General features: G+C 36.3%; 1 protein-coding gene across 1 annotated transcript; it reads left to right on the top strand.

Moving 5' to 3' along the window:
- The first annotated feature begins 36788 nt into the window (after window positions 1-36788).
- Window positions 36789-132648, top strand: LOC140168195 (membrane-associated transporter protein-like). The gene is given in 4 exon segments (XM_072191523.1): window positions 36789-38360; window positions 38363-38749; window positions 117900-118075; window positions 131796-132648. Coding segments are annotated over 4 exon segments (1896 nt in total). The 5' UTR covers window positions 36789-37252; the 3' UTR covers window positions 132021-132648.
- Window positions 132649-144179: the final 11531 nt, after the last annotated feature.

The raw sequence follows: 144179 nt of genomic DNA, 5'->3' as shown, positions 1-144179 counted from the left end.
ACTTGTTGCACAGTTGCCATCACTGGATAAGCAACCTTTAAAGTCTTGTGACATTGGCAATAAACTATAATATTTTTGCCGGAGATGTGTGTGTCTTAAGGGGTTGTTTTGAATGACAGGTGAGTCAGGGGTCAAAAACAAAATTGATACCTTTTTGACCTCAGCACATGTGTATGTATGATGTGCCATACAAAAATTAACAAAACAATACCTTAAAGTATCATTTTTTAATGTTTTTTGCGATAAACAGTATCTTTTACCATGTTTACAAGCTACAACTATTTGTACCGTGGGCGTGTCGGTTGCCAGGTCATTAACAGACGGTCAGACCTTGAATAATAAATTGTGTGGCTTTACATAATGCATTGCTTAAAGCAATTATAGTAGCCTTGGCTCAAGGCTTTGGTTCTATAAGTCACATGTGGGAAAGCATACAATATAGGCCTATTCAATAATTGCTTTATATGCCCCCCCCCCTTGTGTTGTCTCATATCCCTGGTCAAATCCAGCTTGCAAAAAATATAAATGTGCTGATATTAACTCATGGTGGTTTCTTTAATGTTTACATGTAAATGGCTAGCATTGCACCTGGCACCATTTTCCATACTGTTAGATTACATACATGTAGGACCAAAAATTGTGTACTCACAAGAAACTGAACAAATCATAGATCCAAACTCAATATCCTACAATTGGTCTTATACATGCATGTAGAGTGTGACACCAAAATAGTATCCTCGTAAATTATACCTTTTATGTCCTGTTTGGAAGATTTTGAAGTTAATAATTTTGGTATATAGGCCTACATGAATTTAATTTTGAATTTTTGATGATTCATTAATACTACTTCATAAAGTACCATGTTAACTGTAAAGTAGGGCCTATGTTAAATACAAAATAATAGGCCTATAATATCTTGATAATGATAATGATAATATGTCGCACACCTCTTATAACTTAGTAATTTAGCCTTAGGCATATACAGCCTACATCATGAATTTTCTCTGCAAATTAATTTTACTGTTCTAACCATGTCAAAAGACTTGGTCAAGTCTAAAGCAACAGAGGGTATACAATATAATGTCACTCATGTCAACCTCATCATCAATATAAAATATTGACATCGTATAAGGTACCACGGGCAATTCGAATGATAATACAGATAAAAACAGGTGATGGGTATGAATGGTAGTTAGTGGTTTTGGAATCGAACTACACACCTGTGCCTCTATCACCTTAAAGCTGTCCCATGTCTCATCCCTGAATAAACCAACCGAGCTTAACCGTAAAGGTATAACAATTGATATTGTTAAGCTTTATAGAAATCAGTTCAATGTATAAATTGGACACACCTCAGTGATCCGAATACATTAATGTCCATATTTGTGGAATATAGTATTGGCGAGTTGTGATTTACTTTGCAGAGTTTATAAACTACGTTTTAAAATACTGCAGCATTCTCTGTGTGGTAGCATGTAGGCCTATAGTGTGGCGTAACATGTGATGGTGTGTAGGGCGGGTTGCTTGTTTTAGGGTGCGCTTATCTTTTAATATGGCCATTTGTGGCATATTAAAACTTGATCCGTTGTCCTATACAAAAACAATTTGGTTTTGAAATATTGTACACATTTCACGTTAAAACGTCATCAATTATTATGCCTGCCGAAAAATATACATTTTCCGAATTTTTGCCCTTGCCTTGTGGTATTATTTTCTTAGGGTGATTGAGGTAAAATGTTTGACTGAATGAAACATTTATGTAATATGAAGGTATATGCTGAAATGTATCTTTTTATTGTTTTTCTTTCTTTCTTTTTGTTCACATTTAATGATAAGACACAAATATATCCTAAACCTAACCCCAACCATAACCCTAAACGTCGCCTTAACCTGTAACCTAAGTTTTAATCCTAAACCTAAACCTAGCCCCAAACCTTATCTAACCCCTGACTCTCTGAATCCCAATTCTGACTTCCAACTCTTCACCTATGCACACATTCCACCTTGCAACCCTTAATACTCACACACGCACATCCCACACACCCCCTACAACACCCACATCAATAAATCCACACTCCGTCGACTTAAAACACACACCTACCCCGGGCTATACCCCCAAATAGGCCTACCCCATTCTGATCTAACTCTAATTCTACTAATAACTCGACACTAAATTCTACTAATAACTCTCACTAAATTACTCTAAAAATAATTATACATGTTGGAATATAAAAAATTGGTTGTCGTTTTTTCCGATGTATGCCCAGCCTACTTTATCGAATGGTTTATAGTCCAATAGAGGCTGAAAGCGATATTTATGAAAAAATGCTAGCTCCAGATCACAATAAGGCTATTGAACAGTGTATAGAATAAGCCGGTCCCTGTAAATTTTAGTCGTTAGCCGAAGCGATCAATGTTTAGAAGGCTTTTAGAACATATTTTGGCAGTAGAAAAATGATCTGGGCAGTATCGCGGCCAGAGACTAAGTTCGGTTTTATACATTAAGCGTATATTGACAACCTACATTGAGACCCCTTGAAATGATGATAAATATATCGACACTGAATCCAGAGCTGCTCAGAATGACACATGTTTTTAGTTATGAAGTATTGCAATGGACTGTTACCAGGAAAATGTGGATTTATACTAATTCAAGACACCAATCGGCAGAAACATAGTAACCACTGTGCAACGCTTGTGTTTGGCCTTCTTATGTGTGAAATTTCGAGGCAAGGCGGTGAGTAAAAATAAATAAAATCAATGAATTTATGCTAAAAAATTCCATAACATCAATTCTGTAGATATGACATATAAAGGCAAAACTCAGCACTAAAGTGGACGTTTTGAATAGGATGCATTTACTAAATACACACAAATTTGGGTTTCTTCGCTAACGGAATGGGTGTAGAAGTCTTTTTCGTTAAAAAAGTGGGACATTTTTTAAATTTTGATGGACACAATTGCAATAAGAAATAGGCGTTTCCAAAGTTGCAAAATTACGATGAATTGTGTGCACAAACGATACCAATTAAGGCACATGCCTTACCCTCAAGTTGAAAGTAAGTACCGTAATTATTTATATAGAGTGTGCAACATATTAAGGCGAACTTCTGGCGAAATCGATGCAAAGTCAATTCATGAAATCTTCGTTGCCACTAGAAAGTGCGTGAGCAATAATGTAACATCAAATATACACGCCTATTTACTAAGACCTTACACAAGTGATCAGGCTCAAATATAAAACTAGAGAGTTTGGTCATTGATATGCACCATCAATTTTGAACCTATGATCAATATTGCTAGGCACAAATTCACATCAAACATCAAACATGGCAAATTTCTCTCATTTCGGAGATATTTGAAACAATACAGCTCGACCCCTTAAATGTTGACTTATATGGATATTAGAATCATACCATATACAAATTGTTTTAAAACATCTGTATAATAATTGATAGTGTTCTAACAAGATTTAAACATTATAGCGTGGGCAGCGTACTTTTATCTAACTCTGACGAAGTAACACGTCAGCTAATTATGTTATAGAAATGTGTTATAATCATGATATTGATCCAAATAAAACAAAACGATAATATCGGTTACAAAATAATGGTCCTGTCCAATTATATTTTATAATGACTTTCAGAAACAAGTTTAACATACATGACATAATATTGAAGTAATTCAAATTCACAAAATGCATTAATAATTCACTATAGATACGTAAACATGGTAAAAGATACCTTTAGTCTTTCGCTCGCTGATATGAATATCACAATAAGATATTGCATTCCTCTGTATGAAATGTTAACAAATATCATTTCTCGTGGTTTCATGTTTAGCAGTGTAAACCCCTTTCCAGCTCATATTGAACGAAAATACACATATCTATAACAACGGAACCGTATTAATTCGAGTGCTTTAGATTTTAATAACAAAATCTACCAAATCTGGCTAATTTAAGACTTCAAGCTACGCACAAAGCTTTAAGGTGGCACGCAGGATCACTCAAAGTGGGAACTATTAGACATTGTTTCGTATTGTATCTTTAAAAGTAATGATGATAAGTACATAGAAGTATACATTTTCAGAAAGGAAATGACACAAGGAATCCGGCAGATTTCTACAAAAATGAGCAGTTTTTGAGAAAAGCGCCAAAATAGATTTTCCATGCCAATTTTTTTCGGTCCGCCATAACAACTTACCCTGAATATCAAACTTGACGGAAATTGCATATTTGTGTTCTAAACACACAAATCTAGAAAATGTTTTCTTAAATTTTTGAATTTTTGCTTCGTTTTAAAAATATGGGTCAAAAAGGAGAAAAAATTATAGTTTTGAACCAACCCTAGTCAGTGCTAGTTCGGCTAATTCAAAGATTCGTGTTTCCTTCGTATTATATCTGCGTGTGTCTTTAAAAAGCTGAAATGAATCACATTGAACATGTGATAATACAAAAGTGCTGTTACTCGAATTTTCAGGGAAACATGATTTGTCATTCGTCCATTAGTGCTTCAACTGACTAACGAAGTTTCACACAAACATACCGTGCATTTATAAAATAATAAGACACAAGAAAATGAATGAATATCGACTCTTTTATGATTGAAACGGCCAGGTCTGTTTATAATATATAGTGCATCAGATTTGACTGAAACCAACTGTTACGTTTAGAAGTGAAAGCCGAAAAGAAACATAGCTTGTTGCACAGTTGCCATAACTGGATAGGCAGTCTTGAATTGAAAGATCAAGTTTGAAGAAAGCCTCGTGACATTGGCAAAAATTATGGGTGCCGGAGATAGGTGTGCCCTACACGTTGACTTGTATGAATAATAGAACTATACCATAAACACATTATTAACACCTGTATAATGATTGATCAGTTTCGAACAAGATTTAAACAATTTAGCGTGGGCAGCGAACTTATATCTTATTCTGACTAAGTAACACGTAGGCTAATTACGATATAGAAATTTGTTATAATCATGATAACGATACAAATAATTGCAGACAAAAAACAGCCAGATAACAAGATGATGGTTCTAGCCAATTATTTCAGCAACATATGTTTTATAATGACTTTCAGAAACAACTAAAACATACATTACACAATGATGAAAGTTAATAGCTCGATTTATAATTCAAATTCACAAAAATATATAAATAATTCACTCTACGTAAACATGGTAAAAGATACCTTTTGTCGTTCACTCGCTTATGTGAATATCACAATAAGATATTGGGTTCCTCTGTATGAAATGTTACCCAATATCATTTCTCGTGGTTTCATGTTTAGCCGTGTAAACCCCTTTCCAGCTCATATTGAATGAATTGCAATTAAATCAAAATAGTTTTGAAATGTTTTGAACATTTACATTACTTTATTTTTATGTTGAAACACGCAATTAAAATACAGTAAAACTTGGTGTATACATTTCTAAAACAACGGAACAGTATCAATTCGTGTGCTTAAGAATTTAATAACACAATCTACACAATCTAACTAATTTGAGACTTAAAGCTACGCACAAAGCATTAACCACGTGGTACGCAGGAGTATCCGTGGACTTTGACAGCCGAATGTGGCAAATATATCTCATATTACACCTATAATCTCGGGCTGGAAATGCGCAACTCATATCGGTTTACAAGAAGCAAACGGCACTTTGTTTCTTTCTTAGCATTTTGAACTTCAATATGAACTCTATGAAGCCCAAACCCAAATATCTCCAAGCCTTATACTTTTTATATCTATAGGCTTTTCTTATTCAATGGGTGCGTCTTGTAAAGAATTCACGTAATTGGATTGGTTTTCTGGTGTATAATATCTCACAATAGTTGATAGTGATATTAGTCAATGATCGCGCGATAATGCGTTCGCGTAATACACGTGCGAGAACTATAAGAACGCGATTCGGCGGCTTAGATGTTCGTGATGGTTTCGTTCATTTAAAACAACGGGGATGTCTTCACAAAAGTAACTTTATTTTTTTCTGAAAAATGGCAGTTTTTCTCGCAAAATTACATTAAAACTGAATAAGAATGAGAATAAAAGATAGGATTTTGTCTTTTGCCTATCCAATATCGTGTCATAATGGATGGGCTGGCCAATATTTTTTATCGTAGTGGAACCGGCTGCGCCGGCATCCACTACTCAAAATATTGGCCAGCCCATCCATTATGACATCCATTATATAGGTGGCAGACATGGACATTGACGAAGCAGATAACGTAGTTTGTATAGGGAGAATGCACTATCGACTGCAAACGATTTTCTGTCATTAACAAACAAAAACGTACAGAGTTAACAGAGGCATTTTTTAAATTTCTTATTTCTTGTTGCTAACCACCCAGGCAAAAATTTAGGCATGAGTCATGCCAATGAACATGCCAAGATCTTGCCATGAACATGCCAAGAACATGCCCTATTTTCGCTAGCAACGGGCATGAATTTTCATGAATTTGGGAAATTTTGATGGGTTGTTCATGCTCACTCATGAATATTCATGCCCTTGCATGCTTTTATTTTGTCGTGCGTGTAGTCAGAGCCTTGACATGTCCAGGGCATGTTCATGGGTAACTCATGGGCATGACTCGCGGTCAATGTCAAATTCTCTCTACTTTCATGCCCATAAATTCCTTATTCATGTGTAACTCATGGCATGAATCATGGTCAATGTCAAATTTTCTCTACTTCCATGCCCATTAATTTCTTAGTCAAGGGCGTCAATTACAACTTTAATGGGTTCAGAATTAACGACCCATGAATCCTTGATAGAGGATTTTCATGCCATATACAAAACAAAAGAATCAGAATGTCTTGCCATGTTCATGGCATGAATTATTTTTGCCTGGGCATACTGTTTGTTATACTTTCTACTTTTGATCTAACTGATGAAGATAAAGACACATTCGAATATAAAAGCGACAGTGCTCAATGTTGGTAAATTAATAGTGAGAGTAATTTTGATTTTACTGATTGAGTTTCCTCATTTGTTTTAATGTTAAGGCATATCTAGGCATTAACAGCAAGAATCCAACATCTCGTAGAAGCTGGTGACAAGCGATCTCCTAGATAGTGAGTGATTAATCTCCTTGCTGAAGCATGCCTGTGATCTGATAGCAGGGAAAGCATTCCTATGCGGAATATAGACAGCTAGATGACAAGAGAAATCTCTGGCTGACAAAGTTTGATCTCGATATCGCAACCGCAAGGTCATGGGTGTTATTGGGATCTAACAGGTCTTCAAAGCCGGCGGTCTGGGGTTAGAACGTGCGGTATTAGCTGTCAAAGTATAGCTCAGGAAGTTCCTGGTCAAACATACAATAAAATTAAGTGGCAGCTGCTCCAACTCTCGTTGATGAATGTATGCTTAATTTATCTTGGTGTAGATTAGTCATCCAGTAAATAACATATAAGGTAAAGTTAAATCGAATTCTGGAAATAAAATTTGCAACTTACATGCGACAGTTGCGTCCGGTAACTCCGAACTTCATCAGGCATCTGATTGGTCACGTGACAAACGACGGGGAAGATCCTGCAAAGCCTGGTCCCACGCGTGCGGCAGTTGAAAGCGGAACTGTCGATGAAGTAAGTTACCGGACGCAACTGTCGCATGTAAGTTGCAAATTTTATTTCCAGAATTCGATTTAACTTTACCTTGTATGCTTAATTTGTTATATAAATATTTTTTAAAGAAAATTTTGCAACCAGAACCTAAAATTCACCAAAATTGAGATTTTTTTTTCTTTTCATTTTGGAACAATTAGCAAATTTTAGAAAGCAATATGATAAAAACAAAATCTGGCATCAAGCTTCCGTACTTCATATACTTGTATTACTTCCGTATTTTTATGGTCAATTTTGGAAACCATGGAACGGAATGTCCACTAGCAGTCGACTCTACAAGGCCTTGCAATTGACTCTAACGTGCAGAACGACTTATCTGTAATGCTTTATGAAATAGACATGAGATATTATGATCAAATATCAAAAAATATGATCAGCAGTATTTTGCAACAAAACATTTTTAATCATTTAATTAGCCAGTACTTATTAAACAAAAGTTTATACTTATACAGAGTTTCTGATTGGTCGAAGGATAGGATCGGGGATAGGAAAAATTAAGGAAAATCATACTTTTTAAAATAACGTTACTTGTTTAAATAATGTTACTCAATCATTAACAATCGGTATAAATAAGTCATGAAAATATATGAATTGAACCCCTGAATAAATAAAATATCATATTCGATTAAAATCAACCTGATTTGTGATGTTTAACACACGTATCGTTTAATATTTAGCTCATTATCTTTAAATTTTGATTCGAAGTGGTTGCGTTGTGAGTGTTGTTATCGTGCGCATCGTCAGTCAGCCGGTCAGTGGAGCTGTCGGGTGGACGGTCAGTGAGTCATTTAGATATATTTAAAACAAAAAAGGACGGTGTTACCTGTTAGGTTCGTAATATTTCTTTGAACCTATTAGTTATACAGTTTTTGTTAATGCATATTGTTAATGAAATGTGAGCCTGACTTTTGGAAAACAATGATATTATCCAAATTAATCAAAGGATTTTGTGTCTCTCTGTGAAGAAATTTGGCCGCCCCTTCCTCAACAGCCCGAAAAGGTTGACCCAATTTTTCTTTCGGTGGTTTGAATAAGTGAAGAGCAAAAAAAAAAAAAAAAAAAAAAAAAAAAAGGATTATAGGCGCTACCGCCCTAAAAGCAACACATTGCACTATTTTTTATACTTTTTCAAAAAATTTCAGCCCTTTTTCTTTACTGATTCTTTTTGCCGCCCCTTCGTTTTTGCCGCCCCCTGTTTTTGCCGCCCCTTCGTCTTCCGCCTCCTCTTCGTTTTGGCCGACCCTGCTTTTACGCCGGGGGCTCGCGCCCCCAAAGCCCCCCCCCCCCAATACGCGCATGAGTACTGAAAGTTGTCGGCATAAAAGAGTTCTTGTTAGCAAAATAATACCTCAGTCAGACTGATCTAGCGATGGGCCTGATGACGTTGTATGTAGCGATCGCTTAAACAAAGAAAGAAAGAAGCAAACAAACAAACAAATCACAAGGCTTGTCAAAATCAAGAACATCGCCAAGAGACTGCTTACGTCAAGAGTCACCTTAAGACTATTATGTAAGATATAACAAAGCGATTGTGACTTAGTAATATTGAACAATTTATAGGTTAGTGGGTCATGTAAGTCTCTCTCATTATCGTGATTACCCTCAGACTCAGACTTACATGCAAGAATTCTTATCTCCAGATGATATTTAACATCGCTTTTGGCATTACGTTATAGTCAAAACAAACTCGACCAAGAATTATTTGAAATATTGTCGAACATTGGAAAATTTTTGCTCGCGCTATAAACATTAAAATTACATGATATTTATTTTTGTACAAGTAAAATTGTCCTTCTTTCAAATTGCCATTCTGAAAGATAAAGCAATGAATTTCATAATGTTGATTAACAACCGGTTTGGCCAATACATAGGGGGTTCAGTCGTATATTTTCATGACTAACATATATTTTCACGACTTAGCCTAATGAATGCTTATGCCTTTAACCCTAGGCCACAAACAATAATGTAAAAGGACGGTAAATGAGTAAAATGGCAGTGATGAATTACAATAATATTTATTGCGTAAATAATGCGCGCGCATCATTTGCACATGCATCCATGGCTTCTAGCGCAGCTAAATCACTACTGGAACATCGAGAATTATCATGCCCGGCTCTCAACCAATCACGCACGCTTTTATATAGCGAGTATGTATGACGAATTCTCAATCTTATGAATAACGCGATACGTGTGATCCAATCATATTTTATGTGAAAGATTGCGATGTTCCATACGTGCTCTGTGGACAGTGCCTTTATACGGCATTCCAAACGTGCGTACATGCTAGTCTCTGTTCCAATTTGGAGTGTGCACCTTCGTCACGCGAACAACGCGGCTGAAACAAAGACTAAAATCTGATTTAGTCAAAAACTTGAAATTTAGTGGTCCCTGGGTCGTACGTCTACTTCAATACAGCATGCTTTTGATTTTAACTAAAAACCAAGGTTGACATGCTGTTTAAAATTAATTGTATTTCAGTGCTTCCAATATATTATGGTTACAAAAAACAAATATTTTGGTAGATTAAGGACCACATCCATATAACATGACTTTACTTTCAAAATGAAACGTTTTCAACTTCAATTTCAACGTCGACCGTGCGTACTATATCGTGCGTTTGGATCAAAAAGGCAAATCGCAATCTAAATTTTATACGGCCACTATCACACGCATTGCAATGGACAATCTGTACGTATGAACTGCGAGTAATTTTCACACCAGAATGTTGCTTTATTATAATGATTTCTTACAAACAAAAAAAGAAGAATATAATTCTTTATTCTTGAATAATCCTTGAATGTCTTTAATATAATTATTGTTAAACGGACAAATTTGGTGCATTTTCAACGTTGTCTCCAAGTTCATTTCATACGTGCGCAATCTTCAAAACTGGCTAAATACACGACCTTGCTTCGAGGTACAGGAGAGTGATTTTGAATAGATGGCGAACTCAAAAATAACGCAAATAACGCGATCGTACACAAAAGAAGCCTGAAGTTGAGCGATGTCGCCAGTTCAGAACGCTGTACCGACGTCAGCTGAATTTAAGTACGCTTACAGGGTACAGGCATGGAACATTTCAATCTATGTGTCTATTAATCTATGCCTATGTCATTCTCCACCTTTCACCTGACCAGTGTAGATAGGTTAAACAAAAAACTTATGACAATGACGTGTTCAAAGTCACTAGTATAATTAAAATATTTCGCTCCTATATTTTATTGTTGAGTACTGCATCTATCCCTGAAAGGTCTGTCACACTACGACGGACTGGATCAACGTACATCACCGAATACAAAAATATTTTATTCGGTGGAAAAATCACCAGTCCGGCAGAAGATTCGGTGGGATTTTGGGTCCGATTCCCGTTCGTCGCTCTATGCGTTGTGGCCGTTAATAATCCTGCAGGCGTCTTATATCCGATCGTTCAACGTCCGACAAATGACCGGATTTGGGGGTCCGATTCCCGTTCGTTTCTCTATGCGTTGTGGCCGCTAATAATCCTGCAGGCGTCTTATTTTCGATCGTTCAACGTCCGACAAATGACCGGATTTGGGGGGTCAACGTCCGACAAATGTCCGGATTTGGGGGTCCGATTCCCGTTCGTCTCTCTATGCGTTGTGGCCGCTAATAATCCTGCAGGCGTTTTATATTCGATCGTTCAACGTCCGACAAATGACCGGCGAATCCGTCGCATATGGCACCAACAGGGACGTCCACCCTATCAGAAAAGTGGGGAGGAGAGTGTGTTTGAGAGGGTTTTTGACCCCTTAGAGGAAGTGACGTATCAAGCACTTTTTCAGAGGGTGAACAAAGTGGGGAAAGACAACTTTTAAGGGGTAAATTTTGACGAAAATGGTCAAATATTGGCTAATAAGTACAAAAGGGCTACAAATCTGATATATCAGGGCAACCAGCGTCCGGGGGCAATAGAGGTGAGAAACCTTTGGACAATGAAGGCCCAATTGAAGCCATTTGTCATTTTTTGGATAAATTTTAGCACTATTATTGGGTACTATTTTAGTTTGAAACAGCCGCAAAAAGGAAGACTTGTCCATTTTTGAAAATGAAGGTCCAATTGAAGCCATTTGCATGGGGACTGTAGGGCCTATTTACATTATTAGGCCTAGGCCTATTGTGTATAAATTTAGTTTTAAAAATGGAAAATTTGGAAAATTGTTTTTAGTGCATCATTTTTACACTATTATTGCCTTAAACAAAAAACAAAAAAGGCCCGATTTGAATTTGCAAAATTTAAAATGTTACACTGATCCACTGACACTTAGGAGATATATAAGACTTCAGACTCGTAATTTCAGGTAAAGCATGCATGGATTGATATGTTAAAGTCAGGAATAGACCTATAAGTCCGTCTTAAATACTGACTTTGGTGACAAAATATCACGGGCCCTGCATATGGACTGGCCGGCAGTACTTTTCACAGGCTTTTGGGCCAAGGAACCACATTTAAGCACTGTCTATAATAATCACAGGCCTATAGGCCTACTTAGGCTTACTAGTACTACTATCCTGGGCCTACTCAATAACGTTTACAATTTAACCTTTTCCATGTTTTCTCTTCTTTTTTCTTTCTTGTCAATCACTAAAACTGGTAGGAATTTGATATTGCGTCCTCTACCCTTCAGAAAGTGCCCCTCCCTCAATACTACTTACATGCATAGGCCTACTAAATTACGTGCAATTTAACTTTTTCTCTTCTCTTCTCTCTTCAATTTTTCTCACTTTCTTTTCTTTTTTCTCTCCTTTCCCCCTTTTTTCTACTTGTCAGTCACTAAAGTACTGGGGGAAATATGATATTGCGTCACACACCCTTCAGAAAGTCCCTCCCCCCATGATCGATGCACATGTTCGCCATAGGCCTACATCCGGCACAAGCGCCTGCGAAACCTTGCAAACACCCGCGGTATATAAACGAAAGAATAACGAACAAACCCAGGGTATATATACAGAACAGTACGAACACACATCCGACAACTTCCCAACATGTGTATTCAGCACACTCCGTTTCAAGTTTTGTGCATGCACAAAACTTGAAACGTATTGTCGACGGACTAAACAAACATCACCTAACACGAAACGCATTTGGCGGATAATAACAGGACATATGAAGAACATAAAACGAACATTGACGAACACTAACGGATTTGCTAAAATACCATCCGTTTCTTATACGGAATACCGATCCGGTGTAGTGTGACACTAAGACGGTCTAGGTCAACGTACATCACCGAATGCAAAAATATGCTATCCGGTGGTGAAGGCCTCACAGGAACGTATTTGCAACGAACACGGGCCGAGTGCAACGAACAAAGAACGAACATGAACGAAAGGAGAGCGAACAAACTCCGGCAATATGCAGCACCATACGAACACACATCGGATAAATACCGAACATGTGTATTCGGTACACTCCGTTTCAAGTTTTGTGCATGCACAAACTTGCCGACGGACTTAACGAACATCACCTAACACGAAACGCATTTGGCGGATGATAGCAGGACATAAAAAGAACATAAAACGATCATTGACGAACAACAACGGATTTACTAAAATGCCATCCGTTTCTTGTATGGAAGACCTATTCGGTGTAGTGTGACAGACCTATGAGGTACACAGCAATTTATATTGTAAAATCTTTAACACAATTTTTATAATTTACATGTTTGTCGTAAGTAATAACTTGACATCTAAGAATATTTTACACGATAAAATAGCACCCTGCATGCCTCCCCACCTGTGTGTCAGCTTTGTTTGTTTCAATATTTGAATTCAAGTACCACTAAGTTATGCTATCCTCCGACTCGCTTTAAAGCCCTTAAACGAAAAGGTTTCGTTTATTTGGGAAGGGTTTATAATTCGGTATTGAATATTCGTATGGCGTATGAACTGGGCACAAGACTTGAACACTGTATAACACAATAAACCATGCAATTACCAATTACAAAAACTTGTAATAATTGCATGTAGGTCATTATCATCATTACTTATTAATACAATTAACCTAATTACCTGATAGAAACCATAGTCAGTATAATACAATGGTCAGTCAACCACAATGACGCCCGGCACACTGCCATAACTTATACTATTCATAATTAATGGGGCAAGATAATTTCCATTATGTGTGAAGCATCGAACATCTGCGGTGTCTTTTACTTCTGAGACCTGATATTTTACGCTACATTGGCAAAACATCTTTTTATGCGACTTTTATTAACAATGTCTGTACGATGGTTATGTTAAAGGTTAAAGAAGACTTGTCTCAATTTAATAAGAAGAAGATTTAGGTTTTATCGGAATCAGAAATGTTACAACCGTGTAAAGGCTTATGTGATAGCTCCTGGTGACATCTTATATTATTTTTTTTTCCTGTGAGTTTTCGTGTACTCGTTTTAAATCTGCTGTGAGTTTTCTTGTACTTTTTATCTGCATGTACAATAAACCAGTTAAACCAAGAGGAAGGGTGTAACACTCATTTGGAAAAACATCTGGTACAAGAGCTTACAAGACTGCTGGGTCTTTAAAACAATGCATAAAACACACCATAGAGACAAGTATTCGATGTACAATGTAATGCATATTATACATGTTATAGGATAAATACTACACGAGCATGATTAGTACTTTTAATGAATATAATGAATGCATCTGTGGTTTAAGAGCGTCATTGTACTTTAGTCATCATAATAATGTTACCGAGTATAAATACAATCCTTATCATATTAAACCCAAATTAAAATCTTAGATAAATAGTACAGCTTTCCTGAGGGAGAAATCTCTGTAAAACTATGTAGTCTTGGTAAATTGTACAGGGAACCAGTTGCTTATAGCGGTTAAGATAACATTTATAGAAAAAAATGCACCTTATTCGACTTGACTGGGTTAATTAAATTAAGCAAATGTATTAGACAACAAGAGTATTAAGTTTTCAAGGCAGTTTATTTTAAAGTATCTTTCATTGTGCTAGATGACATGATTGATGTATAAAGAAGAACTTATTTCATTTACAGATCCTAGACCATTTTGGTGGCATTCAGATGTTCAGGATTATCTTATTAAGGGCACCAATTTCACAGGGAGAAGAATATTACTAAATCTAAATCACTTTAATCATTGTTTGGTTATGGTTGGTCATGGCTATTGTTCTCATATACGTCGAATACATCCGTAGCGATAGACCCAAGACGTCATTAGCAAACGGCGTCGAAGACGTCATCACGATAGACGGCAGAGTCGCAACAACAAAAATATACCGCTACAGTCGTCGCAACAGGTAAAATGGCTAGTATAAACCGGGCTTCATATCATTTGATCGTGGCTTTATCCGTAGTGTTATACAAAATGGTATCGCCGACAACGGAGACAGGTGTACGCGTATTGGAATGAGCGGAAGAGCTCAAGGGCTGGCGGAAAGGCTTGAAATATCAGGATTTCAAAGCACTGAAACTGGCAGGAAAAATGTGCAAAAGCTATACACTTAATATACCCAATCAATTTTGTCTCGTGTCCGTATTGTTCTGTATGGACTCCGGAAGACACTGGCGTGACAGCAAAGGATGTTAGATTAATAATGCAAATGCATACTAACATAAATTGCATCGTGTTTTAATAAGGCATTATAGCAGATTATAATAATTATACCGCCGTGTTAAATGCTTCGTTTTTTCAGTAGTATCGTTACATTTATGACGAAGTATTGAATAATACATGTTGTTTGTCTTCCAACTATTCAACATCTAATACCGCCTGCTTTAGGAAGTATAACCCTTTTGTAATCAATACTCCCTAGATACGTTTCACAAAAAGTAAGATATGATAAGTTCTACAAAAATACTATTAACGCAATTAACGTACGTAATTTAAATTGGTCCTGTTTCCTGAAGTTTCACAGTACAAAATGATATAGCTACTCAACCAAGAAGGACATTTATTATTAGTAACATTATATTATTAATCGTTTTATCTTATGAAGAAATTCCATTTACAATTTCTTTTTAAATATAATTATAATAAAGATGCTTGAGGTTTTCCTATATAGTGCCATCGTCTAAACCATTTTCGAACCTTTGACCATGTTGACACTCATGACTTTCCTTTTCCTGGATATTGTGTTTCCTTTTGTGGGCACCTGGGTATATTATATTAGAAAATAATGTTATGATAGAAAGCAATTTTTGCAGGTCTGACAGGCTATCCAATCAAATCGTAGTTCCAATAATTTATGTTAATTTTTTGAAAATTTGGAACGTATACTTATAAACACCTAAACCCAAGAAATTCAATTATAACTTAATTGTTAATTCAAATCATACGTAAAATATCTGTAAATATTTTTGATGGAGTCACCCATTTAGGTAACCCTAACTAACGTAATTAACGTTTGAAAATCACACTCCCTGTGTGTAGAAGATTAAACTCATGTCTTTCATAGGGGTGTATGGATTCATTTGGAATAGCCAATTAGGAGAAATATGCTTTAAAGCAACCTCATCTCATCCCAAAACGTGTACTCATAAATTATCATCGATATCTTTCAGTCTTAACAATCAGGCATAGAAATTTTATAGTTTTGAACCAACCCTAGATTAGCTAATTCAAAGATTCGTGGGTTTCCTTTCGTATTATGTTTGGGTATGTCTTTAAAAAGCTGAAATGACTCACATTGATCATGTGATAATACAAATGCGCTCATATTTCTCAGGAAAACATGATTTGTCATCCGTCCATTAGTGCTTCAACTGACTAACGAAGTCTCACACAAACTAAAATAATAGTATACAAGAAAATGAATACACATCGACTACGGTATCTTAAGATTGAAACTGCCAGGTCTGCTTATCAGATTTGAACGAAAGCAACTGTTACATTTTTTTTTGAAGTGAAAGCCGAAAGAAACATAACTTGTTGCACAGTTGCCATAACTGGATAGGCAGTCTTGAATTGAAGGATCAAGTTTGAAGAAAGTCTTGTGACATTGGCAAAAAATATGTTATCTTTTGGGTGCCGGAGATATGTGTGCCCTAAACATTGACTTGTATGAATAATAGAACTATACCATATACACATTGTTAACACCTGTATAATGATTGATCAGTTTCGAACAAGATTTAAACAATTTAGCGTGGGCAGCGTACTTTTATCTAAAGCTGACGAACTAACACGTAAGCTAATTACGATATAGAAATTTGTTATAATCATGATAATGATACAAATAATTGCAGACCAAAAAAAAGCAAATAACAAGATGATGGTTCTAGCTAATTTTTTCAGCAACATATTATGTTTTATAATGACTTTCAGAAACAACTGAAACATACATTCCACAATGATGAAAGTTAATAGCTCGATTTATAATTCAAATTCACAAAATATATAAATAATTCACTATACGTAAACATCGTAAAAGATACCTTTTGTCGTTCGCTCGCTGATGTGAATATCACAATAAGATATTGGGTTCCTCTGTATGAAATGTTACCCAATATCATTTCTCGTGGTTTCATGTTTAGCCGTGTAAACTCCTTTCCAGCTCATATTGAATGAATTGCAATTAAATCAGAATGTTTTTGAAACGTTTTGAACATTTGCATTATTTTATTTTTATGTTGAAACACGCAATTAAAATACAATAAAACTTAAGGTGTATACATTTCTAAAACAACGGAACAGTATCAATTCGTGTGCTTAAGAATTTAATAACACAATCTACAAAATCTAACTAATTTGAGACTTAAAGCTACGCACAAAGCATTAACCACGTGGTACGCAGGAGTATCCGTGGACTTTGACAGCCGAATGTGGCAAATATATCTCATATTACACCTATAATCTCGGGCTTGAAATGCGCAACTCATATCGGTTTACAAGAAGCAAACGGCACTTTGTTTCTTTCTTAGCATTTTGAACTTCAATATGAGATCTATATGAAGCCCAAACCCAAATATCTCCAAGCCTTATACTTTTTATATCTAAAGGTTAAAACTTAATATAGGTGGCAGACATGGACATTGATGAAGCAGACTACGGTGTTTGTATATGGAAAATGCACTATCGTCTGCAAGCGATTTACTGTCATTAACAAATAAAACGTACAGATTTTTATATTTTGATTTAAACTTTTGATCCAAACACAAAGAAATAATTCCTGCCTCGGAATTTGTTCACATGGTACTCCATCTTTCATCATCAGCGAGTGAGCGACTGTATCAGGTCGCGATTTTCTTGACCTTTGACCTGATAACAGACTCGTAGACTCCTGAAAGTTTGAACCGGCCCCGTCTTAGTTGAGAGATGGTTTGTTGGCTTTGATGTGAACTGCTTATTTGACTCCACGTTGGAACCATGCACCTACTGTCTCTGTCGAGTATGCGGACTTTATCCAAGCCACCAAACGGCCTTTATTAGGCCGTTTATCGCCCACGTCGCTCGCTTTGGGAGTCTTTGGTTGAGTGGCTTTATCAAGTGCCCATTTAGGATACCCACATTTCGCTAAAGCGTTGTTCACATGCGATTTCTCGTCCTTGCGATCCTGGTGGTTAGTGACCACGGTATCAGCCCTATGATACAAAGTTCGGATGACTCCAAGTTTGTGATCAATGGGGTGATTAGAGGCGAAATTAAGATATTGATCCGTATGTGTGTATTTGCGATATATTGTGCCTTTGGTGGATCTGTCCGGCTGGATAACGGTGAGAGTATATCTTGAAAGGCACGCGAGTTGTTTTCCTCTCCTTCGGTGGTGAATTGAATTTCCTCGTCCAGCGAATTGAGATGGTCAGTAAATTCTTGTGAGTGACACTTCTTAAGTTTACAATGGGTGTCATCTACATAGCGAAACCACCATAGAGGGTGGTGGGGGGCTGTCTCAATAGCTGTCTGCTCAAGATATTCCATATAAATGTCGCACAGTATCGGAGAAAGCGGAAGGCCCATGGACGCACCGTGTAACTGTTCATAATATTCTCCATTGGAAAAAAATACTGTTTTAGACAAGCTTCACAGAGTCTAACTATCTGGTCAGGTGATAATTCAGTTCTATCGCCGAGGGCGCTATTGTGTTCTAAGCGAGAGCGTACAATCCTAAGTGCTTTGTCAACTTACAGAGTTAACAGAGGCATTTTTTTTTTTTCTTGTTGCTAGCCATACTCTTTGTTATACTTTTTACTTTTACCTAGCTGATGAGGATTAAAAGTCACACTCGAATATAAAAGCGAGGGTACTCAATGTTTTGGAAATGTAACAGAAATGTGGGAAATTAATAGTGAGAGTAATTTTGATTTTACTGATTGATTTTCCGCATATTTGTTAGGCATTAACAGCAAGAAACCAACATTTCGTTGCAGCTGGTGACAATTAAGCGATCTCCAAGATAGCGAGTAATCTCCTTGCTGAAGCATGTCCGTGATCTGGCAGCAGAGAAGTGCGCAGTAAGAGCATTCCATATGCGGAATATAGACAGGTAGATGACATGAGAGATCTCTGGCTGACAAGGTTTGATCTCAATATCACAACTGCAAGGTCATGGGTGTTATTGGGATCTAACAGATCTGCAAAGCCAGCGGTCTGGCACAAGAACGTGTGGTATTAGCTGTCAAAGTAGAGCCCAGGAAGCTCCTGGTCAAACATGCAATAAAATTAAGTAGCGGCTGCTCCAACTACTCTCGTTGATGAATTTATACTTAATTATTTTTTTTTAAATTTTGCAACCAGAACCTAAAATTCACCAAAATTGAGCTTTTTGCATTGTGGAATAAGCATATCTTAGAGCAATATGCGACCCGGCAGCACAAACGAGCCGTAAATTCCCTAAATTGTATTCTGAGTTATGGTGTAAAATGTGTACGAAGGTCGTATTCATCGGTCACTTAAGCTGGCGCGACATCCGTCTTATTTTGATAGTCACAACACCAATCAATAATCCTATTATTGAAGTGGATAATAAGCTTCTACCTTAGATGGCTATAGAACTTTTAATAGCTCTGGTCTTTGCTTTTGCTAAATCCTTTTCAAGTGGTGGGTTATTTGTATAGGTATGCATAACCAACAATTAACAATGAGAGAACACTTCTTAAACCTCGTTGACTTGGGGATGATTTGAAATGACCGCCAATTATGACTGTTTGATATTTATTGCCGGCAATGTTGAAAAAGAGACACACATAGAAACGAAAAAAGCTCTAATTTTGTTGAAGGCGCAAAGTTTAACTAACCATAACTCCGCTTCTGGATATCGTTTGAAGTCAAATGATATACCATTTTTAAGTTTATGATGTTTATTTTTAAACACGAAATAAAACAAAATTGACCGGGGAGGAATTTACGGCTCATTCGCCGTGGACGGTCACATATAATAAAAACAAAATTTGGCATCAAGCTTCCGTATTTCATATATTTGTATTATTTCCGTATTTTTATGGTCAATTTCGGAAACTATGGAACGGAATGTCTACTAGCAGTCGACTCTACAAGGCCTTGCAATTGACATTAACTTACAGAGCGATTTATTTGTAATGCTTTATGAAATAGACATGAGATATTATGAACAAATCGGCCTATTTATCATTGTTGATCGTTTTCTATATCTATTTATGTTTTACGCAGCTTTGAGACTTTTCTTGAAAAAGAAAGAGACGTGAGAAATTAATGCAGCAGTATTTTGAAATAAAACATTTTTAATCATTTAATTAGCCAGTACTTTTTAAACAAAAGTTTATACTTACTTCCGTAATTTCTGAGTTTCTGTTTGGTCGAAGGATAGGATCGCGGGATAGGAAAAATTAAGGAAAATTACGTTTCTTTAATAATGTTAATTGTTATTTTTATTATTATTTGGATGAAATAAGAATAAATGCTCTGGTAAGTTTTAACGTGGCAAGCGGCCCTCGGGCATAAACAATCGTTAAGTCATGAAAATATATGAATTGAATCCCTGAATTAATAAAATATTCGATTAAAATCAACCTGATTTGTGATGTTTAACACACGTATCGTTTAATTTTTAGCTCCTTATCTTTAAATTTTGATTCGAAGTGGTTGCGTTGTGAGTATTGTTATCCTGCGCATCGTCAGTCAGCCGGTCAGTGGAGCTGTCTGGTGGACGGTCAGTGAGTCATTTAGATATATTTAAAACAAAAAGGACGCTGTTACCTGTTATGTTCGTAATATTTCTTTGGACATATTAGCTATACAGTTATTGTTAATGCATATTGTTAATGAAATGTGAGCCTGACTTTTGGACAACCATGATATTATAAAAATTAATCAAAGGATTTTGTGTCTCTCAATCTGTATTAGTAAGTATTAGCACATTTTCCCAAGATTGGTTGGGAGTGGCCTTTTCTTGATCTTTATCTTCAATAATTACGTTTTCCGTATTTTTCTTTTCATATGGACAGGCAAATTCTGCTTTATGGCATGGTTTTATCACATGACATGAGCAATCTGCTTGATCCAGGTCCCATCAGGTCCTATGTGGGTTTCCCGGGACCGTAGCTACATGGAGAGGGGATATAGGCGTGGGACATCCCAGTACTTAAAGTTGTCGGCATAAACATGATAAAAGAGTTATTGTCAGCAAAATAATACCTCAGTCAGACTGATCTAGCGATGGGCCTGATGACTTTGTATGTAGCGATCGTTTAAGCAAACAAACAGACAAACAAACAAACAGACAAACAAACAAACAATCAATCAAATCACAAGGCTTGTCAAAATCAAGAACATCACCAAGAGACTGCTTACGTCAAGAGTCACCTTAAGGTTAAATACCACTAATTATGTATTACACGTGTTTCAATGGGAAAATGCCTAATTTCGGGTGGAATTTTCTCATATTCAGAACTCTCACAGTTCAATGCCACCAATATCAGGTGAAACTATATGATTTAGATGCCAAATGATCAAAAATTCAACATAGGTTGACCTGAGACTTTTCTTGTTTTAACGCACTGAACCGTAAACACCTTAAAATGACAGTGCGCCCTCGAAGCTGAAAGTTACAATATGATAAGGCGACTATTTACTAAAAACCGAAGCCGTGCGTATGAATTTTGGTACTATTACATCAAAATGTCATATAATGAGAGAAAATGTACCATTTTGAAGCATCAAACTCTAAAAAGTACTTTTTTGGCTATATAACTTGATCAATTTCAGCGATTTTAATGCAGTCTTTTCGAATGCCATGAAATCAAATAGTTCCTCGTCGTATTTCAATGTATCGCCCAGGCCTATTAGTGGTCTTTAACCTATATAAGCACAAAGGTGCTCCAATCTCAGGTAAAATGCCATGAATGTAAACATTGACATTTGCAATACATGTTTTAACAAGAAAATTTCTGGAAAACAGCATGACGAGTAAAATATCAATGATTTTCGGACACCCTGTATGATGACTGTTTCGCTGTTTTGCTTCAACCTAGGACCATATCTGGAGATTCGTATCTGTAGCCTGTCCTAGCACGATCAGATCAGATTAAGATTGATTTAGGGTTAGTGTTCCGATATAGGCTTGCTGTTTAGTGTTAGAATTGTTGATTAGGGTCAGGTTCGCATTAGGAATAGGGTTTTTTAGGCCTAGGCTCATGGATAGGGATAGAGATACGGCTAGGTCCGAGGATTAGATATGGGTTTAAAATAGAGTTATAGATCAAGTTAGGGTTTCGGCTTGAGTTAGGATAGAGTGAGGCCACACAGGATGCTGTAGAGGCCCATAGACAATGTGTACACAAAGACTGGGTTTTATTTTACACGTGACTATAGGCCTTACATGCGCCTTAAAGCTTAAGCAAAATGCCTAGCCTAGGCCTATACTGTATTTACACGTATAGGCCTATGTACGTTATTTAGGGCAAGGAAATCACCAACAAAATGTGCATGTGGGTCTAATTAACAAAGTGGCATGTCTATATGATCATCAACATTGATTTTTCATCATCATTAAGCTTTCTATATGTATACGCAGGCAAGCGAAGGTTGTTGAATTTAGAAGCCCTGAAATCACAGAAACCAGCCGTAAACCCAATACTAATGCCACAAGTCCCCCCCCTCAACCCGTTACTACCTCAACGGGTTCTAAAAACATACCTTAGTAGTCGAAGAAGATGCACGTTTTCTTGCCAGGGCAAATACAGTTAAATATTGAGAAATGTAAGCAAAAAATAGCTAGAAAAGTCTCCATGACGAATATCAGATCCATAGAATTCAGTGTTTCTATAGGTTAAATACCACTAATTATGTATTACACGTGTTTCAATGGGAAAATGCCTAATTTCGGGTGGAATTTTCTCATATTCAGAACTCTCACAGTTCAATGCCACCAATATCAGGTGAAACTATATGATTTAGATGCCAAATGATCAAAAATTCAACATAGGTTGACCTGAGACTTTTCTTGTTTTAACGCACTGAACCGTAAACACCTTAAAATGACAGTGCGCCCTCGAAGCTGAAAGTTACAATATGATAAGGCGACTATTTACTAAAAACCGAAGCCGTGCGTATGAATTTTGGTACTATTACATCAAAAATGTCATATAATGAGAGAAAATGTACCATTTTGAAGCATCAAACTCTAAAAAGTACTTTTTGGCTATATAACTTGATCAATTTCAGCGATTTTAATGCAGTCTTTTCGAATGCCATGAAATCAAATAGTTCCTCGTCGTATTTCAATGTATCGCCCAGGCCTATTAGTGGTCTTTAACCTTAAGACTATTATGTAAGATATAACAAAGCGATTGTGACTTTGTAATATTGAACAATTTATAGGTTAGTGGGTCATGCAAGTCTCCCTCATTATCATGATTACCCTCAGACTCAGACTTACATGCAAGAATTCTTATCTCCAGATGACATTTAACATCGCTTTTGGCATTACGTTATAGTCAAAACAAACTCGACCAAGAATTATTAGAAATATTGTCGAACATTGCAAAATGTTACTTTTTGCGCGCTATAAACATTGACATTACATGATCATGATGATATTTATTTGTGTATAAATAAGATTTTCCTTCTTAAAGGTTCTTTCAAATTGCCATTCTGAAAAATAAAGCAATGAATTTCATAATGTTGATTAACAACCAGTTTTGGCCATTACCTAGATGGTTCAGTGGTATATTTTCATGACTAACATATATTTTTATGACTAAATGATTGCTTATACCCGAGGGCTTTAACCCTAGGACAAAAATAATAATGTAAAATTGCGGTAAATTAGTAAAATGTTAGTGGTGAATTACAATAATATTTATTGCGTAAATAATGCGCGAGCATCATTTGCACATGTATCCATGGCTTCCAGCGCAGCTAAATTACTACTGGAAAACCGAGAATTAATAGGCCCGGTTCTCAACCAATCACGCACGCTCTTATATAGCGAGTATGTATGACGTATTCTCAAACTCATGAATAACGCGATGCGTGTGATCCAATCATATTTTATGGGAAAGATTGCGATGTTCCATACATGCTCTGTGGACAGTGCCTTTATACGGCGTTCCAAACGTGCGTACATGCTAGTCTCTGTTCCAATTTGGAGTGTGCACCTTCGTCACGCAAACAACGAGGCCGAAACAGAGACTAACATCTGATTTGGTCAAAAACTTGAAATTTAGTGGTCTCTGGGTCGTACATCTACTGTTCAATACAGCATGCTTTTGATTTTGACTAAAAAACCGAGGTTGACATACTGTTTAAAATAAATTGTATTTCAGTGCTTCCCAAATATTATGGTTACAAAAAAACAAATATTTTGGTAGATTAAGGACCACATCCATATAACATGACTTTACTTTCAAAATGAAACTTTTTCAACTTCAATTTCAACGTGGACCGTGCGTACTATACCGTGCGTTTGTATCAAAAAGGCAAACCGCAATCTAAATTTTATACGGCCACTATCACACGCATTGCAATGGACTGTACGTATGAACTGCGAGTATGAATGGAGTCAAAATTTTCACACCAGGCTGTTGCTTAATTATAATGATTTCTTACAAATAAAAAAGATCATATTCTTTATTCTTGAATAATCCTTGAATGTCTTTAATATAATTATTGTTAAATGGACAAATTTTGTGAATTTTCAACGTTGTCTTCCCTTTCATTTTATACGTGCAAAATCTTCAAAACTGGCTAAATACGCGATCTCGCTTCGATACAGGAGCGTGATTTTGAATAGATAGACGTGCGTACGATCATTTGGGAATCGCAAGCTCTCTATTATAATCACACGGACACAAATGTAGGTCATTAATATCTCACAACATAGATCTCAGAGTTTCAATCTCGCACATTTGGAGTCAATACTCTACTCTACTCTAGTTGTAGTATAAAAGATGTAACCTTTGTATAACTTAAAATACTTTACATTAAAAAAAAGCCACTCATGTTATCTTTGAACAATAGAAATAAACTGGTCAGTGGCTGTAGACACAGAAGGAAGCATCAACTATGTGACTATAAATGTCCATTATGAGTACTGTTTTTAGCCAAATTCGCGTCCTAGGATGCGTAATATGTTGCACAATAAAAGGCATAACTTAGGTACGCAGTGGCGCGCGATCCCTAATGCGCTCGCAATTCTTCTCGTGTGCCTCAAACTCAAGACCTGTATCGCCTGCAAGACGCTTAGAGGGTACAGGCATGGAACATTACAATCTATGTGTTTATTAATCTATGGCTATGTCATTCTCCACCTTTCACCTGACCAGTGTAGATGGGTTAAACAAAAACCTTATTGCAATGGTATGTTCATATTCACTAGTATAATTAAATACGCTCCTATATTTAATTGTTGAGTATTGTATCTACCCCTGGGGTACACAGCAACTTATATTTTAAAAACTTTAAAATTAACACAATATTTATCATTTACATGTTTGTCGTAAGTGATAACTTGACATCTAAGAATACTTTATACGATAAAATAGCACCCTGCATGCATCCCCACCTGTGTGTCAGCTTTGTTTGTTTCAATATTTTGAGTGCAAATACCGTTAGGTTATGCTATCCTCCGACTCGCCTTCAAGACCTTAAACCAAAAGGTTTCGTTTATTCGGTATCGAATATACGTATGCACTGAGCACAAGACTTGAACACTATATAACACAATAAACCAAGCAATTACCAATTACAAAAACTTGTAATAATTGCATGTAGGTCATTATCATCATTACTAATTAATAAAATTAACCTAATTACCTGATAGAAACCATAGTCAGTATAATGCAATGGTCAGTCAACCACAATGACGCTCGGCACACTGCAACCTATTTAATATTCATAATTAATGGGGCAAAATAATTTCCATTATGTTTGAAGCATCGAACATCTGCGGTGTCTTTTACTTCTGAGACCTGATATTTTACGCTACATTGGCAAAACATCTTTTTATGCGACTTTTATTAACAATGTCTATGCGATGGTTTATGTTAAAGAAGACATGTCTCAATTTAATAAGACGCGGGTTTAGTTTTTATCGGAATTAGACATTAGAGAATGAATTTGGAGAAAACCTTCTGATAATTACAAACACTCGTTGAGCAGCAAGACCTTCCCTCTAAGCTTTTAATCCGATAAGCTGATTATCTATTTGTTTTCATGAATTGGAAGACATTCTTTGATGTATTACTGAGCTCAATCATCTGAAATTACTGGAGCGTGAGTCACCCAGACTGGTGGCTCAGCATAGTATTTTATTAACAGAAGGTTTTCTCCAAATTCATTTCCAAATGAATTGTCACATCCTTGTAACGGCTTTATGAAATAAATGCACGTAAAAATAGAAAAAGAAAAGCGGAATAATTTATAGTGCGCTACGCCCGGGCACAACACCTAGACGTTGATGCACAAGTGTCAGCACACTTTACAGGTTGTCGCTGACAACTATGACCCCACATCATTCCATAAACCATTTAACGACAACTAGGGGACTTAGAATCGCACATCCTAGTCATTCTACAATTGACTTTCGCAGTCAGGATCAGCTCCCCGCGTTTAATACGGGTTACTACGAGACAATTAGCATTAAGTTCCTTGTACAAGGGAATTTCAAGCTAACTCAAATTTTCCACGAGAGCGTACTAAACAACTGTGAGGGTTCGAACCAACAAAATGAACAACCTCTAGCACCATAGTGGAACTTCTTATCAATTGAGCTAACGTGACTGCTACGTAGTAGACCTACGTGTTACGTACTTTTTAAATAAATCTTATATTCATTCAAATTTACATTTTGCCAATTAAGTAAACGCGCGCCACAAATCCAATACACGTAACCTGATCTGATTTGTTAGGGTTTGACAACCCTGGATAACCCAGGAAAGTCTCTTGTGAAGCTTATTTCCATTTGGGTCCAATTGAACACCGGGAGACGGGTTATGACAGTAAGTGTTTAACACCCTACTCTCTACGAAAGTGCATGTACATATATGGCTTTGCAGTGCGCAGGAACAACGGTTTGACGCCTCCTCCGAACTTCGGGTGGCATTCTCTGATGGTTCATTTACTTAGCTCTGCATAATGGAGTTGGAAACCAGTCCTATCATTTTGAGACGCCAAAGGAGTCTGAATTTATTACCAACTAAATTTATTTTTCCCAAGTCAATATCTCAGCAAGTTTTTCTCCTCCAGGGAATCGAACCCGGGACCCCATACACTAGAAGCCAAAGGAGTCAATATAACAGTTTCTTACCGCCGGGAATCCAATCCGGAACCCTGTGCTCCATACCCTCTGAATTACGTACTCCCTTTGAAATACTGTATCATCGTACCAGACAGGATATAGACAAAACATGCTATAAATTGTGGGGTGTGTGTGGGAAATTTGAGCTCCAAACTCATAAGCAGAGATCCCGAGTATATGCAGTTGACCATTGACTTGATACTGATAAGGCTTGTTTTCCCCTTACTATTCTTGCTATAATGCAGGTACTCGAACCCCCAAGTCGTACATGGTTCCTCTTATCACCACCCTCCCTTTGACATTTTTGAGTTGAACTGTTATTCAAATGTCAATAGATGAGGTAAAACATAGTTTGGACAAACTACGTCAAAATAAGACTTTGTGGTGTAAGACGTCTTAAATTATTTTTCCTGTGAGTTTTTGTGTACTCATTTTAAATCTGCTGAGAGTTTTCTTGTACTTCTTTTTTTTATCTGCATGTAAAATAAACCAATTAAGAGAAAGGTTGTAAGGTGCATAACACTCATTTGGAAAACATCTGGTACAAGACTGATGGGTCCTTAAAACAATACATAAACCACACCATAGAGACAAGTATTCGATGTACAATGTAATCCATATTATTAGACAAATACTACACGAGCATGATTAGTACTTTTAATGAATATAATGAATGCATCCGTGGTTTAAGAGCGTCATTGTACTTTATTCATCATAATAATGTTATCGAGTACTGTATAAACATGATAAATACAATCCTTATCACATTAAAACCAAATTAAAATCTTAGATAAATAGTAGAGCTTTCCTGAGGGAAAATCTCTGTAAAAGTATGTAGTCTTGCATTGATTTAATAGAAGGTTAAATTGTGCGGGGAACCAGTTGCTTGTAGCGGTTAAGATAACATTTATAGAAAAAATGCAACTTATTCGACAAGACTTTTCAAGGCAGTTTATTTTAAAGTATCTTTCATTGTGCTAGATGACATGATTGATGTATAAAGTAGAACTTATTTCATTTACAAATCCAAGACAATTTTGATGGCATTCAGATGTTCAGGATTATCTTATTAAGGGCACCAATTTGACAGGGAGAAGAATGTTACTAACATCTAAATCACTTTAATCATTGTTTGGTTATGTTTGGTCATGGCTATTGTTCTCATATACGTCAGTAGCGATAGACCCAAGACGTCATTAGCGAACGGCGTCGAAGACGTCATCACGATAGACGGCAGAGTCGCAACAACAAAAATATACCGCTACAGTTGTCGCAACAGGTAAAATGGCTAGTATAAACCGGGCTTCATATCATTTGATCGTGGCTTTATCCGTAGTGTTATACAAAATGGTATCGCCGACAACGGAGACAGGTGTACGCGTATTGGAATGAGCGGAAGAGCTCAAGGGCTGGCGGAAAGGCTTGAAATATCAGGATTTGAAAGCGCTGAAACTGGCAGGAAAAATGTGCAAAAGCTTTACACTTACAGCCAATCAATTTAGTCTCGTGTTCGTATTGTTCTCTATGGACTCCGGAAGACACTGGCGTGACAGCAAAAGACGAGACACTTACGCTCGTATAATGCAAAGGCATAGTAAAATAGATTACAAGGTGTTTTAATAAGGCATTATAGCCGATTATAATAATTATACCACCGTAATTATTAAGTGATTTGTTTTTCAGTAGTATCGTGACATTTATGAAGTAGAGCTGAATAATACATGTTGTTTGTCTATCGAATTTTCAACAGAGATATTTTTTAACCGAATACCACCTGCTTCAAGAAGTTTAAAGCTTTCACAATCAAGACTCGCTTGATATGCTTTACAATAACATTTTTTTTTTAAATATAAGCTTTACAACAAATATCATTAATACGAGCTATATTAACGTAATTAACGCACACAATTCAAAGTGTGGTTAATTGTGATCTTGTTTCCTTATAAGCCTATCATTTTTCAAAAAGAGTCCTACCTGGAAAACAATTAAACCATTCCTTAATATTAGAAGGTAAAATCAAGTATAAACTCAGAAGTCAATGAAAATAATGACTTTCTGCGGTTGAATGTTACATAATATGGCTGTTCAACCAAGTTAAATTTATTATTCATAACATTAATATTATATTAATCGTTTTGTCAAATGACTTTGAAGAAACGTGATCTACAATTACCTTTTTTTTATAAATAAAGGATGCCTGAGGTTTTTCCTATATAGTGCCACCGACTAAGCCATTTTCGAGCATCTGACGTTCATGACTTCCTTTTCTCCAATATATATTGTGTTCCTTCTCCTTTTGGGCACTTGGGTATATTAGATTAGACTATCATGGAAAGCAATTGTTGCAAATCTGAAAGGCTATCCAGCCAGATGATGGCTGATTTTTTTTCTTCTCAAAATTGCACTAAATTTGCAACGTACATTACACCTGTTTTTTTAATCACAATCACATACAATCTTTTTTGAAGCAATGATGAAACGTTTTATTCAAACCATTCTTTAACATTGTGTTTAAAACCATTGGGCTATTCAATATAAAACACGTAAACCCCTATGAAAGACACGACATTACACACCCAAACAGGTGTGTAGATTTCAAATGTAGCCGCTCATTTAGGTAACCCGTTTGAAATTTACACTCCTTGTCTGGACGATTAATCTCATCATTCCATAAGGGTGTATGGATTTTAACTGGAATAGCCCATTACAAGAAATTATTATCCCAGTTGGCCTTAACAAAACATGTACTCATAAATTATCATCGATATCTTTCAGTCTTAACAATCAGGCAGAGAAATGTTATAGTTTTGAACTAACCCTACTTCGGCTAATTCAATAATTCGTGGGTTTCCTTTCGTATTATGTTTGCGTATGTCTAAAAAAAGCTGAAATGACTCACATTGATCATGTGGTAATACAAATGCGCTCATATTACTCAGGAAAACATGATTTGTCATTCGTCCATTAGTGCTTCAACTGACTAACGAAGTCTCACACAAACTAAAATAATAGTATACAAGAAAATGAATGCACATCGACTACGGTATCTTAAGATTGAAACTGCCAGGTCTGCTGATCAGATTTGAACGAAAGCAACTGTTACATTTTTTTTTGAAGTGAAAGCCGAAAGAAAAATAACTTGTTGCACAGTTGCCATAACTGGATAGGCAGTCTTGAGTTGAAAGATCAAGTTTGAAGAAAGTCTTGTGACATTGGCAAAAAATATGTTATCTTTTGGGTGGCGGAGATGTGTGTGCCCTAAACGTTGACTTAATTGTATGAATAATAGAACTATACCATATACACATTGTTAACACCTGTATAATGATTGATCAGTTTCGAACAAGATTTAAGCAATTGAGCGTGGGCAGCGTACTTTTATCTAATTCTGATGAAGTAAGACATAAGCTAATTATGATATAGAAATGTGTTATATAAAAAAAACAACACGCGCAGTGATTTATAGTGCGATACGCACAGGCACAATGCCTAGACATTGATCCACAAGCCTCAGCACACTTTTATAATCACGATAATGGTACAAATAATCATGATAATTGCTAACGGGAAATAAATCGATCATTTCGGCTACAAATAATGGTCTTAGCCAATAATTTCAGCATTGGAATAAATACCCTTAAACGTGTTGTTTTAAACTTTCAAGCAAATTTCAGCAATGTATCATATTTTATAAAAACTTTCAGAAACAAGTTTTACGTACATGACATAATGATGTAAGTTTATAGCTCAATTTATAATTCAAATTCACAAAAATATATTAACAATTCACTATTATACGTAAACATGATAAAAGATACCTTTTGTCGTTCGCTCGCTGATGTGAAAATCACAATAAGATGTTGCGTTCCTCTGTATGAAATGCTACCCAATATCATTTCTCGTGGTTTCATGTTTAGCAGTGTAAACCTCTTCGCAGCTCATATTGAATGAATGTTTTTGAAACGTTTTGAACATTTGAATTATTTTATTTTTATGTTGAAACACGCAATTAAAATACAATAAAACTTAAGGTGTATACATTTCTAAAACAACGGAGCAGTATCATTCGTGTGCTTAGGAATTTAATAACACAATCTACAAAATCTAGCTAATTTGAGACTTGAAGCTACGCACAAAGCATTAACCACGTGGTACGCAGGAGTATCCGTGGACTTTGACAGCCGAATGTGGCAAATATATCTCATATTACACCTATAATCTCGGGCTTGAAATGCGCAACTCATATCGGTTTACAAGAAGCAAACGGCACTTTGTTTCTTTCTTAGCATTTTGAACTTCAATATGAACTCTATGAAGCCCAAACCCAAATATCTTCAAGCCTTAAGCTTTTTATATCTATATGCTTAAACTTAATATAGGTGGCAGACATGGACATCGACGAAGCAGACGACGTATAGTTTGTATAGGGAAAATGCACTATCGTCTGTAAACGATTTTTTGTCATTACCAAGCAAAAACGTATCGTCGCTGGGCGGGAAAAACCTCATATGTAATTCAAAAGGTCATATGCAAAACCTCATTTGTAAAAGGCGGGCCCCAATTACAAAACGTCCGAAAATTAGAAAATGTCCCAACATACCTTCTGGTGTTTCCCTTTTAACTGTAAATTGCATTAAGTATCTGTAATAAATCAAAAGAGCAACACCATGTTCTATGTAAATCCTGTTAATTTTGAACCATTTTTTGAGTCTCACACAAAATGGCAAAATCGTTACATATGAGGTTTTGTAATTGGGGCCCACTTTTTACTTATAAGGTTTTGCATTTGACCTTTGGAATTACATAATGAGTTTTTTCCGCCCAGCGACGGTATAGAAAAATAACAGAGCAATGGAAAACAAGTGGGGTTCTTTGTAGAACCAAACATTCGTGGGTTTGTATTTTAGCCATTCCTTATTTTTAGCTGTTTATCATTCCGTTCATTATAGTTTCTACTTTTGATTTAGCTGATGAGCAACATTATTACTCTTACGACGCATTATTCAAATTCGCACACTGTGATTTGTTAAAACATGTCACGTGAGAGCCCATTATTCTGCAATAATGGGTCAAGCGCCGTAACACATTCTACGCACAGCATTATGCTTGGTTACGCGTGCAATATTTTCGCGATACGTACTGTCACTTACGCGTACGCGCTCCACCTTGAAGTAAACAACTTAAAATATTTGTGTTAAAAAATGATATTTTCTCTTTAAATCACACTATTTTCAGATAATAGAATAGAAATAAAGGGTGCAGCATTATCCTTTCCTCGGCAGTAAAAACGTTTAAATGATGGGTTCGGCTGCGCCTCACCCATTATTTACGTTTTTACTGCCTCGGACACATTATTTGGGTGTAAAAGATAATGCATTACCCTTTATTTCTTACATATAAAAAGAGGGTTCTCGGTGTGCTTAAAAATAAAATAAAATGTGGGAAATAAGTGAGAGTATTTTGATCTGATTTGCTTTCCATACGTAGTTTGTATTAATACATAATAAATATTATTTTCAAATAAATTTATATGATGCGACAATTTTAAAAAGTAATCAAATTATCGTTTATTGATTGCACAGTTTGATTGCTTAAAGGAATTATCCTTGATTTACCAAACTACATTCATCAAAATGCAGATTCTTGTATTTTTTTTTAAAACAAGCATGTAGATGTGCTAATGAAATTGAAGCGGCAAATATCCAACGTGAAAGACAAAATCGGATATAATGGGCTATTCAGTTGAAATCCATACACCCCTGGAAGACCTGACCTTAATCTCAGTGTGAATTTCAAATGGAGTAACCCATTCCAGTAAACCCCATTTGAAATTCACACTCCCTATGTAAGAGGTCATTACCATTTACCAAATTCTTGAACCATGCTTGGTACACAAGCTAGCAGTCAACACATTAATTTTAATTTTAATTTTAATTTTAAAATTTAATTTTGATTTTAATTTCAATTTCAATTTCAATTTCAATTTCAATTTCAATTTCAATTTCAATTTCAATTTCAATTTCAATTTCAATTTCAATTTCAATTTCAATTTCAATTTCAATTTCAATTTCAATTTCAATTTCAATTTCAATTTCAATTTCAATTTCAATTTCAATTTCAATTTCAATTTCAATTTCAATTTCAATTTCAATTTTAATTTTAATTTTAATTTTAATTTTTATGTTAAGTGAAATACTTACAGAGCAAGTTGTGTAATTTCTAATGAAAAAGACATTGTGTATTATGATCAAGCCGGCCTTTATGATTGTAGAATTATTATTATTTACGGTGTTTGAGATCAGTATTGTGAGTGGGGTGTGTGGGGATGTGTGCTGCAGGGGGGGTGGGGGGTGTTTGTGTGCAATGTAAGGTATTTGAGCAACTTACTTCCCAGGCATTTGGAAAACGTACGTTAGCGGCAAGATTGCTGTATCATTTAATTGCATTATGTGTATTGTATTTGGACTTTTCACTTTTTGGACGATCTAAGATTTTGAAAACGCATTTTAGCGGCAATATGACCCCAAAGCTGAAAAGGACAATGATGAATGAATATTCAAGTTTATAATTTAAATAAGGAGTGTTTATTTCTGCTTAAACTCCTGTGATATGTACATTATTATTTATAAGTTTTATTGGCTTTTTATAATTTATATTGGGTTTATATCATTGTTTATAGCATGCATAGTTCAACAAAACTATGCAATTTTCCTCATTTTAATAATGAAATTTTCCTCAATTAATAGATATGGAAAAAATTAAAAATAGAAGGAACTTACAGAACTTTATAGGGGTCAATAGATAAAGGGAAGAAGAGGCTAAGATATGATCAGTGATACTAACTAAGACGGCGTGTTTGCCTTTAGCCATGTGTGCCTCGTATAATTGAGACTGGTTTTGTAGAATAGGTTTACGTATATTTGCACATCGGCGTACACTGTTTTAACTTGTTCTGCTTGTTTTATTATGTTTTATTTATTTATTTATTTATTTATTTATTTATTTATTTATTTATTTATTATTTATTTATTTATTTATTTATTTATTTATTTATTTATTTATTTATTTATTTATTTATTTATTTATTTATTTATTTATTTATTTATTTTATTATTTATTTATTTATTTATTTATTTATTTATTTATTTATTTATTTATTTATCTACTTATCTATTTGTTTGTTTATTTATTATTATTACTATTATCATTTGTCTTCTTCTTCTTGCTTCTTCTTCTTCTTCTTCTTATTATTATGTGGGTGTTCGAGGTCAGTATTGTGGTGGGAGTAGGTGTGGGGATGTGTGCTGAGGGGTTCGGTGTTTGTGTGCAATATAAGGTATTTGAGCAACTCACTTTCCGGGCAATCCAATATTTTGGAAATCGTACGTTAGCGCCAAGATTGCTATATCATTTAATTGTATTATTTGAACAAGATTTGGAAAACGCATCTTAGCGGCAACTTGACTCCAAAGCTGAAAAGGGTAATGATGAATGAATTTTCATGTTTATAATGCAAATGAGGGGGAATGATTGTTTCTTTTTTAACTTTTGCTATACGTACATTTATTAATACGTTTTCATGTATATCTTTTTATAATTGGGTTTTATCAGGTTTTAGGTTCTTAAAAGTAATGATTACGAATTAAATCTTGGCAGCACCAAAACAAGAACTCATAACATGCATTTTTATATGCTCTACATCCACCTATTACTGAAACATATTTAAATGATGCAAAACATTAGTAAAGCTCTAATATGTTTGTATTGTTTCATTCAAAATTATATTGATCTTTGAAAATAATTATGACGAAAGAAAACATTTTACCTGGTGGGTCCACTGATACTTTAAACATAAAATTAAATATAAAAACATAAGATTTAGCTATAAAGTCTTCCACAGAGGGAGTATGAATTTTGAATACAATTGGGTAACTTCCATTTAAAATACTCACTCCAGTTGTGAAAGCCAGGTAAAGCCATAATAAAGAGGTAGTATGGGTTTCAAAATGATTAACACTAACCATTTAACTTTCAAAAACATACTCCCTTTGTGGAAAATATTTCCAGAATCTTCCACAAGTGTAGTATGTGTTACAACTAGAATAGCCCAATGCATTGTCGTTGAATGTTCAAGAGTGGTGATATTGGTCCTACTGCAAAATAACCAAAATGTTAAAATAATATATATTTTGCATTTTTGTCTTATAGCATGTTACCGAGAAAAGAAGACACATCTATTTCTCCTTACATTATATATAAAGAACAATTGATTATTGAGATCAGAAAACAGCCAATGATACAACCATAGGTATAACAAATTTGCATATTAATTATATATACCTCATTTTATACAAAGACTTAACGACAAAATGTTTGCTACCCATCAAATTTGATATCTACATTGAAAAGTTTGTCTTTCTTTTTTTCAAATGAAACTTTGTATCCTCTTCAAATAACCTGAATGTATTGTTTAATGGTCTTTTATAAACATCTTCTGCTTCTTCTTCTTCTTCTTCTTCCTTGGTTGTGTAGGATCATCGATCTACAAATTATATTCATGTTATGTGGCATTTTAATGTACCAATCTTGTCCATAACAGCCGGTATCTCATTTTAAGCTTTATATGTAAGGATACTTGTACAACAACATACATACTTTGCACTTTTCTATATTTCTATTATACGTAAAAGCATGAATAGCGCCGGATTTGATCATCTCTCTTATCAATCATCATATATCTTGCATTAAGCTTATATTTTAGACAATAAAATGGGAGGTATTATTGTTGTACAATTTCATTTTCTCTATGGGATCAATCTATATCTCACTATTTTTCCTCATCAAATGGCATTTTCCTGGAGTATGAAATCTGCGTGGCGCTAAAACGTCGCTGCAACTCTGTTGTACCAACGAGTCACAAATAAAGTGTTGGAATTTGAGCCTGTCAAAGCGAGGAAAAGAACCAAAGCAATTATTGGCAGTGGTTTCCTGCATTAGCTTTCCATGAGTCGCTTATTGCCTTTACACTCGGTATTATATGTTTCAATGTCATACAACACTCCTGCATTTCTTAATATAATCTTACTTCGCTCATAGAGCTATCTTTTTGAATTCAGTTGCACATAATGCGTTTCTTTGGACTCATTACTGTGATGATTTTTAGTGTTTTTAATAAATAATAATAAACATTTAACCACAACTTGTTTACTAGCGTCTTCCTCATTGAAGCCAGTGCACAGGAGGATAATTATTGCACTATATACATCAAGTGCACGTTGATAATTTCTCCAGTGTATTAATTTCCTGGTTTAACAACAAAGCAACGATAACGTGACTGTAGTTTTTCCATCACCAGGCACGCCGTGTAAGAGTTGGCATTCTAACACGCATGTAGCATTTATTCATTCTGCATTACGCTTAATCTCTACGTAAGTTTTGTTTTGCTAGTTTATACATATTCCAAGCAAGATTGCTTGTTGGAATAATGCGAGTACCCGCACTGCCCTATGACTGTGCCCCGGGCGTGCCGCAGGGAGAAATAGTCAATCTCTGAGAGTCATCTCACAGCGGAAACACCACCATCTGCTGAGGTATATGAGCAACTGCACACAAGAAGATGTAAGGACGTATGGATGGTACTACGACATAGCTACGTCATATAAATGACTGGTTAATATTGGACAACTATCCAACCAACATACGTATTCTAGCGCACACCTATTTCACTTCACTTGTAATGATTTAAGAGGCCACGCTTGTACAGAAAGGTGAAAAGCAGCGCCTTGTAATAGCAAACTCTACCGGAGCCTCGCTAGCTTTGCGTATCGAGTAGGGCTCTTGACTAACGGCTCTGCAGGAAATTTTGTTATTCTGTAACAATTCTTTGATACGATTATTCTGGACAGACGTTAGACATGGAGGTTTTCAAATCAGGGTTGTCAAGTGTTTGGCGGAATACGACGGGTGTATTTCGTGATTGTTTTCCACAACGAGTACAAGAAGACACATTGCCGATCATCTCTGATGAAGAAGAAGCAGCTATGATTGCTCATAGAAAGTCTCGTGGAAGATTAGCTAGGCTTAGTGGGGCTGTGTGTGGAATAGAGTTTTGTTACGCTGCTGAAACAGCATTTGTTAGTCCTGTGCTACTTCGCATAGGGATACAGGAACGGTTTATGACAATGATCTGGTGCCTCAGTCCATTGCTAGGATTCTTTACAATGCCTGTGCTGGGTTCTGCTAGTGATCGCTGTCATTCTAAACTTGGACGCCGAAGACCATTTATTCTACTGTTGTCTGCTGGGATCGTCATAGGCTTGATTCTAGTACCTTATGGCTATCGAATGGGAACCATATGTGGTAAACCTCATAAGGATGATTATAATGACATCACTTCACCCAACCCGTTGGGACCGATAACACTATCGGCAAATGACTCAGACACCTCACCTTCGCCAACTCTAGAGAATGTCTCCATGAGTCTGATCTACGAAGCAATGCCAACCGTAGTCCATGTTTGCAGCACTGTGTTCACAATTATTGGTGTTGTGTTGCTGGATTTTAACTGCGATGCTTGCCAGTCTCCGGCAAGGGCTTATCTTATTGATGTCACTGACCCAAGCGATCACGCAAGAGGATTAGCGACGTTTAGCTTTATGGCTGGTCTTGGAGGTGCTGTTGGATATATGATCGGTGGAATACCTTGGAAACCTCCTGAGGACAACGACCCAATAAGCGGACAGGTGCGAGTAGTGTTTGGCATAGTATTAGTTATCTTTATTTTTGCCGTTGCTTTGACAGTCACGTCTGAAAGAGAAAAGACATTATACGAACTATATCCACATGAAAGGAGGAAAAAGAAGAATTATAATGAAATGGAAAACAATCGAGAACGCGTGGAAATGGGTATTCTAGAACCACAAAAGACTTATGGCTCTCACAGGGAAGGAATTATGCCAGGTACAGAAGCTATGGAGACCACAGACAGGGCAAATCACATTTCCAACCACGTTCCTATTCCAAACGGCACTCAACGGACGCCAAGATACCAAACGGTTTCGAGTCATCAGACATGGAGTCCATTGCTACCAAAGATTCGGGAGATATAGAAGAATTTGAAAAAGATATAACAATGATGACATATATTCTCTCCATCGTCTTCATGCCAAAATCTCTTCGAATCCTCTGCATCACTCATCTGCTGGGATGGATGTCGCTGCTATGCTATTCATTATACTTCACAGACTTTGTAGGAAGAGCAGTCTACGGTGGCGATCCATATGCACGACCTGGGTCCTATAAGAGGAATTTGTATGCAGAGGGTGTACGGATGGGGTCTATAGCTATGGCTATGTACTCGGTAACCTGTTCGATCTGTTCCTTCATGGTAGACAAGATCATCATACGGTTTGGTAAGTTTTATCATGTTTACTTATTGTTTATGTATATTTGTGAATTTCCACGATAGATTTATATTTTATATAATATTTCCTTCTTTTATCTTCATTATTTTAAAGCCAGATGTTGGATGTATACGACCTTTGTCGTCTATATCTACAGAGACATCTGGTTTTTGCAAATGATTTACTCATAATGAGAGTAATTTTATAATTAGCTTTCAGATACAAGAATTTCTTGTTAAAATTGCCGTGCAAATTTGCATAAATCAGTAATTGACCATCATTGATCCGTAGACAAGATATAATTAGCCTTTATCGTTGAATGATTTCAGTAGTTGTCACTATGAACCACAATGGCCTCATCCTAATGGCATAGTTCAATAACCTCAAATAAACAATCGCAGTGCAAAATTTGGGGTTATCTGAATGGGTGACTCTATCCGCAATACACACTACCTATGTGGAAGATTAAGGCAATGTCTTCCACAGGAGATGTTTAGGTTGCAACTGGAATATGTTGCCCATTGTTGTGCCGTGTAATGTAATTAACTGTTATATCGTGGATGACTCTTAATCTCTATAAAAAGGCATAACTAAATTTATGGTCAAGTATTAGATAGACATTTCCAAGTGGACAACATTGAGCAAATTGGTCGCCAGTCAATATTATTCATAGAGGAACCAAAAGTTGTACTACCGTCATTGGAATTTGAGCTTACCATGGAAGTACGTCTGGATTTCCCAGAAGAAAGACCAAACTAGTGTTACTGTGATAGGTAGTGTATGGATGACCAAAAGCTCTAGCTAGCATAACCCTTTACATCCGACTATTTTTTCACTGATTGGCAATGAGTCAATTTCGATCCTATGTTTCTTTCAATGATTCGCTAACAAAATCGTACTTTTAATTCTTCTTTGTAATAGGTCAGATTTAGGTCCGTATACCATGCAACTTTTGGCTAATAGATATACGCTTTTAAGCGATGGTCTCACCCAAAAGACATGGTCTCGCAAGTCAGGTTCTTAAGTACCCATCAGTAAATCGTGAATCATTTCAAAAGCATTCATTTTTTTGGTCGTACTGTGATTTATCATTGTAATCATTGTGCGGCACTTTAAGTGCGGTACTTAAAAGTGCCCACGCCGAAAGTTTTCGTTCCCCACCAGAGGGCGTGTTCTTGCATCCCTTCCCATGCGCATGCGCAAGTGACATTATACTTGAAAAAACAAGTGTGCTTTGTGTATTCAAATTCTTCACGGTTGTGGATAATTATTTTTACTTATTTTCATTATATTCTCTAAACGTAAGAATAGCATTATCGTTTGTTTATATTTTTAGTAATTGATAGCACACTGTTAATATCATCGTACACATGATTGATAAAACTAGTATTAAAAGTTGAATATATTCTTGATTAAGAACATTAGCTTACATAACTAAGGGCTAGCAAAATTGATAATTTTGTAAGCTAATATACCTTATCTCTAATGTATTTCATTTAATCCTTATTATTTTCTCTATTTTTATCATATCCACTAAAAGTAACAGAGGCATATTATTTCGTTATATTGTTAACAATTGATAATCATGATAATACACTCTGTTCATATTATCGAAGACATGGGTGATAACTAGTTGTATTCAAATTGTATTTTTGATTAAGATAATTAGCGTACACAATGAATGGAAGCTAAACTATGAAAGCTAATGCAAGTTATCTAGATATTTTTTTAAAATTTCAAATGAATAACTATTCTATTCTTAAATACTACGACCAAATGCCAACATTAAGATGTAACGTATCTATATTGCTGATAATACAAATTAATAATATACCCCACAAAACGGAATTTAATTATATTGGTGGTGCATTGTGGGTAATGTAGTAGCCTGTGCAATTATTGCACACTCTTTTACGTGTGAGTTTCCTATATTTAGCTCAGCCTTTAATATGGTTGTTTCTGATGTTGCAAAATATATTCATCTATTTTCTTATTATGCATAAAATAGATTATAATCTAACAGTTGAAAGTATATATTTCTGAATTAAATTTAGAAAGTGCAATGGACATCCAATTTTATTCTTATCTAATTGGTACACTAAAAAACCTCATATTCATAAATTATCCTGAAAATACATCTTATCCACATAGGATCAGTTTCACAGATAAACACAAGTACGGCATTGCAATATAGTAGAGCTACCTACACATATGCATAGGAAAATATTATTGCAAAGCAAAGAACCGTACGGTATTTGTCGCCACTCTAAGAATAAGCTGGATTTAATGTTTTGATTCATAACTTGTTCTACAAATAAGAGAGATACTTAGAAAATTAGACGCCGAATACCGAAGATGGATTGCAATTTACTTTGTTCTTTTTGTTCATATCTTATTTCCAATAAAGTGCGCAATGATAGTACGATAGCGTATATCATGTTTATTATGTTTCATATAAGATAAGTCTGGTCAAGTTATGAGCTGATACAATAACTGGATGATTTAGGTCTGCGTCTGATTTTTGGAAATAATTTACTAGTACAAGACCGTCGTCTGTCTGTAATATTACCTTTCATTAGTAAAATAAAGATATTGCTGTTATCGTGACAAAGATAGATAAGATGAAAGAGAAATATGTTATGGGTATTAAATGTTTTTTTTTAGATAAATAATGATGACTCAAGGTAATATATTAATTGTAAAAAAATAATAAAAATTCAAAATTGCAAAATGCCTTATAAACTACAGCAGTTTATACTCCATAGTTATACTTAATTATCGTACGTGTAAACTCATATAGCCATAGCCAGTATCGCGGTGCAAAATGCTACTCAATTTTGCTATTAGAATGCAAGGTTTCCACCATAACCTTTGATAGAGTAAAGAGTAAAATTATTTTACATTTCGTACTTTCAACATGCCACTGCAATTATGTAAAGTGTAATGTATCTCCTATTTCTACGTGACACAAGAACAAACCAACAAAATAATGGTCAATAAATTAATCATCTTTAGTCTTACTTGCATATTGTATTTATCATTAAGTTGTTACCCTTGGTCTACCTATGATATTATTAATAAGCATTGCAATTCGCCTTTATAGGCAGTATTAAAGCATTTCGTATACGACTAGTTATTGCATTCCAGACCACGATTTGTTTTGGGTGCTTAGTAGGGAACTAATTAAATTTCAAAATAACTTGATTTCCAAGAATGCATTAAAATTTGAAGAAACTAAAATGTGTGCATATTAAATTTGTGTGTATTGTAATTCACGTTTCTTTAATTTGTGAATATTTATAAACCGCCTTAATGAAGTAAATTTCATTGACAATGGGTTTGTATATATACTAACAATTCGACTGGATGACAAACATTTAATTTCCTTCATCGTGACTTTACATTTAATGTTTAATTAAAATGATTTCTTCAAGAGTATCTGTCCATAACTCAATTTAAAGCTTTCGAAAATAAGGAGACATTTCAAAATTTTAAAAAATGTATTAGAATAATTTGTGAAAGTGAATTTCAAATTTGAAAAGACTTATCTAAATCTAAACAAATATTCAAATTTTTTTCTAAAAGCAACATTCGGTCATAAACATGAAAAAACATGTTAAAATACCTTAGAATGTTCAAGTTTGATAATGAAAATCTAAAAAGCAACAGCATTACCTGACATAATCAGGTAATGGATCGAACTGTTGTAGGGTACTGCAACAACACCCACAGAATAACATTTAGTTGTAAACGCTAGTCATTCCTTCCAGCTATTGTTACTTCTCGCTTTCCTTGTTATACTTCTGACCACATTGTTTGTTACTATCCATAGGAGATGCCTGAGTTTCCTGTTTAATGTATTTTCTGTTTCCACTATTTCAGCTTATTTCTTGTAATGAAATACACCTTGAAACTTATACTCAATTGCCGCACAGTGATAACAATGTCACCTTGTGTTTATTGCATTCCACACCTTATAAATACACATCAAAGTGGTATCATGTTCTAAGCCGAGTTTATTTAAAAACAATTTCTGGTAGACGCTAAAGCCGCTAAATACCGAAAGTTTTACAACATAGAACCAATTTCCAATTCCAAGATATGTGGGTGAGACTTATTTTAAATGCCTTTGATCATGGATCTAAAAAGAAACATAATAACAGGACCTAATCAGGTAATGCACGCGAGATGTATAGGGTAAAACAGAACAATAATACATACAAAATAACACTTGTTGTAAATGCTAGTCATTTCGTCCAGCTATTGTTACTTCTTGCTTTCAATGTTATACTTCTGTCCATATTGTTTCTTACTATCCATAGGGGATGCTTCCGTGTCCTGTTTAATGTGTTTTCTGTTTCCACTATTTCAGCTTATTTCCTGTAATGACCTTGAAACGTCTACCTTAGTCTACTTATGATATTATTTACAATAATTGCAATTTGCCATTTCATATGAACAGTATTAAAGCATTTCATATACCACCAGTTTTGGGTGCTTAGTAGGGAACTAATTAAATTTCAAAATAACTTGATTTCCACGAATGCATTAAAATATGAAAAAAAATATGTATAAATATTAAACTTGTGTGTGACACATGTGTATTGTATTAATTTGTGAATATTTATAAACCGCCTTAATGTAGTTAATTTCATTTTCAACTGATTTGTATAATAATTCGACAGGATATGTTAATGTTTAATTAAAATAATTTATTCGATAGTATCTGTCAAAAACTCAATTTAAAGCTTTTGAAAATAAGGAGACGTATCCATTAAAAATCGTGAATTTGAAATTTGAAAAGACGTATCTAAATCTAAAAAAATCAAACCAAATCTAAAAGCGACATTCGATTGAAAAACATGAAAGATTTGTTAAAATACCTTAGAAAATTCAAGTTTGATAATGAAAATCCAAAAAGAAACATAACATGACATAATCAGTTAACCGTTATAGGCTAAAACAGGAAAATTTTCTTCCTTGTTATACTTCTGTCCACATTATTTTTACTCTCCATAGGGGAAGCCTGGGTTTCCTGTTGAATGTGTTTTCTGTTTCCACTATTTCAGCTTATTTCCTAATAACCTTAAAACTTCCAATAGATAGATAATATAATATCGCCTTGTGTTTATTGCATTCCATATCTTATGGATATACATCAAGGAGGTATAATATTTCTACATCAAAGTAAAAGCTAAAGACCAAACGTTCTGCAACTAACTTCCAAGACATTTGAATGAGACTTAAACTTGTTTTAAATACCTTTGATCGTGAATCTAAAAGAAACAACATAACAGGATTTAATCAGATAATGGATCGATCTGTTATAGGCTAAAACATAACATTAACACATACAGAATAACATTTAGTTGTAAATGCTAGTCATCTCGTCCAGGTATTGTTTCTTTGTTATACTGCTCTCCACATTGTTTGTTACTTAATGGAATGCCTCAGTTTCCTGTTTTGTGTGTTTTTATGTTTCCACAAAAAATCCGCTTATTTAATGTAATGACCTCGAAATGTCGACTTGTGTGTGTTTCATTTTCATATATAGATACAAAGCAAGGTTCTAAGCGGATTTATCTTACATTATTATACTAATTTCCAAGAAATTATTAACTTATTTTGAATACATTTTATTGTAAATCTTTTTTTTTTCTTACCTAAGTAGAAGCAAAATGCCGAAAGGTTTACAACAAAGTATTGATTTATAGTAATTTGAGTGAGACTTTAACTAAATGCCTTTGATCATGAATCTAAAAAGAAACACCTTAACAGGACCTAATCAGGTAATGGACCGAACTGTTATAGGATAAAACAGAACAATAACACCCACAGAATAACATTTAGCTATAACTGCTAGTCATTCCTTCCAGTTATTGTTTCTCCTCTCCTTCCTTGTCCACATTGTTTGTTACTATCCATAGGGGATGCCTGAGTTTCCTTTTCAATGTGTTTTTCTGTTTCCGCTATTTCAGCTTATTTCCTGTTATGACCTTGAAACTTCCACTAGATTGCCACACAGTGATAATAATGTCACCTCGCTTTGCATTCCACATTGGGGATACAGAGCAAGGTATCATGTTCAAAGCCAAGATTGTTTACTAATCTACTAATTTCTGGACTAATTTACAGTAAATTTGAGCGATGTGCAAGTAGACGCTAAAGACCGAACGTGTTACAACATAGAACTAATGTCCAATTGTGAGAAGTTTGAGTAAGACTATTTAAATGCCTTTGATCATGGATCTAACAGGACGTAATCACGTAATGGACATGAGATGTTATATGGTATAACAGAAAATAACACCCACATTATAACATTTAGTTGTAAATGCTAGTCATTCCTTCCAGCTATTGTTTCTTCGCTCTTTCCTTGTTATACTTCTGTCCACAATGTTTGTAACTATCCATAGGGGGATGCTTGAGTTTCCTGTTTAATGTGTTTTTCTGCTTCCACTCTTTCAGCTTATTTCCTGTAATGACCTTGAAACTTCCACTAAATTGCCGCACAGTGATAATAACGTCTCCTTGTGTTTATTGCGTTTCACATCTTATAAATATACATCAAAGTGGAATCATGTTCTAAGCCGAGTTTGTTTACAACATCTACTAATTTCTGGACTAATATCCAGAAAATTTGATTTACACTTCACTTATTTTGATTATATTTCATCATGAATGTGTTTTATATCCAAGTAGACGCTAAAGACATAAAGTTTTACAACCCCATAACAGGACGTAATCAGGTAATGTACATGATATGTTATAGGGTATTAAACACCCACATAATAACATTTAGTTGCAAATGCTAGTCATTCCTTCCGGCTATTGTTACTTATCTCTTTCCTTGTTATACAAATGTCCTCATTGTTTTTAACTTTCCATGCGGGCTGCCTCAGTTTCCTGTTTGATGTGGTTTTCTGCTTCCACTATTTCAGCTTATTTCCTGTAATGACCTTGAAAGTGCTACTAAATTGCCACACGGGTATATTAATGTCGGCTTGTATGTACTGCATTTCACATCTTAGATACACGTCAAAGTTCTAAGCGGATTTTGCTATTAGATGATTACACTAATTTCCAAGAAAATATTAACCTATATTTGATCATAAACCTTTCTTTTCTTATCTAAGTAGAAGCAAAACGCCGAAAGGTTTACAACAAAGTATTAATTTCCAAGAAATTTGAGTGAGACTTAACTTTTCTTGAATACATTTCAAATGCTTTTATTGTCGGGTTTGGTTTTACTCATATACGTGGCTAATGTTATAGAAAATGAAATCAACGCGAATAAGATTTATGATAGAGAGAAAGTTTCTCAGAAACTTCAAGGAGTGCCCGAACTCTGAATCGTTCAATCAAAGCGCAACTAGAAAGAATGATGTGATTTTTGAAGTTATGTTTTATCATCGCGTATAAAACGGTAAAAAGTCGCTCTATTCTGACAGGTACCCGTCACAACCTTTTTGTCTGTGTGTTGTTCAAATGTTTGTCTTACAATGGACGAAAGAGACATTATTTCCATTTTATTACAATACGAAGCTAAGAATCAGATTCAGTATAAACTGCTATTAATGACCATATAATTTGGTTCTTTCGTTTCCTCATGAAATTTATGTGATGTTTTACTTACCATTACAAATGGTGCGTTTAAAATGCTTCTTAAAGTTTTGAATATTACCTATTAGATTTCGTATCAATCAAGTTAATATTATGATACACAGTTAATTGTTACGAGCAAACTTTGATTGAGTTGCAGAGACAAACTAACACTAAAGTATGTTCAATATTCTTCTAAATTTTGTGTCATTTTAAACTGTTTCGTCTCGGTAACATACTGTGGCTCCAACAGAAAATCTGTACATGTTGCCATTACACCTTAACAAAGCGCATTAAAAGTGGTTCACTTCCCATGATATGTGCATTAGGCTATTAGACATCAGTTCTCTATTGTTTTATACCGTAAAAACCTTTTCGAAACGATATAACAATCATCTACAAATAAAAAAAAAAATCCTGATTGAACTTTTTTCCATTTGCTTTAGCTTCCAGGATGTTCACTTGCCAATTATGCCGATATTATCTGATGAAAAGGCCTCAAGAGGCACACTTTGACGTCAAGAAAACCATGAAGAGATTCTTCCTTCGCTATCAACCATTGGGGAACTCAACATTCCCCAATACCCTGATAAGCTACATAAGTTGTGTTCATACGTGTGCAATATATCAAGGTTTATTTCACTCAAGTGGATGGCCATGAATGTTTATATTATTGAATACAGTGTAGACTAGTTTCTATTTGTGGACCTTTAAAAATAACAAAATTATATAGGTAAGTCAAGACTACATATTGCAAAGTTGTGGTTAGATTAGGGATTAGGTTAAAATCAGGGTTGTGGTTAATTACGTTGTGAATAGCTTGAACTTGATTGATAAATTGTTGTTATCCAGAATTATGGCGTGGAAATAGTTAGAGATGTTCCACATAATGTGATGCGATCAAGCAAAATCAGTCGGAACTCGGAAAATTGATTTTGAGATATAGCCAAACAAAGGAAATATTTCATTTGTTTCCTGTTGTTTTTGAACTCTTTGATTGCTCATTATCTTTGGAACTGGTTGTTCAATTTCAATGGGGTTTTCTGCAAAATCCAGATTTGAAAATGCCTTTTACTATCCTATAAGAAACTGAAATTTAATATTTCCGAGTTCCAACTGATTTTGCTTGATCGCAACGCATGTGTCTTGACGTTTCTGGCCAAAAAAAATCAGTGAAAGTCTAAATATTGATTTGTTTTCCTTACTCTAACTTACTTACTCAAAACGAAACAACTTATATTGCATCTCAGTGTCTTGAAATGTCAATTGCTTTCCATGTACACTAGCTAACTGGACTCTTAAGACTTTTAAATTCTTGACGTGTCAGGCCCTGTGAGAAAACGACTATATAGAACGCTGCATGTTAAGCTCGTAGTTGTGGAACACTTGTCACCCCGGGCACGTATTACTCGAAGTGTTGGCTTGGGAAGTGTGTGTGTCTTAACTTTACAAAAGTCACTGTCATCTCTAATAAGCTTAGGGTAGGAAACAAGAGTGGTAAAATAATCATTTATTTTAGAAACACTAAAAAGCTTTTCTATGTCAGGGTCAGGGGCAAAATAACTTCCAAAAGCCGTGAGTAATACACTAACTGCAACTTCTACAAGTACTTAAAATGAAATAGCCTTCGGTTAGTGGATGGCAACACTTGCGAATATACGTGAGTTGCCAAGGTTAATCTTTTTTGAAGATGTAAAAAAATAGCAGAGTCAGGTGGAAAACCGTGAAGAGATTAAAAAAGCCAAGGTAACGGAAATACTGTGTCTGCTTGGATTTATGACAGAATCGACATTGTCGATAAATTTATCTTCCGCAGGTGCAAAATAAAGACGTAGTCTATAGATTTGAAAATCTTGTGTCAAAATCTGTGCATCCTTTTGACAAACAGAATATATTGCACTACTAGTATGTCGTGGTAGAAGAAAGGGTGCGAATAGATGGGTGTAATATTTTACAGGTTGGAGTAAAGCTATTTTGGTAACTATTACGTTTATGTTATTCACCGCGACACCATGGCAGAACTTTATTGTGGTGTGATCCAACAAAATCAGTCTGAAGTCGGTCATATTCAATATTTATTTTTTGATTGGATTGTTATAAGCATTTGCAAAGCTACATTTTGCAGAAAATCACGTTGAAATTGAACAACCAGATCAAAAAATATGAACAGTTAAAGGGTTTCCAAAACAATGGGAAACAAAAGGAATTTTTTTTTTCTTTTGCTATTATCTTAAAATCAATATTTCTGACTTCCGACTGAATTTGCTTGATTACATTATAATTTTGGCGTCACAATATCAGATTTGTGGTAATCTCACCGACAATCAATACCTTTCCTAGACATTGAAAGATCTCCTAATTTGGTATATCCAACGCTCAAACAATAATAGCATTAATACACGAACAAAATTAACATACTAACTTCGAAAATTACAGTCGGTGATAAAATAAAATATTAATATGCCACATTTTTAAAATGAAACGTTAAAGAACACTTCAAAATATTGTGATCGATGATGCAATTACTAAGAACAAAATAACACAGCATTATACACAGATACAATAGATTGAAATGAGTGTCCTGTTCATATCTCTGACTATTTGAAATATCTCACGATAGTCAAGTGCCTCAAATTATTCTGAAACAGACTTTTACAATAGACGTAGCATCACTACATACATGACGCCAACCAAGGTCAAACGCATTGATTCCAATAGATAATTATACCTTTTTAATCGTAATGAATGGATAGCTAAGTAGAAAGTGCAAAAACAGTTACAGTTATTTTAATAGTCATTAGCAGATGTTTACTAGGCATGCCTTGTGAAGCAAAAACTCTTTGGTAGCGATAGCGATTAGGTTTTAGCAAATGAGGTAGAGTACTTTTTGTTGCATTGGGAAAAGCGCGCAACCTCATTGGTCAAATACCAATCGTTCGTCGCTCACCGATGAAGTATAAATTCAGCTTTAGATAATGCTTTTGTACTTTAAGAACAGACTGGTGAAAAGCCTATCGAGTCAAAAGGTAGAATCTCCTTTGTTCTTTATCGGCAGATACTGTGTTTTACTTTGGAGTAATATTACCTTGAGCTTGCGTCATGAAATCACAGAGTCATTGATGGCGATGGAATACACTGACCATTTATTAGCCAATTACCTCAATATATCACCCAGTATAATACAGAAATGTCTCTTCCTACGTCCACGGCTCTGTATAAGAAAAGTGCTTCACTTATTGAATATATTTATTTATGTAATACGTATTTCGGTTGCTTGGTACAGTCAATACAATATTTCAATTGTTGGGGTAGTTAGCAAAGATAAAAGAGGTGAAAATATTTATTTCTTTACAGTCTTTGCAAACTGGGGTTAAAAGAATTGGGTCCACAGAGAAATGCATGTAGGGTACTCAGTGTACTTAAGATCATCCTGAAAGGGCTATTGTATTCAAAGAAAACATCATGATACAGGACTGTTTGACGGTTATGAGCCTTATACTTTAACGTGTGGTTTGAAGTAAGGCATTGTTTTACACATAACATTTTCAGACACAGGAAACTGTGACCGCCAGGAAGGAATTTGTCACTTGTTTGGACAGAGACTACTGTTGAATGTGTGACTGGTGACAAAGTAAAGATGTTTGCATTGTTTTTTTGGTCTGAAGTTGCAAAGTAGTTTTCACGTCTTTGCATTATTTTTTTTTTTAAACTTTGAAATTAAAAAGATGCGTGTATTTGAATGCCTAAATATATGTGATATCGATCATAAAAGTAATTGTATTTTGTTTTTTTTTTTATTTGTGTCGGTGGGGTGTTCCTGGGTGGGGGGTGGGGTGGTGTGTGTTAGCAATCATATTACATGTTGTCCACTCTATATAGCAAACTGTGTTTAAGTATAAATAATAACAAGCCTATTGTCGTTGAGAAGGAAAACCCTCCGCCTTTGTACCTCTTTACAACTTTTGATTTGTTGTTCAAGGGCCACAAATATATATAGGAGTTTCCTTATACCCAACAAAGATATATAGAATTTATTCTGTTTATGCGCTGTGTTGTGTATTGTCTGCTGGGTGTATCATACCAATATATCACCTTTGTTTCTCAATTTTAATCTTTGTTACAGTTGTAAATGCCCCAAAACATTACAAAATGCTTTAATTCTCGCTTTTGAATATTAAGATATCATACTAAAATTAGTTTACCCTTTAAAAGTAATCTGGAGCTATGGGCTTTAATATTCTAATGCCGATAGAGTACACATAAGAGCCTTGTAAGTCTTGTACACATAGGCTCTATATAAATTGCAATGTTGCTACATACATAAATTTGGTTATCCCTTGTGTAACGGAACAAGGAATTACCCTTGTGATTACACAGCTTTGCTTCGTAAGCTGCATAAGATGTACATGAATATCTATACACAAGGTCAATTCGGTACTTTCGTCACGTTTTTTATACAGAGAATTTTTGAAGACTTTGTAGATAATGTTTAATCATTTTTAAAAGCTATCTTTGTCCTCTTTTTGTACTTAGTGATCAGGACAACCTATTTTAGAGTTAAACTCGACTAATTAAAAGTACGCATATGTAATGTTTTAGACTCTACATGGATTTCAAAACATAGAATAGGTTGCCGGCAACACTCTTCTCACATAAAATAGTCCAAAATGTATTGAATTTATTTACATGTCATATCTATCATTGATAATAATGACGGGCTGTATAACGATGCAATTTGCAATTTGCCCTTTTCATTTGCTTTGTACGCTTAATTAGAGGATGCAATATAATTATACATAGCTATAAACATGAAAAGTCAAATAAGCATTGCATTAAACGTGTTATATCGACCAACCCCAATCTCATGAATGTCCCATTGATTTAGTATCAACTACATGTGACACCGTTTCAAAGGGAAAGGTAGCAGTCATTTTGTCTGCAAAATAGATATCGATTTTTACATCCTAAAGGGAAAACCACACGAAGTAAAAGAAATAGAACACTTGGCAAGTGTAACTTGTAGTATATTCGGGAATGCTCTATTTAGCTGAAAGAATATAATTTTGAAGAAAACAGTTTCGAGTCGAATTCAGCAGCAGGGTCAGGTATTTTAAATCAAAACTTACATAATCTTTCAAAATATCGATAAGTTGGTCTAATGGTTTGGATGCTGAAACGAAATGACTATAATACAGCTTCAAAGGTATATTTTAAAACTGGTCAACTCACTTTTTGAACCTAATATTTCCGAAAAACCATTCTCCGTCATCAGCGGTGTAATGCTGTTAGTAGACTGACTGCTGATTCCCCAGTGTTTCTAGATGTTGTTGACAATGTCCATTTTGTCCTTTGTGATGGTGTTTCTAGAAGATAATACAGCCCTTTAATATTTAGTGTTAGGGGTACAGGAAGTTGAGAGAGGTGGATAAAATGGAATCCTGAGACATTCAACTTCCCCTGTGGGTACAGTCATAACGCATACCTGTTGATGTGTCCTGATAGCCACGAAATGTACTTTTATTGGTTTTATCTAAATTTATTTATCTAAAGCCATATTTTGGCGAGTAACGTGCTAAATCAACCAACCCCAATCTCATGAATGTCTCTTTGATTTAGTATCAACAACATTTGACACTGTTTTAAAGGGAAATGTATCAGTCATTTTGCGAGCAAAATAAATGTCAATTTTGACATTTGAAGTGAAAACCCAACCTATTCACACCAAAATCAAGGAGAAAGGTGAGCAATATTTTAAAAAGATATTGCCAGTGTTAACTGTTAAGGCAGCACTATACAAGCTATACTAAACACAAGAAAGAAAATAAACACAGAGCACTTGGTACTTGCCATGTGTATTCGGGAATGCTCTATTCAACTGATAGAATATAATACAGGGTGAGTAAAAAAAAAAAATGCAATAGAGAAAAGAATCCATTTTATTTAAGAACCGAGTTGAACCTGAAAAAGCAAGGAATTAGCATTTACCGTTTTGTTTTTATGACAAATTTAATAGCGATTCCCAATTTTAATGTTTGTCCAAAGGACCTCGAAAGTTTGAATGTCAGCCCACTCTGTGTAAGGTAGATTTGGAACAACTCCCATTTTCTTAACCTCATTGGCTTTGAAATACAATGGAGCACCCAAAGTGTTATTGCCCTTGGTCTTGTTTAAGGAGAAGAAACAGTTGTTGTTATTTTCATTTTACCTTTACTACAAATTGGTAGGCGTGTTTTTCAAATGTCAAAATGAAATGCGCGCAAATTGAAGTGGAGTGAATTACAAGATATCCAGTAAGTTGGACATATTGGGAAAAACTGGAGTTGGAGTCGAACCTTATTTAAGTTAAAGTCAGTTTCAGAGCTGGTTCCTTTATACCGTGCACTGTGTGCTCTCATTCAAAATACATGGTACCTCGTGGACAAATAACGAAATTGGGTATCGCAGCAAAAGGACTCATTAAAATTAAACGGCAGTCGCGATTCCCCTCATATTTTCACAGAAGGTGACTTTTGAGTGTGGCATTTATAGGATTATTCAATAATTGGAAAGTTTGACTTGGTTCTTGCATAAATATCGATTCTTTGCTCTATTGCACTTTTTTGACTCACCCTGTATTATGAAGAAAACATTTTTGAGCCGAATTCTGCAGCATGGTCGGGTATTTTTTAATCACAACTTACATATTCTTTCAAAATATCGCAAAGTTGGTCTAATGGTTTGGATGTCGGAATGAAATGACTATATTACAGCCCTTTAATAGTTCGTGCTAGGGGGTACAGGAAGTTGAGAGAGGTGGTTCAAATGGAATCCTGAGACATTCAACTTCCCCTGTGAATACGGTCATAACACATACCTGTTGATGTGTCCTGATAGGCACGAAATGTACTTTTATTGGTTTTATCTAAATTTAGTAACAAACCATATTTTGTCGAGTATAGAATGTCAGAACAATTGCTAGAGAGAATGAATATTTATAAAATTTGATATTTAGGTATCTGGGTTGTTTACCCACCTGTTTCTCCCTACTTCTGTTTCAAATTGAAATATACGAAACATTTGGGATCACATTTTAAAGTAATTTTTAAACGAGCTATATAGGCTATGGGTTTGTATTACAACGGGTTGGGGTTCTATTTTTTCAGAGCTTATAAGTTATATTATTATTATTATTATTATTATTATTATTATTATTATTATTATTATTATTATTATTATTATTATTATTATTATTATAGCTATGTAAGAACATTGTAACAACGCTAAATATGAAAGAACTCACTAATGTAATCTTAATATCAAGTTTAAATCAAATCCCCCTTACTATATTTCTACAAGAGTAAAAGTAAATATAAGTGGGCTTCACCAGCCCACCCCTACCTTCGCAGTTCAATCGTCCAACTACCCGGGTAAGGGAAGGGAGGTGGGCCTAGGTTAAAAACAAAATCACTAAATTGAGCGCAAGGGCTGGTCCTACGATTACCCCAAGACATTTGACGACGGATGGTATGCAGACAAGTACGGTCCTCTTTTAAGACCGGAGATTAGGATTCAGAAAATCTTTTTTCTACATGCGTACGTTCTTTGAGACAGCACTCCGATTATCCATCGAACACGCAATGTTGTATTATAATAACATTTTGAAAACACATTGCATCAAACATATCGATATAAAGAAGCAGAGACGCTTGATATGGTAGTGTTATCTGCCAATATATGACTGGCATTCAGTATTTCTAGAGACTTATCTTTAAACCTAAAGTATATTCAATATAAAAATGTTTTTACATTTAAATGTGACATTTTACCTTCAATCAGTGCATTTTAAATGGATACATTTAACATTTTACTAATTTCAATCCATTCAACAGACGGAATAAATTTCATGAAAAAGAAACGATATTGCAAGACATTAGCAAATAGACCGGATGGTGATATCCCCTGATATCAATCTCTGTACATGACTACTGCATAATGTGCTAACCCACAAGGGTTTTATATGTGGGAGAAAAAAAACACAAACTTGAGTTATATGCAAGAAAATTACACGTCAAAGATACGATGTTTCTGATTAATTCCCCTGATAGCAACTACTTAGTGTAATGACCGGTATAATTATGCAAATGGTGGAGTTAAGCACGGAGCCGATCGGCTATTATAGGATATACCGTAGATGGTACATGGATTTGTTTTAGCATGACAAAAAGGCAGGTGATTTTGCATAGTTTTCAAAACAAAAATATTTAATTCCTCGCTCTATTAAAACACGAAAGTATTATTTGAAATTTACTACTTTATTATAAGGTATTATCGATGTTAATTTATGAGCTTTTACAGAAGTAATTGGATTGATTTGATATGCCGAAACACCTTGATGTGTGATTTGATCCTCGCTTGTGGTACAATTTGTTGGCAAATATTTCTTAATACCTGATTTCTGTAATAAAATCTTGATTATATGTGACCGTACACGACGAATGAGCCGTAAATTTCTCCCCCGGTCAATTTTATTTTATTTCGTGTTTAGAAAATATACATCATAAGCTTAAAAATGGTATATTATTTGACTTCAAACGATATCCAGAAGCGGGGTTATGGTTTGTTAAACTTTGCTCCTTCAACAAAATGGTAGCTTCTTTCGTTTCTACATGTGTCTCTTTTTCCACCTTGCCGGCAATAAATATCAAACAGTCATAATTAGCGGTCATTTCAAATCATCCCCAAGTCAACGAGGTTTAAGAAAGTTTTCTCATTGTTAATTGTTGGTTATACATACCAATACAAAATACTTCGCCTGGTAACCCACCACTTGAACAGGATTTAGTCAAAACAAACAAAGACCAGCGCTATTAAAAAATTCTATAGCCATTTAAGGTAGAAGCTTATTATCCACTTCAACATTAGGATTATTGATTGGTGTTTGACTATAAAAATGAGAAAGATGTCGCGCCAGCTTATGTTACCGATGAATAGGACCTTCATACACATTTTACACTGTAACTCGGAATACAATTTAGGGAATTTACGGCTCATTCGTGCTGTACGGTCACATATACCTGTGAAATATTTCGATACGGTTTTAATTCATGGTATCCCGTATATATATGTGTTTCTATTCATGTAATGAAACCATTTTCTACGTCCATACTAGAGAGCTTGCGATTTTCAAACGTACTCTCTAAATTCTAAAGAGTGAAAAAGTCAATCCTCCTCGGAGTGACTCTTCGGGTCATTCGAAAAGATTGACATTTCAATCTACCAAGAGTGAAAATCACATATTTTTCGCCATACAAGTAAATCTTTTCACAGAGTGTTCCCTCAGCACTATCTCTCTCAATTGAAGTTTATTTATGTTTATTAAATTTAAACACACTTCAATCGAGAGAGATTGTGCTGAGGGAACACTCTGAAAAGATTGACAATTCACTCTAAAAGATTGAAATTTCACTCTTTGCAGAGTGAAAATTTTACTCGTATGGCGAAAAATATGTGATTTTCACTCTTGGTAGATTGAAATGTCAATCTTTTCGATTGACTCAAAGAGTCACTCCGAGGAGGATTGACTTTTTCACTCTTTAGAATTTAGAGAGTACATACATACGCCCGTGCATATATTCAAAATCACTCTCATGTGACGGGGTTTTGAAATCGCAATCTCTCTAATATCGTTTAATTAACATAAAGTATAAGCGTTCTCAAAGTCCTGTAGATTAGATTAGATCGAACTAAGGTTGAAACATTATCTTGCTCCCAAAATTTTTTGATTTCTGAACAACCCTTTTCCAGTATTTTTAACTATATATTAAAACTGAATCTGTAAAATATCTGCATGCTTGGAAAACAGCAGAAAATGTGTGTTCAATGTTCCCATACTAACCAAATGTAAATAGTTCTGAGCCGTACAGACATGATAGAAGTAGTACGCAAACATGAAGAGGAATATTTCGTGTTACATGATATGCCTAAATTATTATAATGATCATGGACGAGGCTGCAATGCTTCATGTCCCATAAGAACAACATGTGATCCTCTCGGGTAAATAATAAAGGGCGTTTGATGTTTGAAGAGATCTGGACGTGCCTAAGGTTTTCACGCACTAGATTACGAGATGATAATAATTATTTGAACTCTTGTAGAAGATATTGATCTTTTTTTATAATTATATTCCCAAATTTTCAATCTATAGTTAAATTTATGGTCAAATATTAGAATAATTATAATTATTCAGAATTTGGGAAATTATCGTTTTGTCTTTCATGATCGTTATATTATTCTTAAAATGTTTGAATTAAAACAGAATCGACAAAATCAACAATATAATAGACTGAAACAATAGAAACACTGCAATAAACTCTAAACACGACACAATCTGTTGACCGTTATTTTTAGTCACTTTAACGGTAAATACTTCATCGGTGGAATACAATATAAGCGAGACCGTTTCTGCTTTTGTACATTAACATGACTAATCAAATTGATCAATCATTGAAATAAAATAGTAAGCACGTCTTTTGTTTCGGTATCAATGACAAACTGCCGTTCTTTTGTTTGAATATCTATACATCTATTTATGCAACCACAAAACGGAAACCAACGCATAATAATGGGTTTAATTTGTTCATATCACCTAAATATAAAGTTCATAATTAGTAGTATTGCTTTCCATTTTCTTACAAATTTTAAACACATTATTACACACATTCAAAAAGCTTGCATGAGGTTAAAAATAATTCTATTTTATAGTAAGATTTTAATATCAATTGCATATAAAAATCAATTGTACAAAAGAGCAGCTACTAATAAAACAGAGTGACCCGACTGCTTTCTTTTAACTTCATTAAAACATTATTAAATTATGCAGTAATAACAAGCACCATGTATTTCATGCCTCACTTATCATGAATCAGATTTAGAATTATAGTAATGGGGTTCTCTATTCGCTATAACACAGTGCGCAATACTATCACAGACCGACATTAAGATCTCCACTTTACCATTTTACCCCAATACATATTCCAACTCGCTGTATTATATCGGGTGAGATCAGATTGCCAACAATTTCAAATTTTACACGATAAACTTTCAATGAAATTACGGTCCACCTTATTGAATTTCAAATTTGCAACGAAAAAAAATGGTTTAAATGGTTTAATTCCACAAACAATGTGTTAAAACATGCTATGTAGGTAGCATTGCTTAAGCAATAAAAACAAAACGAACACGCGGGTTGCTCTACTTCTGTACTAAAGCACAGCTTTTAAATGAAGATTTGGCCTTTTATATTCTACCTCAAAACCGCACATCATAACGATATGTTGTTCTTGTTTTAATTTTCGCTCCAATTTAATGCAAATTTGGAATTCAGATTGTCGATGTATATAGATGTTAATTTTTGAGGTTACATTATTCATGGTCGTTTTGTTACTCCTAGTTGGGGCATAGTTAGAATACTGTCTTGTTATTGTGTAATGAAGAAAAAACGAATAATTGCTGAAGACAGTTGAAATATATGTTAATTTCCATTAATGCATACAAAAAATACCGAAAACTAGAATAGCAATAACATCAACGCATGTAAATGATTTAAGAGGAGATTATTCAATGTTAAAACATTTTATTACAGTTTAAGCCTCTCCTTACATGGTCAACATAAGGACATGTTTTGAGAGCCTCAAGAGATTGAAATATCTCATTTTAAAAGATTTGCATTAAATCTGCGAACGTTATGTGTATTCAATGTTTATAATGCTCTCGAAAAGAAACATAATCGGGGAACAATTCGCTATATTGATGTAAATAAAAAACCGTACGCAAAAGCATAACTAAAATAATGAAATCGTCATAACACTATATTACCTACGATTTACGGAAGAGTTATTTTTACTGCATTTCATGTGTGTTATTTATACGCAATCAATATTGATTCAGTATACGGTAAGTACGATATCTGTTTATATACGTCTAGCCCTTTTCTATTCACAGATTATCCATTGTATTCCTTTTGTTTGAGGTTCGTTGCCTCGACCATTACCTAGAGCAATGGAGGTAGCTAGCTGCCCAGAGACCGTTATCAACACAATAGCTCAAGATAACGGTCTCGGGCAGCGAGCTAAACAAAAGGAATACCATGGACATTCTAGAAACACTATGGAAAGGATCACAACTTGCATGTAGAATCTGAGTTGGCTACTATTATTTGGAAAAAATGCATTTACAGCTCGATTTAAATGCAAATGTTACATGGCAAGAGAAAATTATATATAGAGGGCTCCTGCAGTCCGTATAACAGTAATTAAATTTTAATTAGCATAACGAAGTAAATATTCATAAATAAAAAGTAACCGTTTCGTTGAATGTAAACTCAGTACATGTATATAAACTTGCCATTGGTTTTTAGAAGGGAATCTGCCTTTATCCTTGCCCAACCCAAAAACGCTCAACGGTCCATGCAAATTAGCTGCTAGGCAAGAACCCCCGGGATACTACCCGACCAGGGGAGCTTCGCAAACTAACCTGCGGTACTCATTACAAGTCAAGAGGCTGGGGGTGCAAAGCCTTACTGTGACCTACCCATAATGGGGAGCACCATTGGACACAACGTTACTAGGTCTTTCAAATATCTGCTTATACTCACATTTTTCTAAGATATAAATTTCATGGTGTTGAAACAGATTGTAGTCCATATAATTTGCATTATTCATTAATTATTTGAATAACAATGGTCACGGGGTGAATAAACTCCAGCGGATTAAAGCAAGTGAATAACCAAACCACTTCAAATACAATTGTCAATTGAGATCAATTCTGTATTGATCACTTGCATTTGTCTTTAATAGACTCGCACGCAGGACACATGGGAAGAATATTACACTATCTCGAGGTGTTTTTATTTTGGGAAAAAAACCCACAACTTTTACAAAATAATACATCAGTTTTTTCCATTTTGTTTTTGGAAAATGAATACACTTTAACAACAAATTCGTTTATTTTTGCTCGCCGTATATGTAAGATAAACGGTTCAAAACAGACCATCACCATAGATAATCGGTGTCTTGTTGAGGTATGGTTCGCATGTTAGTCGCTCGGAAGGCTCGACCCCTTCGGGGTCTCGCCTTCCGAGCGACTAACATGCTCACCATCTCCTCAACAAGACACCGATTATCTATGGTAATGGTCTGTTTCTCACCCTTTATCTACTACGTAAACAGTAAGGCATGCTATTGGTTTTTAACACCTATAGCATCAGAATGCGACTGTACTAGTACTTAGTATTGTAATTAGTGTTTTTATGGCTCTTAAGATTGACATTTGAATTGATTTAACTTTGTAATTTTAGGTTGTTTGCGCTATAGCTCGCTATCGCAGGGGAAAATAAACAAACGCAAGGTAACTTTCGTGAATATTCTTTAACATTATTCTAAACAGTTTTTGTAGTCACATGAAGATAACACTAAAATACATACTTTATAAACAAATGAATATTTTTTTAAACAGCAAACACAGTTACAATGTCAAGCATGCAAACATAACTGTACCAAAACAATCCACACGAATCGTGAATTATGATGGTGGAATTCACAATCGCCAGCATCGGTCATTTATTAGGTGCATATTGTCAGCCTGCTACCATGATTGCCATAAACTAAAAGTCTATTTTTTTTAATTTTGAGAACAAACACAAAATATGGTTTAAGTATGCATTTAAACATATCTATTCACCAATCTTTGCACAAGAACAAATGACAATGAGACCAATTAACGGGAATAATCAGAAATAATAAGGGTGATTACCCCAGCAAACACAAAACGTTTTCGACATCATTCGCAAAAGGTTATAAAAGGTTGTCAGAAAACGTTTAAAGGGTATATTAAGAGTATAAAACGTTTTCATAACCTTAAAAAACCCTTTTTGATAATCTACTGCTCAGCAAACAAAAATGTTTTACAAAAACGTTTAAATGTCGGGTTATATAAAGGGTATAAAAACGTTTTAATAACATTCCAAAAACATTCTTGAAAACTTTTACCAAACATTCTAAACAGAATGTTATTTTGGGAGTTGAAAAAATATTTTGCGAAAAATGTTTGCCCAAAATATTTTCAATAACGTTTTAAAAACGTTTTCATGACCTTAATATAACCCGACATTTAAATGTTATTAAAAGGTTTTGAAAAAAAAAACATTTTAAGAACATATCTGTGTTTGCTGGATTTAAATATTTAACATAATGTTATTTCAGTATTGACACAATATTTGGCAAAAATATTTGCAAAAAAAGTTTACAATAACATTTTTTGAAAACATTTAAAAATATTGTTGTAGTGTGTTTTCATACAAAATGTTTTTAAACGTTATCATGACCTTTATATAACCCGACATTTTAATGTTATTAAAACGTTTTTACCTAAACCAAAAGCCAAAATATAACTTATTTAAAACGGTTTTAAAACGTTTTTGTGTTTGCTGGGACGTTACTGACCCAGCAAACACAAAACATTTTCGACATTATTCGCAAAAGGTTACAGAAAACGTTTATATATAGGATTGTATAAAGGGTATAAAACGTTTTCATAACATTCAAAAGCATTTTTGGCAAGTTCCTGCAAAATAGTCTAACATTCTGTTATTTATTTGTTGACGAAATATTTTTGCAAAAAGTGTTTGCTAACACTATTTACAATAACATTTTGACAACATTTTAAAAATGTTGTTGTAGTGTGTTTTCGCTCAAAACGTTTTAAAACGTTCACATAACCTTTAGAAAACCCGACATAACATGTTATTAAAACGTTTTTACCAAAACCCAAACTCAATATATAATAACCCATTTGAAACGTTTTAAAAACGTTTTATGTTTGCTGGGAATGCATGCTTGAATCATAATTATTTTACACTGATTACAAAAAAAATGACTTAGACAATTATCGTAGCAAGGTGACGATATGTAAGCCCTATGAATAATTCAGTTGTAATTATAAAAAGGCATTGACACATTGAAATGATCCTTCCAATACAGATGGAGATCATGTGTTATGATTAGATGTGGTTACCTATTTATAGTTGGTTTAATTTGTTGTTGGTTTACGTGGGAGTAATTAGGAAAGCGACAGGCATTGTGGGAAGGTTGTGGCAGTTTCGACCTTGACCTACCTGGGAAATTGGTTTAATTATAAGTCATTCAGTTCTTATTGTAATCATGTTATTATCAAAAAATAGTTTAAATAATCAACTTTTGATATAAACAATTTTTATCATTCTTCTATTCAAGGAAAATATTTTAAACAATATTTTGTAGGCATAAAAAAAAACAATTTTCCCGATAGGTCAGAGTGCAAAGTGTCCCAAAACTGTAAAAACTGTCTCACTGTGCAATGCAAATTTTAATGTCGATTTGGCTTATTCTATACAGCAGTAGGGGGCAGCCGGAGTAATCAATAAAAACGGTACAACAACAACACCTCAACCACCGCCTACTATATCAAAACAACAACATCGAAAACAACATCACCGTCATCAACAACAACAGCAAAACAACACCACACAAATAGAACCAACGTCATCATTATCATCACACCAACACCCCCGGGGGGGTTCTTCGAAAAATTTTGTACGGGGGTGTGCCACGCAGACTTTCGGATGCTGACTTTCTCTATACCTACTTTTTCTGTTTTTGCTACCCATCAGTATACCAATTTTCAAGAAAAAGCACCCAAAAAGCACCCAAATTTGCCATAATTGGGCGCTTTAATGGCATTTTTGCCCAAATGCGCCCAATTGGGCGCATTGGTATCCACTAAAAACCCACCCATCGATATACCAAAATCGCTTAAAAGGTACCCCAAAACCGTGGCACATCCCCGTATACCTTCAACCAGGAAGACCCCCCGGGCCAACACCTATGACCTCAGCAATATACCAACGACAACAACAACAATAAAATAGAAAAACAGTGACACAACCCACACCAAACACGTGCTCTTACGTAATAATCCGCACTAAAATAACTATGCACCATAACATTTTGGCTTTAAACATGTGAAACGCCGTCTGCGCACTAGTTCGATCCCCCGGGGGGCCACTCAAATATGAGAGTGTACGCATGCGTGACCAAATTTTTTTCGAACACCCCCTAAACAAGTTTTCCTCTGTGAGCAAAATTACCCCCTAAGCAAGTTTTTAGCGCGCTTTCCCCAAAAATTTGACCCCCTAAACAGGTTTTTGTCTCATTTTGACCCCCTAAACAAGTTTTTGTCTAATTTTGACCCCTAAACAAGTTTTTGTCTAAATTTGACCCACTTTACAAGTTTTGATGGATTTTGACAACTTGAACAATTTTTGTAGGCCTACTAACTTGTCAGTTCTTGTCATTGAACACTAAAAAGTCTACCCCTCCCTATTAATATAGGCCTGCCCTACCCCCCTCCGGTATCACTTAAAGGAGTATTTCGTGATCCTAGCATCCTCTTTTTATGACATTTTTCAGTACATATCCACGAAAAAAGCATATTCCCAAAATTTCAGTCGATTCCGATATTGCGTTTGCGAGTTATGCATGATTATGTGTATTACACTGCTCCATAGACAATACGTTGTAATTTCGTTCTGGTGCACCAGAACGAAATTCAAATTTCACGATATCTTGGCTAAACGAATTAATCTGCAAGAAATATTTTGTACATAAACATTATGTAGCCAGAGGTTTCCAGTGATATAAAAATCTCAACTTTTTTGAGAAAAGTGGGGGATGAGGCTGTGGATCACGAAATGCCCTTTTAAATAGGTCTACATATAAATAATGACACGATGAATTCAGAGTGTACCATTAGGCCTTCAGATTCGCAGATTGTTACATGAATCTGATTGGATTCTCGTAAAGTAGTTTTGTGAGAATATAAAATACCAATATACAGCGTAATTTATCCATTCAACGTTAAGCAGTATTCGTATTTGGTTCCGAATTCGGCACCTAAAGTATCGTGTCCCGGTATCGTGTCCCCTTTTCATGCTTTCTACCGCATATATAATTTCCTAAAGTAATCCAGAGAAAAAAAAAAAAAAAATCTACCAGCAGGTGTAGTAAATAATGTGAGGAATCTATAAAAGTCTTGAAAATCTTTTTGAAATACATGTCCCATATGATATTTTCGTCTCCCCATCTGTCCACTGAACTATATACCCATCATAATTCATATGACGTCATTAATTAATATGCACGTTTTTTTTATCTGAACAGTATTTTACATAGAAGTACAAGGTCATGGTTAAATCACATGTAATACGTCATGAAATATATTTGCATAATAGAGTGACACTCTAGGTTTGGAGTATGCTGTAAACATTTCTACGAACGGGGAATTCCGGCACTGGAATAAACTTTTTTCGGAATCGTAGTTTCAACAGATTTGAAAAGCGGATTAAAATGGTACCCTAAATGAGTTACAAACGATTTTAAAACTACCCCTTTTCATGAAAATCACCGTTTTTTACCCCCTTAACGCGTCACGCGCGTAACGTGCTCAACCAAGAAAAACACCCCTTTTCACGCGTTTTTTGGTCACGCATGCTTACATCATTATATTTGAGTGGCCCCCCGGGTTCGATCCATATGCTGATAACTCTCTCTAGAGTGCTATCCTTTGCAAGTAGCTTTATCGTATGTAAATTCTTAGTCTTGACTTGCTTTAATGAGATTTACGGTCATTCCTAGCTTGGGGTGATTTGTTTCTACATAGGATTTACATGGCAAAACTGCTACAATTAGCACCTCGTATGTTTTGTTTGAGTACTCTACGCACTGTGCAGGCAGGTGGACGGGCTTCGGGTGACTTATGTTACATGCTGACGATTCCATGCAGTGCTGTCGGTCGTTACATAAATATGCCAAAATCCTTGAACTCAAAGACTATTATAATATATCTTTTTTTTTTTAAATAAGTGGAAACAGTCTGCTAGCTTCACCATTGAACATGATTATTTAGGCACACAATAAAGTGTGTATCATTAAATGAATGGTTAATTGAAACCGGCTATCGTAATTGGTTATGTAAGCAACCTTAGAAATCTTTTTTTAAATTTATTTTCCACTATTAGTACAAGATATAATATTAAAGTCTTTTGTTTTTTGATCATTGTAAAAATTTGATGAAGTTGTCAAATGAGCTTTATCATCAATCATATTACAGGTAGTGATGATGATCATTAAAAACGACAACAACAATAATACAATTGAATCCGGGATTGAAAAACAGGAGCACAAAACAGATCAAACACGAGGTCTTACGCAATAAACCGCACTAAAATAACTATACAACATAACATTTTGGCTTTAAACATGTGAAACTCCGTCTGCGCACTAGTTCGATCCATATGCTGATAACTCTCTCTAGAGTACTATCCTTTGCAAAGTAGCTTTATCGTATGTAAATTCTTAGTCTTGACTTGCTTTAACGAGATTTATGGTCATTCCTAGCTTGGGGTGATTTGTTTCTACATAGTATTTACATGGCAAACTGCTACAATTATCACCTCGTATGTTTTGTTAAAGTACTCTACGCACTGTGTAGGCAGGTGGACGGCTTCGGGTGACTTATGTTACATGCTGACGATTCCATGTCTTTTGTTTTTGATTATTGTGTGAAATTCGATGAAGTTTTCAAATAAGTCTTGGGAATAAAATGGCATTTATCATCAACCATATTAAAGGTAGTGATGATGATTATTGAAAACGACAACAAGAATAATACAATTGAAAACCGGAATTGAAAAACGGGAGCACAAACCAGACCTAACACACGCTCTCTTGCGCAATACACAGCATTTATTTGGCTTCAAACATGTGAAACGCCGTCTGCGCACTAGTTCGATCCATATGCTGACAACTCTCTCTAGAGTGCTATCATTTGCAAAGTAGCTTTATCGTATGTAAATTCTTAGTCTTGACATGCTTTAACGGGATTTACGGTCATCCTAGCTTGGGGTGATTTGTTTCTACATAGGATTTACATGGTAAAACTGCTACAATTATCACCTCGTATGTTTTGTTTAAGTACTCTACGCACTAGTACTGTGTAGGCAGGTGGACGGCTGCGGGTGAGTTATGTTACATGCTGACGATTCCATGCAGTGCTGTCGGTCGTTATATAAATAAGCCAAAATCCTTGAACGCAAAGACTAATATAATGTATCTTTTTTATACGAAAATAAGTGGAAGCAGTATGCTAGCTTCACCACTAAACTTGATTATTTAGACACACAATAAAGTGTGTATCATTAAATGAATGGTTAATTGAAACCGGCTATCGAAATTGGTTATGTAAGCAACCTTATTTTGCACTAATAGTGCATGATATATGTCTTTTGTTTTTTGATCATTGTGTAAAATTCGATGAAGTTTTGAAATGAGTCTTGGGAATAAAATGACATTTATCATCAATCACATTTAAGGTAGTGATGATGATCCTTGAAAACGACAACAACAATAACATAATTAAAAACCGGGATTGAAAAACGGGAGCACAAAACAGACTGGTAAACACGTGCTTTTTTGCGCTATAATCGGCGCTAAAAATAACTATAAAACATAACATTTGACTTTAAACATGTGAAACGCCGTCTGCGCACTAGTTCGATCCATATGCCGATAACTCTCTCTAGAGTGCTATCCTTTGCAAAGTAGCTTCATCGTATTTAAATTCTTAGTCTTGACTTGCTTTAACGAGATTTACGGTCATTCCTAGCCTGGGGTGATTTGTTTCTACATAGGATTTACATGGTAAAACTGCTACAATTATCACCTCGTATGTTTTGTTTAAGTACTCTACGCACTGTGCAGGCAGGTGGACGGCTTCTGGTGACTTATGTTACATGCTGACGAGTCCATGCAGTGCTGTCGGTCGTTACATAAATAAGCCAAAATCCTTGAACTCAAAGACTATTATAATGTGTTTCTTTTATACAAAAATAAGTGGAAACAGTCTGCTAGCATCACCATTAAACATGATTATTTAGACACATAATGAAGTGTGTATCATGAAATGAATGATAAATTGAAACCGGTTATTGAAATTGGTTATGTAAGCAACCTTAGAAACCCTTTTTAAAGATTTAATTTGCACTATTAGTGCATGAAATTATGTCTTCTGTTTTTTGATCATTGTGTAAAATTCGATGAAGTTGTCAAGTCAAGTTATGAAGTCTTGGGGATGAAATTATCATTGAAAACGATAACAAAAATAATACAATTGAACACCGGGATTGAAAAATGGGAGCACAGAAAACACGCGCTCTATAGCGCAATAATCTACGCTGAAATAACTATACGTGTACAACATAACATTTGACTTTTAATATGTGAAACGCCGTTTGCGCACAATAGTGCTATCCTGTGCAAAGTAGCTTTATCGTATGAAAATTCTTAGTCTTGACTTGCTTTTACGAGATTCACGGTCATTCCTAGCTTGGGATGATTTGTTTCTACATAGGATTTACATGGTAAAACTTTTACAGGTGGACGGCTTCGGGTGTTACATGCTGACAATGCAGTGCTGTCGGTTGTTACATAAATGTGACTATCCAGCAAGTATGTGCTGTAATGTCGGCAAAGTTCGTTTTTAAATATGGCACATTGAGCCTCTCAAAAACATCAGGAAACAAAGGATATCCAACCTTTTTTACTGATTGTTTACTTCCTTGCAAATAAGCAACAGGGCTATGCAATATATTGTTTGTAAAGCTTTTTTACGGAGCATTTGCCTGCTTAATATCTGAAAATGCCGACATTACAGCCCATTTATCTGGACGGTCAAAAATAATTTAAAATCCTCGAACCCAACGCCTATCATAATGTGTCCTTTTTATACAGAACTATTAAGTAGAAACAGTATGCTAGCGTCATCATGAAACATGATTATTTAGACACCCAACGAAATGTATTATTCAGTACATGGTTAATTGAAACCGGCTAATAAAATTGGTTATGTAAGCAACCTTAAAAATCTATTAAAACATTATTTTGTAATATTAGTGTATGATATACCGTAAAAACTTGATAGTTAGCATATGCGCTTTTAAAACATGCAAACATGAAATGCCCCATCCACAAAAGTGTAAAGGGCTTTGAGCAAATCATCGATACACATAGTTATACACGAACAGGTAAACTTGCAAATTTGTGTCTCAACCCCATTAGCATGATTAGCTCAGTTGGTAAAGCGCCGGACTTTGGTACAATTTCATATTTTCAGAAGCGCTCGATATATAGTAAGCACATATGCTAACTATCGAGTTTTTACGGTAATGTCAAATGAATCTTTGGAATAGAATGACATTCATCATATTAAAGGTAGCAATGATGATCATTGCAAACAACAGCGACAACAACAACAACAACAACAACAACAACAACAACAACAGCAACAGCAACAATAACATAGTAGAAATTCAGGAGCACAAAAACAAAACAAACACATAAACACCCGCCCTCTTTAATGTCCTCAAACTTGATTTCCTTTTTCTTCCTCTCCCCTTTCCCTTTTTCGTCTCTCCATTGCTTCTCTCATTTTCCCTGACCTTTATCGTATCTATCCCCCTTTCTCCTTGTTTCTATTCTCTTTTCCTCTTCTTCGTCGTTTCTTTTTTTCCTTTTTTTTTCCTTTTTTGTTCTGGGGCCCTTGAACGTAGGCGAACCACAAACAAATGCTATTTTAATAGCATTTGTTTGAGGTTCGCCTAATTTCAAACTTGTCAAATTTTCGGTAGATATTATAAACATGAAAAGTTTTGGCCAAACTTGACCAAACTATTTTACAATCTTAGACCCACTATACATAAATGGATATTTTGCCTTTGAAGCATTACATTATTAAATTATTATTAAAGAAAATATTAATTTAAATTGATATCTTTTCTGTGGTTGCATACAGATTTAATTTTCAATTTATAAGGAATTATTTAGAACATTGACATAATACGGTATTTCGAACAATGCGCTCTACGCCAGCTATATCCACTTGTTTTTATTTAAACACTTAAATAATAATGAAAAAAGATTGGGTTGTTGAAATGACTTGATTAAATTGAAATCCCCACTCACTGAATCATGGTCGCTTCCTAACAATTTATTTTCTAATGAACATTTAGTCCTCAGCAGTTAATGTAAAATCTAAACCACCATATAAACTACCAATGTGCTATTCTAAATGAAATCCATACACCCCATGAAAGATATGGCATTAATATCCCATACAGGGGGTGTAGATTTCAAATGGAGTCACCCATTCAGGTAAATCCATATGAAGCTCATACTCTCTGTGTGGGAGATTAAGGTCATGTCTTCCATAGGGGTGGATGGATTTCAACTGGAATAGCTGTCCTTGACCCAGTGTAGATACACAACGTAATTTTTCTTCAATAATAGTTGTTGCGAAGAGACGGTAAGCTTTTATCGCAGATCTTGCTTTTATGCAAGATAAATTACTCTTCTGTCGTAGAGTTAGCCATTAAAGGGCATTTATTGATTATTTTAGATTTAAAAAGCATGTAATTTGAACATTTTGACAAATTTCACTGGTATCATATTAATGTTCAGCATATTAAGTTCAAAGGTAAGTGTGCTTGTTTAAAACATACTTCGCTTAAATTAAAAAAAAAACACCAGAATAAACATGTGTAAAAATCAAAAGCAAAATAATTAATTAAAAAAAGTCAGATATATAATGGATAGTGACGTAAGACAGATAGAATGAATCTCTTGTGTGCAAAGAAAAAAATACCGAGCAAACACAACAATGTTCTTAAAACGTTTATTCAAAACGTTTAATTACATTTAAATGTCGGGTTATATAAAAGTCAGGGGTACATTTTTAAATGTTATTGTAAAATATTTTGGGCAAACATTTCAGCAAAACATTTTGTTAACATCCTGTTAGAATGTTCTGCGTCACGTTTTCAAAAATGTTTTTTGAAAGTTATTAAAACGTTTTCATACCCTTTATATAACCCGACATTTAAATGTTCTCTGTAAAACGTTGTGTGTTTATTGGGTAATTATAAATTGAAAAAATCAAACACTGAAACATTCTTGTATAGTAAATTTCTAAAAATAGTTTTAGTTCAAGATACATGCAGTGGTTTTAAACCAATCTATACTTTATCTATTAGCTCATTGTACGGTCCCGCCATATGCGAGGAGAACCTCGATTTTGAAGCATATATGAATGGGAATTGAACCAATCATGTAACATTGTGTAAAGTTACATAATTCTTCCTTTCATGAATATTGCCAGTTCGATGCTCTCCTTGCATATGACGGAGCAATGCAATGGGTGAATAGACGTGGTAAAGGCCTTTAAACTAATTAGCCCTTTATAATTACTGGGGCTCTTAAAGACATTCAAGAATTTCATTATAGTCGTGATATTTATATCGGAATATGTGTAGTTTGATTGTGACAAATAGATACACCTTGTAAATGCTGTTCACCTTTACTAATTTATTTTAAGTCTCATGTACTGTTCATAATCATTAAGTTAGCGTTTCAAGTACTCTATTAGCTAGGTAATAATAGCTCGTAAAAGTCAATGTCTTAGAATGTTGTCCGATGTACATTGAGTGTCAGTATATTAATGTGATCCCACGCGAGTAAATGAAACTGCATGCCAGATGTATGGGAACAAACTTAAAGATATAGTCAGCGATTTGCTGAACCAGAAGTTAATTAAATTTGAGATTTTTGCTTTTTTGTGAACATGCATAAAATGTGCTACTGAATTGGAAAAGGCATTCAATATAGAAAAAAATCGAACATCCGAATAAAAAAAATGCATGCTTATATTTTTATTATTTCAGTTCTTCTTTTTTGCATGATCAAGACTGTCAAAATTGATTTTCTGCTAAAAATTCTACGAACATGCGATGTGCATAAATATAAAAGTAAATGTCTATTTCAAACTAACTAGCAAGTAAAACATGTAAAAAGTCACTATCTTTTGGAATAAGTTTACAAGAGCGAAATGAAAATCGTGGTGGCCCTCACCCCTCTATGGTCATTTTTGATGGCCAGTCCTTCTCCGGGTAAGGTTCTGAGGTAAAAATGCGTAACTAAAATGAGAGCAAAGGATAAATCTACAATTAGCTTAAGTCGATTGGGCGTAAAGACGCGCATTTTTTTAATGACGGATGAAAACCCTTATGGGGTAGCACACCCCAACGTCGTAGTTCTAGTTCTAAATGAATATCCGTACTAAGTAGCAAAATGTCATTTATGACATCCCGAAGTTTACAGTAACATTTTTATGACAGGTCAAAGGGCTATTTATTCTATCCGAATGATCGGTTTCAAATACAGGCGGGAAGTTAGTTGAAACGATTAGGTGAACTTATTGTGCACACTTTTAATTAACTGAATATCATAGCAATATCTAACGTTTAACCTTTCATGTGTACTTGAATATTGTCGCGAAATGACTGACTCGACCAATATGAATAAAAGTAACCTTTATTCTACCAAATACCTTAACGAAATTGACACACTAAAGGCCAGGCATTAGTCCGACGTCTTGGGAGCGAGTTTCCGTTGCGGCAGACACAACTGCTATTGTTCCGCCAGCGTCTTTCGAAGCGGCTAAAATTTCCGCAGCGTCTTCCTACGTCAAGAAGGAGAACGAAACCCTGAGCAAGGCTATAATTGAAGACAGAATTAAAAAGGCTGGTTTGCGTATGACGTCCTGTCAACTAGACCAAAAATGACGTAATGCGCATGTCAGCAACCAATCACGTCGCGCATTTGCCCTGACGTCAGACGCAAACTAGTCTTTTTAATTCGGTCTTCAATTATAGTCACTTGAGATTAAAATCAAGGCCAAGAACCAAAAGTCTCTGCAGAACTTAAAACGCGACGTCTGTTTCAACCGTGGATAATCGCCCGACAAAGACATGCTATTAGATTATATGAACCGTGAATAAGGAGCTAGTCACAAAGGGTCTGTTACTAAATAAAAATACTTGGTTATTCTTGAAATATCGCTACTTCTTATCGACCAATTGATCTTTCTATGACAGCTAAATGGAGCAAACCAATATATACTTATGTAAGCATCGTTAATATAGACCACGGTTGTCATGTCATGGACACGTTTTCAAGTAACATATCTATAATGTGAAATGACATCAGGGGCAAGATAATTAAAGGAACTGGAAGCTCTGATAATTGCTACTTTTGAGGTTGACCACTGAAAAGATAAGATTCAGGGGCAGATCCCTATTCCGCATACATAGAATAATCATCGCAGCCAGGATTCCATGCGGGTACATCGGGATAATCAACAGCAAGTTTCTTGTTCAGAGGAAAATCAATTTAGCTCCATTTATCAACGAGAAGAGAATCATGAAACTGCGTTTGTTTAGAAAGAAAGTAGCATTTGAAAATATTCCGTTTAAACCATGCGTGTATTAGAAAACCTTTCCATCACTTCAAGATTTCATCATTTCTAGACAGTGGCTAAAAGTTTTTCACTTCGATTCCTATATCGCCAAGCGATGGGATCTTCACCTATTAGCTGCATCGTCTTGCGTCCATTGTTCAAAAGTCATTCGCTCGTCGGTGGCGACTGGGGTATGAATTCAGCTTACGGAAACTAGGATGAAGGTTACAACTTCGTAATTATTCTAATTCTGTTTATCATTACCGAAATTCCATCCAATAATAAGTTGCGTCGACATGGGTGACAGAAGAGACGAAATGGGTGTACAACAATAATGGCACCATCATTCAAAAGCTGCGTAAATATTTCAAGTACACGCGTCCCGTCATTGTAAAACATTAAAAGACAATCTTGCTAGTGCTCATTTAAATTTCTTCATGACCCCAAGCAAATTTAAAAACATGTTCAGCTGAAGGAAAAATAGTTTTGGATTATTTCCAGTTTTAGAAAGAAAGTAGTATTTGGAAATAATACGTTTAAACCACGTGTGCATTAGAAAATCCTTTCCAATATTATTTCAAGTTCTAGACACTGCAAAAAGTTTTTACTTCAATTCTTATAGCGACAAGCGATTTGAATTTCACCTATTACCTGAATCGTCTTGCTTTACAATAGAGAAGAAGATGACATCCATTGTTCAAAAGTCTATCGCTCGTCGGCGGTGATTGGGGTATGGATCGGCTTAAGGAAACTAGGCTGAAGGTTACAACATTTTGATTATTCTAATTCTGTTTATCATTACTGAAATTCCATCCAATAATCAGTCTCAAGTTGCGTCGACAAAGGACGAAAGACTAGACGAAATGGGTGTACAACAATAATGGCATCATCATTCAAAAGCTGCGTAAATATTTCAAGTACACGCGTCTCGTCATTGTAAAACATTAAAAGACAATCTTGCTAGTGGAGCAATTTATTTCTCTAACAAAACATAAATTTGGAAATGTTGAAACAGCGTAGGACTGGTAATCATGTCAATAGCTCTAATGTTACATAAGCCGCCCAGTTGTTATAACTGAGTACTTTGGAATTGTGGATATTGTCTCGTGTCTTTAAAATACAAACTAAAACCAATTATGCCGAAAGAGCACTTATGTTAATTCCCTTGAAAATAAAACGCTTATTCTATTCAACGTTTTTTTCATGCTTTCAGATCAAACAACTTTCACATAACATACAGAAGTAAACGTACTTCAGTATATTAAGAGGTTTTTAATTAACAAGATATCGTAATTTTTATCACATGAATGTTTCAAAAGGAAGGAACTATACATATCCTACAACATGACTTGAATTAATTTGAATCAATCTTAGCGATTGAGCTACGAGTATGTAATTGCTAGACCATTCTAACTGACTTTGTTTATTATAAAATATGTACCCCGTTTGTTTTGCTTTTGAATTTGATATTTCAAGTATAATGCATACATGAAAGCTGTCAGTTAGGTCTATCCTCTTTACTTTTCGCAAGATCATGAGCCTTGCGTGGATCAAGTAAGTTTGGTTTTGTAATTCGCTTGATAATAAAACACTTATTCTATCCAACATTTTTATCATGCTCTTAGATCAAACAACTTTCACATAACATACAGAAGTAAACGTACTTCAGTATATTAACAGGTTTTTAATTAACAAGATATCGTGACTTTTATCACATGAATGTTTCAAAAGGAAGGAACTATACATTTCCTACAACATGACTTGAATTAATTTGAATCAATCTTAACAATTGAGCTACGAGTATGTAACTGCTAGACCATTCTAACTGTTTTAATATACAATATGTACCCGTTTGTTTTGTTTTTGAATTTGACATTTCAAGTGCAATGCATACATGAAAGATGTCAATTAGGCTTATCCTATTTACTTTAAGCAAGCAAGCTGTGTTTTTAAATTTAATTTGATCTTGATCATGACCCTTGGGTGGATTAAGTAAGTTTGATTTGGGCTACTTTTAAACTTTTTAAAATCAGAGTTTGATTCTTACAGCGACAAGCAATGGGAATTTCACCTATTAGCTCCATCGTCTTGCTTTACAATAGACAAGAAGATTGCGTCAATTGTTCAAAAGACATTCGTTCGTCGGCTGGGGTATGAATTCAGCTCAGGGAAACTAGGCTGAAGGTTAAAACATTTTGATAATTCTAATTCCGTTTATCATTACTGAAATTCCATCCAATAATCAGTCTCAAGTTGCGTCGACAAAGGACGACAGAAGAGACGAAATGGGTGTACAACAATAATGGCATCATCATTCAAAAGCTGCGTAAATATTTCAAGTACGCGCGTCCCGTCACTGTAAAACATTAAAAGACAATCTTGCTAGTGGAGCAATTTATTACGCTACCAAAACATTATGTTGAAACTGGGTGGGTAGGACTGGTAATAGCTCTAATGTTACATATGCCACCCACTATAGCTAAGTACTTGGCGCTTGCGTATATTGTTTCATATCTTCAACAATTCTGGTGTCTTCAAAATACAAAGTAGACCAATCGTGCCGAAAGAGCACTTTATGAATTCACTGAAAGATAATGCGCTTGTATTTCAACTCTATACTACATTTTCCATGCTTTCAGCACAAACAACTTTTACAGAACATATACAGAAGGAAATGTATAACAGTATTAACATGTTTTTAATTAACAGCATATCGTGACTTTTATCACATGAATGTTTCAAAAGGAACTATACATTTCCTGCAACATGATTTGAATCAATTAATTTTGAAAGTAATTGGAACCTGTCGACTCGCACCAACTTATCTGGTTTATTAGTTATTAACGCATCTAGATTAAAAACTGATTATTGATTCCTGGGCTTCTGAGCTTTTTAATAAAGATGTTGGAACATAATACTTGCATATTGTTTGACGAACTTTGATAATAAAGACATACGTCATACAACTGCCACTGTAACACACGTGCTTTTGTGTAACATTAGGCACATAGTTGCTATTTAAAGAACTGTAGTTCATAAAGCTAAAAGGACGCTTTGTTAACACCAGGCAATCAGTTGAATAAAAAAAGAGTGTGAGGGTTGTTTACGAACATACATGTAGCTTATTTCCTGTATACGTGTAAAGAAAACTTGCAAGACAATATCGCATTTGTATCGCACAGACTAATTCATTAGCTTCTTAACCCTTTTGGTGCACAAATCGCGAACTGTGTTAGATTAGTTCGTTATTTTTACACGTACAAATAGGACTAGTTTACGGACGCGACCCTTCTAATTACCTTTGACCCTAATAATGTGTACACCCGCGTGACAGGTGTTCCCATACCTTGATCAGTGTAAACTTCAAATCACTTAATGCAACAAGATTATCGAACATGAAATACGTGAATATCTTATTCTTTCTTAAACATAGTCGAATCTGTTATGTGGCTTGATTGTTTGTTTGCTTAAATGATCGCTCCATACGAAGACACGCGTGGGTTCTGATGTGACCAGGTTCAAACAAAACTGTGTTAATGGCGTACGTCGATAATTTTACATTGCCAAATCTTTGGGTAGTGGCTATTAAAATTATTTAAGTGGAAGCCTTAGCTTTGATCTTTTTTTTCAAAGGCAAAACGACAAGATATTAAAGATATCAAACTAACACATTGGGTTATTCCATATGTGAATTTTACATGGGGATACCTGAATGGGTGTTTCCATCTGAAATCTAGACGTTTATGTGGGAGATTAAGAAAATATCTCCATAGGTGTTGTATGGCTTTGAAATGGAATACCCCATTCAGGAAGATGAGCTACAACTGTTTCATGTAGACGGGGAAGACAAAGCGCAAAGACGTGTTCTATATAAGGGTATTGATATCCTACAACCTTGATAATACTAATTTTTCTAACAACAAATTATGTTCCCCATCAACATCGGTGTAATCATCATTACATGTCTGTGTAATACCTTTATTGTGAAACTAATTACAGTTGATTACAAAGACTGACACCACGATTTCATTTCTTATATTTTTTATAATCCCCTAGTCTCATGTTGTTCATGGTGTTAATAAACCATTAAGAGTAAATTTAAACATTAACATATTAATTATTCGTCTTATAAGTTGGAAAACAAGTTTACACCATCTCGCTCATTGACATCATTGTCTTATTCGTCGGTTTGAGTTTGTAATTAGTAATTCAAAAAAAAAAGTTTTGTAATTCCTTTAGGTACCACCAGACAGACTGTAATTAAATGACACATTTGATGTATTTAAACCCAAAATCCAATACATTATATTAATAATTATACTGACCTTTATTGATGCGCCTGGACATACAAAGACGCTCCCAAATTATAGGTGTAAACTTATTAAGCCTAGACGGGTAGGATGATGAGTCAGAAATTAACATATCGCGTGAATTTTAATCTATCTTATAAAATCGGCGTAAAAAATATATAGATTACTGACAACATTTACCTTGAATCTTGTTAGATAATAACAGAATGCTACATTATTTTACCTCTGCCAGGAACAAAAATACATACAAAATTTAGTTTATGTAAATACACTTTGGAAAAGATATCGAGGTGACCCTTTGATGGAATTTGTAACAAATAGACCAGAGAGAACAATGTCTCTGTTACTTTAATTTCAGCAACTTTTTTAAAATGTACGTTCTTGTTTTACAAACGGACGTTCAGTGCAATGCTATATTTTTGAGGTGTGGCTATTGCCATGATCGTAGTTATCATGGTAGATCGTGAAAATATGATATGGACCCATATTCACCATTGTCATTGTTGAAAATAAGATATAACACTGGTCCACTTTGGCATTTAAATCAATGCTCTTTTTATGTGCATTTAAATATATTTAATAAGATAACTTATAAACATCTCAAAAAAAGTAACTAACCCCCCTTAAATAATTATTCAAAAACGGGTGATTGTAATCTGTAAAATGCGTTGGAAGCAGAATTTATTTCTGCACATTTGGACAACTCATTTGTAGCAATTGATTAAATATTGACGTCACAGCGTACATTTAAATCAATGTAGCCCAAGATTTTAAAGTTGCAGTAAATTCTATTGATTTTGAATTCAGTGTAATGGAAGGAAATCTATGTAATGATATCTGAATGTTTTTGTATTGTAAAAATTTGTATGTAAGTGCAACTTTCAAATCTGGACCTCACTACATTAAATTGACCGGTGTTTTATTGTTTTCTGGGCTATCGTATCAAATGAGGTGGCAAAATGCGCAGGAATAAATTCTGCTTCCAATGCATTTTACAGATTTGCAATACAATAGCCCCTTGTTGAATAATGGCCATTATTTAAGGGGGGCTATTTACTTTTTTTGAGATGTTTATAACAATAGTAGATAATAATACATGACATTGTCTGATTCGACATGGAAATTAAATACATTGAACAGATGTATGCATTCCACAATTGTATTGAAAATTCAGTCCTTTAAATATTCTCAGGGTCTCGCTCCACAGTATCTTAGTGATCTTCTATCTGCCTGTTTTCCATGGAGAGAAGGGTTGATATCGTCTTCCGATAAGGCACCTCTTAGTGAGATGAAATCATTATAATCAGCTGCTCGAAGCGTTTTTACTGTATCTGGTCCGCAAGGGAATGGATCTCCTTAAAACTATCAGGGAGTCTCTCACGATCAAGGCATTTAAAAAGAAACGTAAAATTCAACTTTTCAGTAAGCTTCATTCTTGTTTCATTGTTGTGCTCGTTCGCCCCTTGCCAATGTAACACACATGTTTTTGTGTAACATTACGCATAGTTGCTATTTAAAGAACTGTAGTTCATAAAGCTAAAAGGACGCTTTGTTAACACCAGGCAATCAGTTGAATAAAACAAAGTGTGAGGGTTGTTTACGAACATACATGTAGCTTATTTTCTGCATACGTGTAAAGAAAACTTGCAACACAATATCGCATTTGTATCGCACAGACTAATTCATTAGCTTCTTAACCCTTTTGGTGCACAAATCGCAAACTGTGTTGGAGTAATCCGTAGGACTAGTTGACGGATCTAACCCTTCTTATTACCTTTGACCCTCATTCTAAGTACACCCTACGTGATCCTAGTTTCCATACCTTGTTCAGTGTAAACTTCAAATCACTTTATGCATCAAGACTATCAACCGTGACATACATTTATTCTTTATTCAACATAGTGGAATCTGTCATTTTTCTTCTATATTCCTTGTTTGTTTGTTTAAACGGTCGCTCCGTACGAAAACACGCTTGGGTCCTGATAGGAACAGGTTCAAAAACAATTGTGTGAATGGCCTACTTGCCAAATTACTGAGCAGGGGCTATTGGAATCATTTTAAAAGTGGGGCCTCCGCTTTGATCTTTTGTCAAAGACAATCGAAAAGATATTAAAGATATCAAACTAACACATTGGCTATTCCACTTAAAATCCATATACTGTGGAAGACATGCCCTTAATATTCTACATAGGGAGTATGAATTTCACACGGGGATACCTAAATGGATGACTCCATTTAAAATCTACACGTTTATGTACAGATTAAGAAAATGTCTTCATAGGGGGTGTATGTATATTAAATGAAATACCCATTCAGGAAGAGGAACCTCAACTTTTCATGGAAAATAATTTTATATCATTACGCACATTGATATCAGAATTATTGTCAGTTTGAGTTTGAAATCAGTAATGACACGTTTGATGTATTTAAACCCAAAATTCAATACATAATAATGATCTTTATTGCTGCACCTGGACAAGACGCTCGCAATTATAGGTGTAAACTTATTAAGCCTACACGGACGGGATGATGAGTCAGAAATTAACATTTCGCGTGATTTTTAATCTATATTATAGAATCGGCGCAGAGAAGTAGATAGATTATTGACAGCATTTACCATTAATCTTGTCCGATAGTAACAGATTGCAACACCATTTTACCTCAGGAACTGAAATACATAAATATACATTTATGTAAGTACACTTTAGTAAACGATCTAAAGGTTAATAACCCTTTGCATGACATCAGTAACAAAATGTCACAGAGAAATGTGACCTGTTATTTTGATAATTATTTAATTTACGCTGATTTTTTATAAACGGATGTTCAGTGCAACGAAATATGTTTCAGGTGTGGCTAGTGCCATGATCGTAGTTACCACGTTAGATCGTGAAAATATTAATGGACCCATATTCACCATTTGAACATGATTATACAGCCTGTCTCAAAAAAATTGTGCAAGTGAACAGCGCCCTCTATGGCAATTGGAAAATGTCGTTGTGACATAATGCTTACATTAGCGTCAGGGGCGTCGTCATAGCTCTCAAATGCCGTTTGGTCTGTTCAATTTGCTTGTTTTAATCTCGAGATATGTTTAGTTAATAACAAAAGGGTAAAATCACAATTGTGCCACTTTTACAAGGGAAGATCAAGAGGACTGTAAATCAATGATAGCATCAAGTTTCTCAAGAGTTCCTTCGTGAAATCAAATAAATGCATCAGTTATCAGTTTTAACTGTTTTATCATGATACTGGTATTATATGATTCTATTTTCCACTTAAAACATATTAAAAGAGAAATAGATATTTCACATGGTACTGTAAAACTAAATACATGTGCATGTCAGTGATTTTATCATGGTAAATTCTGTTTTCTTTGTCACTCAAGACATTTTAAAAGACAAACAAATATTGCAAACTTATAGAACTTGGAAGATAAATTAGACAAAATAATAATAAATAAAATAATAATAATAATAATAATGCATGCGCGCTGATGTTGATGCGTCTTATGCATGAGGCCCCGAAGGTGGAATGCATTAGACATCATACATCAGCTAGCATTGATTTACATGTGCAGCCCTCTTCCCTAGTAAAAGTGGCACAATTGTGATTTTACCCTTTCGTTGTTAACTAAACATATCTCGAGATTAAAACAAGCAAATTGAACAGAATAAACGGCATGTGAGAGCTACGACTCCGCCCTTGACGTTGATGTAAGCATCATGTCACAACGGTATTTTCTAATTGCCATAGAGGGCGCTTTTCACTTGCACAATTTTTTTTGAGGCAGGCTGAATGATAGTGCTGTTGACATTAACAATACATAATGTATCTGTCAATATTAGGCAAGTATTGGACCACACAATTGTCCACATTTGGCTTTTATACCAATCAACAGATCAAATGCTTATTTCCTTATATATTTTCGAATATATTTAATTTTAGATAATGAGTGTTATACAACATAATACATAATAGAATATGACATTGTATGATTTGTCATGGAAATTAGATGCATGAATTGCAAAATTGTGTAGAAAATTCAGCCCTTTAAATATTCTCAGGGTCTCGCTCCACATTATCTTAGTGATCTTCTATCTGCCTGTTTTCCATGGAGAGAAGGGTTGATATCGTCTTCCGATAAGACACCTCTAAGTGAGCTGCGATCACTATAATCAGCTGCTCGAAGCGTTTTTTCTGTATCTGGTCCGCAAGGGAATGGAGTAAACTCCTTAAAACTATCAAGCAGTTTTTTCAACTTTTTAGTTAGCTTCTTTCTTGTTTCATTTTTGTTTCATTTGTTTCGCTTAGAGAACATATTTCTTGTAAACACATTATGATGCGTATGCGTGTAGGGCTCTCACAACACGATGACGAATGCGTGGAGAACCCTTATACGCAATGCGGTCTGCGCGCACAGATATCATATTGAAACACATCCCAGAAATGCGTTGTAATGTGAATCCTGCTCTTGGATATAGTTACTTATTGACTCTAACTTTACGTAGTGTTATATAGAGACCTATAATTATGATCCACTGAGTCAAAGGCTTTTTTATAATCAATACAATTATACATAGTCAATATCCAATGCACGAATTGATGCCTGTTTTCCTTTTCAACTTTATTGTACAGAAGCAAGAAGATGATTAAACAGAGTCTTCAAAATATATTTATAGAAAGTAGAATAATTGTTTTAAGTAATCAATACCAACAAACAGATGCATTAGTGATATAATATATAGATACAGCTCTCGTAGAATTATTCCTTATTAAGACTCAGCCATCAAGTACATCAAACAAGTTTTGTGAACATGGAGGCGACGCTTTAGTGTCATATAGACTAAGTAAACTGCTCTGAGTTATACGAGGAGAGAGAATGCACATAACCCGCAGCATTTTGATCTTAGCAATCTGGGGGCCAGGCAATTTGGTGTGGTATGTTCACAATTGCCTCGATGGGATTTTTTCTTCTTCTGACAAATGCCTCAGTACGGAGCAGGGAATGAAAAACAATCTTCAAATAACCTATATGTAATGTCAAGAAACTCTATAGTGTAGGTCGTGGTCTCTAAAAGCGGAAATATTAATTCTTTGTGCGTGAATGGCTTTGCTTGTTTCTAAATACAGGAATTAGAAGGCAATATTTCTTAGAATGCTTTTTTTAAAGATTAATTTAGGATGAAATAGGATACAATGCATATAGTCATGTTAGGTCGATTTTATGTCTGGTTTGTGATTAATTATAACTATGATGTATAGTTTCGGGGTTGATATCTTCTCTCTCATGAAAAGAGATTATACACGAAAATAACATTACAAATGCTGCTTTCTACTAAATGGTTTTATGTTTTCGCAGCCATTATTTAATAAAGAACACGAAAAAGAAATAGAAATGTCTACACTTTGTGTTTGTTTCAACTCTTCTTGAGTTATTTTTTATTATGCAAAAACGGTGCTTATAATGTCATTGATGCCAGTTAAACATCTGTTTAACTATTGAAAAAGAACCCGATAACGTGGATTAATATTGTTTATAGTATTCATTATGCGACTGTTGACATGGTTAAACTTAAAGTTTTTAAATGAAAACTTAGTAACAAATTAGTATAAATGCTAGAGCTAATACGCTATGTCTACACGACACTTTGGATGTATTTGTACGGGAGAATCCAGGGGCGGAAAACGTACAAGCTTACAGAAAACTTCAATGATGCCCAAATTACTTGTATTCATTGTGTATCTAACAAGCTTTTGAAAAATTCCTTGCGTTGTTCATTAGGCCAAATGAACCTCGTATTCAGTCATTTATATGTCTTTTGTGAACAGCCAAAATTTGCGGAAACTCTGTCTATTGTATATCCGGTATTTGAGTAGATTTACACAATAATATGAATTTTACTTAAAATATTTAGTTAACTAGTGGGTTATATATCTCTTTTTAATAGAATATGAATCACCGACCGTATGTAGTAAAAAGCTCGCACTTTAATGACATAAAATATCTTAGCGGAAATGAAGGTGTATAACGGTAAAAATAGAAACTGTTGAAGATTCCGTCCTGAGCTTGACGTCTTTATTGCACCTGCTAAGGCGAGGTGTTTGTCCACCGTGAATAATCAGTCCTCCTCCTTTTCATTCATCTTCTGTACCTTCAGGATAATTAGTTATATACTTGTGACGTGTTTGGCGACCTAGTCTTACGCTAAATATATACTTCGATTGCCAGATTTGAGCGATTTCAAACAAATAGATGGATTTGATAGCTACGTTATTACATGATTCAGTTTTGACTCAACTCATTAGCTGACAAAGCTATCGCGTATTTTAAACGATTGAAGTATGGACTTAGTGTGATATTTACCTTAGCGCGACGATTTTTATAGCTTCAGTCATATATAATGCAGACGATTATGAAATGTTTTGAAATGATTCATTTGGTTATTCTAAAAACAACAAAGTCATAATCTAAACATGTTTACATACAGTTCACTTGTTATTCCCATTCTCATAATCATGGATTACTTTAAAGCCTTTAAGCCATTGGTTAAACCGTAGAAATAGTAGATAAACAGTTGCTTAAACACGCAATGCGCATAGAGGAGATTAACAGATCGTGTTGGGACTATTAACAAGTAATGCTTCGAGGGATTGCACTAAAATATTTGTAAGATTAAGGGCTGGGGTATGAACGTTTGGACAGTATTTATTGTGGGACATTAGAGCACATCAGACATATCGAATTGCATTCTGAATACGAAGAATGTCATTCTGATATCAAATAATTTTGACTTTTGAAATTCGCAATTTAATACACATTTTATGGCAAATCATTAAAATTGATATTTTTGATATTTAACAGTACTTGAAGTAAACTTTATAAATCTGATGATTTATACTTAAAGTGTATGTAGGTGGGATGAAAAGCCGACGATCAATTGAAAATTTTGACCTTTCGTATTGAAGATATGGATTTTTTTCCCAAAACAACAAAAAAAGTAGGTCTTTTGGGAAAAAAATCCATATCTTCAATATGAAAGGTCAAAATTTTCAATTGACCGTCGGCTTTTCCTCCCTGCTACATACACTTTAAGAATATGTCATTAGATTTATATAATTTACTTCGAGGACTGTTATAATATCAAAATTTTAAAATATCAAATTTTTATAATTTGTCATAAAATTTGTATTATATTGTGATTTTCAAAAATGAAAATTATTTGATATCAGAAAGACATGCTTCGTATTCAGAATGCAATTCGATAGGTCTGAGGTGCTCTCATGTCCCACAAAAATACTGTCGAAACGCAATAAACGCACATTTTAGATCCCTTAAAGACCTGTACCTTGATTTGAAAATTATGATGCATTTTGCGTTCAAAACACTTTGAAAATATTTATTTCGCTTGATCTATTTTTGGAACTTATGGTATAGACGGAAACAATGTGATTTAAAACTAATCAGTATTGATCTATCATACTTCGCGTGCAGTGATATTTTAATAGCTAATAATTTTATTCTTATATCTTTATATAGGGTTTTTTTTCTTCTTCTTCTTCTGTTTCTCTACCTCTGCTTCTCATCATTTTTTCCTTCTTCATCTTCTTACATTTATTTTTTTCTTGTTGTTGTTGTTCTTCTTCTTCTTCTTGTTGTTGTTTTTCTTCTTTTTTCTTCTTTTTCTTCCTTTTTTGCTTCTTCTTCTTCTTCTTCTTCTTCTTCTTCTTCTTCTTCTGCTTCTTCTTCTTCTAATTCTTCTTCTTCTTCTTCTCCTTCTCCTTCTCATCTTTGTCTTCTTCTCCTAATTCTTCTCCTTCTCCTCCTTCTTCGTCTTCTTCTTCTTCGTCGTCTTCTTCTCCTCTATCTTCTTGTTCTTCTTTTTTCTTCACCTATAACTTCTTCCCCTCTTCTTCCCCTCGACATAAAAGTAAATCAATCAAATCCAGAAATATCAACTGTAGATAATTAGAACATGAAAAGGCACTGTAAAGCCTCATTTAGGAACATTTTAAACAAATTTAATACTGAATACGATACTTCAATCTTGTTAACTCATTATTTATTTAATTAGGCTTCTCAAATCACACTCATAAAAGAAAGAATGATAATAATGTGTTTAAGAAATTCTCATATTGCACAAATTTCTTTCAAAAAATCTAAATTAAAGATTTCATGCTTAGAATAACAGCTTTACGCACTTTGCTTCAATGATAGTGTTAAAATACCCTTCTTGCATATCATATCTCCCGATTCATGACTGACGTCTAATATCATATCAAAAGTCATTACGTTATTCAATGCCGATCCATCTCTCTTATTTAAATAAAAAAGTAAATGGAGATTCGATGAAAAGGGGGAAAATATATTCCATTTATGACAGTCATGTAATGTAGCAAAGATAGAGACAGCACTTGAAAAAGAAACGCTACAAGAGAACGAGCGAGATGGAATAGTTGAATCGAAGATGCCACAGGGCTGATTTGCCCCGGAGCGTACCCGCGATCAATACCCACACCACCTGCCTTTCTATAGCTTTCCTCTAATCACATTGCTAAAGTCACTCTAGTTCCTCGATTTGGCAGACTCTGCTTGTCTACCGTCGGAAATTGAGGAAATTTGAGGTGGTAATGCTGACAAAGTGAATCGATCAAGCCACTGAGGAAGGTAGATACAGGAATCGTGTATGGCAATGAATATCGCCAATAAATAACATCAATTTCAAGACACCGTTCTGAGAGCTGTATACTAAAAAGCTTTAAGCTTAAATTAGCGTCTCTTCATTGGACACTTGAGTGCGAGTTTCAACATTTAGAATGCTCATGTTGTAGATAATAACTTACAATGTGTGTAACAAAATAAAAACTGTGTCTTTGATGTCGAGAATGTTATACATGGTTATACTTTGCACAAGAATAATATCATCTTAACTTATCAGCTATATTATAAAGTACGAGCTTACGCCCTAGAAAGTACAGTTGGAACGTTGTGAGTGTACAAAATACTATGCAAACCCGAACTTTTCCCTTGATACCGATGTTGTGACAGCGAAAAAGTGATGTTAGCCTCCAACTCTGAAAGTCATGTTTCAGGTGCAGTCAGGCTTATTGGATTACTCCCGTTTTTATTGGCTTTAATGTTTGATGAACCTTTTGAATTATATATTTGTAAAAACACTCGTTCATGTATTCTTGTTGCGTCAGGGGAGGATTCCACGACAAAAAGCGTAGTCGTGATATAGTTTGTGATACAGTGGATGTGCAACAAGGACATGGTTAAGTCGCCTTAGGATGAATGTACAAGATTTTCTCCCTATACATAATAAAGTCATCATCTTTCATTAATAGTCTATGTTAACGGTCTGTCCCCATTTTAACGGTCTGTCCCCATCTCTAAATGTCCTTTTTGTAGTCTGTCTCGGTGTTTAATAGCTCCTGAACTATTTAAGCTATCAGTCCTAATTATACTTGGCGTTTGCAGCTGACTGCAAAGTTGTTGTGGTCGTGTTTACTACCCGTTCTTGTTTGTTGTTTAGTTGTTTATTTGTTTGTTTGTTTACTTTCTTGCTTGTGCATATTATTTTGTCATTGGAAAGTTTGGTAATGCAACTTTGGAGTATTTTAGGAAAATTGTAATTTTTGTTGTTTAAAGAAAATGCTTGCACCACATCTTTTCTTTAGTGTGTTTATCAAAATCAATGTAATAAAATAATTTCGCAATATCCTTCGAGATCTTTGTTATTTAACTTTGTCTTTGATGAGACATACAAAGATGTATGTATCACATCGATAAGAGGCATTCCTGAAAATTCAAACAAGCACCAAAATGTGTATTTTTATCGGCACTATAACTTAACACCAAAAACTCAATTTTGAAAAAAAAAAGGTCCCTAGGCAGTTTTTCAGTTCAACTCTACTAACTATAGGGTCCACAACTTATAAGGTACCCCTGATACTTTTTGAAATATGTTTATTTTACACATGTGGACCAATGTATAGCGTCACACATCATTGCGGTCAGTCACAATGGTTAATTGTGTAAGAAAAGAGACCGTTAAATTAAAAGTTGCACCTGAGTCCATAGCAGTCAGGTTTTATTTAACAAACACATGAATAGACCTGACCTACTGTATTGTTTGAGAGTTGACTCCTATGGACTCAAATGTAACTTTCAGCACTGTTTTAAATGGTCTCTTTTTTACATAATGAACCATTGTGACTGAACGCAATGACATGTGACGATATAATTTGGTCCATATGTGTAACACAAATAAGGCTACTCATACCTTTTTACACTTGTGCATTTCGTCAAATATTTCTCGATTTATTTACAAAAAGTATTTAGGGGGAACCTATAAGTTATGGACCCTATACTTACATCAACATTAATGTTTTCTTTGTACATTTGTCTCATTCTTTCCTTGTTCTTTTCTCTCTTCTTGGACATTTTTTCCCTTTCTCTTATCTTCTAATTTTTATTTTACTTGTTTTACAATTGCTTTAACTTCATTCTTACTCGAAAGCAAAATAATTACTCGATGCTACAGTATCAGTCAGTACCCTATGTCTTCTTTAGAAGCTTTAGCTTGTACTTCCGAAATCACTAATGTCGTGAAACAAAAACATTGCTACTGAGTCAGGATGTACTATCAACTCACGAAGCTTGCCTGTTTTATAATGATCCCGCTAGCCCGCCGATCAATGATATCCGATAGCAAGTGACTCCAGTACATATTTGGGGATGATGTGACAGCTACTTCTCATCTCCACAAGCACCTTTTTTACATTTCGCTTGCATTCCGTGCTAAATATCGTACGTCTTGTGAGTTCAGATTTGCCAATCGTATCAAGTCGATATCGTTAGTTTGTTCTTAGTCATAAATCAAGAAGAATGAAGTGGCTAGTGTAGGTGTTTGACTTGACCTCCTCAATAGTGACTTTCTGATGTATACAATGAAAACATGTGGTTTTGTGTATTGTGTGTTCTTCCTTACGGTATTCAAGTTTTTATTTTATTTTCAGCAAAACGAGATAATATATTTTCTCACTGGTTAAAGACAATTTGATACCATTTGATACATTAATGTTTTCTTTGTAAATTTGTCTCATTTTTTCCTTATTCTTTTGTCTCTTCTTTGTCATTTTTTCTCATTCTCTTATCTTCTCGTTTTTATTTTACTTGTTCCTGTTTTATAATTGCTTAAATTTATTCTTACTCAAAAGCAAAATAAATAACTCGATGCTACAAAATCAGTCAGTACCCTCGTCTTCATGAGAAGCTTTAGCTTGTATATACTTCCGAAATCACTAATGTCGTGAAACAAAAACATTGCTACTGAGTCAGGATGTACTATCAACTCACGAAGCTTGTCTATTTTATAATGATCCCGCTAGCCTGCCGATCAATGATATCCGATAGCAAGTGACTCCAGTACCTATTAGGGGATGATGTGACAGCTACTTCTCATCTTCACAAGCACCTTTTTTACATTTCGCTTGCGTTCCGTGCTAAATATCGTAAGTCTTGTGAGTTCAGATTTGTCAATCGTATCAAGTCGATATCGTTGGTTTGTTCTTAGTCATAAATCGAATAGAATGAAGTGGCTGGTGTAGGTGTTTGGCTTGACCTCTTCAATAGTGACTTTCTCATGTATACAATGAAAACACGTGGTTTTGTGTATTGTGTGCGCTTCTTTAAGGTAGTCATGTTTTGCTTTTATTTTCAACAAAACGAGATGCTATATTCTCTCACTGGTTAAAGGAGATTTTATACCCTTTGATGCATTAATGTTTTCTTTGTACAATTGTCTCATTTTTTCCTTATTCTGTTCTCTCTTCTTTGTCATTTTGTTTCTCATTCTCTTATCTTCTCATTTTTATTTTACTTGTTCCTGTTTTATAATTGCTTAAACTTTATTCTTACTCGAATACAAAATAAATACCTCGATGCTACAGTATCAGTCAGTACCCCTTCGTCTTCTTGAGAAGCATCAGCTTGTACTCCCGAAATCACTAATGTCGTGAAACAAAAACATTGCTACTGAGTCAGGATGTAGTATATCAACTCACGAAGCTTGTCTATTTTATAATGATTCCGCTAGACCGCCGATCAATGATATCCGATAGCAAGTGACTCCAGTACCTATTAGGGGATGATGTAACAGCTACTTCTTATCACCACACTCACCTTTTTTACATTTCGCTTGCGTTCCGTGCTAAATATCGTACGTCTTGTGAGTTCAGATTTGTCAATCGTATCAAGTCGATATCGTTAGTTTGTTCTTAGTCATAAATCAAGAAGAATGAAGTGGCTAGTGTAGGTGTTTGATTTGACCTCTTCAATAGTGACATTCTGATGTATATAATGAAAACATGTGGTTTTGTGTTTTGTGTTTTTTTTCTTTAATGTTGTCAAGTTTTGCTTTTATTTTCAACAAAACGACATGCTATATTCTCTCACTGGTTAAAGGAAATTGTATACCCTTTGATGCATTAATGTTTTCTTTGTACAATTGTCTCATTGTTTTCCTTATTCTTTTCTCTCTTCTTTGTCATTTTGTTCTCGTTCTCCTATCTTCTCATTTTTGTCTTACTTATTCCTGTTTTATAATTGCTTTAACTTTATTCTTACTCAAAAGCAAAATAAATAACTCGATGCTACAAAATCAGTCAGTACCCTTTGTCTTCTTTAGAAGCTTCAGCTTGTACTTCCGAAATCACTAATGTCGTGAAACAAAAACATTGCTACTGAGTCAGGATGTACTATCAACTCACGAAGCTTGTCTATTTTATAATGATCCCGCTAGCCCGCCGATCAATGATATCCGATAGCAAGTGACTCCAGTACCTATTATGGAATGATGTGACAGCTACTTCTCATCTACACAAGCACCTTTTTTACATTTCGCTTGCGTTCCATGCTAAATATCGTACGTCTTGTGAGTTCAGATTTGCCAATCGTATCAAGTCGATATCGTTAGTTTGTTCTTAGTCATAAATCAAGAAGAATGAAGTGGTTAGTGTATGTGTTTGATTTGACCTCTTCGATAGCGACTTTCTGATATATACAATGAAAACATGTGGTTTTGTGTATTGTGTGTTCTTCCTTACGGTATTCAAGTTTTGATTTTATTTTCAGCAAAACGAGATGTTATATTCTCTCACTGGTTAAAGGAAATTTGATACCCTTTGATGCATTAATGTTTTCTTTGTAAATTTGTCTCATTTTTCCCTTATTCTTTTCTCTCTTCTTTGTCATTTTGTTTCTCATTCTCTTATCTTCTCACTTTTATTTTACTTGTTCCTGTTTTATAATTGCTTAAACTTTATTCTTACTCGAATACAAAATAAATAACTCGATGCTACAGTATCAGTCAGTACCCCTTCGTCTTCTTGAGAAGCATCAGCTTGTACTCCCGAAATCACTAATGTCGTGAAACAAAAACATTGCTACTGAGTCAGGATGTACTATCAACTCACGAAGCTTGTATATTTTATAATGAACCCGCTAGCCCGCCGATCAATGATATCCGATAGCAAGTGACTCCAGTACCTATTAGGGAATGATGTGACAGCTACTTCTCATCTTCACAATCACCTTTTTTACATTTCGCTTGCGCTCCGCGCTAAATATCGTACGTCTTTTGAGTTCAGATTTGCCAATCGTATCAAGTCGATATAGTTAGTTTGTTCTTAGTCATAAATCGAGAAGAATGAAGTGGCTAGTGTAGGTGTTTGATTTGACCTCTTCAATAGTGACATTCTGATGTATACAATGAAAACATGTGGTTTTGTGTATTGTGTGTTCTTCTTTAATGTTGTCAAGTTTTGCTTCTATTTTCCACAAAACGACATGCTATATTCTCTCACTGGTTAAATTAAATTTTATACCTTTTGATGCATTAAGGGAGTACTACACCCCTGTTGTAATTTGTGACTATTTTTGCATTTTCTCAAAAATAATAACACACTGGTAACAAAAGTTATGTATATTATTGGGGCAAGGAATCCAATTACTATACTGAAATTTCAGTGACTCAAGGCAAGCGGTTCAGTATATATGATTGAAAATGAGGTACATCCTAGCGGTACCTCTTTTCTTATCATAAATAACGAACCGCTTGTCATGGGTGACTTAAATTCCAGTGTAGTAATTGGATTCCTTGCCCCTATAATATACGCAACTTTTTTTTACCGCTATGTTATTAGTTTTTGAGAAAAATGCAAAAATAGACACAAATTTATCGAGGGGTGTAGTACCCCCTTAATGTTTTCTTTGTACAATTGTCGTTCTCTTATCTTCTTATTTTTATTTTACTTCTTCCTGTTATATAATTGTTTAAACTTTATTATTACTCGAAAGCAAAATAAATAACTCGATGCTACAAAATCAGTCAGTACCCTCGTCTTCTTGCAAAGCTTCAGCTCGTACTTCCGAAATCACTAATGCCGTGAAACAAAAACATTGCTACTGAGTCAGGATGTACTATCAACTCACGAAGCTTGTCTATTTTATAATGATCCCGCTAGCCCGCCGATCAATGATATCCGATAGCAAGTGACTCCAGTACCTATTAGGGAATGATGTGACAGCTACTTCTTATCTCCACAAGCACCTTTTTTACATTTCGCTTGCATTCCGTGCTAAATATCGTACGTCTTGTGAGTTCAGATTTGCCAATCGTATCAAGTCGATATCGTTGGTTTGTTCTTAGTCATAAATCAAGAAGAATGAAGTGGTTAGTGTAGGTGTTTGGCAGGGGCTATTTTAACGTGCCTCACTGTCACGTACGTGACGAGATAAAATATTCGTGCAGTGAAAATTAACCATCCGTGTAGATATGCTTTAATAGTAGACAATGGTAGAGCCTTTCTTACGGTCACATTCAGGTAAAAATGTCGATTTTTTTGTTTTTGAAACGCACTGTACTTCATCAACACTTTTATCTCATTGCACGAACGTGACGGTGAGGCACGTTAAAATAGCCCCTGGTGTTTGGCTTGACCTCTTCAATAGTGACTTTCTGATGTATACAATGAAAACATGTGGTTTTGTGTTTTGTGTGTTCTTCTTTAAGGTAGTCAAGTTTTGCTTTTATTTTCAACAAAACGAGATGTTATATTCGCTCATTGGTTGAAGGAAATTTTATACCCTTTGATACATTAATGTTTTCTTTGTACATTTGTGTCATTTTCTTTTCCCTCCTCTTTGTCATTTTTTTCTCGCTCTCTTATCTTCTAATCTATATTTTACTTGTTCCTGTTTTATGATTGCTTTAACTTTATTCTTACTCGAAAGCAAAATAAATAACTCGATGCTACAAAATCAGTCAGTACCCTGCGTCTTCTTGAGAAGCTTCAGCTTGTACTTCCGAAATCACTAATGCCGTGAAACAAAAACATTGCTACTGAGTCAGGATGTACTATCAACTCACGAAGCTTGTCTGTTCTATAATGATCCCGCTAGCCCGCCGATCAATGATATCCGATAGCAAGTGACTCCAGTACCTATTAGGGGATGATGTGACAGCTACTTCTCATCTTCACAAGCACCTTTTTTTACATTTCGCTTGCATTCCGTGCTAAATATCGTACATCTTGTGAGTTCAGATTTGCCAATCGTATCAAGTCGATATCATTGGTTTGTTCTTAGTCATAAATCGAGAAGAATGAAGTGGTTAGTGTAGGTGTTTGATTTGACCTCTTCGATAGCGACTTTCTGATGTATACAATGAAAACATGTGGTTTTGTGAATTGTGTTTTTTTTTCTTTAATGTTGTCAAGTTTTGCTTTTATTTTCAACAAAACGCGGTATTAAATTATCTCACTGGTTGAAGGAAATTTGACTTTTTAAAAAATATTATATACAGAGACACTGACCAGGTAATGATATTAAAGTTTACATTTTTATATTGTTACCTGGTCAGTTTCTCTACATATATTGTATACTATCTTGGCTGATCCCCTATACTGCAGCTACCCAGGTTGTAACGTATTTTAGGCGTGATCCCTGGCCACACGACAGCACGAGTTCAATTCAAAGTAGTTCATTCACATTATGCTTTTCCATCTTACATAGTAATCACATAGTAACAAGGCACATGATAACAATATAATAGTATATGAATAATTAATAAGATGCAGCATAGTGAAAACACGATATACTTTGTAAGATTGCATTTCAAACAGGTTTACCCAAATATGAGTTGGATATTAAATAAACTATGATTAATACAAAATGTATTTTATATCAGCAAATCAAAACACACGTACGCGCATACATACACGTAAACATCGCTCAGAAAACCCAATTAAATGGCTTGACAAACTTGCTGCTTAAGTGCGTTTTCCGGATCCTGGATCGCTCATTACGTGAACAGTCCAAAAACATTTATATACATGTACGCGCATATACATACATACATGCAATTAAATTATACAACAAACTTGCTACCATGTATAGATTTTCCAGATCCTTGATCACCCACAATGTAAACAGTCCAAATAAAATACACATGCATACATATACGCATATACATACACGCGAACATAGCTTTGACAATCCAATTTAATGCATTAACAAACTTGCCATTAACGTACGTTTTCCGGATCCTGAATCACCAAAATGTGCATGGGCAAAATCCAATACACTCTCACACGCATAGCTTTGACAATACAATCAAATGACGCGACAATATTGCTATTAAAGTACTTTTTCCACTTCCTGGATCATAAACAAAGTGAAAAGTTCAAATAAAAAACACACTCATACATAAACATATGTGTAAACGCAGCTCTGACAATGCAATCAAATGACACAAAAAACTAGTTACTAAAGTAAAAAAAAAAAAAAAAAAACATCCACCCACCCCTACATCCCGTCGCACCCTCACAAACACACCCCGTACACCCAAGCGGAGTACATACAGAATCTCGTCTTTCATTCATATTCAAATGCACTAATAAAGATTTATTACGTATGGCAAATGAATACAAACTTTCTCAATGCCCCTCATTTTCACCATATATTTTCGTCCATTCATTTTTCCCTAGTCTGGCAAGGACAATCTTTCATCTACCTACTTGCTACTGTTTGCTCTCATCCGTCATAGCCAGATGAGGGAATACCCAGAGCTGTGATTTGAGCTCCTGTAATAAAGTATAGTAATTGTAAGAGACCTTAAACCCTTTATTGATTTACCTATCAATTTCATGTCATGTTGATTGCTCATGCTTATGAGGGTGTGAAAAGCAATTTTATGCTGCTTCCCACTCTCGAAGTCGCCTGTACTTAAAGATAGACCGTGTGATATTATTATAACAAACCGGTGTGTTTCGTGAAATATAACATGCAGGGGTATGAAGGAAATCCTTTCCATCTTTACATGGAATGATTCCATGTTGTTCCATCTTTGTCAATTCCATGCTTGCCTATTGGTTTGCTTGTTAAAAATATAGTAAACCAGGAACTTGTCGCTGTGTGCACTGGAGCAAGATGGGAGCCAGATAGCCAGCTTCCATGCAATTTTCTTGGTATTATAACACTATGCAACAATAGGCATTCGTCCTTGCATAAACACTCATTATTTGCGGTTGGATAAATCAGTGATATGAGACAAATCATAAAGCTTGTTAAACACAATGGTTTACTGTTTAGTATCCTCTGCCAATATAAAACATTTATACAGTTGTAAAATTCTAACATTCTAAACATTAATATTAATAAATAATAGTGACATTGATAGTATTTTTCAGTTTCTGAAAACCACCTCACCACGCTGTCTATCCAATGTTATAAATATGGACTATATGGGGTAATATTCTATATTATATGGTACGGTATTTTAAAACCTTAAGATTTCTGAAGGTTAAAGTTTTATGTTTATAAGAGCATGAGAAGCTTTCAATTCTGATAATTATGCTTGTAGAATACCCTATGTAGGTTTATATTTGCATGTTGTCAACTCATTTGTATAATGAAACATGATATTAGATTCCATTAACCTGTTAATCCTGGGTTATGATATTTGTAATTTGAGATTATTATGACCATGACACTGTATAAAAATAACATTTCAACCAACACTGGCTTTGAAATGTATGAAAATCCAAGCTAATATCAAAATCAGAAAAGTACATTCCTGAAGGTCTTAAGATAATCCCATAACAACTCTGGCCATTTATGAGATTTTGGCACAATAGCATAGTACAATAGAGTAAAACCACAACCTTGATGAGCCAGCTTCCATCCTTATTCCATCTTCACAGACATGGGATACATATAACATATAATTCTAATAGTAAAAGATGGAATGAAACATCGGACACAGACACATACTCCATCTTTTGCATGGAATTGGGATGGAATTGCTCCATGCAAAGATGGAAAGGATTTCCTTCATATCCCTGAGATGTTTGTTTATTTGTTAGATTTTAGGAAAATATACCTGTTCTATGTAATATTTAATGTCATTATTTGATTAAGTAAATTTTTATTATATTATAAATTAACCATCATCATCATCGTCAAAATCATCATCATCACCATCACCATCGTGTACGTATTTGTAGGGGGTGTGCGCGCGTGTGTATTTGCATGAGAAGTAGGTACATGTAAAATGTTTTTGGATTATTCATATTCTTGGTGATCTGGGAAACGAACTTTAATAATAAGTTTGTTGTGTCACTTAATTGGATTGTCAGAGCGCTGTTTACAGGTATGCATTTGCGCGTGCATGTGTATTGTAGTTGGACTGGTTACTTTTTGGGCGATCTTGAAACTACAAAACGTACTTTAGTTACAAGTTTGTTGTGTCACATAATTGGACAATCAGACCTTTGTTTGCAAGTATGCGAGTACATGTGTATTGTATTTGTATTTATAGACTGTTCACTGTTTGGGCGATCCAGGATCTAGAAAACGTACTTTAGTGGCAAGTTTGCTGTGTCAATTATTTGGATTGTAAGATATGTGAGGTGTACAAATGTGTTGATTCACGTGCTTAATTTGTCTCATATGCTAAGATCAATTGAATTATTAAAAGTTTCAACGTTTCAGTAAAGAAGCATACCTACTTCACTGTATCTGCTATTCCAAAGCCCTGATCCGAGGATATAATAAGTATGTTAATACTTCAGTCCTTTAATTTCGATACTTTTTTCTTTGACCTAATTTTAGTTTTTAATAAGGCTGAAATAATAGGAGCAGCCGGCACTATTACTTTCACACCTTTACAAATAATTAAACTTTTGTTTCAGTAAATGAATTGAAGACAGCATGTCTGTTGCTATGAGGTATTATTGTGTACGGTACATCAAATTAGCTTTCACAATGAAACTAACTTGTATCTTATATTGTAATATCTTTTTTAAATTATTCTTTAATAATGTTGGAGCCTTTCTCATGAAAATGTAATATATGCAGTTGATTTATTCAGGCTTTTTGATTAATAATATATGATTACAAGCAATGTTTCGATACATCTACGCTTCTAAAAATAACACTGCTACCAGGGTATTTGACAAAGGCTTATAGGACCTGGAGCAAGCCCTTAATCTTCCCCAAATAGTTTCGTAGTAAAGAAGATAAGAAAATAATTTGCATCAAGATGTGACACCTGCAAAGGCTGCAAAGCATTGGTGTTCTAATTTATATAATAACATTAACTCTCTTCACGCGGGTTTCAAATTTTTTTAAAAATTAAAAAAATTCAGAAATGTAAATTTTCGTGACCATATTTGGAATCAGCATGAAAAATGAATTAAAATGAGTACAAACAAGCCTAGTATTGGTTCAGTAGTTCTTAAAATAGCTCTTGATATTTTGAGAACATATTTCAAAACTTCAACTTTTTCCGTTGAAGCGCGTGGCTAGCACGCAGAGTATTAACGTGGCAAAGTTTTAGCTGGGGTAAAGCTTCAATTAACTACACATCGCTTTCGTCGAGCGATCTACCGCTGGCCAATGAGCTTAGAATGTTTAACCATAAGCAAGAAAGTAAGATATCATATTTTAGGTTTAAACAATCGCTGGGTTGTAACGATTAAAGTATGGACTCAGCTTCAGGCGGCTATGTTCAACGATGCTCGAGGTGTCAAAACATTGTCTTCCTCTGTTTATATTGGAACATTGATTTTAATGTAGCTTTAAGTTATCATTATGTCAAGATAAAAAGGAAGCAGAGCTCTATTTTAAGATTTAAGAGGAAATCAACTGTATTTTGGTATAGATTTTTAATTCTCTGACAAATAAAATATGACATAAGCAGATTGGAGGCTCACCTCATTTCTGAAGGTTCTATGCTGCTTTCGTGAGTAAATCTTAACGGTTTCCCCCTTTGAAAATTGTATCTAAGACACCATTAGCATGTAATGTACAATAATTATTATCACTCCATGTTAACCTATTTTTTGTTCACTCATTATAGATACGGGCATGACATATCCTTCAAACTGTAGACTTGCCAACTAATTATGACTTTTTCATCTGATATATTTCTATTATGTGGGTCTTTTCTTTCATAGAAATTTGAGTTGTCCTTGAAGCATATTATTTCGAAATTATAGTTCTTCATTTAAATTAGAGCATCATACCAGGTTTCCTCCTGAAGAAGTCAGTCCTGCAATTGTCTGACCTGTGTTTTTCTAATAATTGTGACATATATATGGTCCACAACTTATAAGTTCCCCCTAAATACTTTTTTAAATAAATCGAAAATATTTGAAATGCAAACGTGTAAAATGGTATCGGTAGCCGTATTTTGTTTTACACATGTGCCAGATTATAGCGTCACACGTCATTGCGTTCAGTCACAATGGTTCATTATGTAAAAAAGCGACCGTTTTAAATGGTGTTGAAAGTTGCATCTGAGTCCATAGGAATCAGCTCTCAAACAATACAGTAGGTCAGGTCTATTCATGTGATGGTTAAAGAAAACCTGACTGCTATGGACTCAGGTGCAACATTTAAAACGGTCTCTTTTCTTATACAATTAATCATTGTGACTGAACGCAATGACGTGTGACGCTATAAATTGGTCCACATGTGTAAAACAATTGAAATAGGGCTATGCATATCTTTTTACATTTTCACATTTCGTAAAGTATTTTTGACTTATTCTTAACAATATTAGGGGGAACTTATAAGTTGTGGACCGTATAATACTGGACACATTACCATAACATTCTTATTTGTGAATCATACGGTCAATCCTTCGTATTATGTAAATGTTGACCTAAGTGTGAAGCATCCGTAAATAAGCAATGTTTTCGAAGAATGCTACTTCAGACAAATTTATTAACAAGATACTTTGTATAGGTACTTCGATAAATTACAACGATCTGTCCCCTTAGCTGTTACAATGGATGCGGCCTATACCTACCAAACACATCATGGTAAACTTGAATTTACGGCATAATTGTGTTGTTACTCTCAAAGGCTGTTAAACTAGAAATTTTAAAACCAAAATGTATAATTCTCTTGTCTTTATTTTATATTAGCAACAACCCCACTTTCCAAATGTCTTTTACAACATATTTTCAATGTATACCAGTGCACAACTATAAAAGGATAGTGAAATTGTTTCACCCAGGGAAATTTGCTTTGCAATCAATGTAACAATATATACTGTCGCTCTATCATAAAGACATTATAATTAAATTTATTACCAATCCCGTGGGCAAACAATCTCATAATCTCTACTAAAATAGATTTGATGCTATTACATAAATTAGTTGTTTTAGGGTAATATTAAATGTAATAGAAATGTACAAATACAAATGTTTCAAAAGGGAGGCGAATCACATACACACCACCAGGCTGTGTTTGTAAAATTTAAAACACTCGGTACTTCCGCAGCGTAAAACGACGCGGGTGTAGACGACAAGTTTGATTTTTTTTTTTTATAAATTAAGACATTTCAGAATTATAAATTTTTATGAATATATTTGGATTCAGCATGAAAAATGCATTAAAATGAGTACAAACAAGCCAAGTATTGGTTCAATGGTTCTTAAAATACCTCTTGATATTTTGAGAAAATATCTCAAAACTTTTTAAGTTGAAGCCTATGGCAAGCACGCATAGAATTAAATACTTTCATCTGAAAGCTACGCCTAATATAGGAAACAACGAAACGTTTGTTTCTGAACGGTTTTCTATGCCGAAAAAAGGAGCCTTCACAGTTATTATGTACACATTAAGTGACTTGCCTATTGTAGAATGCACTGACTTTGAAACATTGCGAGACTTTGAGTATTTTTACTGTTCTTGGTGATTTGTTAAGGATCATTTTGCAAAATTATTTTCATTTTGACTCCATCTTTATAATTATGTATTTTACAGCAAAATTGTTACGAGAAGAAAAGGAGGTTTTCGTGGTGGCAAGGCATTGGGGCCAAACTCGTTTGCTCTTGTAATCAACCATCGATGCTTGGTCGATCCTAACCATTTCTCAAATATCGATTCATTGACTGTTAATAATCTCTGTATATAATGTATTGCTCAATACAGTTTTACCGTTAATTCTGATTAATTAGTAGAATCTTGTTGGGGAGAGGGTCGAGAAAATTCGAAACGATTAAAATTTGATTTCAAAATGAGCAACAAATTGAAGTCAATATGTTGTTTTGAAAATAAGAAGCGTGTATTGAATGAAAACAATGACAACACAATTAGAATCCATTGAAGAACTTGTTGGACACATTCGTAAACCTTCATTCCGATAGCTTCCGATAACAGGTATGTCCCAATAGATCCAATACAATCTTCACTCCCGGGTGAATACATAACCTATCCGGTTGCTTCTTTTCACAAGGCATAAGATTGATCCTGTACTATATTGATATCTTGTACTACACCCTTGAGGTAGTGACTTTATAAGGGTAATACGTCTTGTTTGATATAGGTGACCCCATTATATGTGCTGCCCCTTTGCTAGCTGCGGGACAACGATTAACGCGGCGATGATGAGAAAGGAAATCTCCGTGGCACTATATGTAGCGTTTGACCGCACCGTAAACGACTTTCAAATATCTTCTTTTTTCTATGTAACTAATAATTAGCGTGCAATGTACTCTAGAGACTTTTTACTCAAACCATGAGTCATTGATCTTATAACCTACCCAACTATTTCAGTGTATGTTTGAAGTTAGAAAGGCCAGTGCAAACAATGTCATCGTCACTGTGCACTGTATAGCATCACCATCATATCCCCGTATTCGTCTTTTGGTCAATTCATGATGCCCATGAATTATTTTAGAAATAGCGACAAGGTATTAACGCTTTAGATAATAGAGTGTAGCATATCAAAGTTTTAACGGTGATCATCGTGATAAGAAAGTAAAAGATCGGGGCATATAGGGTTAGCTATAACGGTGCAGTGCAGTATGGTCAACAATGAATATATAAATGATATAGTTATTGCATATACTGCAAGTAAGTTGGAATGAATGGAACCACGATGTTGTACACGTCTCGGTGTTAGTGCTTTTTGAAACTGAAACATATTGCAGACAATGCCCCACATGTTGTTTTGAAGATATGAAGAGCTTTAGTGGATGAAGGTAATGGCAACAAAATTAAAATATATTTAAAAACTTGTTGGACACGTCCGTAAGCATTCATTCCGATAGCTTCCGATAACAGGTAAATCCCAGTTGACCAAATACAATCTTTACTCACGGGTGAATACATAACCTATCCGGTTACTTCTTTTCACAAGGCATAAGATTGATCCTCGTGTTTATTGATATTTTGTACTACACCCTTGAGGTAATGTCTTTATGAGGGTAATATGTCTAGTTTGATAAAGGTGACCCCATTACATGTGCAGTCCTTTCGCAGTCAAACGCGACGGTGAGAAAATCTCGGTATTCGGCACAAAGTATTGAATTCTCCATGCACTTGAGTCAGTCTCAACCATGCTCATCTGTAAAAGATGAAGTTCTTTAACACTATTTCTGTACATTAACAATTGCCTTTGAATGTTTGGGGTATAATGTAATTGGCATTCATTACTACTTATGGTATTTTTACTTTGTGATGTTTGTGATATGGATCACGGGTCATTTTGGTACCACAGCTACGGAAATGAGATATTTACCAGCCCTTCTCTCATTGTTTTTGTAATTTTCTATAATCTATTGCACTGTATTTTTATAATGTCTGTTGATGCCAAACAACAAAACAAAAAAACAAACATGGTGAAATTGATGTTTGCTATTGGAGATTAAGGTGGCAATGGACCGCAAATATTAAGTTATATGAGTAAGTTTAACAGATAATTCAAAAGTCACGTGTCCTATTCATTCGTACATTAACTACTTACAAATCACTCAGATGTTGCCATCAAAGCGATCACATTATTATTGCATTGCGTCTAAGCTTTATGTATCATTATTTTGGGCGGGCCGCGCTTTCTTCGTATGTTCGGATCCTGTAACTGACACACGTGACGGAGTATAATCATTGTTAAATTCTGATCATGTTTTGAACCCCTAAACAGAACAATGATTTGACTCTAACCTATTGGCCTCTTACCTTCATATAGTTCTTATAACTATTTAGTATAAGCTTTATAGAGTGCAATGTACTCTACATTTGACTCAAACCATGAGTCATTGACCTTGTCACCTATTAATGATGCGGTGTGTGTTTTAAATTTAGAATGCCCAGTGTATTAGAGTCACGCCGTAGCTGTGATCAGCAGGTTTTAAAAATAAACGACTGATAAAGAGGAGTAAGAATAGCCCCGCGGGAATATATTTACACGAAACAGCTCGTACTTACCTTCGTTTGTTTCATGTTATTTTTATCAGGTACAAAATGTATCTAGAACCAGTGGCGTAGCGTCATAGAGGCACGGGGGAGCACGTGCCCTCCCCCAATCAATTGCCCAAATGTAAAAAATCCCATAGGAAAATTGCCAAAAAACGGTTTGTGCCCCCCCCCCCCATCAGACCCGGTGCCCCCATGCAATCAAAGTCGATACCCCCTCCAAATATGATGACCACATTACGCCACTGTCTAGAGCCATGCTGAGTAGTAAATGTCCTAAATTTAATATTTCAAAGGCTCATTTATAAATAAAGTTACACCAGGCAAGAGTCAATCGTTGACTTTGGATACAAAATCTTTCTTTATAAATTTCAACCGGTATTTCATAATCAAAGTTAGTGTAAAATATCGTCAATTCACAGTAGTGCTTTCAATTGTGCCGTAGAGCATTCTAAACAAACCATGAACCCCCTTTGCCGAAATCTATTTTTTTCGTATCTCTTTCGTTCTTTTGGGACACATATATATATGCGAATGAATTGCTTTAACATAGCAATTTACATTTACATAGCCACTTATTTCTAATATATTAAGAAATAGGCATGATATATTACATATAATGAATGTTAGACAAAATATTTTGCACAGAAAATTTCTGATTTTCTCATACATGGAACTCTCATAGTGAAAAGACATAAAGAGTAGATGGTTGAATCCCCGAATATTACCAAAGTTCAACATAAACCACTTAAGTGTAAATACCACAATTTTACAGTGCGCCCTCTGTTTTGGGACAAGATAGGAGAACACCAGCTAGGTGTGAAAATTGATGTGAAGCGGATGAATTTAGGAGAACTTTCATCAAAACTGTAAAATAATGGTAGAAGACATGCCATTTCTGCATGTTACTCTGAGATTTTGCGATTTTTTGGCTATACAGCTTGGTATTTTTTAGTGATTTTAAGCACCTGTTTCAGATGCCATGCAAGAAAATAGTGCCTCTCTTTTTTCAAGCACTGCCCAGCTCTAATTAGTATTATTTAACCGGTACAAAATCACACTTTCTTCATTTTATTCCAAACACTAATTATCTGTTTCATTTACTGACAAAATCAGCCCTATAACCTGACTTAACTGATAACCTCCAATGTTTTGTAAAAACATCTTCATCCGGTTCGAAGAAAACACCAGTTATTTTCTTAAAATTACCAATTGGTGTTTAAAGAAACACACACGGACGTATTTCAATCTAGCATACGACCCTGGGTCTCGCCAAAACTGACACTGTATGCTGCTCTAAAGATTGAAAGCATAGGATGACCGCCGTACTGGATTCTAGCATTAAAAAAGAAGATATGTTCACACGATCTATGTTAATGCGAATTGATGTTAAGCTGTGCTTTGATGCTGGGCTTATTGGCTAGTCAAATTTAAAAAAATTACCCATCATTAATTGCAACAGAATCAATTTTGCATGCATCCATCTCCCAAAAGCTCACACAAAACATATTAAAAATCCCCCAAAATCCAAGTAGTGGAACGGTGCCTAATTTCCATAAATCCAAAATGGCCGCTTATGCAGGGGTGTAATTTCAATTTTGGTCAAATCTTACTAAAAACCATACCAATTGCTCTTGTCATAAGGATTCAGAAAAAGTATAGTTTGACCTATCTCCGATGTACATTTCTTGTGTTATAGGGGAAAGGTCAAATGTCAAAATTTGGACTCCACAGAGGGATAAAAAAAATGGGAATTCTCTGATTTTGATGAATATGGTCTTAAGTTGTTCCGCTTGCCAAATCATTTAATATAAAGAATAGTTTGCCATATCTCAGGTGGTTTGTTACCTTGGTAACATGGCAAAGAAGATCAAATCCCATTGAGCAGTGTTGACCTTGATTTATTTTGTGTTGTTACCTATGTAACAAAACATCTAAAACAATGCAACTTTTATCATTTTGATTTATTTTTGCCAAAGGAACAATTTGAGACCAGTTGTAAACGCCCGTGGGCCCCAAAATTTGACATTTTGACCTTTTTGCCTATAATTCGAGAACTAAATGTGGAAGACTGATCAAACTATACTTTTTTCTGAATCATTATGATGAGAGCAATACATTGGTATAATTGTTAACGAGATTGGACTAACTTTGAAATTTCACGCCTGCATAAGCGGTCATTTTGTATTGATGCAAATTAGGCACTGTTCCACTGCTTGGATTTTTTGGAACTTTTGATGTGTTATTAAATATGCTTTTCTGAAATGAATGGTGATTAAATGGATTCTGTTGCAATTAGTGGTGGGTTAACCCGTTATTTTTCTTCGTTTGACTAGCCTATTAATTCGAGCGCAGATTAGGACTTGATAACAATGACACTGTTGTAAAACAAATAATTCTTTTGATTTATTTTATTTTATTTTATTTTATTTTATTTTATTTTATTTTATTTTATTTTATTTTATTTTATTTACAAAACAACAACAACCAAACAACAACAACAACAACAGCAACAAAAAATTCGTAAGAAGAAAAATCGAATATGAAAACACATTCGTAAGAAGGAAAATCGAATATGTTATAGTTCTCCCAAATTCATCTGCTGCACATCGTTTTTCCCACCTTGCGGGTGTTCTCCTATCTTGTCCCAAAACAGAGGGCGCACTGTAAAATTGTGGTAAAATAAATGGACGTATATTGTGTGATACAAAGACTAAAATACCATCCACTGTGCGGATAATGCTACTTAATTGGATTGAACCGATTCACGTTGATCCACATTCAAACGTGTGGTTTGAGTAGTCTGTTCAGGAAATGAGACACAATCTTACCAAGAGACAGACATTGAAAATTATATTCATAAGATTATAACACTGTTTAAATCAATTTGAGACATGGGAAAAATTATATCATATATCAAAATTATTTTGCAGACATCTGGCATTATGAATACTGCAAAGCAGTAAAAGAAATAGTCAGCAAGACCAAAAATAGAAGTATAAATCAAACTAGAAGGCTATATATTTGCACACAAATACGGCTATACCCGCATGTTATCGGTGTACCCAAAATTACAGTCCTTATTTGCTGAGGACTTAAAATAAAGAAATTGTAAAAAAGTCGCCCAATTGGGCACAAAATGTGTATACAGTGAAAGTCCAAGTCACAAGCTTTAATTGAATGTAGGTTGCACTGTCGTAGCACTTAAAATAAAGAAATTGTAAAAAGTCCCCTCCCAGGGGAGGCGTCTCTCTTACTCTCCATAGGTTGCTGTTGTCAGTCTCTCTTATTCACAGTGAGGCTATGCAATATGATTAGGGGAAAACTATTCCAGAGGGAGTATGTAAATTAAATGGAACAGCCATTCCAGAGGGAGTATGTAAATTAAATGGAACAGCCTATTTTAGGGCCATATCAGAGGGAGTATGTAAATTAAATGGAACAGCCAATGGATATGTAATTTAACTGGAACAGCCTTAACGCTTCACGCTGGTATTTCCAATTATTATATAATACGGATCTGTCTGTTTAGTCCTATGTGTGTGGGGTGGGGGTGTGGGTGTTAGTAACAATATATATAATTCTCTTGTGCTATCTGTGTACAAATTCTGAGCCCGGAAGCTGCTTTATTTGATGAGAAACGGCCGGCCCTTTGTTTTAACATATGGGGCCCTGGGGCCCATAATATTTGACTTATGAGGTCCATGGAGATATGTTGAAGTTTAATTCTCTAGTGCTATCAGTAGACTCAAGCTGGGCACTGTAGCTGCTTTATTTACTGAGTAACGGCCGGCCCTATGTTTTAGCGTTTGGGGCCCTGGGCCCCATATAATGTAATATATGGGGCTCACATATACATATAACAATGTGATTTTAAGATGCAATATGTGTACTGACTCTGAGCCCTAAAGCTGCTTTATTTACAGAGTAGCGGCCGGCCCTATGTTTTAGCGTTTGGGGCCCAGGGGCCCATATTATGTGACATATGGGGTTCATATACACATATGACAATATAATACTGAAGACCTATCTGTGTACCAAATCTGAGCCCTGTAGCTACTTTATTTGCTGAGAAACGGCCGGCCCTTTGTTTTAACCTTTGGGCCCCTGGGGCCTCTAGCCTTGTACATATGGGGCCAAAATGGGCAAAAGGCACATCTACAATTTAGGGCTTATACATGTGCAACATATGAGCCCTAGTGCCCTTGTAGCTTTAGAGCTAGGCTTGTCAATCTGTGACCCCTTATTTTTAACATATGGGCCCCTGGGGCCCATAATATATAACATATGGGGCTCATGTATACTTGTATTTATAGAGTACCCCTGGGGCTATCAGTGTACCAACTCACGGCCCTGAGGTTGCTCCATCTGATAAGAAACGACATGGTTTGTGTTTTTACATTTGGACCCCTGGGGCCCGTGACCTTTGACCTCTGGGGCCGGGATGGGCAAAAGGCACATCTACGGGGTAGGGCCCATAAGTGTACCACATATGGACCCTGGGGCCCTTGTAGTTTTAGCGCTAGCCTTGACAGAATGATGTGTTTGATAGGAGGAGAAGGAGGAGAAGGAGGAGAAGGAGATGGAGAAGAAACTAGAAGGCTATATATTTGTACACAAATACGGCTATACCCGCATGTTATCGGTCTACCCAAACTTACAGTCCTTATTTGCTGAGGACTTAAAATAAAGAAATTGTAAAAAGTCGCCCAATTGGCCAGAAAATGTGTAAAAAGTGAAAGTCCAAGTCACAAGCTTTAATTGAATGTAGGTTGCACTATCGTAGCACTTAAAATAAAGAAATTGTAAAAGTCCCCTTTCCAGAGGGAGTATGTAAATTAGATGGAACAGCCAATTGGTAATAGTCTCTCTTACTCACAGTGAGGCTATGCAATATGATTCAGGGAAACTATTCCAGAGGGAGTATGTAAATTAAATGGAACAGCCATTTCAGAGGGAGTATGTAAATTATACGGAACAGCCTTTTGGGGGCCATTTCAGAGGGAGTATGTAAATTAAATGGAACAGCCAATGGGTATGTAATTTAACTGGACGCTTATGATAATACGATCTGTCTGTTTAGTCCTACGTGTGTGGGGTGGATATATGATTCAGGGGAAACTATTCCAGAGGGAGTATGTAAATTAAATGGAACAGCCATTACAGAGGGAGTATGTAAATTAAACGGAACAGCCTATTTTGGGGGCCATTTCAGAGGGAGTGTGTAAATTAAATGGAACAGCCAATGGGTATGTAATTTAACTGGAACAGCCTTAACGCTTCACGCTGGTATTTCCAATTATTATATTATAATACGGATATGTCTGTTTAGTCCTACGTGTGTGGGGTGGGTGGGTATGTGATAATTCTCAGGTGCTACTGTGTACAAATTCTGAGCCAGGAAGCTGCTTTATTTGATGAGAAACGGCCGGCCCTTTGTTATAACATTTGGGGCCCTGGGGCCCATAATATTTGACTTATGAGGCCCATGGACACATGTTGAAGTTTAATTCTCTAGTGCTATCAGTAGACTCAAGCTGGGCACTGTAGCTGCTTTATTTACTGAGTAACGGCCGGCCCTATGTTTTAGCGTTTGGGGCCCTGGGGCCCATATAATGTAATATATATGGGGCTCACATGTACATATAACAGTGTAATTTTCAGGTGCAATCTGTCTACAAACTCTGAGCCCTAAAGCTGCTTTATTTGATGAGAAACGGCCGGCCCTTTGTTTTAACATTTGGGGCCCTGGGGCCCATAATATTTGACTTATGAAGCTCACGTACATATGTTGAAGTATAATTCTCTAGTTCTATCAGTAGACTCAAGCTGGGCATTGTAGCTGCTTTATTTACAGAGTAACGGCCGGCCCTATGTTTTAGCGTTTGGGGCCCTGGGGCCCATATGATGTGACATATGGGGGTCATATATACATATGACAATATAATACTGAAGACCTATCTGTGTACCAAATCTGAGCACTGTAGCTACTTTATTTGCTGAGAAATGGCCGGCCATTTGTTTTAACATTTGGGCCCCTGGGGCCCCTAGCATTGTACATCTGGGGCCAAAATGGGCAAAAGGCACATCTACAACTTAGGGCCCATACATATGCCACATATGAGCCCTAGTGATCTTGTGCTTTTAGAGCTAGGCTTGTCAATCTGTTGCACCATATTTTAACATTTGGGCCCCTAGGGCCCATAATATATAACATATGGGGCTCTTGTATATTTGTTATCATAGAGTACCCCTGGGGCTATCAGTGTACCAACTCAGGGCCCTGAGGCTGCTTCATTTGATGAGAAATGGCATGCTTTGTATTTTCACATTTGGGCCCCTGGGGCCCGTGACCTTTGACCTCTGGGGCCAAGATGGGCAAAAGGCACTTCTACGGGGTAGGGCCCATAAGTGTACCACATATGGGCCCCAGGGCCTTTGTAGTTTTAGCGCTAGCCTTGACAGAATGATGTGTTTGATAGGAGGAGAAGGAGGAGAAGGAGGAGAAGGAGGAGAAGGAGGAGAAGGAGAAGGAGATGAAACCATAGGATAACAATATACCCGTCCATGCTTCGCATGCGGGTATAACTAGAAGGCTATATATTTGCACACAAATACGGCTATACCCGCATGTTATCGGTGTACCTAAACTTACAGTCCTTCTTTGCTGAGGACTTAAAATAAAGAAATTGTAAAAAGTCGCCCAATTGGGCAGAAAATGTGTAAAAAGTGAAAGTCCAAGTCACAAGCTTTAATTGAATGTAGGTTGCACTGTCGTAGCACTTGAAATAAAGAAATTGTAAAAAGTCCCTCCCAGGGAGTCGTCTCTCTTACTCTCCATAGGTTGCTGTTGTCAGTCTCTCTTACTCACAGTGAGGCTATGCAATATGATTAGGGGAAACTATTCCAGAGGGAGTATGTAAATTAAATGGAACAGCCATTTCAGAGGGAGTATGTAAATTAAACGGAACAGCCTTTTGGGGGCTATTTCAGAGGGAGTATGTAAATTAAATGGAACAGCCAATGGGTATGTAATTTAACTGGGACAGCCTTAACGCGTCACGCTGGTATTTCCAATTATGATATAATACGATATGTCTGTTTAGTCATACGTGTGTGGGGTGGATGGGTGTGTGGGTGTTAGTAACAATATAATTCTCAGGTGCTATCTGTATACAAATTCTGAGCCCAGAAGCTGCTTTCTTTGATGAGAAACGGCCCGCCCTTGGTTTTAACATTTGGGGCCATGGGTCCCATAATAATTGACTTATGAGGCCCATGTACATAATTATGTTGAAGTATAATTCTCTAGTGTTATCAGTAGACTCAAGCTGGCCACTGTAGCTACTTTATTTACTGAGTAACGGCCGGCCCTATGTTTTAGCGTTTGGGGCCCTGAGGCCAATATCATGTGATATATGGGGCTCATATGTACATATAACAATGTAATTCTCAGGTGCAATCTGTGTACAAACTCTGAGCCATAAAGCTGGTTTATATGATGAGAAACGGCCGGCCCTTTGTTTTAACATTTGGGGCCCTGGGGCCCAATATATATGACTTATGGACCTCATGTACATATGTTGAAGTATGATTCTCAAGTGCTATCAGTAGACTCAAGCTGGGCATTGTAGCTGCTTTATTTACTGAGTAACGGCCGGCCCTATGTTTTAGCGTTTGGGGCCCTGGGGCCCATATTATGTGACATATGGGGTTATATATACATACGACAATATAATACTAAAGACATATCTGTGTACTAAATCTGAACCCTGTAGCTACTTTATTTGCTGAGAAACGGCCGGCCCTTTGTTTTAACATTTGGGCCCTGGGCCCCCAGCCTTGTACATCTGGGGCCAAAATTGGCAAAAGGCACATCTACAACTTAGGGCCCATACATATGCCACATATGAGCCCTAGTGATCTTGTACTTTTAGAGCTAGGCTTGACAATCTGCTTTTTTGCACCATATTTTAACATTTGGGCCCCTGGGGCCCATAATATATAACATATGGGGCTCTTGTATATTTGTAAATATAGAGCACCCCTAGGGCTATCAGTGTACCAACTCAGGGTCCTGAGGCTGCTTCATGTGATGAGAAATGGCGTGCTTTGTATTTTCACATTTGGGCCCCTGGGGCCCGTGACCTTGACCTCTGGGGCCAAGATGGGCAAAAGGCACTTCTACAGGATAGGGCCCATAAGTGTACCACATATGGGCCCTGGGGCCCTTGTAGTTTTAGCGCTAGCCTTGACAGAATGATGTGTTTGATAGGAGGAGAAGGAGGAGAAGGAGGAGAAGGAGGAGAAGGAGGAGAAGGAGAAGGAGATGAAACCACAGGATGGCAATATACCCGTCCATGCTTCGCATGCGGGTATAACCACAGAATGGGAAGATACCCTGCATGCGCTGCATGCGGGTATAACAGATGGTGAATATGACCTGGGAGATAAGCAGGATAAAGTGTCGTCTCAACGCTAAGCATGATTGTGAACAGTCCGTAAGGACAATGGTCTTGCGAGTTATAATTTTGGGTTTGATGTCCCAAGTTTTGAAGCTTTTTAAGCACTTTTGAAGCTTTCTAAGAGCCCATGGACAATGATAAGTGCGGGCCCTTTTAATATCTCTTTTATCTAAGAGATAAGCATGATTATGTGTCATCTCATAGCTTACCATGAATGTGAACAGTCCGCAAGGACACTGGTCTTGCGCGTTATAACTTTGGGTTTATTGTCCCAAGGTATGAAGCTTTGTAAGCATTTGGTGTACTTTGGTAGGGACGTAGCAAGAGCCTCGGTTCCCATGCACAAGGAACAGTGCTTTTTAAACATCTTCTGTATCAGCACTATTCCTAACCTATGGTTTTGCTCCAGGTTCCCTGACCTCTCGGAGCCCTGAACTTCTTCCACACAGTCCACCTGCTTGATAGGCCCCTGCACCTTGGTAGTCTTGAATTAGTCTTGAATTGAGTGCCCTCGGTCAGCATTTTCGAACTAGGAGAAGGAATTGTTGTTGTTTTTAAACAATCCATGAGACTGCCAACTATGGAATATGACTATTGCATAATCAAACCCTCCTAGGACAACGTCTATTTATACCCGCATGCGAAGCATGGACGGGTATATTGCCATCCTGTGGTTTCTTCTCCATCTCCTTCTCCTCCTTATACCCGCATGCGAAGCATGGACGGGTATATTGTTATCCTGTGGTTTCTCCTTCTTCTCCTCCTTCTCCTCCTCCATCAAACACATCATTCTGTCAAGGCTAGCGCTAAAACTACAAAGGCCCTGGGGCCCATATGTGGTACACTTATGGGCCCTACCCCTGCAGAAGTGCCTTTTGCCCATCTTGGCCCCAGAGGTCAAAGGTCACGGATTACCCCCAGGGGCCCAAATGTGAAAATACAAAGCACGCCATTTCTCATCAAATGAAGAAGCCTCAGGGCCCTGAGTTGTTACACTGATAGCCTTAGGGGCACTCTATATTTACAAATATACAAGAGCCCCATATGTTATATATTATGGGCCCCAGGGGCCCAAATGTTAAAATATGGTGCAACAGATTGACAAGCCTAGCTCTAAAAGTACAAGATCACTGGGGCTCATATGTGGCATATGTATGGGCCCTAAGTTGTAGATGTGCCTTTTGCCCATTTTGGCCCCAGATGTACAAAGCTAGGGGCCCCAGGGGCCCAAATGTTAAAACAAAGGGCCGGCCATTTCTCAGCAAATAAGGAAGCTACAGGGCTCAGATTTGGTACAAAGTTTGGTCTTTTAGTATTATATTGTCCTGTGTATATATGACCCCCATATGTCATATAATATGGGCCTCAGGGCCCCAAACGCTAAAACATAGGGCCGGCCGTTACTCTGTAAATTAAGCAGCTACAATGCCCAGCTTGAGTCTACTGATAGAACTAGAGAATTATATTTCAACATATGTACATGAGCCTCATAAGTCAAATATTATGGGCCCCAGGGCCCCAAATGTTAAAACAAAAGGCCGGCCATTTCTCATCAAATAAAGCAGCTTTAGGGCTCAGAGTTAGTACACAGATTGCACCTGAAAATTACATTGTTATATGTACATATGAGCCCCATATATTACATTATATGGGCCCCAGGGCCCCAAACGCTAAAACAAAGGGCCGGCCGTTTCTCAGCAAATAAGGAAGCTACAGGGCTCAGATTTGGTACACAGATAGGTCTTTTAGTATTATATTGTCCTGTGTATATATGACCCCCATATGTCATATAATATGGGCCTCAGGGCCCAAACTCTAAAACATAGGGCCGGCCGTTACTCTGTAAATTAAGCAGCTACAATGCCCAGCTTGAGTCTACTGATAGAACTAGAGAATTATACTTCAACATATGTACATGAGCCTCATAAGTCAAATATTATGGGCCCCAGGGCCCCAAATGTTAAAAAACAAAAGGCCGGCCATTTCTCATCAAATAAAGCAGCTTTAGGGCTCAGAGTTAGTACACAGATTGCACCTGAAAATTACATTGTTATATGTACATATGAGCCCCATATATTACATTATATGGGCCCCAGGGCCCCAAACGCTAAAACATAGGGCCGGCCGTTACTCAGTAAATAAAGCAGCTACAGTGCCCAGCTTGAGTCTACTGATAGCACTAGAGAATTAAACTTCAACATATGTCTATGGGCCTCAAGTCAAATATTATGGGCCCCAAGTGTTAAAACAAAGGGCCGACCGTTTTTCATCAAATAAAGCAGCTTCTGGGCTCAGAATTTGTACACAGTAGCACCTGAGAGTTATATTGTTACTAACACCCACATACCCACCCACCCCACACACGTAGGACTAAACAGACATATCCGTATTATAATATAATAATTGGAAATACCAGCGTGAAACGTTAAGGCTGTTCCAGTTAAATTGCATACCCATTGGCTGTTCCATTTAAGTTACATACTCCCTCTGAAATGGCCCCAAAAAGGCTGTTCCGTTTAATTTACATACTCCCTCTGAAATGGCTGTTCCATTAATTTACATACTCATTCTGGAATAGTTTCCCCCTAATCATATTGCATAGCCTCACTGTGAGTAAGAGAGACTGACAACAGCAATCTATGGAGAGTAAGAGAGACGACTCCCCTGGGAGGGGTCTTTATGTTAAGTGCTACGACAGTGCCACCTACATTCAGTTAAAGCTTGTGACTTGGACTTTCACTTTTTACACATTTTCCGCCCAATTGGGCGACTTTTTACAATTTCTTTTTTTAAGTCCTCAGCAAATAAGGACTGTAAGTTTGGGTATACCGATAACATGCGGGTATAGCCGTATTTGTGTACAAATATATAGCCTTCTAGTTCTCCTTCTCCTCCTATCAAACACATCATTCTGTCAAGGCTAGCGTTAAAACTACAAGAGCCCCAGGGCCCATATGTGGTACACTTATGGGCCCTACCCCGTAGATGTGCCTTTTGCCCATCCCGGCCCCAGAGGTCAAAGGTCACGGGCCCCAGGGGCCCAAATGTAAAAACACAAACCATGCCGTTTCTCATCAGATGGAGCAACCTCAGGGCCGTGAGTTGGTACACTGATAGCCCCAGGGGTACTCTATAAATACAAGTATACATGAGCCCCATATGTTATATATTATGGGCCCCAGGGGCCCAAATGTTAAAAATAAGGGGCAACAGATTGACAAGCCTAGCTCTAAAGCTACAAGGGCACTAGGGCTCATATGTTGCACATGTATAAGCCCTAAATTGTAGATGTGCCTTTTGCCCATTTTGGCCTCAGATGTACAAAGCTAGAGGCCCCAGGGGCCCAAAGGTTAAAACAAAGGGCTGGCCGTTTCTCAGCAAATAAAGTAGCTACAGGGCTCAGATTTGGTACACAGATAGGTCTTCAGTATTATATTGTCATATGTATATATGAACCCCATATGTCACATAATATGGGCCCCTGGGCCCCGAACGCTAAAACATAGGGCCGGCCGTTACTCTGTAAATAAAGCAGCTTTAGGGCTCAGAGTTAGTACACATATTGCATCTTAAAATCACATTGTTATATGTACATGTGAAACCCATATATTACATTATATGGGCCCCAGGGCCCCAAAAGCTAAAACATAGGGCCGGCCGTTACTCAGTAAATAAAGCAGCCACAGTGCCCAGCTTGAGTCTACTGATAGCACGAGAGAATTAAACTTCAACATATGTCCATGGACCTCATAAGTCAAATATTATGGGCCCCAGGGCCCCAAATGTTAAAACAAAGGGCCGGCCGTTTCTCATCAAATAAAGCAGCTTCCGGGCTTAGAATTTGTACACAGTAGCACCTGAGAATTATATTGTTACTAACACCCCAATACCCCCCTCCCCACACATGTAGGACTAAACAGACATATCCGTATTATAATTATTAATATAATAATTGGAAATACCAGGGTGAAGCCTTAAGGCTGTTCCAGTTAAATTACATACCCATTGGCTGTTCCATTTAATTTACATACTCCCTCTGAAATGGTCCCAAAATAAGCTGTTCCGTTTAATTTACATACTCCCTCTGAAATGGCTGTTCCATTTAATTTACATACTCCCTCTGGAATAGTTTTCCCCTAATCATATTGTATAGCCTCACTGTGAATAAGAGACTGACAACGGCAATCTATGGAGAGACAACTCCCCTGGGAGGGACTTTTTACAAGTTCTTTATTTGCACGAGAGTGCAGCAAATAAGGACTGTAAGTTTGGGTACACCGATAACATGCGGGTATAGCCGTATTTGTGTACAAATATATAGCCTTCTAGTTATAATTAGGTCTATGTACATTGTACAAGCTGTATCAAAATGATTGGTACCCATCAATGTTGATGTTCAAGTTATTTAAACATCTGCCTCTTCAACATGCAACATTGGATACTAGAATGTATAGTTGGTAACTTGTATTAATCTACAAATTATTTGGATCTTATGTAGAATTCTGATGCGACAGACTCATCATTGAAAATGAAAACTGATGGTTAAGCAATCCTTTTGATGATGCAGCTTATATTCTATATATTTTCCCAAGCACAATTTTCATTTTTTTTTAATTGTACCAAAATGAAGGAACAAAATATACAACAAAATAACCAAATTTCACGAGTTCCTACGAGTGCGCTCCTTGATCTATTTTTCATTCCAAACATCATCACGCAGTTAATTGTAATTTCCACATTTCCCGCCCTTAGCTTTACAATCTCACCGCAAGATGCTGATCAAATCTAAGATGGATGTTCGTCAACTAAGCAAAATCATTATGCCATTGAATATTCTCCCCTTTTGGTCTTTCTACATCACTGAGTCCAAATTAGGAGACGTGTTACTAACATTATGTTCACATAAGAGGAATCATTATTGATTTCTATATGTGACGATTGATGCATTCATAGAAATCAGGTCAAAAGGCAGGTGGTTTCTTCTGTTTTGATTGGTTCTGGGCATGCATCTTATGATGGAAATTAGAAAGTGTAATACAAACTAATACGTATTATTAAATTTTCACTGGGTATTAAATATTTCTGCCAGCTTATCACCTCTACCCACTGAAAGTAAACACAGTTGCCTCTTTTGAAATCAAATTTTAACATCGACAATAATAAATTTATCAAGAAACTTTACTTTGTCGCTCGTAATACTAGAATCTTTAACATTAGTACGTTCTAGAGGTGATTTAATTTTACAGAATTATTCCATGAACAGGTACATGATGAGGAATTTGTGATAAACAATGAATTCGGGATATTCAGGATACATAAACAATAATATTGAGATGCCGCTAGCTAAACATGAAGATTTACTAGTGGTCATCCAATCACACTTGTTTGATAAAATGAACATAACTCTGCTACAAGTACTGAAGAAGATTAAATATTTAAAATGAACACACACCCTTTCGGTCAACAACCCTTATGCTGACAATATCCATGAGCTGACATGGTAACGGAAAAAGAGTATTGTTTCCCGACCTGTTTTCAATAACAATCACAGTTCCAATCGCACTGATTGCCCGTATCATTTAAGAAGAAAAGTTACAGCATATACACCACTTCTCTCAAATGAAACTACTAGGCTCACCTATATCGGTGAGTCATGCAGTAATGTTGCTTACTGGGACGGAGAAGATGTTCTGTGTACCCATTATTCTGCCAACCCCTTAGTATTCACAACACGCTTATTATTTGGGTCATGTATTCAAGAAAGAGCCATTTGAGACGTTGATCTTTTTGCTACTATAGCCAAATGTTTAGCAAGCACAGATTATGAAGCATTTTTTTTGGAAATAGCCTCCTCCAACATGTCCAAGGTTACTGAGGCAAAGAAACGAAGGTGACACATATCGCTCACCCACCCGTGATTTAATCGGACCCACGCTAGGATCCATACTTTTAACTAATAGTAACAGTTGTCACAGGTGTCTGGCTGTGGCATGGATCCGACCTCGCATGGTTCCGATACTTTGTTCAACCTTTGATTGGAAAATGGTCGGATTTTTTTCACTGCGGACAGGGTTCGATTCCCCACAGGCCACAGTTATCGTTTTTCGTTATCATTGGCAGACTGTTTGTGTGGAGGGAGCGTAACCAAACTGGCTGCGTAGGAGACTACAAGTCCAAAAGCGGTGAATGTACTTTAATCAAGTCATAAAGAGGAAGCTACAGTGCGTGGCACAAATGTGTGCAGTACGTTTTATTGTAATACTAAAAAAGGCCATTTGTCCAAGCAACTGCTACGGACACATCAAATAAGACCAAGAAAGCTGAGCTCACGAACTTTTCATTTACCTTGTGATCTTTTTCATTTACCTTGTGGGGAAATGTCTTTTTGGCTATCCAGGGCGGGGACAAGAGGTGTTTTTGTTTACATAGTTTATAAATACCATTCAAATGAATACTATAAAATATATCTCCTCATATTATAACAACTTTCTTCTACTATAATTTTGCAACGTATTCTGATGATAATGATAATGATGATGATGATGATGATGATGCTGATAGTGATGTTTCTGCTTTGCCCGCTATCACTATGGACCACAATGGCCTCATTCCAATGACATAGTTCAATAACATCAATTAAACAATCATAGTGCAAAATTTCACCTCAAGTTTCAAAGTATGAGTTTTTGTACCTAAATTTTCAAAGGTCATACAATGAATGTGCAAATGTATTGGGGTTAAAGAACTGTGCCTTGATACCTTGATAGGTGAGCATGTTGTGGATCCTAGTGTCAACAGATTTTTTTTTACATGCACTTGTGTCAAATCGATTTTTCCATAGCTACGATTTCGTCACCTTCCATAGCAATAATTGTGGCGGGATGACGCAGTCATGGAGAACTAATTCTTTACAATGTACCGCACCAATATGACGCGGGAAAAATCATGGCTCAATGTTACTATCTCCTATTCTCATAGTCATCTCGTTTCTGGTTTGGGGACAGGGTGTGTTTTACATCAAATTATTTTAAAATCACGACTGCTCATTGATCCACGACAGTCGCCTATTAGGTATAGCATATTTTCCCGCCTTCATTTACACATGTATACTGTCTTGTTTCCTGTTGTTGTCAAATATAAATATTATCTTGAATTCATGTCTTTCATTCCACTGGGAATAATATCGCCAGACATGTGTCTATCTCAAACACAAATTAGGAGTATTTATAAATGAAACATGGGAGAGTCAAATGTTGACGCCCTCAGTTTTGTGTTCTGCTAGCATAAACCATATTCTTCATATTGAAATGCATTTTTATTCATTTAAGTAAAATGTAAAAATTTTAAATTTTAAATTAAATCTATGGAATAACACTGTGAAAACAATTACAACAACCACAACAACAACAACAGCGAATCAAACCGGAATTAAAGGGACGAGTTTGAACAAGAATACTCTGAACATGTACTCCGCAATGCTAACGAGCAGTTAACTAATCTGTGCAACTTTCGGTACGTGCACGGTACATATTCACAGAGAACGGTACATATTCACAGAAGAAAGCGCAGTTCGTAGGTGGCGTGCTTTATTTTAAACCGTAGCCTATAGTATTTATGTTCATTGTGAATTTAACTAGATTATTGTGTAGAACAATCTCTACAACATTCTTCAATATTTGTGACTCTATTGTATAAGTGGATATTTGTGAACTGGACTTATTCAAGGAAGTCTTACAGAAGGAGGAATATACAAGAAAACATACAGCATTATAAATAGTCTGAGTCTGCTATCAACTTTCCGGTCACGGTTTCTGTGCATTTCCTTCATAACAAATAAAGTTGTCCTGTAATGGTCATATTTTTGTCTAACTGAATACAATAAACTTTCTTTGTTATTCTATACAAACTTCAAGAAAGGGTACGTTAACAGGACAGTAGACAATACAGTAAGCCAAAAAATTAAGGTACCAGTTGTGTTCACCCCTGTATATCCTAAATAAAGACAAGTATGTCAAAATTAAAACAAGCATCCAATACTTGTACCCTTTAGCTCTGATTTAAGACCTTATTTGTTGAAATTGGTTGAGAATTAAAGAAACGGTGATCTAAAACCTAATGAAGAAACGAAATCAAAAGTTGCACTTTCGTGTTCTAATCAAAAAGCACAACGCTAGTTTTAACGTGCTAATCAATGGAAGCGCGGCGCTTGTTCTCATGTTTGCGAACGCTTCGTCATGGCTTTGTGTACACATCAATAGAGCTTGCAATGGAGAAAACTGCAACTTTTAGATTGGCATCTTCCTTGGGTATTTGGAGCGTCGTGTTTTTATTTCTAAACCAATTTCAACAAATGAGGTCTTAAATTCGAGCTAAAAGATGGTTCCAATTCTGACATATCTGTCTTTGTTTAGGATATACAGGGATGAACATAACTGGTACCTTAATTTTTTGGCTTACTGTATATGTTTATTCCCGACGATGACATCTCTGTCGGTTCTATTAAACTCGTATATCATTCAATGTAACAAAATATATTATTGCTTATTTACTAAAAATCCTTCCAATTTCTCTTTATATATCCTTTTCACAGGCGCCAAAGTTGTGTACATCGGCAACCACCTTGTATATTCTGTAAGCATGGCAATCTTAGCACTAGTCCGGACCAAATGGGCAATCTTTGTGTTTTCTGCCAGTGCTGGTGTGCAGTATTCTACACTATTTACGTTACCCTTTATCATCCTTGCCAATTATCATTCAAATAATACGGTAAGTATATAGACTAGATTAGATTAGACTAGATTCGATTAGAATAGACTAAATTAGAATATATTAGACTAGATAAAACGAGATCTGCTTAGATTAGACCATACTAGGCTAGACTATAGACGAGAATTGACTATAGGCTAGAAAAGATTAGATTAAACTGGACTAGACTTAACTATATTAAGATTAAACTAGACTAGGCTAGACTATAAAGGACTAGAGTAAGTATATAAAACTAGTCTAGACTTGACTAGACTTCATTTCTAAGAGAAGAAGAGAAGAGAAGAGAAGAGAAGAGAAGAGAAGAGAAGAGAAGAGAAGAGAAGAGAAGAGAAGAGAAGAGAAGAGAAGAGAAGAGACTAGAAGGCTATATATTTGTACACAAATACGGCTATACCCGCATGTTATCGGTGTACCCAAACTTACAGTCCTTATTTGCTGAGGACGTAAAATAAAGAAATTGAACAAACTTGCCCAATTGGGCAGAAAATGTGTAAAAAGTGAAAGTCCAAGTCACAAGCTTTAATTGAATGTAGGTTGCACTCTCGTAGCACTTAAAATAAAGAAATTGTAAAAAGTCCCCTCCCAGGGGAGTCGTCTCTCCATAGATTGCTGTTGTCAGTCTCTCTTATTCACAGTGAGGCTATGCAATATGATTAGGGGAAAACTATTCCAGAGGGAGTATGTAAATTAAATGGAACAGCCGTTTCAGAGGGAGTATGTAAATTAAACGGAACAGCCTATTTTGGGGGCCATTTCAGAAGGAGTATGTAAATTAAATGGAACAGCCAATGGGTATGTAATTTGAATGGAACAGCCTTAACGCTTCACGCTGGTATTTCCAATTATTATATTATAATACGGATATGTCTGTTTAGTCCTATGTGTGTGGGGTGGGTGGGTATGTGGGTGTTAATAACAATATAATTCTCAGGTGCTACTGTGTACAAATTCTGTCCCCGGAAGCTGCTTTATTTGATGAGAAACGGCCGGCCCTTTGTTTTAACATTTGGGGCCATGGGGCCCATAATATTTGACTTATGAGGCCCATGGACATATGTTGAAGTTTAATTTTCTAGTGCTATCAGTAGACTCAAGCTGGACACTGTAGCTGCTTTATTTACTGAGTAACGGCCGGCCCTATGTTTTAGCGTTTGGGGCCCTGGGGCCCATATAATGTAATATATGGGGCTCACATGTACATATAACAAAGTGATTTTCAGGTGCAATCTGTGTACTAACTCTGAGCCCTAAAGCTGCTTTATTTACAGGTTTGGGGCCCTGGGGCCCATATAATGTAATATATGGGGCTCACATGTACATATAACAATGTGATTTTCAGGTGCAATCTGTGTACTAAGTCTGAGCCCTAAAGCTGCTTTATTTACAGAGTAACAACCGGCCCTATGTTTTAGCGTTTGGGACCCAGGGGCCCATATTATGTGACATATGGGGTACATATATACATATGACAATATAATACTGAAAACCTATCTGTGTACCAAATCTGAGCCCTGTAGCTACTTTATTTGCTGAGAAACGGCCGGCCCTTTGTTTTAACATTTGGGCCCCTGGGGCCTCTAGCCTTGTACATCTGGAGCCAAAATGGCACATCTACAATTTATGGCTTATACATGTGCAACATATGAGCCCTAGTGCCCTTGTAGCTTTAGAGCTAGGCTTGTCAATCTGTTGCCCCATATTTTTGGGGCCCTGGGGCCTGTAATATATAACATATGGGGCTCATGTATACTTGTATTTATAGAGTACCCCTGGGGCTATCAGTGTACCAACACACGGCCCTGAGGCTGCTTCATCTGATAAGAAACGGCCTGGTTTGTGTTTTTACATTTGGGCCCCTGGGGCCCGTGACCTTTGACCTCTGGGGCCGAGATGGGCAAAAGGCACATCTACGGGGTAGGGCCCATAAGTGTACCACATATGCGCCCTGGGGCCCTTGTAGTTTTAGCGCTAGCCTTGACAGAATGATGTGTTTGATAGGAGAAGGAGGAGAAGAGAAGGAGAACTAGAAGGCTATATATTTGTACACAAATACGGCTATACCCGCATGTTATCGGTGTACCCAAACTTACAGTCCTCATTTGCTGAGGACTTTAAATAAAAAAAAAATTGTAAAAAGTCAACCAATTGGGCAGAAAATGTGTAAAAAGTGAAAGTCCAAGTCACAAGCTTTAATTGAATGTAGGTTGCACTGTCGTAGCACTTAAAATAAAGAAATTGTAAAAAGTCCCTCCCAGGGGAGTCGTCTCTCTTACTCTCCATAGTTTGCTGTTGTCAGTCTCTCTTACTCACAGTGAGGCTATGCAATACGATTCAGGGAAACTATTCCAGAGGGAGTATGTAAATTAAATGGAACAGCCATTTCAGAGGGAGTATGTAAATTAAACGGAACAGCCTTTTGGGGACATTTCAGAGGGAGTATGTAAATTAAATGGAACAGCTAATGGGTATGTAATTTAACTGGAACAGCCTTAACGCTTCCCGCTGGTATTTCCAATAATGTAGCTGCTTTATTTACTGCCGGCCCTGTTTTAGCGTTTGGGGCCCTGGACCCATATTATGTGACATATGGGGCTCATATGTACATATAACTATATAATTCTCAGGTGCAATCTGTGTACAAACTCTGAACCCTGAAGCTGCTTTATTTGATAAGAAACGGCCGGCCCTTTGTTTTAACATTTGGGGCCCTGGGGCCCATAATATTTGACTTATGGGGCTCATGTACATATGTTGAAGTATAATTCTCAAGTACTATCAGAAAACTCAAGCTGGGCATTGTAGCTGCTTTAATTACTGAGTAACAGCCGGCCCTATGTTTTAGCTTTTGGGGCCCTGGGGCCCATATTATGAGACATATGGGGGTTATATATACATATGACAATATAATACTAAAGACCTATCTATGTACCAAATCTGAACCCTGTAGCTACTTTATTTGCTGAGAAACGGCCGGCCCTTTGTTTTAAAATTTAGGCCCCTAAATTCAACCAATTGGGCAGAAAATGTGTAAAAAGTGAAAGTCCAAGTCACAAGCTTTAATTGAATGTAGGTTGCACTGTCGTAGCACTTAAAATAAAGAAATTGTAAAAAGTCCCCTCCCAGGGGAGTCGTCTCTCTTACTCTCCATAGGTTGCTGTTGTCAGTCTCTCTTACTCACAGTGAGGCTATGCAATACGATTCAGGGGAAACTATTCCAGAGGGAGTATGTAAATTAAATGGAACAGCCATTTCAGAGGGAGTATGTAAATTAAACGGAACAGCCTTTTGGGGGACGTTTCAGAGGGAGTATGTAAATTAAATGGAACAGCTAATGGGTATGTAATTTAACTGGAACAGCCTTAACGCTTCCCGCTGGTATTTCCAATAATGTAGCTGCTTTATTTACTGCCGGCCCTGTTTTAGCGTTTGGGGCCCTGGACCCATATTATGTGACATATGGGGCTCATATATACATATAACTATATAATTCTCAGGTGCAATCTGTGTACAAACTCTGAACCCTGAAGCTGCTTTATTTGATAAGAAACGGCCGGCCCTTTGTTTTAACATTTGGGGCCCTGGGGCCCATAATATTTGACTTATGGGGCTCATGTACATATGTTGAAGTATAATTCTCAAGTACTATCAGAAAACTCAAGCTGGGCATTGTAGCTGCTTTAATTACTGAGTAACGGCCGGCCCTATGTTTTAGCTTTTGGGGCCCTGGGGCCCATATTATGAGACATATGGGGGTTATATATACATATGACAATATAATACTAAAGACCTATCTATGTACCAAATCTGAACCCTGTAGCTACTTTATTTGCTGAGAAACGGCCGGCCCTTTGTTTTAAAATTTAGGCCCCTGGGGCCCCTAGCCTTATACATATGGTTCCAAAATGTGCAAAAGGCACATCTACAACTTAGGGCCCATACATATGCCACATATGAGCCCTAGTCATCTTATACTTATAGAGCTAGGCTTGTCAATCTGTTGCACCATATTTTAACATTTGGGCCCTTGGGGCCCACAATATATAACATATGGGGCTCTTGTATATTTGTAAATATAGAGTGCCCCAAGGGCTATCAGTGTACCAACTCAGGGCCCTGAGGCTGCTTCATTTGATGAGAAACGGCGTGCTTTGTATTTTTCACATTTGGGCCCCTGGGGCCCGTGACCTTTGACCTCTGGGGCCAAGATGGGCAAAAGGCACTTCTACAGGGGTAGGGCCCATAAGTGTACCACATATGGGCCCCAGGGCCTTTGTAGTTTTAGCGCTAGCCTTGACAGAATGATGTGTTTGATGGAGAAGGAGAAGAAGAAGGAGAACTAGAAGGCTATATATTTGTACACAAATACGGCGATATCCGCATGTTATCGGTGTACCCAAACTTACAGTCCTTATTTGCTGAGGACTTAAATAAAGAAAGTGTAAAAAGTCGCCCAATTGGGCAGAAAATGTGTAAAAAGTGAAAGTCCAAGTCACAAGCTTTAATTGAATGTAGGTTGCACTGTCGTAGCACTTAAAATAAAGAAATAGTAAAAAGTCCCCTCCCAGGGGAGTCGTCTCTCTTACTCTCCATAGGTTGCTGTTGTCAGTCTCTCTAGTCTTACTCACAGCGAGGCTATACAATATGATTAGGGAAACTATTCCAGAGGAGTATGTAAATTAAACGGAACAGCCAATTCAGAGGGAGTATGTAAATTAAACGGAACAGCCTTTTTGGGGGCCATTTCAGAGGGCGTATGTAAATTAAATGGAACAGCCAATGGGTATGTAATTTAACTGGAACAGCCTTAACGCTTCACGCTGGTATTTCCAATTATGATATAATACGGTCTGTCTGTTTAGTCCTACGTGTGTGGGGTGGATGGGTGCGTGCGTGGGTGTTAGTAACAATATAATTCTCAGGTGCTATCTGTGTACAAATTGCTGAGGACTTAAAATATAGAAATTGTAAAAAGTCGTAAAAAAAAGTGTAAAAACCAAGTCACAAGCTTTAATTTAATGCAGGTTGCACTCTCGTAGCACTTTAAAAAAAGAACTTGTAAAAAGTCCCCTGCCAGGGGAGTTGTCTCTCCATAGATTGCTGTTGTCAGTCTCTCTTATGATTAGGGGAAACTATTCCAGAGGGAGTATGTAAATTAAACGGAACAGCCATGTCAGAGGGAGTATTTAAATTAAACGGAACAGCCTATTTTGGGACCATTTCAGAGGGAGTACGTAAATTAAATAGAACAGCCAATGGGTATGTAATTTAACTGGAGCAGCCTTAACGCTTCACGCTGGTATTTCCAATCATTATATTAATAATTATAATACGGATATGTCTGTTTAGTCCTACATGTGGGGGGGGGGGGTATGTGGGTGTTAATAACAATATAATTCTCAGGTGCTACTGTGTACAAATTCTGAGCCCGGAAGCTGCTTGATTTGATGAGAAACGGCCGGCCCTTTGTTTTAACATTTGGGGCCATGGGGCCCATAATATTTGACTTATGAGGCCCATGGACATATGTTGAAGTTTAATTCTCTAGTGCTATCAGTAGACTCAAGCTGGGTACTGTAGCTGCTTTATTTACTGAGTAACGGCCGGCCCTATGTTTTAGCGTTTTGGGGCCCTGGGGCCCATATAATGTAATATATGCGGCTCACATGTACATATAACAATGTGATTTTCAGGTGCAATCTGTGTACTAACTCTGAGCCCTAAAGCTGCTTTATTTACAGAGTAACGGCCGGCCCTTTGTTTTAACATGTGGGGCCCTGGGGCCCATATTATGTGACGTATGGGGGTTATACATACATTTGACAATATAATACTAAAGACCTATCTGTGTACCAAATCTGAACCCTGTAGCTACTTTATTTGCTGAGAAACGGCCGGCCCTTTTTTTAACATTTTGGCCCCTGGGGCCCCTAGCCTTGTACATCTGGGGCCAAAATGGGCAAAAGGCACATCTAAAACTTAGGGCCCATACATATGCCATGTATGAGCCCTAGTGATCTTGTACTTTTGGAGCTAGGCTTGTCAATCTGTTGCACCATATTGTAACATTTGGGCCCCTGGGGCCCATAATATATAACATATGGGGCTCTTGTATATTTGTAAATATAGAGTGCCCCTAGGGCTATCAGTGTACCAACTCAGGGCCCTGAGGCTGCTTCATTTGATGAGAAACGGCATGCTTTGTATTTTCACATTTGGGCCCCTGGGGCCCGTGACCTTTGACCTCTGGGGCCAAGATGGGCAAAAGGCACTTCTACAGGGTAGGGCCCATAAGTGTACCACATATGGGCCCCAGGGCCTTTGTAGTTTTAGCGCTAGCCTTGACAGAATGATGTGTTTGATGGAGAAGGAGAAGGAGGAGAAGGAGAAACCACAGGATGGGAAGATACCCTGCATGCTATTGCATGCGGGTATAACTAGAAGGCTATATATTTGTACACAAATACGGCTATACCCGCATGTACCCAAACTTACAGTCCTTATTTGCTGAGGACTTAAAATAAAGAAATTGTAAAAAGTCGCCCAATTGGGCAGAAAATGTGTAAAAAGTGAAAGTCCAAGTCACAAGCTTTAATTGAATGTAGGTTGCACTGTCGTAGCACTTAAAATAAAGAAATAGTAAAAGTCCCTCCCAGGGAGTCGTCTCTCTTACTCTCCATAGGTTGCTGTTGTCAGTCTCTCTAGTCTTACTCACAGCGAGGCTATACAATATGATTAGGGGAAACTATTCCAGAGGGAGTATGTAAATTAAACGGAACAGCCAATTCAGAGGGAGTATGTAAATTAAACGGAACAGCCTTTTTTGGGGCCATTTCAGAGGGCGTATGTAAATTAAATGGAACAGCCAATGGGTATGTAATTTAACTGGAACAGCCTTAACGCTTCACGCTGGTATTTCCAATTATGATATAATACGGTCTGTCTGTTTAGTCCTACGTGTGTGGGGTGGATGGGTGCGTGCGTGGGTGTTAGTAACAATATAATTCTCAGGTGCTATCTGTGTACAAATTGCTGAGGACTTAAAATATAGAAATTGTAAAAAGTCGTAAAAAAAAGTGTAAAAACCAAGTCACAAGCTTTAATTTAATGCAGGTTGCACTCTCGTAGCACTTTAAAAAAGAACTTGTAAAAAGTCCCCTGCCAGGGAGTTGTCTCTCCATAGATTGCTGTTGTCAGTCTCGCTTATGATTGGGGGAAACTATCCCCGAGGGAGTATGTAAATTAAACGGAACAGCCATGTCAGAGGGAGTATTTAAATTAAACGGAACAGCCTATTTTGGGACCATTTCAGAGGAGTACGTAAATTAAATAGAACAGCCAATGGGTATGTAATTTAACTGGAGCAGCCTTAACGCTTCACGCTGGTATTTCCAATCATTATATTAATAATTATAATACGGATATGTCTGTTTAGTCCTACATGTGGGGGGGGGGTATGTGGGTGTTAATAACAATATAATTCTCAGGTGCTACTGTGTACAAATTCTGAGCCCGGAAGCTGCTTGATTTGATGAGAAACGGCCGGCCCTTTGTTTTAACATTTGGGGCCATGGGGCCCATAATATTTGACTTATGAGGCCCATGGACATATGTTGAAGTTTAATTCTCTAGTGCTATCAGTAGACTCAAGCTGGGTACTGTAGCTGCTTTATTTACTGAGTAACGGCCGGCCCTATGTTTTAGCGTTTTGGGGCCCTGGGGCCCATATAATGTAATATATGCGGCTCACATGTACATATAACAATGTGATTTTCAGGTGCAATCTGTGTACTAACTCTGAGCCCTAAAGCTGCTTTATTTACAGAGTAACGGCCGGCCCTTTGTTTTAACATGTGGGGCCCTGGGGCCCATATTATGTGACATATGGGGGTTATACATACATTTGACAATATAATACTAAAGACCTATCTGTGTACCAAATCTGAACCCTGTAGCTACTTTATTTGCTGAGAAACGGCCGGCCCTTTTTTTTAACATTTTGGCCCCTGGGGCCCCTAGCCTTGTACATCTGGGGCCAAAATGGGCAAAAGGCACATCTAAAACTTAGGGCCCATACATATGCCATGTATGAGCCCTAGTGATCTTGTACTTTTGGAGCTAGGCTTGTCAATCTGTTGCACCATATTGTAACATTTGGGCCCCTGGGGCCCATAATATATAACATATGGGGCTCTTGTATATTTGTAAATATAGAGTGCCCCTAGGGCTATCAGTGTACCAACTCAGGGCCCTGAGGCTGCTTCATTTGATGAGAAACGGCATGCTTTGTATTTTCACATTTGGGCCCCTGGGGCCCGTGACCTTTGACCTCTGGGGCCAAGATGGGCAAAAGGCACTTCTACAGGGTAGGGCCCATAAGTGTACCACATATGGGCCCCAGGGCCTTTGTAGTTTTAGCGCTAGCCTTGACAGAATGATGTGTTTGATGGAGAAGGAGAAGGAGGAGAAGGAGAAACCACAGGATGGGAAGATACCCTGCATGCTATTGCATGCGGGTATAACTAGAAGGCTATATATTTGTACACAAATACGGCTATACCTGCATGTACCCAAACTTACAGTCCTTATTTGCTGAGGACTTAAAATAAAGAAATTGTAAAAAGTCGCCCAATTGGGCAGAAAATGTGTAAAAAGTGAAAGTCCAAGTCACAAGCTTTAATTGAATGTAGGTTGCACTGTCGTAGCACTTAAAATAAAGAAATTGTAAAAAGTCCCCTCACAGGGGAGTCGTCTCTCTTATTCTCCATAGGGTGCTGTTGTCAGTCTCTCTTACTCACAGTGAGGCTATGCAATATGATTCAGAGGCGACTATTCCAGAGGGAGTATGTAAATTAAATGGAACAGCCATTTCAGAGGAAGTATGTAAATTATACGGAACAGCCTTTGGGGGCCATTTCAGAGGGAGTATGTAAATTAAATGGAACAGCCAATGGGTATGTAATTTAACTGGAACAGCCTTAACGCTTCACGCTGGTATTTCCAATTATGATAATACGATCTGTCTGTTTAGTCCTACGTGTGTGAGGTGGATGGGCGTGTGGGTGTTAGTAACAATATACTTCTCAGGTGCTATCTGTGTACATATTCTGAGCCCGGAAGCTGCTTTCTTTGATGAGAAACGGCCGGCCCTTTGTTTTAACATTTGGGGCCCTGGGGCCCAATATATATGACTTATGGGGCTCATGTACATATGTTAAAGTATGATTCTCAAGTGCTATCAGTAGACTCAAGCTGGGCATTGTAGCTGCTTTATATACTGAGTAACGGCCGGCCCTATGTTTTAGCGTTTGGGGCCCTGGGGCCCATATTATGTGACATATGGGGATTATATATACATATGACAATATAATACTAAAGACCTATCTGTGTACCAAATCTGAACCCTGTAGCTGCTTTATTTACTGAGTAATGGCTGGCCCTATGTTTTAGCATTTGGGGCCCTGGGGCCCATATTATGTGGTATATGGGGCTCATATGTACATATAACAATGAAATTCTCAGGTGCAATCTGTGTACAAACTCTGAGCCCTAAAGCTGCTTTAACTGATGAGAAACGGCCGGCCCTTTGTTTTAACATGTGGGGCCCTGGGGCCCATATTTTTTTACTTATGAGGCTCTTGTACATATGTTGAAGTATAATTCTCAAGTGCTATCAGTAAACTCAAGCTGGGCATTGTAGCTGCTTTATTTACTGAGTAACGGCCGGCCCTATGTTTTAGCGTTTGGGGCCTTGGGGCCCATATTATGTGACATATGGGGTTATACATACATTTGACAATACAATACTAAAGACCTACCTGTGTACCAAATCTGAACCCTGTAGCTACTTTATTTGCTGAGAAACGGCCGGCCCTTTGTTTTAACATTTTGGCCCCTGGGGCCCCTAGCCTTGTAAATCTGGGGCCAAAACGGGCAAAAGGCACATCTACAACTTAGGGCCCATACATATGCCATGTATGAGCCCTAGTGATATTGTACTTTTAGAGCTAGGCTTGTCAATCTGTTGCACCATATTGTAACATTTGGGCCCCTGGGGCCCATAATATATAACATATGGGGCTCTTGTATATTTGTAAATATAGAGTGCCCCTAGGGCTATCAGTGTACCAACTGAGGGCCCCGAGGCTGCTTCATTTGATGAGAAACGGCGTGCTTTGTATTTTCACATTTGGGCCCCTGGGGCCCGTGACCTTTGACCTCTGGGGCCAAGATGGGCAAAAGGCACTTCTACGGGGTAGGGCCCATAAGTGTACCACATATGGGCCCCAGGGCCTTTGTAGTTTTAGCGCTAGCCTTGACAGAATGATGTGTTTGATGGAGAAGGAGAAGGAGGAGGAGAAGAAGAAGAAGAAGAAACCAAACTAGAAGGCTATATATTTGTACACAAATACGGCTATAACCGCATGTTATCGGTGTACCCAAACTTACAGTCCTTATTTTGCTGAGGACTTAAAATAAAGAAATTGTAAAAAGTCGCCCAATTGGGCGGAAAATGTGTAAAAAGTGAAAGTCCAAGTCACAAGCTTTAATTGAATAGGTTGCACTGTCGTAGCACTTAAAATAAAGAAATTGTAAAAAGTCCCCTCGCAGGGGAGTCGTCTCTCTTACTCTCCATAGGTTGCTGTTGTCAGTCTCTCTTACTCACAGTGAGGCTATGCAATATGATTAGGGGAAACTATTCCAGAGGGAGTATGTAAATTAAATGGAACAGCCATTTCAGAGGAGTATGTAAATTAAACGGAACAGCTTTTTGGGGGGGCGATTTCAGAGGGAGTATGTAAATTAAATGGAACAGCCAATGGGTAATAGTCTCTCTTATTCACAGTGAGGCTATGCAATATGATTAGGGGGAAAACTATTCCAGAGGAAGTATGTAAATTAAATGGAACAGCCATTTCAGAGGGAGTATGTAAATTAAACGGAACAGCCTATTTGGGGCCATTTCAGGGGGATTATGTAAAGTATGTACGTGTGTGGGGTGGATGGGTGTGTGGATGTTAGTAACAATATAATTCTCAGGTGCTATCTGTGTACAAATTCTGAGCCCAGAAGCTGCTTTCTTTGATGAGAAACGGCCCGCCCTTGGTTTTAACATTTGGGGCCCTGGGGCCCATAATATTTGACTTATGAGGCCCATGTACATAATTATGTTGAAGTATAATTCTCTAGTGCTATCAGTAGACTCAAGCTGGCCACTGTAGCTACTTTATTTACTGAGTAACGGCCGGCCCTATGTTTTAGCGTTTGGGGCCCTGGGGCCAATATTATGTGATGTATGGGGCTCATATGTACATATAACAATGTAATTCACAGGTGTAATCTGTGTACAAACTCTGAGCCATAAAGCTGGTTTATATGATGAGAAACGGCCGGCCCTTTGTTTTAACATTTGGGGCCCTGGGGCCCAATATATATGACTTATGGGGCTCATGTACATATGTTGAAGTATGATTCTCAAGTGCTATCAGTAGAATCAAGCTGGGCATTGTAGCTGCTTTATTTACTGAGTAACGGCCGGCCCCATGTTTTAGCGTTTGGGGCCCTGGGGCCCATATTATGTGACATATGGGGTTATATATACATATGACAATATAATACTAAAAGACCTATCTGTGTACCAAATCTGAACCATGTAGCTATTTTATTTGCTGAGAAACGACCGGCCCTTTGTTTTAACATTAGGGCCCCTGGGGCCCCCAGCTTTGCACATCTGGGGCCAAAATGGGCAAAAGGCACATCTACAACTTAGGGTCCATACATATGCTACATATGAGCCCTAGTGATCTTGTACTTTTAGAGCTAGCCTTGTCAATCTGTTGCTCCTTATTTTTTAACATTTGGGGCCCTGGGGCCCATAATATATAACATATGGGGCTCATGTACATATGTTAAAGTATAATTCTCAAGTACTATCAGAAAACTCAAGCTGGGCACTGTAGCTGCTTTATTTAGTGAGTAACGACCGGCCCTATGTTTTAGCTTTTTGGGCCCTGGGGCCCATGTTATGTGACATATGGGGGTTATATATACATATGACAATATAATACTAAAGACCTATCTGTGTACCAAATCTGAACCCTGTAGCTACTTTATTTGCTGAGAAACGGCCGGCCCTTTGTTTTAACATTTAGGCCCCTGGGGCCCCTAGCCTTGTACATATGGGGCCAAAATGGGCAAAAGGCACATCTACATCTTAGGGCCCATACATATGCCACATATGAGCCCTAGTCATCTTATACTTATAGAGCTAGGCTTGTTAATTTGTTGCACCATATTTTAACATATGGGCCCCTGGGGCCCATAATATATAACATATGGGGCTCTTGTATATTTGTATATATAGAGTACCCCTAGGGCTATCAGTGTACCAACTCAGGGCCCTGAGGCTGCTTCATTTGATGAGAAACGGCGTGCTTTGTATTTTCACATTTGGACCCCTGGGGCCCGTGACCTTTGACCTCTGGGGCCAAGATGGGCAAAAGGCACTTCTACGGGGTAGGGCCCATAAGTGTACCACATATGGGCCCCAGGGCCTTTGTAGTTTTAGCGCTAGCCTTGACAGCATGATGTGTTTGATGGAGGAGAAGAAGGAGAAGAAACCAAAGGATAACAATATACCCGTCCATGCTTCGCATGCGGGTATAAGGATAACAATATACCCGTCCATGCTTCGCATGCGGGTATAAGAAACCACAGGATAACAATATACCCGTCCATGCTTCGCATGCGGGTATAAGAAACCACAGGATGGCAATATACCCGTCCATGCTTCGCATGCGGGTATAAAGAGAAGAGAAGAGAAGAGAAGAGAAGAGAAGAGAAGAGAAGAGGTTATTGAAATCAAAAGTCGAATTTGATCGCCGAATACTGAAACTATTTGATTCTCGTTACCAACAACTAAATACATATTCTTTTCAACAAGAATCCAATAATATGGTACAAGATTTTCGAAATAACATAAATAACATCCGTTACAAGTGAGTTGCAACCAAAACACTCTTATCATGCTTACTGCATAAAAGTTCTGCTTCCCCCGCATTATCCACACTCAAAACATGTGTTTTAGCGCAATTGAAACAAGCACCGAGGCTAGCGGCTTTATATTACACGACCAACAGCTATCGGTATCTTTCAGAAATGTGTGATATGAAAGATTGAGCTGTTCCAGTTAAAATACATACACCCCTTACCAATGCTTATGGAAGACATGACCTTAATCTCTCACACAGGGAGTGTGAATTTAAAACGAGACTACTTAAATGGGTGAGTCAATCGGAAATCTACACCCCAGTGTGGGAGATTAAGGTCATGTCTTCCATAGGGGGTGTATGAATTTCAAATGGAATAGCCAATTGCTAGTTACTGTTTTCATAACCCAAAATAAACAGGTGACGTATAGAATGAGAAAACGTGTTGTGTTTTGTTTTGTTTGCCATGCATACGTAAACCATCAAAGAATCCAGTGCAATAATGTGATTGATGAAAGAAAATAACATTAATCACGCTAGTTGAACAGCGCATTAAGTTTAAGTTTACATCAGTGTGACCTTTGACACTGGTCAATGGCATCATTTACCTTAGAAATTGGCGCAATTGGGCAGTCTTGTAAATTCCGGAGCAATTAATTAGACGTCTGTTGTAAAACTTATTTTAGGAAGTATCTAGTAATCTCATTCTGCTTGTTCTTTTGTTTCTATTGTAGTTTGAACAGGAGGCAAGACCGGGTCAACCAAAACAGATTCGTGGTCTCGGTACCGATGTCTCCCTTGTGCAAAGTATGGTATTCGTCGCTCAGTTCTTCCTCTCTGTATGCATGGGTAGTGTGGTCCATGCAGTAGGTACTACAACAGCTGTGGTTGTCGCCGCGTGCATCCTAAGCTTCCTTGGATCAATAGCTGCTTCCCAAGTCATGTATGCCGGTTTATGACGTAACATATGCAAAATACCTGGGTCGTTCATAAAGTTCTGCGATGATTATTGGAAAATGTCGATGAAAATACGCTTGGGTCTCAGGAATACTGATCTCGTTTTGTGCTGCTTATTTCAAAGTGGCATATCAAGTTTATGTATACAGCAAAAACAAAAAAAAGCGTGTCCAAGAAAAAGCTTTACTCATGCTGTTTGTACTACCTTCCTTTTTGAACGAAAATGTGTGGTAAACAGTTGCGCTTAACGTACAAGATGGTAGTACAAAAAATTATATTGTTAAGAAATGTAAGAAAAAGAGCGATTGTAGAACCATTTCCAATAAAAGGAAGCAGGACTTTGTGAATGACCCTCGTATTACATAAAATCCTCCAGTAGATTCTAAGTAAAAAATTGTAAAACTTTGTGTATATTTTAAGAACTGTGAATTGTGTCTATATAACATATTGTATAACAATTTTGATGAATAATGTCATGATGTGAAGAGATAAACTTAGTAACTTATACCAAAGGTCTTCATTAATATAAGTATAATGTTATTGTTATTTCAGCAGTCGTATTGATTATCCCTTTGAATTTATACTCACACATTATGATTTTTTTGTGAATCCCAGAGTAAAGACATGCTGCTGTAATTATAATGATACATATAAAACAGATGTTGGTGTTTTGGTTGTTGGTTTTTTTTTTTTTTTTTTTGTATGTTTTTTTTTTCTTTATGGAGGCTACCGACCGTAAACGAGGCACGTCACGCGATGCCATGTTAACAAATCGGTACTATTGAATGGCACCAACATTAACAGTTCACGGTTGATGTTGACATTTGCATGTCTTCTGGAGCGTGTCTGGAGAATGATTTGAACTAATGACCTTCCGTGCAAGCACTCTATTACTAAATTGATCTGCTGTCGCATGCACATTTTGTTTTAATTTCTGTGGCATGTTTTTATCATCAGATTACACATGCTAAAAACTGGTGACTTTGGGTCTCCAGCTATGCACATTAGGGGTTGTGATATTGTAGCAGGCCATCCTACCTTTTATTTTAGAATTTGATTCATGAGAAATATTTGGGACCAATGTAATGTTCGTGATATAAATATTTGGGACCAATCTTCGTGATAAATCGTTAGTGCCATCCCATTTCGTACTTAATTCGATTGTAATATGTCATAAGTGGTGAACATTATTTTTGTCAGAGCGCAGTTGTAAATTAAGATTATATCCTGTATTATGACAATAAATTTAAAATCAATTTTAAATCCTTGTATAGGTATTGCACAAACTCCCGACAAGTCCTCCAGCGTATAGCCTTACCCCTTAACCAATGTTAACGTGAAGGTACACCAAAGTGTTGTACAGGTATTTAGGTAAAATGTTGGAATGTAAATTACACAGAGAATGAATCCCAGTACTATTAAATTGCAGAATTTATATATACATAGCAGTAGATGTAGCATATAAGCATAATAAGGTGGTATATAAACGTGTTAAAAAACCCGATAATTCAACCAAAAATGTGTGTTTGTCCCTCTAATACAGTGTGCATGTAAAACTTACGATTGACAGTCCACTGCCGAAGAGGGGGTAAAACATCGCGAAAACTGAATACTGTGAATGAGGTGTTGTATACTTGAATAGTCATACACAATATGGAAACATCAACAACAATGTTCTCGATAATCAAGGATAACATAATACACAAGGATAACATAATACGCCATTTCGTCAGTGAGGTCATCAGTGTACCCCCTCATCGGCAATGAACTGATATTGATTGAGTGAGCTCATTAACTTGTACTTATAGACCACGATCACTTTGTCTGCTGTGTGAGATTGCTTAATACCCGGCGACAGCGGCGACTAAACCTTTAAATGAGGAAAGGTTTTGGTCAATAATGTTGTCAACGCAATTTCAAGGTCAATTCGACTCGACAGAGTTGAAAGTGACATCTTGATGAATTGCGCGCATTTTTGTATTAAGCGAGTGTGTTATAAAGAGGTATGCTTGCAACAGGTGATATAAAGTGTAGTTATACGATACCTACTGATGTATATTAATCCAGATTCATATGAGCAGGTATGAGCAGGTCCGTCAGCTGATAAGCAACATAACGCATAATATGTCGGAACACGGAAATATTGATTTTGAGATATAGCTAAACAAAGGAAATATTTCTTTTTGTTTCCAGTTGTTTTAGAAACTCTTTCATGATCATATCTTTGGAACAGGTTGTTCAATTTCAAAGGGGTTTTCTGCAAAATGCCGCTTCGTAAATGCTTTTTACTATCCTGTAAGAACTAGGACTAGGACTAGGAAACTGAAAATTTAATATTCTCGAGTTCCGATTGATTTTGCTTGATCGCATCACATATAGGTGCAGGTGTGACAAGCAGTATACACCTACTTATGCTCAGATATGATATGCCTTTTGTAACAACAGTGTGATTAATTTAGTTCGAAGTATGATTAAGTTTGTTCAAGTCTGAAAATATTCTTGCAATTTGTCAAAACTTCATGCTTTAAGCGGTTAAAAAAAGGAGCCGATGACGTTTTGAATTCAGAATCAGACGTACTTCTAACGCAGTAGTGTTCGCTATCACATCTCTGATCTTTTACGATACGGTCACATGAGTGACGTAGGAAGCACGATATACGTTCCGAATAAGCCGTAGGCAAGCTGTATAGGACTTGATTAGCGCCTTCAACATGCTTAAGGAAGAGTTGTTTGGAGCACACTACGAGTCCGTCCTACATGTATTATGTAGTAAACTAATTGCCCAGATGTATTTTGACGTATTTGTATTGGGTGATTCCATTTAAAATCGTCACTCTGTGGGAGGTGGTGAAAAGGTTTTAAATGGAATACTCCATTGGTGTTCGTTTTATCAGAAGCGTTTATTTTGCGTTCTTATCGTCACAAAGTATATTCAAATGACCCTAATATGGCGAGATATGCGTTCTCATACAATTTATGTAGTTGTAATGCTTCCTACTAATATTATATTTAAAAAAGTAAAATGTTTATTACTTTCGTTTTGTATATCTAACATGTATATTTAGTATGAGATTGAGATGGGCATTACTCTATATAATGACGTTAAATGTTTTATGTTAACCCAGCTATAAGAAATTATCTAAAAAAACCATAAAACAAGATAATGCAAAACCTGTTAATATACATGTTCGAATGATGGATGCGTTTAAGAACTTTATTTGCCCGATTCTGTGAGTGTGCTTCTCCTATTGATATTTAATGGTGGACCAACTTGTTAAAATTCTTTATTCCTGTTTTATTGTACACTAAGCCAAAAAAGAAACTTATAAATTTTAACAAGGTCATATCTTAAGAGGGCGATCGACTGCATATCCGTCAGTACACGCTTTTCAATACGGAATAAATGCTAACCTCATCGTGACATCATCCAAGCAGCAAAGTTCATTTCCCATTGAAAAAGCGTGTATTGACGGATATGCAATTGACCGTTCTGTAAAATCCTGTCCATGAACAGCTTCCTGGTCCACATTCACAGCCCAATAATTGAACAAGGTCCTTTCATAGATGATAATTCCCAAATAGTAAGTGGAATAGTGTGGAACAAGACCTGTTTCTTAAAGAAAGTGCGTAAATTATCATCTGTTCAACGATTCTCACAGAATTCTTGTGATGGGTGCCAACTATTGGGCTGTGAATGTGGTCCAGGAAGCTGTTCCATATCAGTGCATTTTGCTGTTGTGTCAGTAGGACACCTGCTTGGTTACTGACATGCATGTGTTTAGAGTAGAGTTTTGAGACAATCCTGTGTGTAATTTTAATGAAACAGGTAAGTGGGCAATGCTGTACATTTAACCGTGTAACTTTGCTCCGTCGTTAGGTAAGCAGCATCATGCAGTTATTGTTAACTACATGTATGCACACAACACAGGGGCACTCACAATACTCACGCTGTGTTGTAGCTATAGGGGATGAACTAGTTAGCGTCATATATCAAAAAGTTTAAAAGCTATGATTTTAGTACTTGCTCTATGTTTCATTTACTTATTCTTTTCCAAATATCAGAATTTTCAACCCGGTACAAGCTTTAATAACGGGGGAACATACATTTTTATGAAAAAGAAATCCTACCATCTATCCAAACTCGCCGTGTTATTCCAATGCACGTTTTGCTTCACCGGGCAGCCATGGTTTGGTCGTATTTGGAAGATTGGTATCAAGTATGGCTTATTCTCTACATGTCAATCTTTAAATAATTAGCCTAGTCCTTATAATAACGGTGGTCCGCCTTGATGAGTAAATGGTAGCAAACAGCTGCAAACAAGTGAAAAATACCCCAAAACTCGGTCAGTGGAGCTCCGCTCGTACATGTCAATAGCGTCATTATCGATTGGATTAGTCGTCCGTAGCGGACAATTCGGTCGCTCATTGGATTAATATTATCATGTGGTAATAAATTTGCATTGGACAATAGATTACTATATAATGGTTTAGTACTGCATATCGGTTTAATCTTCAATAAGTGGGTTTATGGTTGGAAAGGTCACGGTGAATTTGCCGTGGACGTAACTGCACTATGGTAACTTGAAGACATCTTGCAAAATGTATAACTCATAGGTTGCAATTAAATAATATGAACAAGTGTATCTACACGGGCACTATACTATACTAGACATATACTAGCTTGCTTTCGGAAGTAGCTACGTGTAACCATGATCTTACCTACAGGTTCAAGTTACTTACGTTCAACGGACTCTCGCTTTTATCCGTCTATTATGTCCGATTTGAGCGCTGACATATTGGAAAATGTTGCAAATATAATGAAGTCGTGCCATGGACACCAATAATAGTTACAATTAGGCGACTTTGTTATACATATACATACATACATACAACAAGGCTTTTATAACCCGCCATTTCATAAAGACCACAGCGGGTGTGATGATACAGCAAAACAATATTAAATCAACAAGCATAAAAAATAATGACAGAGCAAACAAATATAAATGCAACAATTACAAACTCATTTTGGAAAGAGATATGATTTTAAATTTTTCTTGAAGATATTAAGCGATTTGGCAGTGCGCAGAGCAATTGGGATTTTGTTCCATAATCTTGGTGCATAGTAATAAAAAGATCTATCAGCAGCAGATTGGAGATTCCGTGGATGAATTTTGTGTTCCATAAGCCGGGTAGTATCTGTAGACGAGCGCAAGCCACTACGAGATGATGTGTAAGCAGTCAAGTTTGAAGCAAGATATGGCGGAGCAATGTTATTAGGTGTTTGTATTCATACATTGTATATCGAGCTGTATCGCCAGGGCCTAGCGTGTTCATTCATTTTATTCAAATTCGCCGCAAAAACACTTTGGGCGCTGTCTTTAGAATTACAAAGAAAGTTTTTGTGAGGCAACTCAAGCACACACTTGGGCTGTGTAATAACAATGATACTTCTCAAGTGGTCATGGTGGTGGTGGTGCGCTTACACATGACTTTGTTGTGGTCACTTATTGATGCTCGCTTACTGTGTAAAGCGTTAATATGCTGTTGGGTCAGTTACCAATTTAATGGCGGAACCATTTTGTTCAACTCAATGGTACCACTTTTATGAATAGATTAACTGCAAACAAATCGGCATCAAAGAAACGTAATATATTGGATGCTTATATAATATATAACCTCCTTGTTTACATTCCTCTGACCAGGGATATTATATTTTTCAACGCTTGATGAGTAAGCGACGTGATATAACAAGACTTATTCCTTTACTAACAGCTGTAGTATAAGGCATAATCTATTCCAATTAAAACCACACTACCCCTGTGGAAGATTTTGGAAATATCTTCCAAGGGGGTATGGATTTCAATTGGAATTAACACATAAAGCAACTCCATTTGAATTACATATTAGGAAATTGGTTATTCAACAACTATTCCCATATGTTTGTACAGGAGCCAAACGTTGCGGTTAATCGGTGATGAATTGATACTTTTATTACTTTTACTATCGCGTATTATACGCGAAAGCAGGTAAACGGATATGAATGGCCAAGTGGTTCAAAAACGTGCAAGGTTACATGTGTAAGATTGCATCTTATACGCTAAAGATTGCATCTTGAAGTAAGAATGAAGCGGGGTTCTTAATTTGATGAACCAGAGAGTAAGAAATCACAAACAACCAATCATCTCCAGCGTAGCAAACTTCGACCAATAATATGTAAAGACGTTTTGAGATTTGTAACACCCACGACTTCATAATACGTATAAGATATGGATTTTAGTGATGGACGATACGCGATATCATGGCAGCACACCACTAAATCCTTCCGCATTTGGTGTAACCCTTGATAGTCCCGGTAAACATAGGTCGGTAGTGCAAACAAGTGGGTGTCCCTTGGGAGCAAGATGAGTAGCCATGATTGTTTATTATAATTAAATTAAAAGATATGCAATTGGTAAATGTTCAGAATATCACAAAATGGTGCATCTTGATCTGGTCAAAAAGTTTGGCTCCCAAAACTAATCCGCGTACGGACATGGTAAGGAGGCATTCGTGCAAGCTGAAAATAAGCGTGGCGCTGTTCAGGTCCCCGTAGCTTAAAAGTTAGTCTCAACTTGTGTCAAAAAACCCATTTTAAATTAAATTTTAATCTTTATTTAAGACATTGGTGCTACCAAAATATGAAAAATGGTTTTACATGGGGTAGAAATACAAACTTACTTTCTTGTATATTTACACGTATTTCAATGAGAGTTTATTTAGTGGTGTGCGCCCTTCGAAGACTCATTTTTTTAGGCTATGGGCATGATTGATACCTGATTTTAAGTGCCAAAAAGTTGAGATTTTTGCCTGAAACTTTTCTATTTGCAAAGAAAAATGTCTGTTTTCTGTTACCGTCTACAAATACGCGATTTCATTCTTAAACGCACACGAAATTTTCTTCAAAACACAAGTTCCCATCGAATTGACAATTTAAGACCGTGCTATAGAAATGAGCTATTTTGGCCTTAACATCATAGGAGTGGTCACTTTTGATTATCCCGGCGCAGAAAAAGTGAAACATCTTTGAAATTATTTTGATGCAAAATGTAATTATAAGAACAAAACTCGTATATTAACGTTTTTAAAATAATCACTGACCATTTAATTGGGTCGCAATAGACTTTGAAAGTCAATGCATGCTTTTTTTCGTAATACACGGCCCAAAATGCCGGTATTTTTAAGATATTATCAAATATTCAATTCCCAAGAGAGAAATATATCAAACAATTTGAATGATGGGTTTTCTTAATTTTAGATCTTGCCACAATAATACACACAACTTGGAAAATGAACATTTTAAAGTGCCAAAATGACGTTCCATCTACCCATACCCCCAAACTTTAGAACATAGGCCTTTGGCATATCCGTATATACTGCATGATAAAGAGCGGGGGGGCGGAATGCTCACATACTGTTTGTCCACCTTGTCATATTTATGATTGTGAATATTTTTGAAAGAAATCAATCACTTTTCTGATATCAATGGGAATATAAATACAGTTTAACATGGCCTTCTATGTTGCTCTGGCCCTAGAATTCTCAAAAGGGCAAAAAGTAGCACATTTTTCACTAGGTGCGAACTTGTTTGAAGCGCTGTTTTATAACTTTGGAGCGACTAGCAATAAAAAGAAATGACGCTTTTTTAAGATGTTTAACACTGATTCCAAAAATAAAGAAAAACAAAAATATTTTGTTCTTAGAAGGCAGCACACCACTAAATCCTTCCGCATTTGGTGTAACCCTTGATAGTCCCGGTAAACATAGGTCGGTAGTGCAAACAAGTGGGTGTCCCTTGGGAGCAAGATGAGTAGCCATGATTGTTTATTATAATTAAATTAAAAGATATGCAATTGGTAAATGTTCAGAATATCACAAAATGGTGCATCTTGATCTGGTCAAAAGTTTGGCTCCCAAAACTAATCCGCGTACGGACATGGTAAGGAGGCATTCGTGCAAGCTGAAAATAAGCGTGGCGCTGTTCAGGTCCCCGTAGCTTAAAAGTTAGTCTCAACTTGTGTCAAAAAACCCATTTTAAATTAAATTTTAATCTTTATTTAAGACATTGGTGCTACCAAAATATGAAAAATGGTTTTACATGGGGTAGAAATACAAACTTACTTTCTTGTATATTTACACGTATTTCAATGAGAGTTTATTTAGTGGTGTGCGCCCTTCGAAGACTCATTTTTTTAGGCTATGGGCATGATTGATACCTGATTTTAAGTGCCAAAAAGTTGAGATTTTTGCCTGAAACTTTTCTATTTGCAAAGAAAAAATGTCTGTTTTCTGTTACCGTCTACAAATACGCGATTTCATTCTTAAACGCACACGAAATTTTCTTCAAAACACAAGTTCCCATCGAATTGACAATTTAAGACCGTGCTATAGAAATGAGCTATTTTGGCCTTAACATCATAGGAGTGGTCACTTTTGATTATCCCGGCGCAGAAAAAGTGAAACATCTTTGAAATTATTTTGATGCAAAATGTAATTATAAGAACAAAACTCGTATATTAACGTTTTTAAAATAATCACTGACCATTTAATTGGGTCGCAATAGACTTTGAAAGTCAATGCATGCCCTTTTCGTAATACACGGCCCAAAATGCCGGTATTTTTAAGATATTATCAAATATTCAATTCCCAAGAGAGAAATATATCAAACAATTTGAATGATGGGTTTTCTTAATTTTAGATCTTGCCACAATAATACACACAACTTGGAAAATGAACATTTTAAAGTGCCAAAATGACGTTCCATCTACCCATACCCCCAAACTTTAGAACATAGGCCTTTGGCATATCCGTATATACTGCATGATAAAGAGAGGGGGGGCGGAATGCTCACATACTGTTTGTCCACCTTGTCATATTTATGATTGTGAATATTTTTGAAAGAAATCAATCACTTTTCTGATATCAATGGGAATATAAATACAGTTTAACATGGCCTTCTATGTTGCTCTGGCCCTAGAATTCTCAAAAGGGCAAAAAGTAGCACATTTTTCACTAGGTGCGAACTTGTTTGAAGCGCTGTTTTATAACTTTGGAGCGACTAGCAATAAAAAGAAATGACGCTTTTTTAAGATGTTTAACACTGATTCCAAAAATAAAGAAAAACAAAAATATTTTGTTCTTCGAAGACTCATTTTTTAGGCTATGGGCATGATTGATACCTGATTTTAAGTGCCAAAAAGTTGAGATTTTTGCCTGAAACTTTTCTATTTGCAAAGAAAAAATGTCTGTTTTCTGTTACCGTCTACAAATACGCGATTTCATTCTTAAACGCACACGAAATTTTCTTCAAAACACAAGTTCCCATCGAATTGACAATTTAAGACCGTGCTATAGAAATGAGCTATTTTGGCCTTAACATCATAGGAGTGGTCACTTTTGATTATCCCGGCGCAGAAAAAGTGAAACATCTTTGAAATTATTTTGATGCAAAATGTAATTATAAGAACAAAACTCGTATATTAACGTTTTTAAAATAATCACTGACCATTTAATTGGGTCGCAATAGACTTTGAAAGTCAATGCATGCTTTTTCGTAATACACGGCCCAAAATGCCGGTATTTTTAAGATATTATCAAATATTCAATTCCCAAGAGAGAAATATATCAAACAATTTGAATGATGGGTTTTCTTAATTTTAGATCTTGCCACAATAATACACACAACTTGGAAAATGAACATTTTAAAGTGCCAAAATGACGTTCCATCTACCCATACCCCCAAACTTTAGAACATAGGCCTTTGGCATATCCGTATATACTGCATGATAAAGAGCGGGGGGGGGGGGCTGAATGCTCACATACTGTTTGTCCACCTTGTCATATTTATGATTGTGAATATTTTTGAAAGAAATCAATCACTTTTCTGATATCAATGGGAATATAAATACAGTTTAACATGGCCTTCTATGTTGCTCTGGCCCTAGAATTCTCAAAAGGGCAAAAAGTAGCACATTTTTCACTAGGTGCGAACTTGTTTGAAGCGCTGTTTTATAACTTTGGAGCGACTAGCAATAAAAAGAAATGACGCTTTTTTAAGATGTTTAACACTGATTCCAAAAATAAAGAAAAACAAAAATATTTTGTTCTTAGAAGGCAGCACACCACTAAATCCTTCCGCATTTGGTGTAACCCTTGATAGTCCCGGTAAACATAGGTCGGTAGTGCAAACAAGTGGGTGTCCCTTGGGAGCAAGATGAGTAGCCATGATTGTTTATTATAATTAAATTAAAAGATATGCAATTGGTAAATGTTCAGAATATCACAAAATGGTGCATCTTGATCTGGTCAAAAAGTTTGGCTCCCAAAACTAATCCGCGTACGGACATGGTAAGGAGGCATTCGTGCAAGCTGAAAATAAGCGTGGCGCTGTTCAGGTCCCCGTAGCTTAAAAGTTAGTCTCAACTTGTGTCAAAAAACCCATTTTAAATTAAATTTTAATCTTTATTTAAGACATTGGTGCTACCAAAATATGAAAAATGGTTTTACATGGGGTAGAAATACAAACTTACTTTCTTGTATATTTACACGTATTTCAATGAGAGTTTATTTAGTGGTGTGCGCCCTCATTGGCGGCGTACCGAGGTTAAGTAGAGCTCGTCACCGACATCTTAAACGAGGCATTTTCTAAATTTGTATGAGTGCTACAATGTATTGTATGCTGAAACTGTGTCAGAAACTGTTCCGATTATTGGTCTGTCGTGGTCACAGCCCGATTTATCTCACTTTCTGGCTACTGGAGTCAATTTATACTCAATAGCAATTAATTTCAAGAGATGAAAGTAAAATGATCACGTTTTCAAAAACTACCACGGTACATATCGATATCGGGGCTGAGATTATTGACGCTCGTCGTGTGTACCTGTCAAATTGGAATACCGTCCATCCCTGATAAACAATTCTTACGCGTATAGACGAATCCAACGAGCCAATTCATGGTCAGGATTTGGTCGGCCATATTTGGTTCCCCGCATGCACCAAACATGTGTTGTGAGTGCCCAATTGGGTGGATTAAACCCGCTTAAATTCGATATTAGATTCTTTTGTGTTGTAAACTGTCATCATTCTTTTGTCTACGTGTAACACGGGTGATAGAATGCAGTTTAAAATACCCTTCAAGGCCGCATCATTTCACATTTTAGATGAGATAGCTGGGTCATTGAGGAGTAGGAATGCGTGAAATTGGATTCGCCTATAAGAAATGCTATAGTGAGATTTCAGTGGTCGAAGATTAATACGCGTAAGATGATAGGTTGTTTGGGGTTTAAATATGGGTTCTTTATATATGATTCGTCAATTTAAGCATCCCGCTTGGCTATTCATAAATTCGTCCTGCCTGCAACTTGTTGATTTTTTTTTATTGTGGAGGAAGCGGCTATACATTTTATTATCCCAGGTTTATTCTGTAGTTTTATTGAAATTATCAATGTTCTTGTAACGTTGAGTGGTAATGACTAACTGACATCCCTCATGTAAATTAGATGATCTTTAGCTTTTTTTCGTTGTTGAAATGTATTCTATCATGTTTCACCGTTGTTTATCACCATTTAACAACTCGCGTCCGGCACGTCTGCGTGGTTTCCTCTGACGCGGACGCATCGATGTAAAAGTGTGGTGAACGGCCAAACATGACTGAAACCCGCAATATATGCTAATTTCATTTGAAATTCATACTCCCAATATGGAAGATATTTCCAAATTCTTCCACAGGGGGAGTGCGGCCTTTAAATAGATCAGCACAATATGTGTATTGCAAAACTTGAGATAAAAACGTTCTATAAACATTCTAAATTTACACAAAAACTAAGGCGTAGTTTCAGCCATTGTCTAGAAAAAGTTGTTAATTGTATAGGCATTATATATGATTTTTATCAAAAATTGTAACATTTCGATAAATTACATTTGGTTTTAAATGTATGTAACAATCATTAGGTCAAATCAAGATGTCTAAAAACAAGTTAAACAGTTAAACAGTCGACATGATTTTAGAAAATCCCAATGTATGCCGTGACGCAGTTAAATGCTGCACGTGAAGACGTAGAGTTAACCTTGTGTTTTATTGATACATTATATTGGTGTTTGTAAAATGAATAAAGTGTAAATAATAA

The sequence above is a fragment of the Amphiura filiformis genome, chromosome 13 (assembly GCF_039555335.1).
Source record: "Amphiura filiformis chromosome 13, Afil_fr2py, whole genome shotgun sequence".
Classification (NCBI taxonomy): domain Eukaryota; kingdom Metazoa; phylum Echinodermata; class Ophiuroidea; order Amphilepidida; family Amphiuridae; genus Amphiura; species Amphiura filiformis.
This window is presented reverse-complemented; position numbering and strand designations above follow the sequence as displayed.